General features: G+C 40.9%; 14 protein-coding genes across 15 annotated transcripts; 8 read left to right on the top strand and 6 right to left on the bottom strand.

Moving 5' to 3' along the window:
* Positions 1–2,760: 2,760 nt before the first annotated feature.
* On the top strand, positions 2,761–13,652 carry cep170ab (centrosomal protein 170Ab). Its single transcript, XM_053327132.1, has 18 exons — positions 2,761–2,865; positions 2,964–3,053; positions 3,821–3,899; positions 4,106–4,164; positions 4,670–4,814; positions 5,220–5,327; positions 5,504–5,957; positions 6,061–6,427; positions 6,543–6,671; positions 6,825–6,957; positions 7,720–9,171; positions 9,376–9,619; positions 10,349–10,457; positions 10,652–10,813; positions 11,155–11,243; positions 11,646–11,739; positions 12,746–12,797; positions 13,393–13,652. The coding sequence occupies exons 1-18, from the start codon at positions 2,761–2,763 to the stop codon at positions 13,650–13,652; spliced, it is 4,131 nt and encodes a 1,376-aa protein (XP_053183107.1).
* Positions 13,653–18,046: 4,394 nt separating this feature from the next.
* On the top strand, positions 18,047–31,043 carry pld5 (phospholipase D family, member 5). Its single transcript, XM_053327120.1, has 10 exons — positions 18,047–18,205; positions 26,549–26,685; positions 26,779–26,962; positions 27,229–27,337; positions 27,826–27,953; positions 28,917–29,114; positions 29,726–29,877; positions 30,049–30,214; positions 30,390–30,483; positions 30,793–31,043. Exons 1-10 carry the CDS (start codon positions 18,047–18,049, stop codon positions 31,041–31,043), a joined length of 1,578 nt encoding a protein of 525 aa, XP_053183095.1.
* A 2,579-nt stretch (positions 31,044–33,622) lies between these two features.
* LOC128366405 (girdin-like) lies at positions 33,623–51,699 on the top strand. The gene is made up of 29 exons (XM_053327107.1): positions 33,623–33,685; positions 33,766–33,857; positions 35,504–35,609; positions 37,320–37,389; positions 37,985–38,043; positions 38,149–38,232; positions 38,529–38,669; positions 38,981–39,168; positions 40,213–40,294; positions 41,592–41,750; positions 41,992–42,138; positions 42,319–42,463; positions 43,138–43,791; positions 43,891–44,096; positions 44,195–44,389; positions 44,724–44,854; positions 45,138–45,279; positions 45,364–45,537; positions 45,815–45,976; positions 46,110–46,387; positions 46,610–46,753; positions 46,856–47,042; positions 47,146–47,291; positions 47,537–47,629; positions 48,193–48,404; positions 49,188–49,268; positions 49,868–50,095; positions 50,284–50,349; positions 50,597–51,699. The coding sequence occupies exons 1-29, from the start codon at positions 33,623–33,625 to the stop codon at positions 51,697–51,699; spliced, it is 5,538 nt and encodes a 1,845-aa protein (XP_053183082.1).
* Positions 51,700–52,439: 740 nt separating this feature from the next.
* Positions 52,440–54,406, top strand: mettl26 (methyltransferase like 26). The gene is made up of 6 exons (XM_053332416.1): positions 52,440–52,758; positions 52,979–53,141; positions 53,510–53,569; positions 53,701–53,768; positions 53,939–54,017; positions 54,122–54,406. Exons 1-6 carry the CDS (start codon positions 52,565–52,567, stop codon positions 54,176–54,178), a joined length of 621 nt encoding a protein of 206 aa, XP_053188391.1. The 5' UTR covers positions 52,440–52,564; the 3' UTR covers positions 54,179–54,406.
* Positions 54,407–55,049: 643 nt separating this feature from the next.
* Positions 55,050–56,953, bottom strand: wfikkn1 (WAP, follistatin/kazal, immunoglobulin, kunitz and netrin domain containing 1). Its single transcript, XM_053327095.1, has 2 exons — positions 56,690–56,953; positions 55,050–56,561 (listed from the first exon to the last, which is right to left on the bottom strand). Exons 1-2 carry the CDS (start codon positions 56,951–56,953, stop codon positions 55,050–55,052), a joined length of 1,776 nt encoding a protein of 591 aa, XP_053183070.1.
* Positions 56,954–58,307: 1,354 nt separating this feature from the next.
* Positions 58,308–62,966, bottom strand: rab40c (RAB40c, member RAS oncogene family). The gene is made up of 6 exons (XM_053330948.1): positions 62,309–62,966; positions 62,156–62,216; positions 62,000–62,060; positions 61,837–61,914; positions 61,459–61,681; positions 58,308–60,370 (listed from the first exon to the last, which is right to left on the bottom strand). Exons 1-6 carry the CDS (start codon positions 62,460–62,462, stop codon positions 60,069–60,071), a joined length of 879 nt encoding a protein of 292 aa, XP_053186923.1. The 5' UTR covers positions 62,463–62,966; the 3' UTR covers positions 58,308–60,068.
* A 398-nt stretch (positions 62,967–63,364) lies between these two features.
* Positions 63,365–66,084, top strand: zp3c (zona pellucida glycoprotein 3c). The gene is made up of 8 exons (XM_053327083.1): positions 63,365–63,923; positions 64,022–64,128; positions 64,388–64,491; positions 64,859–65,024; positions 65,103–65,229; positions 65,303–65,391; positions 65,534–65,664; positions 65,921–66,084. Exons 1-8 carry the CDS (start codon positions 63,387–63,389, stop codon positions 66,082–66,084), a joined length of 1,425 nt encoding a protein of 474 aa, XP_053183058.1. The 5' UTR covers positions 63,365–63,386.
* Positions 66,085–66,242: 158 nt separating this feature from the next.
* LOC128366376 (inositol 1,4,5-trisphosphate receptor-interacting protein) lies at positions 66,243–68,415 on the bottom strand. Its single transcript, XM_053327070.1, has 2 exons — positions 68,374–68,415; positions 66,243–68,080 (listed from the first exon to the last, which is right to left on the bottom strand). Exon 2 carries the CDS (start codon positions 68,064–68,066, stop codon positions 66,243–66,245), a length of 1,824 nt encoding a protein of 607 aa, XP_053183045.1. The 5' UTR covers positions 68,067–68,080; positions 68,374–68,415.
* Positions 68,416–70,147: 1,732 nt separating this feature from the next.
* On the top strand, positions 70,148–72,242 carry LOC128375409 (calcium homeostasis modulator protein 1). The gene is made up of 2 exons (XM_053335760.1): positions 70,148–70,707; positions 71,736–72,242. Exons 1-2 carry the CDS (start codon positions 70,162–70,164, stop codon positions 72,240–72,242), a joined length of 1,053 nt encoding a protein of 350 aa, XP_053191735.1. The 5' UTR covers positions 70,148–70,161.
* A 3,261-nt stretch (positions 72,243–75,503) lies between these two features.
* zgc:175214 (uncharacterized protein LOC557610 homolog) lies at positions 75,504–82,205 on the top strand. The gene is made up of 6 exons (XM_053330932.1): positions 75,504–75,637; positions 77,379–77,532; positions 79,158–79,200; positions 79,671–79,712; positions 80,405–80,487; positions 81,298–82,205. Exons 1-6 carry the CDS (start codon positions 75,613–75,615, stop codon positions 81,416–81,418), a joined length of 468 nt encoding a protein of 155 aa, XP_053186907.1. The 5' UTR covers positions 75,504–75,612; the 3' UTR covers positions 81,419–82,205.
* A 6-nt stretch (positions 82,206–82,211) lies between these two features.
* pdcd11 (programmed cell death 11) lies at positions 82,212–95,070 on the bottom strand. The gene is made up of 36 exons (XM_053330931.1): positions 95,013–95,070; positions 94,439–94,564; positions 93,990–94,136; positions 93,702–93,866; positions 93,412–93,573; positions 93,185–93,305; positions 92,839–93,014; positions 92,531–92,638; positions 92,093–92,305; positions 91,860–91,984; positions 91,701–91,761; positions 91,406–91,552; positions 91,030–91,281; positions 90,805–90,930; positions 90,521–90,715; positions 90,168–90,338; positions 89,859–90,072; positions 89,584–89,733; positions 89,009–89,121; positions 88,252–88,751; positions 88,055–88,117; positions 87,721–87,817; positions 87,445–87,534; positions 86,809–86,911; positions 86,498–86,675; positions 86,195–86,251; positions 85,972–86,091; positions 85,636–85,758; positions 84,948–85,116; positions 84,613–84,753; positions 84,347–84,493; positions 83,969–84,219; positions 83,633–83,801; positions 83,320–83,473; positions 82,855–83,020; positions 82,212–82,739 (listed from the first exon to the last, which is right to left on the bottom strand). The coding sequence occupies exons 2-36, from the start codon at positions 94,541–94,543 to the stop codon at positions 82,568–82,570; spliced, it is 5,451 nt and encodes a 1,816-aa protein (XP_053186906.1). The 5' UTR covers positions 94,544–94,564; positions 95,013–95,070; the 3' UTR covers positions 82,212–82,567.
* Positions 95,071–95,257: 187 nt separating this feature from the next.
* Positions 95,258–96,961, top strand: atp5md (ATP synthase membrane subunit k). The gene is made up of 4 exons (XM_053330927.1): positions 95,258–95,319; positions 96,454–96,558; positions 96,665–96,749; positions 96,834–96,961. Exons 2-3 carry the CDS (start codon positions 96,472–96,474, stop codon positions 96,746–96,748), a joined length of 171 nt encoding a protein of 56 aa, XP_053186902.1. The 5' UTR covers positions 95,258–95,319; positions 96,454–96,471; the 3' UTR covers position 96,749; positions 96,834–96,961.
* Positions 96,953–101,915, bottom strand: taf5 (TAF5 RNA polymerase II, TATA box binding protein (TBP)-associated factor). 2 transcript variants are annotated; one of them, XM_053330925.1, is made up of 11 exons: positions 101,498–101,915; positions 100,722–100,953; positions 100,300–100,615; positions 100,000–100,163; positions 99,744–99,879; positions 99,164–99,284; positions 98,881–99,010; positions 98,602–98,766; positions 98,303–98,480; positions 97,720–97,897; positions 96,953–97,492 (listed from the first exon to the last, which is right to left on the bottom strand). In XM_053330925.1, the coding sequence occupies exons 1-11, from the start codon at positions 101,913–101,915 to the stop codon at positions 97,278–97,280; spliced, it is 2,253 nt and encodes a 750-aa protein (XP_053186900.1). In that variant the 3' UTR covers positions 96,953–97,277. The 2 variants fall into 2 exon arrangements, with proteins under 2 accessions (XP_053186900.1, XP_053186901.1); XM_053330926.1 differs by having other exon boundaries at positions 100,722–100,950.
* A 24,579-nt stretch (positions 101,916–126,494) lies between these two features.
* Positions 126,495–128,656, bottom strand: inab (internexin neuronal intermediate filament protein, alpha b). The gene is made up of 3 exons (XM_053341501.1): positions 127,524–128,656; positions 126,909–127,033; positions 126,495–126,771 (listed from the first exon to the last, which is right to left on the bottom strand). Exons 1-3 carry the CDS (start codon positions 128,562–128,564, stop codon positions 126,495–126,497), a joined length of 1,443 nt encoding a protein of 480 aa, XP_053197476.1. The 5' UTR covers positions 128,565–128,656.
* Positions 128,657–131,351: the final 2,695 nt, after the last annotated feature.

Below are 131,351 nucleotides of genomic sequence, written 5' to 3'. Positions count from 1 at the left end.
TGGTCTGAATGTTTGACCCCTACAATGTTATGCTGTGGGGGGTGTTTTTGCTGGCGTGGTTGGGGTCCACTTGTCCCCTTAGAGGGAAGAGTTACTACAAATCAATACAAAGTAGTTCTGAGTAAACACCTTTATCCTATGATTAAAACATGTCTACCCTGATGGGAGTTGTGTCTTCCAGGATGACAATGCCCCATACACAGGGGCACAAGGGGTCACTGAATAGTTTGATGTGTATAAAAATAATGTGAATCATTTGCTATGACCTTCACAGTCACAGATTTTAGGCCAGTTGAACAACTATGAGAGAGTTTGGACCATAATCAGAACATTAAATGAGAGAATATCTGACAGCATGTGGTGGCCCAACACCTTACTAAGATACTTTGTGTTGGTATCCTCACTTGTCAGTCAGTCAGTCACTCAGTCTTTCTGTCTGTTTGTTTGTATGTATAAGATAAGATAAGATAAGATAAGATAAGATAAGATAAGATAAGATAAGATAAGATAAGATAAGATGAGATGAGATGAGATGAGATGAGATGAGATGAGATGAGATGAGCTAAGACAAGATATACTTCTAATGTCCTGTCAGGGAAATTTGTCTTGGGCATAAAGTGCACCAGTGCAAACATAAATTATACATTTAACATACAACAAGGACCACGAATAAATTAAATACAGCAGCAGAGTGTGTATGATGTATGCTGTATACACATTAAACAGGCCTACAAAATAAAATACATTTCTATCATAATGTTCATAGAATATTATACAATTAAGGGGTTAAACCATTTTATATTTATAGTAGTTTTAATAAGTAATAACAATAAACTACATACTAACCTACTACATGAATATTTTGAACTCTTCTAAACTGATAATATGAGCCAGTCACGGTTTGCTGTCAGTAAAGTATTACATAACCTTATGTGCACTCTCTGGGTGAGAACGCAGCGCCACCATGAGGCCAAGACGCAGTAGTGTTTGAGCAGCAGCAGCAGCAGGGCTGGGCAACGGGTTTGTAGGAGCAGCAAGCAGCACAGCAGCATCGCTGTTCATAAATCCTCTACATATCGGATGCTGATTAGCCATAGAGCACCTGGTAAGTGAAATTTATGTTCATCCGCTTGTTTCTTATAAGTGACAGGCCCTGATGTCTCCTGCTCCTTCCTCAGTTCTGGTGACGGAGACGGTGAAATGAGCATCGCCGTGTTTGCGCGACAAACCTATATTATGTCGTCCATAATGGGAGAGCATTGGCAGCACATCAGTAGACAGCCTCCATGACCTCATATGGTGTGTTTTTAAACACGTGATCATTGTTAATTTGTCTAAATTGGCCTGTATTTATATTAAAGAGCGTGTTTAAGTGATGAGGGATATCCCAAACCGTTAAGGATCAATACGCTGTCAACAGATGACAAGTCTGAGATAAACACCCCACGGCAGGTGAATTGTAGCTTCACATACACTATGAGGTGTATGATATCAGTGAAATATTAGATTATTGTAATGAGATATTCCTTTCTGCATTTATTATATAATTACATGATAAACGATGGATGGAGACATGGCCTAACTGGGCTCATTTTCATGCACTGTCATTGGCTGACTATAACCCATCGTCTGTCGTCGCTTTCAAGCACAGTTGATGTGTTGTCATTTGTAGAGGAGAATTATAACTGAGTGGATGGAGCCGTGCGTGGTCAAGCGTCTAAAAGCGAAATGTGGGCCACTAGAAGCCCGGCCTCTGAAAGGGTTAACCCGTCCATCCCTGCGTGTGGGAGAGGCAGGCTGTCAAATCCCGTTCGGGTTGAGATGATGCCCAAACAGGAGCCCCAGATATGACAAAGTGTGCGTAATTAAATCCCACTAATTCATCTAGAGCTCCTTCAGAGCGTGAGTCAGCAAGGCCCGTGTGCTGATGATGCTCCTGCAGATGGAGGACAGGCTACTTGTTTCAGTGAAAAGAGCTGTTGTGCTGTTTCGTGTGCATGGGAATCCTGACAGCTGCATGGAGATCATATGAGAGCATCATGGGGAACCAGAGATGTGAGGTTTCAAGAAAAATGTTACTGCTCTCTGACTTCCTGCCTCTTTCTGTCCTCCTGTGTGTGTGTGTGTGTGTGTGTGTGTGTGTGTGTGTGTGTGTGTGTGTGTGTGTTTGTGTATTTGTGTGTATGTGTGTGTGTGTCTGTGTCTGTGTGTGAGCTCTGTCTGACTTCCTGTTCAGCATCCAACTTAATTAGCTGTCCTAATGCACATACATCCGTCTTTCTGCATGTCATTTCTCGTAATTTAACCCAAAGTAATCCATCTCTTTGTAAAACATCTGACTCCCCCTCTTCTCTCTTCAGTGGTGAGGCACTGGATTTGGTGACGGGGCGACTCTGCAGAGCATAATTCAGTTTGAGAGTTTAAAGAAGGATGCCTGGAATTCTGTGAGCTGCTAGTTGATTTTTTTATACTTTTATAGTTTTTCTTTCAGGTTGTTAGCTGCACTACAGTCAGAGACAAACATGTCAGTGTCCTCGGGTGATACCTAAAATAGACACAGCACACATGACACTCTCAAACAGATGTTTGTAAGTAATTTGCTTACTATAATTGGATGAAGTAGAGGATGCCTCATTCACGCCAGTTAGCACTGAGAGAACATATCTTTCTATTGATCAAAGAATGACTCATATATAAACTCATCTAACAATGTTGTGGTTTTCAGCAGGGTTCATTAAGGGTCAAAGGTGAGCTAGCGAGATGAGTCTGACTTCCTGGTTCCTAGTGAGCGGAGGGGGGACGCGTCATCGTCTCCCCAGGGAGATGATCTTTGTGGGGAGGGACGACTGTGAGCTCATGCTGCAGGTACACACTATTATCATTCTTCCTGTGGGCTGGATTATTGCCTGAAGCACTGAGATTAGAATGGATTACAGTGATTGAGTGGATTTTGTGTGGTTTAGTCCCGCAGTGTGGACAAACAACATGCTGTCATTAACTACGAGCCGAATACAGATGAACATAAAGTGAAGGACCTGGGCAGTTTAAACGGGGTGAGTGTGTCTGCTACTCTGTCTTAACATGCTGCTTATTGTGCAGAAAAAACAATCTCTGATATTCTATGTGACATACTGCTTATAATCTGTATGTATTTATACTAATATCATTATGTCATTTCAAGAGTTTGATTTCAAAACTAAATAGGCCTGTTTTGTTTGCTAAAGTTCAGGATTCAGCATCTCTAAACTTTAGATAATGTTATCAGTGTAATCAAAACTACATACATACTGTTCACACTGTACATACATACTGTAAATACACACACATACATACATGCATGCAGACATACTGCATACATTCATAATGTGTATGCATTCATCAAGCACTAAGTTGTCGTCTATCTTTTAGATAGACATTTTTAGAGCTGTTAATTGTTCAAGAGTAATAAAGGCTGATTTTATTTTCAGTACTGCTGCCAATTTGATACTTGGTAGGGATCACAAAAAGATACTTTTTTTGATACCTTTTTCCTAAGAAAAAACACATTTTTCTACAAATCATTTTTTATTTTACAAAATATGATGAAAAAGCAAAACTTCTATATTCACTTTTGATATTGTCTTAGCGAAGATAAAACATAACAAAATTATGATAGAAATCAGGAAATCTCTCTTTAAAGAATAACTAAACAAGATTGGACTTCTGACCGAACATTTGATCCAAACTTTTGGTAACTGATAGTTTTCCATATTTAGTTCATCTTATCTGTGAAGAAAGCTCTCACATGTTGTTCTTTAACACATTCTCCTTTTGTTTGCAGACATTTGTCAATGATGTCAGAATACAGGAGCAAATGTATGTCACATTGAAAATTGATGACAAATTGAGGTTTGGATACGATATCCTTTGAATATGGTCTTGTATTATCTGTCAAGCCCAGTGACACACAGCAGAAGGTCAGTGAACATGGACAACACTGTAGCTGTATCTGTTCTTGAATAGCTTTGCTCATTGCACTCTGCCTGCTGCATAATGGATAAGGCTATCAATGCATGGCTCACACCCCTGCAATGAGCTCACTGTCTTTTACCTTAACCTGCCTCACATACCAACCTGTTCACTGTGGTGCGAGGAGAACTACATATTCCCGAGGAGGCCCTCAAGGTTAGACAGTATTTGTGCATGTAGTGAGAAAACTTTTAGCCAGAGTTTGTGTTTACAGACGTAGTAAATATGCATGCTCAAAATAGTGCAGCCAGAAATATCTTTGTATTTTTTCATCAGTGTGTAAAAAATACTTGATACAAGTGGAGTTTAGTCAAGGAGAGCGAATAGTTCTGCTGAACTGGGCAAAATATCACTTTTCAAAAGTGATGCATCTGCTCTTTCATCACAGCATAATCCTATCCTTTAGAAAAGATAGGATTACTCTTAATGAAGTAGATGAAAGTCCAGCAGTATTATCCAGATTGTCTTTTTAATTATATGACTGAGATCAGAAAAAAAAGAAATGTATATCCTGGATTTATGCACTATACATTTTTGAGACACTGAGTGCTTTTTTAAAATTTTCCACAAACCAAATCTGTATTTTCTTCTACATGATCACCAATTCTGTTTGGCCTCTTTCACTCTAAATTATTTTTGTTGACGTTGTCTCATCGATCAGCATGAGAAGTTCAGCATCCAGCTTCAGCTGAACCAGAAGAGGCCTACAGAGGTGGAGTCATCTAAGTCAGAGAAACCTTCTGAGGCAGCAGAGGGAGCCACAGCCAAACCCTCTGAGGTCAGCAGGGTGGAGGAAAGAACACCAGGTGAGGATTACATATTGATGGTTGGTTATAGAACTGCAGTGATTAGTCTATTAATCAATTGGTGATGGACAGAAAACGAATCAGAAACTATTTTTAGCAATCAATTAATAGTTTTAGTCAAAACTGTCCCATATTCTCTGGTCACAGCTTCTTAGATTTGAAGACTTGTTGCTTTAATGTGTCTTATATGACAGTTTTGGTTGGACAATAAAATACATTTTAATACATCTCCTTGAACTATAGGACACATTTTTGACAATATTGCAGCCCTAAATTTAATAAAGTTAACTACCGGCTATCGGACAAAATTAAGCAACTGTTGGATTTATGTTAGTCTTCACTTTAAGTTTTTGTACATTTAGCTGCTAATAGCTTGTAAGGCTAATGGAAAGGACTTTTTTTCAGGGGATGTAGCACAGTTGCACAGGGGTACGCCCCTCTATGGCCAGCCTGCCTGGTGGGGAGATGGAGACACTGAGAACAAACACTCTGGGAGGCCCGACGAAAAGAAAGGTGTTTACTATTCTGCATACAAGTTACTTGAAAGATACTACAGTATATTATGATGTACTTGAGACAATAATTAATATCTCAGTTTATGTAACTTGGCTATTAGCTATGAATGTGATTAGTTTTTATAAATACAATAATACTACTTCCCTTATGTTTAATTGCGTTAATTCTGACAGACACCAAGAAAAGCACAGAGATCCCAAAATCTGCCCAGCCAACACCCTCAAATCAGGAGCCGAGCTACTTTGAGATCCCAACCAAGGATACTTCCTCAGCAGGTAAAATGATTGGTGAGGCCCCCTCACGAGAACAAGAGGCTGGTGCTTCTTCTGCTGCAGAACCCATCCATGGCCATGCTTCTTTTACTATTGAGTTTGACCCTGGGGCAGGTAAAGCGACGGTCAAAGATCGAGTGGCTAAGGTGGGACCAGAGACCAGGCCACGTCCTAAGAGGGGCACAGGGGAGGAGCTGAGTCCACTTCAGACAGCCATGGTAGCAGCGGAGGTTAAAGTTGCAGATTGGTTGGCCCAGAATGAGTTGCCATTGGCTCTCAAAGAGACAGTCGCAGAGGATGACGGGGAAAGTGTGAAGAGCGATGTACCTGTGCAAATGAGGAGTCTTAAAGGTGTGTGCATCTGTATTTATCATAGATGTGTGATTTGTTTGATGTTTTGTCTCTTTACTTTCATTCTGACTCATTACCTCCTTCTGTGCCCCTCCCATGCCAGACAGCAAACATGAAGATGGTACACAGAGTGACTCAGAGAACGCACTTGGGGAGCAGCGCAGGGCTGCGGCTCTGGAGGAGCGCTCATGGGGACTTTGGGGCGGTCCAGGGATGAAGATCAGAGAGGGCCGTGCTAACGTACCAGAGGGGCTCTTTGCAGAGGAGGACAGTCCTGCGCGCCGTCGCAAGTCTTCAACTTCCAAAGTGGGAGGTGGATTTGTGGAGAGGCGACGTGGCTCGGCACCACATCAGCAGAGTAGTCGTGATGAGTGCTATCACCATGGAGATGACTATAGTGACAGAGGAACCTACACAATTGAGATAGAGAATGGAGATCATGAAGAGGAGGAGGCTAGGAAAATGATTGACAAAGTGAGACCCAGCGAGGAGTCTTTTAATGTACCCCTTTTCGATATTTAGATAGATTCTAATTACATCATAAATCAATCATTTTATGTTCACTTGTTTGCATTTGTGTGTGGTTCAGGTGTTTGGTGTGGATGAGCAGGAGGCTGTGTGTGTGACGAGGCTAGGGAGTACTGATCAAAGAGAGAGGCTCACCTCCCAGAGATCTGGTACCAGGGACAGAGGAAAGCCGGGACGCATGGAAACAGAGGTGCAAAAACTGAAAGCATTCTTCTTGTCTAATTAAAGAACTGTCTGATGACTGACAGACAAAGATTAGCAATCGAAAATGTCTCATCTTTAGCAATGTTTGCCAAAACATGATTTTATTCCCCCTTGCATCCTTCTCTCTATCTTTGTCCAGGTCTTGTCTGAGGAATTGGTGGTGGGTGGTCCACGCTGGGTCTCACAATGGGCTACACTAGCTGCCAGCCACATTAGGACGGACCCTGAAGGATCAGGCGGTGAGAGTCACCCCTTGGTCACAGAGGACAGAGGTACATGTGTAAAATATTATCAAACAGGAAACAGTATTGCTTTCCCAAGGTTCAGATAAATACTGAAATAACGTCAGAAAAAAAGAAAATATATTTCTTACAAATGAAAAAGTGAACTTGTAAGAAAAGAAATGCACCCTTGCATAATTCAATACATGCAGGGATTTTGAAGGTACCTCACTTTGTTTCATCTGGCCACTAGTTTATGCTGATTTCATAGTATTTGACCAAAGTGGCTTACATAGTCTAATCATAATTAGGTTTTATATTGAAATATTGAAGCATTTTGTATGTGACAAACAGACAAACATTACTACCCCCAAGGCAGTTAAAGCCAGAGCTAGCCGATGATAGTTTTCTGTTTTTATAACTAAATGATATCCATATTAAATATCCCCCTTTGGTAGACAGTCTCTTTATCTTTGGTCTGTTGACTTTCCTTTTTTTCTTTTGTTTCCAAGGTACATCTGTTCATCTTTTTACCCCTCAAGCTTCATGTCTATGCTTCAGTGAAGAAATGTATTTAGGGCCTTTCTGTAAAGAATACCAACACACCTTTTTAGCACCAGTAAAAATGACAGACTGCTTGACAATCCATTTAAGTATGAAGGACATAATTACATCTTGTGGGAGAGAGAATTGCTGTAGTAAAACACAAATTTCTACCATTGTACCAACTCTAGTAGCATACCATCCACTATTGATATATAATACACCTTCATCTGAGAACTTACTTTACTAATAACTTTTCTCTTATTTCAGCTGAAATAAGTGAGTCCAGCCACTCCTTTGCCTCGTCTGGCTACACAGAGCGCAAGAGGAGAACCCTTCCCCAGCTGCCTGGTGAGGAGGTTGCCCTAGGGAGGAGGACCCCAGGTTCAGGCGTGCGTTCAGATATGGAGAAACAGGACACAGAGCTACAAGAGAAGGAGAACCAGGGTGAGAAGATGGCCAGGGGGAAGAATCGGCCTGGTCACAGTACAGGGGGTGTGGGCAGCCCTAGTCGTTCTTCACCAGCCAAGTCACAGGACAGTGGTGGTGGGAGATCAGGCCAGCCAGGTGTCTTGGCCAAGCTACCCCCTCGTCCAATGACCAGTGGGGAGAAAAGAATGGAGGAGTCACGGAGGAGGAAAAAAGAAGAGGAGAAGGCCAGAGAAACTAGTGGAAAACCACTGTTGAGGCAAGAGAGTTTTACTGTGGAGAAACCAAGCTCCAATGTGCCCATTGAGCTCATACCACGTATTGATGGGCTCACAGGTAGCAGAACTCAGAGCAGGGAGGCTGGCATCGACAGTACGACACTGCAGAAAGACTCTGAGGCTGTTGCAGCTTTTTTAGAGACCACTGTATCAGACCAAGGTGATCCACCAAGTCAGTCCATCGAAGGCTCCATGTCACCAGAGTCAGATGTGGATACAACCAGCACAGTAAGCCAGGCTGAAGGAGCAAGGAAGGTCCAGAAACGCCGGATGCTTGCAGGACAGCAGAAGGAGAAAACAGTTGTGTGTTCATCCAGCAGAAGTTCCACTGTTGGCCGAGAGACACAAGACAGGAGGGTCAAGACTAGAACATCTGGTCCTCAGAAGCCCAGCCATCCCTGGACATCTCTGGACCTCACTGATGATGACATCAACTCCAACTCACTCCTCTCCGACTCCCAGCCCACCTCCACACAGGAATCTAGAGGCTCTCATGCCAAATCCCAGGCAGGGAGCACAACAGTTGGGGCCAGCACCAAATCTAGTCGGGCTAAGGTCGCCCAGGTGCCTGCTTCCACTGCAGCCAGTAAGGCAAACAATGTCCCCAAGCCCAGGCCCACCAGGGCATCCCTGCTGAGGAGAGCCCGGCTAGGGGACTCATCTGACACTGAACCTGCTGATTTTGACCGGATGTCAGTGGCCTCTGAGGCCTCCACTGCTAGTTCCACCTCGAGGACAGGGATGGCAAAGAGGGGAATGTCCAGAATAGAAGCTCTGGCACAGCCGAGGAGACCAAGAGTAGGCTCCCCATCTGCCCAGAGTGACTCAGAAGCCACTGTGACAAGAAGTAGAGGTTTCGGGGCCCGGAGCGCTGCAGGTGATTATGCCATCAGACAAGGTTTCAGAGGGTCAAATGTGACCTCAGTGTCTGGACCCAGAGCCAGGGCTAACAGTGCCTCCAAGCTGCCTGACAAAAATAAAGGCTCCTCCCCATATGGACATGTCACACCTGCATGTACGTATTGTTTTCCACGTTAAACAACTGATGTTTATGTTTCACACTTTGTGTTTCTTTCATGTTGAAGTTGATATTTTTACCTCTGAATATTTAAACGCATAAAAACGCTGCTTGCACAACTAACAGTCTCTTAAAAATCAGCTGGAAACTTTGCTACACATGTTGAACACCATCTAAACTTTCCTTCTATTCTTTCCTTAGCTGGCACTCGGTGGCGCCGGGTACCCGTGGAGTATGCCTCCACCTCAGAGGACGAGTATGGCTCAAATCGTCACACATCCAAACAGGGCAACACACGGCCATTCCCCTCTACTCGGGTAGCCCAGCTGGGAGGTTCAGCCCCAGCTACTCCTAGTCCTACAGGACTGGCTGCCCTGAAGCAGAACTCCAGGGAACAGGACGAGTATATGAGAGACTGGACAGCACACAGTGAAGAAATAGCCAGGTATGTAGGTGTGAGGTATTGAAGTTCATTTGGAAAGCAGTGATGAGTCATGATAACAGTATTTAGACAGACTTTGCCTGCTGAGAGGTTTAAGGCCCTTATTAAATTTGTTGCCTAGGCATTGTTGGGATGTTATGGATGGATTGCCATGACATTTTGTACCGACATTTACAGTCCCCAAGGGGATAAATCCTACTGACTTTGGTGAAATATCTCAGCCCAAACTTTTTACAGACTTTAATGGTTCCCAGACAATGTTCCTAATGTTGTCTCTACAGTCCATGAGGTTGTCATTTGCAGTTTTCCGTGAAATGAACAATGGATTTCCATTACATTTGGTGCAAACATTCATTTCCCCCATCAGAATGAATTGCAAAAACCCCTTAACTTTCCATGTAGTACCATCATCAAGTCCCAACTTTAATATGGTTTATGACCAATTACTGAAAAACTAATGACATTCCTGTCAGCCTTAGCTGTACTTTGTGTTAACAAGTAGTATGCTAACACACACATGGTAAACATATCAGCATCATTGTCATCAGGTCCAGCCTCATAGAGACACTAGCTACAAGCCAGTCTTGTTGGAAATTATTTACCGTTTGGTTTTGCTTTGCACTGCTTTCAATTTGATGGTTAGAGCTCTTGTATGAAGTTCATAAAATGAAGATCAAAGAAGAAACATTGGTTGCACATATGTGATTAATGGTGTTTGTGTTTGTTCAACAGGATTAGCCAAGACCTAGCCAAAGACCTAGCCATGCTTGCCCGAGAGATTCATGATGTAGCTGGAGAGATCGACTCAGTCAGTCCTGCAGCCACCGATCCTGGAGCTTTGGTATCATCAAAGAATTATGCAATACAACAAAAAAACATGTTTTTATCATGATTCCCATTTATTTGCTGCTACCCATTAAAATGTTTCTGAACAAAACAGGAATTTACAAACTATGAAGAATGGGTGGAACAAAAAACATAATCTGATTAAGTAACATTCCTTTTTGTATGCATTTTAATTGTTGTGTGTTTTAGTTGGAGGAGCGTGTCTTTGATGACAGCTTGGACGTGGGTGGTCCCTCCACAGATCACAGCAACATTCTTAGAACCAATGGGCAGTCGGTTGAGCTCCGACCCAGGGGCTCTAGTGGACAGGGGCCCCGGTCCATCCGACGACAGACATGGAACAGAGATGATGTGAGTACCTGTTTCAATATTAAAAATCATTCAGTCCTCAAAATGCACATAGGCTCTGGGCATACCATGGGGGTATTGCAGTTTTAAGGTGTGAGACATCAAAGTGTCCCAACTTTTTAATGGTACTGTTTATTTTTTTTAAAGTATCTAAATTATTATCACAATTTTTATCGTGTTTTCCACCTCAGCTTCTATGTCAACTGATTAGTTGATGGTTTTGGTAATTTAATGTTAGAATGCGTAGTAGTATATCATAATGTTAATACATCACAATGTGCCACAGTTTGCCACCAGAGGGAGCTCTTTACATGCTAACTCAAATGCTTTACTTAATTCACCAGGCGATCCTAGACAGTTTACTACTAGCATCTGTGAATCAACTGTCAACTAGGATACGTCAATCTGTTGACAAAACAACCTGCAAAATCAGGTGAGCATCAAGCTACGTTATTGTCATATTGCAGGGAAATTGCTTCATGAACAGATGAGCTGTTATGGTAATTTGTTGTAAATTTGCACTACTCAGAAAATGGCAGGGTAGAATTATAAATAGGAATATACTGTATATTGTTATAGTGTTTTATGTTGAAACTAGGCCACCTAGCACGATTTGAGTGGCACATCACAAAGGCTAACAGTCACATCCAGCTTCATCTTACTCATGATCACACAGGATGACAACTCAAAGGCCTATTTTCATTCCTACAATATGCTCCCCACCCATTATAGGAAATACATCTTGCAGTCAATTAATACTTTAGCTAACAAGAGTGATATTAGACATATTTGAATGTATTTCTTTGATCTATTTTTGCTACAACTTGGCCTCCAGGATCCTTTTCAAGGATAAAGAACGGAAATGGGAAGAGATTGAGAACAAACTGCAGGCAGAACATGACTCCTTACTACTCAAGAGCTCCAACAAGGTATTGCAGCCTTTCTCTTTCTAACACTTTCTTCTTTATTTAACTACTAAGGGCTGTCAAAGGATTGCACTGCAAGCGTTGTGATAAAAAATTAAAAATCTCCCTTCATAATAATCATATGTTATTGTTATCCTATTATCCTATGTTGTTGTTGTTTTTTTTCTTATTTTATAACTATAACTGCTTCATTTGAACTATAATGTGCTGAACTGGCAAAGGTCTTTTAAAATGAAGTCTGGGCAGTCACAGCTTTTGCAAATGTAAAGAAGTGCAACGTGTGCTGTGAAGCAACAGTGATCAGATGCAGGAATTTCAGAGAAGTCTAATCAGTGTAATGCTTTCTTTTTGGCGTTACTTTGGCATGAATTAATACAAAAAGACAGAGTGAAAGACAATTTGTTATGGCTACAGTAATGAAATATTTTGCCTCAAAATTTATTCACATCAGTAATCCATTCGTTTTTCACTGAATGGGATTAATTCCATAGTATCAAATCCCCTCTCCTTTATAGTTGTGCAAATCAAAAAATATCTGATTACTTACTGAAGCAATTATAGTGAGTGCTGACAGTATTACAGCTGTCTGGGGGATCAAATCAAAGACACTTTAGTCGGTTGCACATGCCATTAAGATTACCATGCTAAATTCCTATTTCAGAGAAGAGAGCATGCCAGATATGCTTGATTTGATGGAAAGAAAAGACTTATGAGTTGTTGTTGCAGGTGCAAAAAGTTAGAGTTCTAAAAACTACTGCATCTCTCCAGGGCAGGTCATAAATCCTGCCTTTAACCCAGTCTGGCCTCGTATGAACCCCTGAAGAGATATGTCTATCCACTGCGCTGTCACAGGGCTCATAAAGCATTACTGAATGTATGCGGCTCTGCTCCAAACTTATTTCTGCAGCAACGAGGGGATGACTTGTGTTGATTTATCTTGTGTATGAACTTTCACTTCCTCACATCCTGGACGAGCTCATTTTTTATTTTATTTATGTTCTCTTAATAGGAGATTTCAACCATTATTCAAGACCTGAAGAGAGTGGAAAGACAACTGCTTGGTATGAATCAGATGCTTTAAGCTACTTCAATCAATATTTTTTACAATAACAATGGATCAAATGACTATGTGGAATGTGAATGATGTCACTCATAATGATAAAACCACACAGAATTTTCACCTGACTCATCTGACACCCAGTGTTTTGGTTTCCCATCTACAGTTAGATTGTTCTGATTCAGTCTCATGGCTCTCATAGCATATTTTCTGACTGCATCAATCACCTGTGTTCAGTGAAAGCTCTGAAAAGCTCTAAAATCCCAGTGAACACTACCTGCTCAACAACAAAATGATTGAGTTAGTCAATTAGTCAGGAGGTAGTTAACACGAAAAACAGAGCTAGAAGGAGAGTGAATATTTTGCATCTTTCTTAAATTCATCATTCGGGCACAAACACAACTTCAGATTAATGCCAGTGGTGCTACTTATCTGCTAGATGCTAACCAGTTAAACTTAAACTAATTTGCTGATAATATGTTAATGTTGCGTTCACAGTTTTTGTGAACTATGACATGAAACTATAAGTGTATTCTAAGGAGTTTAAAAGGAATTCAAGAGTACGTGTTTTGAATGTTTATTGTGCTCCAATCCAACAGTCATTGATATGATGGTGGACCCAGATGGCACCCTGGATGCACTGTCAAATCTGGGCCTAACCAGCCCTTTGACCGACCAGAAGATTAGTCTTGGGACCCAGCAGGGGGCGTCAGTGCTGCATCCTGGAGCAGAGGCTTCTTCCAGCACACCCTCAGCCTCCAAGCACGAAGGAACCACCACTGAACCGCAGGCACCTTCAGACCATGCGCAGGTGGCAGAGCGAGACCCAGCACCAAAACATAGCTCAAGACGCACTTGAGGATATAATCTAATATGCATCTTTTATTGACTTATCCTGAAGCCCTTTGCATCAAACCTCTGTGCGGCTTTAGAAGATTTTGAAGTATTTGGTTTTAAATGAGATGAAGGAAGGAGAGTGATGCCTATTCCATGGGAATGCCTGACTTCCCGATCAATCAGTCAGACTGATTCATGCTGAGGGTTAGGGTTAGGGTTAGTTTAAAATAAAAGTTCTTGGGATGCCATATATACAGTATGAAAACATTAAAGTATTATTTGGTTGGTTAAAAAAAGCTGTGACATAATATACAGTAACTCATTTGTGTTTTTGTGTTGCAGCACATTCTTATAATCCATTATCCTTACATGAAAAAAGAACAGATGTTAAATATATCAGGACAGAATTAGGTAGATTTCCCTAATTCCTGTTTGGATTCTTTAACTAGGTTTTGTTCTTAAATCAGAGCATCTCTGACTTTTACCAAAAAAAATTAAAATAACTCTTTCCATTATATTAAAAGCCTTGACATGTTTGTATCCAAATCATAAGCTCATCAGTCAGCTGACTCATGCCAGTGCAGAAACCCAAACTAAGAAGGTGCAATGGTGTTAAAAAAGGATTCAGCAGAAGTTTATGTGAAAAGTGTTTTTCTCTCCTGCCGTAGACTTACTTATAACAAATTAATATATTGTTGTCGTGTTGCAATTGCAATGCCCAAGCCCGTCTCAGTAATGCTTTTCCATCAGAAATGACTATTGGGTTGATTATTAACTGGGGAATCACTGGGTATGTACGATATGTACCTGTGTATGTTAATAATGTTTATTATAGTTAAATCAAAAACTCCAACCCATGTCTTTTTTTTGTGGCAATGTCATTTGAAACCAGTCTATCAAAGATAGACAATGTGTGTTAATAGATACTATAAAATCCAAATGTAGCTCCCAAAAAGGTTTTCCTCTTCCAAATGTATTTCGTCACAAGTGCCCTAGATCAAACAATCATTACTGTCGGAAAGCAGAGATATTACAGTGTATAGGACAGGAAGAAGTAAACATGTTTCTTTGCACATTTCAAAGCTATGTTAATATTCATCTTTAAGGGACCAGGACATCATGTGCCCCTATGACAGTCCTTTATCATGTCAGTGTCCTTGACCAAAAACAAAGCAGGGTTGACAGCCAGCTGCCTGTACACTAGCATTTTGTCAAATTATTTTCTGATCACAAACAAAGTGTTGTGTTTGAACCAGCATAGACAGGGGCTACCTCCAAGTCCTGCAGCTGCATTTACCAATAAGGATACAATGGAAGGATGGACAGTGTAATGACTGTAGGTTTTCCAATGTCTTGCCTCATATCAATGTTTACACATGAATGTAACCTGATCAGAACTGTTGAAAAAGATTTTAGCCAAACCAACTTTAATAAAGATGAATAATTGCAGTTTGTGCTCAGCACCTACTGTGCTTTGTCTTTAATTCTGCATTTTGGGGATTTTTTGTTTGGATGTTTTGTATGAAGTTCTTTTCTTTCTTTGTAATGATGGTAGGTTCCATGTTGACCTTGCAATACCTGTGTATTGTTTATCTCATTTCCAATAAAATGCATGATAATCATGAGCTATCTTGTTTGTTTGTTTGTTTTTTACATAAATTCAAGTACAAGTGTACAACTTTGGTAGAAATGGTGCTAAAATTATTTTTGACATTGGTGAAATGTAACGAAAGTAGTAAAAAGGTACATTCATTCATTATACACTTTGAGGTACATATACTTAAGTCAGTGGTTCTTAACCTGGGTTCGATCGAACCCTAGGGGTTCGGTGAGTCGGTCTCAGGGGTTCGGCAGAGCCTCATTTTTTTTGAAAATGACATGAGAGTGGCACTTGCCAAGGTGAAGCCACGCATATCTGAACTGGTCTCTCAAAGGCAACAGCAGAAGTCACACTGATTTGCAGGTATGTAGGCCTTGTTGTGAGTTTATGCATTGTGTTGGTTTTGTTCTTTGAACAAGGTGATGTTCATGCACGGCTCATTTTGTGCACCAGTAAAAAAAATATATCTATGTCTTGAATTTGAAAAAAAATCATATTTTACTTTTCACTAAAGAGGGGTTCGGTGAATGCGCATATGAAACTGGTGGGGTTCGGTACCTCCAACAAGGTTAAGAACCACTGACTTAAGTACTTTAATTTTATGCTTCTTGCTACTACCACTATATTTTAGAGGGAAATTGTTAGGTAACATGACCTAGCAACTGATAAAATAGTTAAAAAATAATCTCCACCATGACCAGCTATAACATTTAAATGCTGCTTAAATTAATAATAATAGTATAATACAGTAAAACTCCAAAAGGGGACATTCTGCATTATTAATGCTTTTCCATTTTGCTGATACTACATCTGTACTTCTACTCTAAAGTTTGAATACAGGACTTTTACATGTAATGGCTTATTTTTAGCAAAAACAACTGCAGTACTTCTTCCACCACTATCTTTGATCTGACCTTATATCCATATGAGGTCAAACTTGATTCTTCTAGCACTACCATGAAAAAGCAAATTACTTCATTAACGCTTCCACTTCTTCCTTCTCATTGCCACAGAAACTCCTCTGGGTTGCCATTACAACCTCCCAGATCCTCCATCCACAAGCAGCCCAATCTTCTTCCCTGTCAGTGTCTGGCCTCTCTCACACTTTGCAGAGGCAGGCACACACGACAAATGAGGTTTTAGAGGCCACACTGCAGGAGCCACTGCACAACTAATTGTATGTCTCCAGATATTCTGCTCCACTTCCTTAATCCTTAAAGCTGTGTCAGGGCTTTTCTCCCTTGCGGACAGCATTCACCGAGGCCGCTGATGCACTTCGGCTCTTCTGCAGGTATTCACCTAAGTGGGAAGAGTTTGGTTGGATTGTTCACACTTAGTTTTTATTAACTTCAGGTTCCCTGTAGGCTTCTTTACTGTCTTCACACTGTTAGCATTTATTGCATGAGAATTAAATATTCATATCACTGCAGCTTTAGCTCAGAGGTGTCAGTCTGGACCTCCTTAAAATAGTAATCATGTCTTTATTTGCTTGTGTAAACATATTAAACATTCATATGAATTTAAAATAGTTGCCGGATGATGCACAGTATGTGGCCTATGCACTATTCAGTGTAATTTCAGCTGCCACTGATGATTTAGCACCTATGCAGCCACAGAGTGAATGAGATATATGATGCTACACTGGGTGTGGGCAGGATACTGGAGGCATTTACATATTCTGCACCTCCTCATTGATGGGCTATCATTGCTATGGGCATTGTGGAGGAGAACAACAGACAAATGACAAAATAAAACGTTGTCAGCAAAAAGGGTATTCACATCCACTGGTGCATATATACATAAGTAATGGCTGGTTGACCATCAATTGAAAGTTGTATCATTGTTCTTATCTAACTCTCAGCAAGGAAGCAAATAAGCACCAACCCCTAAACATCAGACTGTTGCTTTAAAATAATTATTAACTTAACTATAACTATACTATAACTATAACCTTATTTTAAAATAGCCCAGATGAACTGAATTAATTAATCTGAAACACTAATTACAATAACTCTGCTTGTATTGACACAGTGGCCACCACAAAGTCAATTTTTCTTACACCAGCACCTTTTTGTATCCATAACGTAAATTGCACAGGCTATAAAAACCTGCAGTCATCTTGTTTGTGCGTGTGTGTGTGTGTGTTTGTGTGTGTGTATGTGTGTGTGTGACCTTTTCACAACAGGCATATGTTGCCCTTCTTGACAGATGCAAAAGTTTGCTTAAGGTGAGGGTAGCTCAGGACATTCTGTCTCTTTGCATCAGTCTTCTGTATGTGAGGCACGAATGGGAGAAATTAGATTTCAGTCAGTTGTGCATGTGTGTATGTGTGTGCGCATGTCTTCATGACTGCAAGTCTCCTCACTCTTTTCTCAATCAGATTACACAGCTTCACTTGCTGCTGCTGCTTTCTGTCTTGTCCAGTGTAGCAGCTCCTGTTGCACCTCCATCCTGTCCAGAAACCCACTGCATGCCCCTCCCTTCCCATCTGCATGGCAGACGGACAACACACGCAAAAGACACACACCCTCCCCAACAAGTCTGTGGGAGTGTGTGGAGGCATTTATGCTCTGGCCATAAACAGACCAAACAGGGTGGAGACTGTAGCTCTGATGGAAAAGAGTTATAAGGCTTAGAGAGCAATAGTGGCTGATTCAGCTACTGAGTGATTGATAGATAGAGAAGAAAAGAGGGAATAAGGGAGTGACAGCTTCTTGGTGTGTGCCTTGCCCTGAGTCTCTGTGCGTCTGTGTGTGTGTATGTGGTGACATAAGACTGTGCCTTCGCCCCAGCAGACAGCAGCACGCAGGTCATCAATGGAGCTGTCAGATGTTACAAGGTCGAGGGGGCGAGAAGAGGCTCCTCCAGCTCCCCTGTCCTGTCTGTCCCAAATGAAGAGGAGCAGCTACAGTACTGTCCAGCAGCAGGGCTACTCTACATCCATCTTTCTCAAACGCAAAGACAAGCTGGAACAGGTGAGCACACTGTCAAGTAACTCTCAATCCTCATAACAACATTATTTATTTAACTGTACATCTGCTTTTGGGAAAATGAAGAGGCGGAGTTGGTGACCTATATTCAAACTCTTACTCTTACTTAAATCTTAAATTGTAGTTTTACATCCATCAAATGAAAAGGTGGTACATGACGATAAATCCCGATCAGCCAAACATCTAAATGTATATAGAAGTATCTAAAGTGTGTAAAACCATACCCAGCAGAAGTCTTCTACCAGCAGAATCCGGAAAAGGTAGTTTTCATCCACTGCAAAAGCATTAATTCTGCATGCCTGTGGTGCATCAATGCAACTGAGCTCTGTAGCCTCAGATGAGAATTGATTACCACTTTCTTCACTGCGGCCACACACACATTGTACATACACACTCAAATACAAAAAGACACATGCCACTGATCAAAGGATCCTAACTTCTTAACCACCAGAACTATTTCTTATATGTTCATGTTTTCAATATGTCTGAGCCTCAGTGTCTAATCCTTCACCTTCACTTCAGGATCCTGTCGATTTTAGCAGTAAATCGATATCTTACTAGCTTACTTTTGTTTTTTGGAATTTGGTCAGAAATTCTGCTACAACAAAGCCCCATACCAAGAGACATTACCACACACTTCTCAAAAGATCTGACACAGTAAAATTAGTAAAATATAGATTAAATACCTTTCCATTTTATTTACTTACATTAGGGTTTGTTAACAGCAGATCCATGCTTGCTAGGAGCCACAAATGTGGATCAGGTTTGATTTCTGGATGTGCAATAATGCTTTTAGTGTTCATTATAACGGAGAAGAGTAACACAAGCGTATATGATGGAGGAGGAGGAGGAGAAGGAGGAGGAGGAGTATAACCAGAATTGCTTACCAGGGCTGATGACAAATGCATGCAGTGCTGCTGATATGATTGTGGGAGCTTGTTTTTTATGTCTTGTCTGTAGATCAGAAGCTGATTATTTCTAAAAGGGAGTCAACTAAAAGAATAAGTTGGGGGCAACAGGTGTATCCACTTGCAGCTTTTTATGATTTTGTTTATCAACATGACTGTTCACATTTATTTTTAGTCAAATTTGGTTAACAATAAAAGTGCAAGGGTTTTGTTTTTTTGTGTTGCAAATTATGTTGCAAATCATTTTATCAAGTCACTTCTTAACATCATCTGAAAGCATACTGTGAAGGCTCTATGTGCTCAATGCATTCATGGAGCATGCTAGGTAAAGACTTCTGTAGGCTGAGACCGCTAACTTCTGGTTTAGCCTTCCAGCTAATTTGAATGGGAATAACAATATTCAATTCACTGTTTTATAGACGTTACTTTCACAATTTAAGATTATGGGAAAAGGGTTTTCTGGCCCAATAGCGTCACATGATGTTGTAATTATACGATAAGCTTCAAAGCCCGCCGTTGTTCTTAGGGTCTTAACAAGCATGGTCTGAATTTATGAGACATACTGTACATGTACATGATTTTACCTGCAGTAAGTGGCCTTGGCTACACACTCTGGCGCACACTATGGATGCTGAAGGGAGCGTATCTATGTTTCCACAGCCCTATGTTCCCCCAGTTTAATAATAACATAAAGAATTTTCAAGTCTTTCAAGCATTTTCATAAAACAACACTTTATGTGCATCAGGGAATGGCCATACCTGTGCTGTGCAAATGTAGGCCTCAGGAAACATAGGGCCTAATTTTGATGGGGAGAAAGTTTCTTATGGGGGAACATATGGCTGTGGGAACATAGGGCTAACCCCATGCTGGGACATGCTCTGTTTTGTCTTGACACAGCCCTGTCTTCACCTCCTCAGTGTTGACCATGAATGTGTTTTGTTCAACCTGTCTTTTAATTTAGATTCTCTTTCCAGTAAACATGTAAATTGCTCTCACATCTTAAATTCTTAAGTTCTCTGTAGCTTTTGACCCAAGCACAGTGTTATCTTCTCACACTGCCGTTGCTTGTCTAGTCCACACCTTTAATACGCATTGCTCCACCATTTTGGATAAAGTGGTTCCTAGCAAAATTAGATTTGTTCCATCCGTCAATTCATCCCCCTCATTAAAAGACAGTATTTATTTTCTCCAATGTTCATTACATACATCATTACTAGAGTGACTGTGACAATCCACTTAGATCCATGTGTACTGTCTTCATTACAAAGACCTTTTAACTGAGTTTAATGGCAAGGTTAAGGATGAGAGGTTTTCCTACTTTGTTCACCTAATTTCCTCCAGTAAATGCAACCATAAAGTCCTGCCCCTCCTGATGTACCTGTCTTTTCTTTTTTCAGGATGGCAGTAACTGTGTTTATTTCTTTGTGGATAGATTAGAGATGTCAGGGCTAGAATCATCCCCTCTTCTACTGCTTGTTCTGCTTATCCAACTAAGCTGTCAATTTTGGACTGCTTCTCTCCTATTTCCCTACAAGACCTCAATCATCTGGTGAACTTCCTCAAGCCCTGTAGGTATTTTACCAACTTCCATGCTTCTGTACTTGGGTCTATTAGTCCATGCCTGCTCTCTATTTAAATAGCTCCCTGCAATCAGGTTGTGTCCCAGCTTGTTGTACAACACACAGTTGTTCAGCCTCTTCTGAAAAAAAAACATCCTTGACCCATCCCAAAAACTACAGACCTACATACCTGCCTTTCACTTAAAAAGTCTTATAGAAAGTTGTTTCCAAATAGCTCACTGCTCTCTTGGCTGCACAGAATATTTTAAATAACTTCCAAACTTCCCACAGAAGCATTCCACTAAAACAGCTCTTCTCAGAGTCTCCAATTGCTTAACATTGTAGATTTATACTGTGTATTTTTGTTGTCAAGATTATTTAATTATGTATTATTTTTTAGATGCATTATTTTTTAAAATTACCTTCACCTTTCCTTTGTATGTATGAATTCTCTCTGTGCAATTATTTAATAAAGTATATTTTAAAAACTCAAGGTACATCATATACTGCTTCGTGCCCCTGGTACCTCATACTAGGTGAAAAAAGAGCAATGTCACTTTTCTGCCTCACACCAGATGATAGAATAGGAAAAAATAGCAACATTGCTTCACAGCCCACTTTTGTTATGATAAGTTTTTACCTAATGCTTCAAACCCAAAAGTGAAATCTAGACTAGTTGTCCAACTTCACATTCAATATTAACACTGAAAATCAAGATCAAGGAAAATGTAGTCTTCTGATCTACGGAAGGTTTCTGTCCTTCCTTAGTTCCCCATAAGTCACTTGCATAAGCATTTGACAAAGCCTCAGATTACCAGAGTTTAACTGGCAGACGACAGAGAGACCCGGGTGGGGTCTAAGCAGTAGGGTTTGAGAAAATTTGTGTCTGCACGCAGCAACGCCAAGTGCACCAGTTGCAACTGGCTCAATAGCTTGGGATTTTCGTCCAAAGGCGGCAGATATTTGAGAGCAAGGGTTCTGGCCTCGCCAGTCTAGCTGAAACACTTCCAGGTAGTATTTTGTACCCCTGGTACACTGAACACTACTTGAAGCCAAATAACTAACTAGACTTAGACTAGACATTTTCCAATACTGCCATCTTCTTCCAAGACAGGGTTTAGATATTCCCCAAAATCACATTGTTTAAATAATTTTTTAGTATCAGTTTGTCAGCAAAAATATATACCTTCATCATACATCTTTGAACAACAGTGGTGGGTTAGCTGTAGCGGCTGAACAAGTAGATCCAGTGCTCTGCTATGGACACACTCTGATGGAGCTTTCTGAGTGAGACAACCTTACAGGATCATTTTTCATTGCTGGATCCCAATCTGCACCCCATCCACAGTCCCTTTGGCATGTGGCCCAGCTGTCTCCCATGGCGTTGCGCCCAGTCAGCCTTCACTCAGCACATATCACCCTGACTGTGATGGTATGGCAATGTAAAAAACACACCACATCCTGTGCACGCATGGAAACCTGCTGCTGAGCTTTTGGTGTGAAGGTGAAACACCTATATTGAGATGTCCTTCACAGAGGTGTGTTTAGATGGGGGGGTTGGCTTAATTCATGCATAACTAAATTGTGAGAATACTTCATGTTGCGCAGTTATAAATGTACATCTGTAAGCATACTTTAGGTAATAAAACATCTAGGCATTTAGATTAAAAGGGGTAAAAGTGGAAGTTATTTCCATATCTTGGTTACATATAACGGTTATATGAATTAGTACCTAACTCCCATTCTTACAGTAAAAAAGTAATGTTTTGTCATACACACACACACACACACACACACACACACACACATGATAACACACACATGATAATTAGTTCATTTGTGTGCAAAGTGTAAAAGAGCGTTACAGTGTGGTTATTTATGTCTAATTAGTTCTTCTTGTTGGAGAACTGTGCTGAACTGCTTATCAGGCAGTGATGTTCTGTACAGACAGTCCAGAGGGAGTGGGGATGAACGGTAAAGGCTGCTTTGACCTCTGACCTGCTCTGTAGCAAACAAAAGGAAAGCTTCTATAGCTGTTCAGAAGACAGAGAAAAAGAAGAGAAAAAAGGACTGTTAGGAATTTTATTTGAGACTAGTCAATGATGCTACAAATGGCTAAAATTAAATTCAACATCATAGCAGTAACTGTGCAGTTGATAAATTGTTTATGTCAGCAGTTTGTTGGCATGACTGCAGCTAACTGTTGGCTCGGCATATCGTAGTATGTTCAGCTAAAAATTGCCCTGTGCTTCTGTCTCGTTGTTGAAGCCGACTGAAGACCATTCTCTGGTCACTTTGTCCTGGTCCCTGTTTAAAAAAGTGTTTGTTTGACCCCATGTGTACAGCTTTAGGAACATTCACCTCTCTTGGGAAGTGACTCAAACCTTTCTGTCCGTGGTGTCTCTCTCTCTCTCTCTCTCTCACAGACAGGGTGATGTGCAGAGGTCACATGCTCCAGATACACACACAGGTTTCACTGCTGTGACTTTGTTCCATTTTATTCCAGTATCTCTCTGGGATCTCACCCAGTCTCCCTTGAGTCTTTATAGTTAAAACTCACACATACCCTGCATACTTTTGTAGTAACAATCTGTTCATCAGCTGTTTCATTGACAAAATAACGAGGATTTAAAGACAATAAGATTTGGCTTATAATTTAAAATACTTTTAAGAAACTCTTGCATCCTGCCTCTCTCTGTACTTCTCCTTTCATTACTCTCTCACCCCCCATTAGGTTATTCCTGGGCTCATAAACAGAGCGACAGCTTGCCTGCAGTCAGAAGCATATGCTGTTTTCTGCTATTAGATGAGATTGTACTCGTCTGTGAGAGATTTGCTGTGGTGAATAAAAGGGTGGAAGAAAGTGTTTGCATATTTCTTTTTTTTTTCGACCAAGGTCCTTTTTATATGCTTCTGAGCAACACTGAGAGGTCGAGCTTTAGATTTGCAGCACAGTACAGGTGAAAAGCATATGAGTGCACTGGATTCAGTTGATTACTGAAAAGCACAATTTATTAAAATAATTGAAAGCATACAAGCACAGTTGGGATTAAAGTAGACAATATTGCTGATTTATACAACTATGTCATCAGTTGAAGTTATTAATGGGAGTTATAGGGCTATTTTAAATCCTATTGTCTTCTCTGGGCCAAGCTGTGTGCGTGTGTGTGTGTGTGTGTGGTGTGTGTGTGTGTGTGTGTGTGTGTGTGTGTGTGTGTGTGTGTGTGTGTGTGTGCGCATGATAGCATGTGTGCATGCGTACATGTGGCCGTATGTGTGTGTGTCTCACCTCATGAGTTCATAACAATTTGGAGTTTTGCAGCAGCCGTCACACACAGTGGATCACCAATGCCGTGTTGCAGCATCCCTCCCCTCTAAGCCAAGCCCAAGTGCTTTCTGCCAAATGAGTTTTGTTCACAATGTGTATAAGAGAGGACGATACAGATGAAAGAGGAAAAGGAGGGAGGAAGAGGAGTAGAAGGAGGAGGAGAAGGAGGAGGGAGGGGATTGCTGGGGCTTGGATGTACAGCTCTGTATTGGCCGTTTGAGAGAGAGGGGTTGGTCTGTCTCCATCTCTCCTACCGCCTCTACTGTGTCAGTGTAGAGAAGCAGAGAGTGAGCAGTACACATACTGCCCACACATACACACACACACACACACACACATACACATACACATACACACACAGTCTGAGGTTGCAGGAAACATGTCATGACGCGGGGTGGATCAGGACCTGAGGTGCACACACATACCTTCCAGGACAGGGAGGCACCAGCAAGATGAAGCCAGCTGCAGAGTGTGAAGACAGAGTGGACTGCTGGGTAGGGAGAGCTGGCTGAGAAAGTCAGACAGACGGACTGATTGATATGTGACTGAGCTGCTGTTTCTCACCTGTCAGAGAAGTTTGAAGGAGAGCTGCTCTCATGGCGGGACCAGCCCCACAAGAACCTTTGAAGGTAACATTTACAGCCTCCAGCTACACACGCCTCACTCTGCACCTGTTTTAATATGTGATGCTGTTTTAATTTTGTCTGTTGGTGGGATTTTGGTGCATGTTTGGAATAATTTGATTTTCTTGCTTGATTCTGTTACATTATTTTATTATTAAGTAATTCATTCATTTTGATGAAGCCTTAAAATCATTACATTCATATATTTTGAGTCTGTTTTCCAGAAAATTGTATAATAAACTCAGGCTACAATTAATAATTATTTGCATTATTCGTGTTGAAGTGTTGAAATAACAGTTAAAAATCCAAATACATTCAATTTACAATTGAAATTAAACCAAAGACAAACAGAAAGTTCTCACATGTGAGAGGCTGGAGCCAGCTACAGAATGGCATTTTTGCTTGATAAACAAACATAAACAATCATCATCATTATCAAATTTTTACTAACTCTCTTTCAATCAATAATCGATGAATTGTTTCAGCTCTTAACTCAGTGCTAGCTTTGTAAGTAATTTTGATTGCACTGAAAACAGCTGCGGATATATGTTTATCCACTGTGTTATTGTGTTTTTTAAGTGAAGAAAAAATGTATCTTGCATCAGTAGCTCATCTAGTATTGACCTGTCTCACAATGTAAATGGACTGTACAGTACAATGTCAGTACTGTTCTATATCATGAGGCTTTATTTTCTTGCAGGCATGTCCACGTCCATAAGTCAAGCATGGTCCTCGGCTCCGATAAATGTAATGACGAGCTCAGGGGTCTCTGTGGACAACAGAGGGGTGTAAAGTGCATCCGGCTGGCACCAGTCTTTCAGCCTCATTGACAGAGACAGACGGTGCACAGAGGATCGGGACATGGCATCCCCCAGACATCGTACAACACCCATTTTCTGTATGACACAGTGCTGAATAGTGTTTTTGTTTTGTTTAATCATCAAAACTTTTAGCTTGGAGTCATCTTCCTTAGAAAGAAAAACTACTGCTTACTCAACCAAACACAACCCTAACCCTAACCCTGGATCCAATTCGTTTGATTGATCAAAGACAACAAAAAAGAGAATATCTAATGCTACGGTGACAGCTCACAAAACTGACAAAGCCAAACAAGGCAGGAAATAAGATGCTGAAAATCTGTAGTTGTAAGCAAAACAGAAGTGCCTAACTGCACAAAACTGTGAAAATCAAGGCTCCTCAGGCTGAATACAAGACAATAAGGCTGCTGTGATGTAACCACTGAGAAATCTGACAGGTCAGGCCACCCTTATTACAACCAGAATATACCATATACTGCACAAACACATACAAATAGGCTTCAATATTGCTTGTCGTGAATGCCACCATGACTGTCTCCGTCAAGGCACAGATGTAATAAAATCCCTCCCAGTTGGGATTCGCTTGAACAACAAAGCAGGCTGTATATACCGAAATGTATACAGAGAAGCATAAACCAAAGCTTTTCCTTATAGTTGGGCTTTAGTGCGTATCAATTTGCCTTTAGTTGGAAAGCGTTTCACTTCGCTTGTCTTCTGCTCTGTGGCATAAAGTGAGATTTGTGGGTCTGGGGGATTTTTGCTCCAGAGCATCTAATTCTTCAGCAGCTTGGTTGTAAAATCAAGACTTTCTACTGTCGAGAGAAGACGTACAGTTGTTGTTTTATTGATTGATTGATGAATCCTTACCTCGAATCAATCAATGGTATTGACTGAGGACATTAGCATTTCAGGGTTGATCTTTCCGTTTTGTACGCCACCCAAAACCAATAGCCAAATGCTGTGTGACAGCATGGGGAAGAGTTGAGCTAACAGATGCTGCTGATCATTTGTCCCTCGCAAAAACTCAAACAATTAAACAATACATCTGACTTTTGTTAATATACTTTATGTGTGTGTCACCCATCTTCCAGACTCAGCAGAAGTGCATTGCCATCTTTGCCCTGTTGTGCTGCTTTGCTGTGCTGGCGGCGCTGCTCTTCTCATCAGTAGACATTTGGGGTGACGATGAGGATGGTATCACAGAGGAGAACTGCAGCATTGACTGCCGGTAAGATGTTAATACAGGTATGACATGAAAGCAAGAAAAAAAGTTAGAATATCATATTTCTACATGCTCATAAGGCCGCGGCATGTGTTTCAGCATTGTACTTATGGAGAATATTCCAGACGACCTCCCTTTCCTCAGGGATGGCAGACGCCACCTCCCTCTCTCTGTTGGCCTCCACACCCTGCTGGATCAGGCAAAGCACTCTGTGGAGGTGGTGTCACCTGTCTGGGATTTAAACTCCTGGGACCTGGAAACTATGGCAAGCACTGCCAAACAGGTACAAAGTGTTGCCAGACAGCCCGAATACACCCTCCCCAACACTCCTGCAGAACATGAATCAACTGCTTTTCCCAGGTTCTCCGTGAGAGAAAATACAATTATTTTCTAGTAAAGATTATATGTAGATGTTAATTAGCTCAGTCCTGCTGAGATATAAGTATTGCCCTTTTAAGACACATCCGCAAATAGCCATACTGCTGTTTAAGTGGATACAATTCACAAACGCTCAACTACAGCGATACAGAACATCACTCTCTTCTTCAGGGTCAGCTTCTGTTCCAGCGTCTGCTCACCCTGAAATCTCGTGGGGTTAAACTGAAGATTGCCAGCAGTGTGACTAACTCTGCTGAACTGAAGACCTTGGCAGCACACAGTGAGTGGCTGTCATATTTATACTTTATAAAAGCAATTTGTTTTACCACTGAAGCAAGCCAGAATGAAGATATATTTCTCCTGACACTCCCCCAACAACATTTCCTGTGCAATGACCAGTTGTCAAAGAAGATTCCACTGTATTCAGTCACAAATATGGTCACTTTTAGTTGCCTGTTTTAGGTCAGCAACACTATATTTTACATATTGCATTCAGCATCTCTTAAATGCCTCAAGGAAAACAGATGCAAATTCATTTACATCATGCAGCTTCACAACACGGGTCATAAAACCATCATCTTCCTTAGCCTTCATCTCAACCTCACAATCAAGGTTAAAAAATGTCAAATCCTTTACCTCCTGCCTGCTTTGCTCACACTTCCATCAGGCAATTGGAGGCCAACTGGGAATTTTACCAAGATTCCCTCCATCTCATTATTTCAAACTTTTCATACTCTCACCACTCTCTGTCTGTCTCTCACTGCCCAGATGCACAGGTTCATTTTGTTAACATGACAGCTTTTACCAGAGGAGGACTGCATTCTTCATTCTGGATAGTGGATCGGAAGCACATTTACATCGGGAGCGCTGCTATGGACTGGAGGTCACTCTCCAAGGTAACAACAAACACCAGCAACACATGACATCAGAAGAGGGGGTAAATGAGCGTTGTCGTGTCTGCAGTTTATTTCTGACCTTGGCATGTCTACAGTAGCTTTTGGTCTCCGAAATAAACCTGAATAGGCACAAATTGAATTAAATTATAATACCTGCACTTTATCAGGATGTCAACATGCTGTACACCTGTGCCTTTTTATGCACTTACTCCAGCAACTCATAGTACACATCAGGCATGATTTAAGATTGCTGCCTGATGTGGACCAGAAAGACAAGTTGCTTTTCACTTTGCATTTGGTGTGTGATTCACAATGTAGGAGGAGCCAGAGCGCATTAGCATATTGTAAGTTGAAGTGATTACCTGGCACTTTTCACGCTTCAGTTTTAGCTGGAGGACTGGACACATACAGTACATGAATATATATGTATATATGTGTGTGTGTGTGTGTGTGTGTGTGTGTGTGTGTGTGTGTGTGTGTGTGTGTGTGTGTGTGTGTGTGTGTGTGTGTGTGTGTGTGTGTGTGTGTGTGTGTGTGTGTGACAGGCAGGGAGGAAGAGATGCAAAAAGGAAGCAAAACATAGTCTTTCATAAATTCACCAAACATGGCGACACAATGGACTGAAATCTCTGTGTGCTTCCTTCTGGGTCACACCCTAAAATAGAACAAACACTAAACAAAAAAATGGGCAAGATTATATTTAGAAAAATGATCTTGTTTTTGCTTTTTAGAAAAAACCCAATCTACTTCTATCCTTAAAATTGTACATTATTTAGTATTAGACTATTTACAGTGTTACTACTCTCACTATAACGTCAGAGCCTGCTAAAAAAACCTTACTTTCACTTGTTTAACCTTTTATCTAACTCTACATCCTCTAAAGCATGTCCATTCAACCAAAACGCCTGAAACTCTTGTGCTGCATCATTTTTCCCTGTGTGCTTCTTTCTAACAACCCCGCAGAGGAAAGAACTGGGGGTGATAGTGTATAACTGCAGCTGTCTGGCTCTGGACCTCCACCGAGTCTTTTCCTTCTACAAGCAGCTCCAAGAGAGGGACTACATCCCCTCCATCTGGTCAAAGAGAGTTACAGCCCTGTATGGAAAAAACAACGCCCTGGAGCTGCAACTCAACACTACCCAAGCCACTGCCTACCTGTCTGTGAGGGATGAATTTGTTATGTTACCGTACAATGCTACAAACTCTTTGACTGGTTTACATTACTCTTAAGGCATTCTATTTCCTGACTCTGGGCTAGATGGTGGATGCCATAAAACTTTAATTTCCAACTAATAACAGTCACGCACAGCGGGTGATTAATCATGTTAATATCACGCTGAGGAGCATCTTGAGTCGGGATATCTCAGTACCTCAGCCTAATTTGACAGTAATGAATCTTGTTACCCTCCAAGCGACAGGACGCTTATCAGTTTCATTTAAGACATTTATCATCCTATAGGAACTAATGGAGCCGTGCTGTTACAGGCTGCTGGCAACTCCAATCTGCTCTTATGCCCCACTTCTCCTAATAATGACACATAGTTGAGGAAATGTGCCTTGATGTTTTTGTTGCCCTTTACTCATTCAAGATTGTGGTCTGAAGCTGTCAGATATTTTACAAAAACATTTCTCGATGCTGCATAAATTAGACGAATGCTGAATGTTAAAGATATTTCAACCACTTTTTTTTCTTTCAGTTCTTCTTTTTTTTCTTGTGATCTTTGTATACATTTTGGGTGCAAACTTGTCTGAGTAGTGTATCCTTTCTGCAGACTTCTCCTGATCTCTTCTGCACTAAAGATCGCACCAGAGATGTAGATGCCATCTATCAAGTCATCCAGAGTGCAAAGACATTCATCTTCATATCTGTGACGAACTACCTCCCTCTGGTGAGCAGGGGTTTCAGAGGAACCTCGGTCACAAGGTACTGAGTCTGACATCAAAATGCCATATGTTCAAGAGTTTTGACATTCAAATATGTGTTTTTGTCACAGTATTTATGAGGCTAGCTCATGTTCATACGTGCAACAAATATGAAAACACTATATGTGTATATGAATAAGCTTTTGTCTAATGACAAAGGTTCCATTACAAGGTACTGGTCACCTATTGATGAGGCGATCAGAGAGGCTGTGGTCCTGAGAGGGGTCAAAGTTCGCCTGTTAATAAGCTTCTGGAAGAAGACTCACCCACTCACCTTTAACTTTGTGACCTCCCTCAAATCGCTGTGCATGCATCTGCACAACTGTTCACTGGAGGTGGTATGTGAATTTACACAGCAGTCTCCAAATACATCTGTAGTTTGGTGTTAACATTAACATACAGTATGGAATGTTCCTGACTGATGTTATTAATAATAAATGCATGTATGCATGTATTTGTGCTCAGAATCTATGATATGTCTTTAATGATTCTGTCAAATATAATGGTTTGCAGAAGTTTTTCAGTCACAATAAGGAGCAAAAGGATGACATTCAACGTGGACTCAACCACAACAAGTACATGGTGACGGACAATGCGGTTTATATTGGTAGGCAACACATGTAAACTTTTGTGGAAATAATTTACATTTATTTATTGTCATTTTAAACAATGATAGTATAGTTTTCTTAAAAGGAATAGCTAGTGAAATAAGCTTCTTCACTTTCTTGACGAGCATCTGATGAGAAGACTGATGCCTCTGTGGTGTCAGCTTCTCATCTAACCCTGAGCAAGAAAGTAAACAAGCATATTTCGTAAAGGTTTACACACAGAGACACCAAGAGAAAAGTACAGAAGGCTTGTGAAACTCAAAATTCCTTTTTTCTTGCGATAACATCTAAGGTTTTCTTTTCCACAGGGAACCATGACTGGGTGGGGAGTGACTTCGCCATTAATGCGGGAGTTGGACTGGTGGTCAAGATGAAAAACAGTCTTACAGATAGTGGAGTGTCGATCCTGCAACAAGTCAAAGCTGCTTTTGAAAGAGACTGGAGGTCGCGTTACGCTAAGAACCTACAAGTAACCAAAGATCACGACAGCAAATACAGACACCTGCAGGCGAAACTTCATATGGAGACGAAGGAGGAAAACAACCCTTTATCTTTATAAGCACAGAATGTCTCTATATCCTACAGCCTTATATGCCTGAATATACTAGATTTGACAAAACTTCTACACAATATAAGAATGTAGACCTACACTATTAGACCTGACTTTGATTTTGTCATTTTAATAGATCCAGTTACAGTTAAAGACAAAGACAATGTTGAAGCTGGAAGTCACAGTATTTAATTAATTGACTGTTATATGAGCATGTACTGCTGCATGAATATTCAAAGCAATATTCAGATTCAAACTATATACTTCATAGATAAACAATATGATAAATCAATATGCTCTATGTAAGATATATTTAAATCATGTATTATTCAATGATGATGCACTATTTTTGTTCAGTTTTAATATGTATTTTTTAAATGTATTTATTTATTTTGCTATTTTTGGATTTGCATACCATTTGTGATACTATATGTATTTATCTACAGTTTCTTGAATGATTTGCACACACAGGCTTATGCAGTAGTTTTACAATTGTTTATCATCACATTGAAAACTTTCATCCTCTTAAAATGTTCTTTCTTTCCTACTTGTCAGTGCGTTCATTTCAGCATTACTCAGACAGGAAGCATTGAGTGCCCAACATTTATACACAACAAGATCAGGTGCTTCAAATAATTGTTATACATCATTGATGCAGTGCTACTCTTTTTTTTCTTCCTTTTACCTGACCCATTGCATTCCAGATTTGAGGACAATCACCGAATCAGTTCCAGCGGTAGTATTTCAATAAAGAAGTTCACAGTTTTGATGTCATTAGAGGTCAGTGTGTATAATATAATACTTTTTCAATTCCCTTTGAGTGTTCAACACTGTATTATAAGATGAATGCAGATAGAAGCATTAATAAAAGCATACACACTTTGAATGCTGTATGTACCATATTTGGCCACTAGGGGACAGACAAACTCCGAAACAAGCAAACTGACAAATATGTGAGTTAACAGTGAACTGAAACATCAGTTAGGCTATAAACTGAAATTACATCTCATCATTACAAATAATATGTGGAGTATATACTCTATATTTAGCTGTTGACAGGAGTTAGACATAACACATCTGTCATTCATCAAATGTATGAAGTTTAAGGTTTTGAAAGAATACCATTGATAAGAAATCATTACACATTCTAATTGTTTGCATTATTTTATTATTAAACGAGCAGATTCAAAACAAACTATAACATATGATGTATTTTAAATGTAGCATACATTAATCATTTAACTTCAAATTAATGAATTCAGTTGAAATATATCTGATTTAGATTTATTAATTTAAATAAATCTGATTTATTTAAAGATTTTAATTTGGGGAAAAGGTCAATCGCATCGTGTATTAATCGTGATTATGAGATTATTTCTAAATCTAATCTCAGTCATATTTATATGTTTTATTTCTATCAGTGACAATTTAATTCCTAGTTTTTACCACAGGGTGGTGCTGTGGTCCTGTTACAGAAAACCTCTGGCAGTCAAAGTTTGGCATGATGAGTTCATGTTTTGTATTCAGTGGGAGGAAGAACATTTCCTCATCCCACTCATCCAGCTCGATTTTACACTCCGCATCTCCCTGAAATGGCCAAAATGTTGAGTATATCTGGTTATTTAATGTCGATGTGGCATTAATTAAGTTAGGAGAAATTTACTTGAAAATCAAAAATGAAGTTGGGGATGAAGAAAAACTTTGGTTATATTAACCAACCAGTAGCCTACTACATAACTAGTAGCCTATTAAAAGTCACTTAGCCACATGTTCCTAAATATATACATATATTTATATATTTTTTTAAATTATGACTCTTTATAGTTTCACAAAGTACAAAATGTCATCTGCAGCCAAGTGGCTAAATGGTGAGGTGGGTGTGTAACAGCAGTGTTGCTTTTGTTGTCGTGTGAAAGAGAGGCTGCTGCTGATGGGGAGGGGTGTGGGAGCGGTCACCATGGTAACAGATTAAAGGCAAAGATATTTCGGATCGCTCTATTAGCACTTCTGCTGCAGTGGGCTCAAACTATGAATCCTTAAGAGGAGGGACTCATTTATTTTGTCTAGATAAGTTGTTTTTTTGTTAAGACCGTGACATCTTTGGCCGAAATTGACACATTTTATTGATTGTTCTTTTCTTTCTTTTTTTTTAAATCATCCTAATACATCATTGTTAACTCTTTGTGAGTGACGAGCAGGGGAGCTGAGAGGAAGAGGAGGAGGAGGAGGGGTAAGTGGGGGGAACTGACGGCAGATGCCTTTGCAGCAGTGGACCAAGGAGGATGTGTGTGGTGTTGCGGGACAAAATGCGGATGGGATCGCGTTTCAACACTGACCTGGTGACGATTAAACTGACAGATCTCATGGATGTAGTGTCCAGAGGCGTCTGCGAGTGAAAACGCCGAGAGGAAATTCCCAACTAGTTTTAAATGAGATGGATGGGACGGGATCTCAGGCGACTTGAATGGTGCACTTCTTTTAGCTGACTTGTGAGGAAAATGTAGTTGCGAGGCTGCCAACAGCCTTCTCTTGATTGAAACAGCTGGGATATTCTGCTGAGATTAATCTCTCACCAACCTTGATTCACGATGGAAAGTGGAGTTTTTCTGCCCTCTCTGGATGAATTCATGCTGAGCCCTCTGGTCACTTGGGTAAGTAATGCAGGATGGACTCATTTTCCTGCCAGAGACTGTGATATCACAACTCACCCTGTACTCTCTGTGTTATCTAGGTGATGACATTTGTGCCAAATGATGGAGGCATTCAGTTGGACTTTTCTGAATTACTGGATGGTGTCTTTTTGAATGACATCATGAGCCAAATGTAAGTCGTGTCTTGGTGTCTATGGCTCACCTTATATCTCATTTGTCACATTTACATTTTAGGTTTTTGAACAGTGTCCAGATTGACATTCAGAAGAGCAGCCTGTGTTTTAAAACTGCATCCCAATCTGGACTATTGAGAGTATCTGTCATTCATTTATGATTAACTGTAAAGTTTGACTGTCAGCATGACCGCTATCAAACAGATTCGTCCCAATCAAACTTGAGTCTTTATGAGAATCACTGCAGGTATCTTTTCCCTCATGTCATCTACATCAGCAATTGAGTACCAAGCGTCTGCTAATATTCTTCTCCAAGCACCAACAGTACTGGCTTTGTCGCTCTGCAGTAATAAAGGGGATCTTTGTAGTCTGCAGCAGTCTTTAAATGCAACTTCCGCATGATTTACAGGTTAGAGTTCCCCCCCAAAAAATGTTAGAATTAGCATGAAAGTTATGGATGCACAACCTACACTGAGGGACATCAGCATGAAGAAGAAGACTAGACATGTGTCAGATCTGCTAAGACATGAGGGACATCATAGATACTGTCAAGATGCTACTTAAGAGATTATGATTTGAGGGCCGTATGTTCTGTGGGAATTACCCTCACCCTTAACAAACTCAAACTGATGGGCCACTGGCAGTTTACAGTTGTATCAAAAATTGGTGTGAATTGATGAGCAGCAAGACTTCCTGCTAGGATCCATTGACGCTCCAGACACTGAAGGTAGAATCTGAAATGAAAGAGTTGCAAAGAAAAGGTAAAAAAAATAGAAAAAAGAAAACTGATGACCCAATGCACTTGTGGATAATGCTGTCTAGCCACCCCAAGTCTACAGTAACCATTCATCCCACTTATCCCCCAGGGTCACAATAACCAGCTCTAAATGCAAAACAATGCTATGCTGAGGGGAGGGGAAGAGGCGGGATAATCTCTTGGATTGGGAGACCCTCTGGGATTATGGTCTTGTTGTTGGTGTTTGTGGCACCGGGACACAGATGGGAGGGAGGAGGGAGAGACAGACACAGGACAAACAGCACAGAGAGGGAGACAGGCTGACAGTGTGATGCACAGGAGAACTAGGTAGCATCTGCCTTTCTCTGTGTGTCTGTTGTCGGTTGTCTATCTGTCTTTCCTTCTGTCTCTTTACCTGAGATACAAGAAGCATGATCACGTTTTACATTTTGGTCCATCACTTTTTACTGTTTTATCACCAGCACCTGTTAAAAAACCACTGTAGCCATTGTCTGCACATAACACATACAGTTAGTATTTTATTTCAAACAGGTATCTTTTCTGGAGCAACAAGAAAGGAAGCAGACTGACCTATTTTTCTACACTGGGGCCCATGAATGATAACAGCATATTATGTGACAGTTAGTTACTACAGTAGGCCCATACCAACAGCTCAAGAATCCAACTAAAGGTTTTCTTTGGGGTGGAAAGTCTAACGTCACCCCATTTGGCTCAAAAACAGTTCAGTTTGGTGCCTGAAAGGAATGACGTCACACAGGCTAAAGTTAGAAATGAATAGAGACCTCATACATGTTTTTACGGCGTTCCACCCCAGTGACAGCCATTTATTTGTTTGGGAATAGCACAAATGTCGAGTTAAATGCTTTTATGTTGTTATCCCGTCTTCAGAAATCCCCCGGCTACACCTCAGGGTGCAAACAAGGTGAGCAGGGATCCAGGTCAGAGGATCCACAACCTGAACTTCCTTGTCCAACAAATCAAGACATATTATCTGGTGAGTGCGGGATGTTTCCCCCCCTTGGTTCTCAGCTATATGATATGTTATATAATGAATCGAAGCTACAGGCTGCTAAACTCTCCATCCCTCTTGACATGGGATTATGGTATGGGAACATTTGATTTGGATTTTTCTACTTTACCTCTACTTTGCATCTTGCAGGCATGCACACACACTGGATCACACACGCATAAACCTGATAGTTGTGTCCCAGAAGCTCATCTAGTTCTTCCTAAGATCCATGCCCTAAATATCAGTCATGTCAACATCTGTGTAATCAGCACAGGAGCAAGTTAGAGCGCAGTAGCAGGCCGCAGTAAAGCCGCGGTCACAGAGCTTTAGAGTGACACATTTGAAGCACGAGACACTGCAGGGGCCGACACCACGGCTGGTGAATCTTGGATTTTCTGTCTGTGTCAGAGTAATTAAGTACAATTTGAGCTAAGCTGTCTTCTGTTAAGAGCTGTTGAGATCATAAAAAAAGTAATTTCACTGGAGATGGAACAATCAAGTTCTTTAGATAAGCACAGTAAAGGAATGATGGCTTCTTATCATTTTGTCTCACCACAGATGTTATCTTTAACATCGAGTCTATTTATTGCTTGTACTGAAGTTGCTCTGAGTAAAAGTTTGGTTTGTTCTTAAATGTTATCAGTCAGAGTTCACTCTGATGTTTCAACACAGCTTTCACCCCCCAAGCACTTGAACCTGAAGCAAATAGAAATGACAGAGTTCAGTAATGCTTCCTTTTTGCTAAGAGAAAATCATGAGGAAAGTTAATGTACTTCATACTGTTGTAGAAAATGTCGATGAAGCTTTTGCATATTTAAACTGCTGCTGCTGTTATGTGAAAACCATTCCAGTGTAATTTTGGGGTATTTTTGTGCAGTAAGGTCAGCTGGGGGGCTTTAAATTATTCACTGGTGGAAAAAAAAACATGACATTTTCTACGACTGGAGCGTATTATACTTGTAGCTGAACAGTAAGATGCTGCAGTGAAGTGTATCTCTGACTTATTTAGATTTGCACCCTGAATTATCCTCAAATCAAATATCCTGATCTGAATATTCTAATAGTGCTAAACACTTGAGACTTAATCTAAGCTCCACACCCCGTAACCGCAAATAAATGTGGAAAATAGAGGATGATGGGAGAGTCATGACCAGTTAGTTGAACTTTCCCAAACGGTCACAGTGGCAGTCATTGGAAAATGTGGTGCAGGCTCGCTGTACTGCATCAAAAGGCTAAATGATGCCAGTCAACTGTACTGTAGGTTTCCTTTCACATGGGAATAAGTAATTGTTTCCTGAACTTCACTGTTCCTCATCAGGAGCTATTAGCAATCATCAATTACACCGCACACACACACACTAGTGCTTACACACATACTATACGTGCACTCATAAAGACGAGCCACTTATAGCTGAAAACAAGGCTGCAGCAAACAGTTTTGGGGGATTTCACCACTGCACCGGGGAAACTGGCTCTGTCATCGACCCATTCAGAGCACTCACTCGTTTGTTGGCTGCGGTTCTATACATGCGTCTAAGCAGCCGCTATGTGCTGTACATACATACATCCCTGTCCATTCAGGCACTTTGGCTAGACCGCAAGAAGGGTTTCATTCTGTTCTCGCCTTAGTTTGGCCAAAATGTGCTTATCTTCCTTTTTTCCCTCGTCCCTCTCTCTTTCTCTTTTTCTTCACAGGATAATCTGAGACAATTGATAATGACTCCTTTGCCAAACGTGTTGCTGCTTGGCAGGACTCCTTACTGTGGTATGCTCTTTTATTAGTGTTCCTCCTCTCTCTTCTCTAGTGGAGCTGCAAAGTCAGTATAAGGTTGGAAGCCTGATGAGTGTTTGCTGATACTCAATACGCACTGCATTGATTTTTCAGTGCAGAGTTAGATATGTGTATGGATCTGGATCATTTACTGGCTGCTTGTAAAATTTGAGGAAATTAAGAGTTTAATTAAAAGAAAAAGATTTTCATAATTTGAAAGAAATGTTACAACAACCCTGACAATTAAAGTAAAGTGTGCAGCACTATCAATGCAGATCAAATGATTATCTTTGTGGCTAAGTGCTGAACAATGAACATCATTCAGCATTTTATCCCCAAAATGGTTGGTTGAAATATTCACACACAGTCTGTCTTGGCCAGTCCTATACCGTTTTAATTCAATTTCACTCTATCAGTCTGATAACCACACTGGCATGTGATGTTAAGGCTTTGGTAACTGATGACCCAAATTCACCAACCAGCACTCTATTTCACTTCAATCCATGCCAGCAGCCTTTAGTGCTTTCATCTGATAAGTTACACATCACAGATAATTAACTTTTTATTACATGCCTATCTGTCACTACAGAACAAAGTTTGGAGGAGATGAAGAAGCTTTTGCTGTTACTGTTGGGATGTGCAGTCCAGGTAAAAACTGTCTGAAACTTGAGTGCAGTGTATGCAGAATAACCTATTTTTCCACCCCAGAACCAGGCTGCATGAGCTAATTCATTATTTTATTCTCATTGTCAGTGTGAGAAGAAAGAGGAGTATATCGAGATGATCCAGACGCTTGACTTTGACACAAAAGCAGCCATAGCTGTGCACATCCAGGAGGTATCTGATTTCTTCTCCCTGGGAAAAATGAAAAATGAAGGCCAAATGACATGTTAGCTATGTTAGCTGAAATGGACATATAACTTAAGAAAAGCACAGATTATAGCAGTTACTCTGAGGTTAAAAACAACTCATATCACAACCATGTCTTCAATGTTTTGGCAGGATTTATTTGTAACTGAAGCACTGATTATGATATTCAATCATCAAGATGATCACCATGTGATTATGTGTTCTTGCATATTATATTTCTCTTTCCTTTTGTACCCTGACTGTCACGTTTCAATATTTTCCAGTTGACTCACAGTCAAGAGAACGTGCTAGATCTGCAGTGGCTTGAGTCTAGTGAAGTGAACACAGATGAGCTGGAGGCCATGGCGAGAAACATGGCCATGCACCTCCGACACCTGCTGGATCAGAGGGACACCCACCTGGAGGTGCTCATGTTTGTTTTTCATTACTAATTATAAGTGTTTAAAATGAACTAATATATTAACTGCATTTTTCTGTGAATTTGGCATTTTATCTGAACCTCTGTATAATCCAAACCTACACATGCAGTTGTACTTTGGCTATGAAGTCCATGGTGAAAATGTAAATCACTGTGGACATACTTGATCATCACAGTGACGCTATTTAAATCAACAAGCAATGCTTCCAGTGCACAGATGTTGATGCGAAATTAGGTATTGAGGCTAATCTGGTCATCTGTAACCTGTTGCATTCCTCTGTCTCGTCCTTTTTGTAGACTATAGCAGAGTTAACGCAGGAAAAGGAAGGTGTGGTTAGCTTGCTCAGTAGCCCTTCCAGCCCACAGTCTGCCAGCTTTCCCCACACCTTGCAGCAGCAGCAGCAGCAGCAGGCCGGGACACAGCAACACCTGGCGGTGGAGCTGGCTGATTCTAAGGCCAAAATCAGGCGACTTAGACAAGAGCTGTGAGTACCGCAGTCACCACTGCTAGCTAGCTATGTCACCAAAAAAATGTGTTTATTTATAAAAATAAAAAAATATATAATGCAGTTTAACATTAGAAGATGAGGGGAAAGTATAGAAATGTATTTATATACATGAACATACATATAATTTACATAATCAGGACAGCAGAACATTTTCATTTTATGTAGCATCTTTTACTGTTCTACAGTCAAAAAAACATCACACAGAAAATATGCTAATGAATAAGAAAACAAAAAGGAGCTGTATCATCTTAGCTTAAGGTTGTCCTTTCCCAAAATAGATAATGTATTATATAATCTCTCTGCATGGCATAAATATGTGGGTTGGTAAAGAAGCTGAGGTAGCCTCTTCTCTGGGGAACTTCCAATAAAGAGTGAATGAGAGAGAGAGAGAGATATTACAGGATAAGAGATGCCCTGGGGGGTTTTGGCCCACATTAATGCCTGCCTGGCAAGTTCCATAGCTGTGCACTACCACTGACCCACATTGGCTCTGCATATCTGCAGATATTGCATGCACGCACAGACACACACACAGACTAACCCTGATCCGATCAAGACCTCAACTCTATCTCTATCCCCATCTTCTTCAGTTTATTGTCCTCACTTGATGGGATGCTCAGATTAACATACTGTTCCCTCTGAGCAAACACAATGTCATATAGAGCCATAAAGTATGGCTTAACTTTGAGCTTTTGACTTGCCCTGGCCTTTTCTATACATAGACTGTATGCATCTGAATCACATATCTGTTTCTCATTGACAAAATAATAAATTTACAGTCTAAAAAAAAACCAAAAAACAACATATAGGTTCAATGAAGTTCAGATATAGGGAAAATGCTTGTGTTATAATCCTTTATGTGTAGATTTGTGAGATGCAACCACCAGCAAAAATGGAATGTGTGTATATGTGACTGCTGTATAGTCATTTAAAGTAATTAATTACATTGATGAAAGTCAATGCAGAAAAATAGTAAGTAGTGCACACTAACCTGCCTGCACTGTTCACCTGACCCAACAGAGAGGAGAAGAGTGAACAGATGCTGGACTGCAGACATGAGCTGGAGAATATGGAGGCAGAGCTGAAGAGGATCCAGCAGGAGGTTTGAAGTCAAAGAAGACAAAGAATAAATTACAGTTCCTTCTAATAGTGACACACAGTAACCTTCTGACTGCTCTACAGATTATACAGATTAATGCGCACCATACTTTGCTGCAGAACAGTGATTAATGACAGCAAATTTAAACCTCTGAACTCTGACTCAAAGATAGAACTGAAGCTTCTGTGGATTTATCTGAACAGGAAATCCCAATTAGTGTTCTCTGTTAAAGGCATACTATGCAGGATCTAAAATAATGTAAAGATACATACATAAATTATCCCTCTCAATCATTACTTATGAACCACTAGAGATGTGTGGAAGTGCACTGTGTGCTTTCTGCCTGTACTTTCTTATTTTGTTATTATTTTGCTGTGCTCAGAGCATTTCTAGGCATCAACGCTCCGACCAATAACAGCACGAGGTCGGGAATCTTTAAAAATGTAGCAACCAGATTATATTCCTGTTTTTTGTGTGCTTCAGTGTTTCCTTTTAAATGCTTACCACTGTTGAAAGCCAGGGGGTGCCATCTTTAAATGATGTGTTTATAAACAGCAACAGACAAATCCTACATAGTATGCCTTTAAAGCCTTGTAGCTTAGGCTGGCTAGATTAGTTAGCATGGTTCATATGTTTTCAACAATACCTGAAATTCAAAGCAGCATTGATAAAGATGATATGTCAGAAGTGTTAAAAAAACAGTTAGTTATTTATACAGTACATCCAGCAAACATGGAAAAGCCGGAACTATTAATTTGGAATCATGTTTCTGGCCAATATTCACTCTCATTTTAGTTCTGTTGTGGTTTCTACAAAATCCAAAGAAAAAAAATCTGGCTCTTTATCTTCTAAATGCTCCACTTTATACTGCCATTTGGTGCTGGGCAGGTAGCATAGAATGGGTTATCGGGTTAGAGAGGATTATCAGAGCTTCAGCTATCTGCTGCATCTGAAAATGATGCTGTAGAGAGTGATGAGAGTGAACCAAAACAGTGCATTTGTGGGCTGTAAAACCAAAGGAATGATCTTAAAGTCAACGCTCAATAGTTTTGACTAGAGCTGTACAGTCAGGTGATGAATCTTTGTGGCTTCATCACTGCTTGCAACCCCTTTTCACATACATATAGTCATTTATTTAATTGTTAGTATAAAAGTATTGATGACTGTAACGTTAAATACCCCATCTTGTCCAAAACAGCTGCTCCACAGTAAAGACTAGCTGAGAAAGAATGGTGCAGAGCTGCATTTATTTAAAGTTTTAGTTTGCTATAAATCACAACTCTGTCTGAACTTTCACCAGAACTCCCAGTTGCTTGTGGATGCCCGTGCAGCCCGCACCTACCGTGACGAGCTGGATGCCCTGAGAGAGAGAGCCATCAAGGCAGACAAGCTGGAGAGTGAAGTGGGACGCTACAGAGAGCAGCTGCACAAGATGGAGTTTTACAAGGCCAAAGTGGAGGTTGATGCAGTATAAATATTTAACCAGTGAATTTTGAGACATTATTTTGATCATATATGCTTACTCTGGTGCACCAATTATATATGAATACATTTTAAGATTATTTCTTGGATGATATCCTTACACATGGACATAGAAATGTGAAAGATTGAAATTAAGAGAAACAAATTTCAATACACTGACTATTGGTGAGTGGAAGTAAAATATATATGATTTAAAGGATGTGTTCTTTGTATCTCAGGAGCTAAAGGAGGATAACAGGGTGCTACAGGAGACCAAAGAGGTGCTGGAGGATCAGTTGGAAGGCTGGAGGGCACGCTCTGATAAAATTCACCAGTTGGAGAAGCATGGCCTTCTGCTGAAGGGCCGGATCCATGACATGGAACAGGTCAGCAATCTGCACACTAAGTCTTGTGTTAAACCACAAATGACAACACAGATCAGTGGTATATATCTCAAAACTCATCATGAGATCAACAAGTCCTCCTTGAGTCTTAATGGACATCTTGTACATGTATCAGCTTGGATTGAATCCTTGATCACTGATAACTTTGTGTCTCCACTTCAGGAAAGAGAGGCTGATCGGAGGCGCATTGAGGAGTTGCAAGAAGAGAACCTGGCTCTGTGTTTGGCACAGAGGAGGAGCATGGAGGAGTCCCAGCATCTGGGCTGGGAATTAGAGCAGCTCTCCAAGACCACTGGGGACTCTCAGGGTAAAGACTGATATTGAGATGAAGTAATGGATGTTAATGGTTGGATAGGTAGACCAGATAATTATGGAGATGGTTATGTATATCATGGTAAGATGTGTGTGCATCATTTCTTCCATCAAACAAATATTTCTATTGTGTTGACAGACCTAAGAACAAAAGTCAAAACATTTTTGTGTCTTTGCATCTTTTGTGTCTATAGAAAAGTGAAGTAGTTTTGTGTAGCCTACTTTGTCTCCATTACTGGATGTGGGATCCAGTGAAGTAGTTTTGTGTAGCCTACTTTGTCTCCATTACTGGATGTGGGATCAGGAGCAGAACAAAAACAATTAAAACCATCTCCCATGGCAGACCTAAGTACTAATTTACCAATTTTATTTATACATTTATTCCATTTTCTAATTTAAGGATTAGTAGAGTATTACAGTTAGATTACTGTATCCATTTTTATATATATGAACACAGAAATTGCACTTATTGGATCTAAGGTTCAATTCCTCCCTCTACAAAGAAAGAGAGTATTTCCCTATCTTTGAGTGGAGCTCCTACTCATACTATATCACTAATTTAATAGACTAAATGAGTATATCTGTGTATATTGGTTTTTCCTCACGTCAGTCTCGGGTTCATACTTTCCTTGGACCCAAAGTTAACTTCCATAATGTGTTTGTCTAAAGGCCAGCAGACTCTGAGTGAGGAGGTGAGTGAGAGGACCTGTAGTCGCATGCTGAAGCTGGAGAAGGAGAACCAAAGTCTCCTAAGGACCATAGAGGATCTCAGAGCTGCCTCTCTAAATAACAACACACAGCCCAAACACAGCAATCACCATAACTGTGACCATGTCTGCCAGGTGGTCTATAGCGCTAACAACTGTACCTCATCAACAGACAAACTCACAGGCTTACAAACTTCCTCCTTGAATATAGAAAACCACACCGATGTATCTCCTCTCAGTACAATAACACAGCAGATGCCCAATGGAGATTCAAAATGCCACCACGAAGAAGAGAGTGAGATCCTTCTCACAGATAATTCACACCTTCATATTCAGGAGAAAGGACAGCTGGAGGGCGGAGTCAGCGGAGATCATCTCAAAGAACTAATGTCTGATCTGGAAGTGTTAGAAAACCATCACAATAGACACCATTGTTTTGTTGGATCACGTGATCACTCCCCTGGCTCAAAGAGCAGCAGCCCCTGCCACGACAGCATCTTCACAGGTCTGCCAACACGCTCGTCCTATGCCAGCAAGCACACACAGCGGCTGGAGGCCAAGTGCAGGGCCCTGGACACTGTTAATCAACATCTACAGATTTCCCTTGACAACACTGGTAGGTGTTATACATTACAATGGTGTCTTCAAATAATAAGTAACACCCTCACAGGCTCCACATTTATTTATTTTTTTATTTATTTTTTTATGTCTTTAGACCGAAAAGTCCAGCGTCTGGAGGCAGAGGTTCAGGAGCTAGAGGCAGAGAACCAGAGTCTACAGGCCACCTTGGAGGAACTTCGGATCTCTGCAAGACGCCTGGAACAACTGGAGACAGAGAAGCAGAGTCTGGAACAAGAGACCACAGCCCTGGAGAAGGACAAGAGGCAGCTGGAGAAAGAGAATCGTCGACTCCGTCAGCAGGTAGATACAGTAGGCCTGTTTTCTAGGAGCAGATAATATCATCAAATATTCCTGATGTTTGAATTAAAGGACCACTGTTCCACCTTCTTCTGTTGCAGACTGAAATCCAGGAAGCCAATTTGGACAGCAGTAATGTCTGTATGGCAAGCCTGGAAAGGGAGATGCGCTTTTTAGTCAAGGAGGTGGAGGGGTTAAGGGAAACTGCTGAGAGGGTCAAAGGCCTGGAGAGAGACAACAGAGAACTGACCAAGCAAGCTGCTATCGACCAGAGGACCCTTGCCACCCTCAGAGAGGTGAGGATAGGAAGTCTGGGCTGCCCAGCTTACGCTGACTGGATAAGTAATCCGCCCTGACCTACTCTGAAATTTCACTGATAATGCACTGCTTCCTCTTGGATTTTATACAGCAGCTTTGCACGTGCATTCCACGGGGACATAAGCTTTAGCTTTGACTGGATTTGATACATGCACATTTACAAACACATACATCATGATCCATAAAGTAGGATCCAAAACAAGTAACTGAATACAAGCTGACTACAAACACACATTAAAACATTTTTTCTCCCTAATATGAACAAAATCTGTTTTTTTAAATAACATAAAATTCTGTTAAATATGTGCCTAGGAGCTTGTGAGCGAGAAGCTGAAGACCCAGCAGAGAGACAATGAACTAGAGAGGATGACCCATGAGCTAGAGATGAAGATCCTGAACCAGGAGAGCACAGAGCAAGCGGAACAAGATGCACCAGACAACAGGTTCATACATACAGCTTGAAATTTGTATTATTTAGATTATGGAACTCTTGAAATTAGTATTAGTAGTAATAGTAGTAGTAGCAGTATTATTATTATTATTATTATTATTATTATTATTATTATTATTATTATTATTATTATCATTATTATTATTATTATTATTATTATTTTGAAATTCAGATGATGTTGGTGCTTGAATGCTGTTACTAGATTGAGTTTTTAGGAGCTGAATTCTGGGATAAATAAAGTTGTCTGAATTTGAATGAAATCATTCTCCGAGCAGCAGGTTTAAGATGCTGGAGTCAGAGCTGGAGTCGTCCCTGAAAATGTCTCTTCAGATTAAAGAGGACAAGATGGCCGCCCTGGAGGCTCGTCTGCAGGAGTCCTCCACCCTCAACCAGCAGCTACGCCAGGAGCTTAAGAATGTAAATGGTGTCAACAAAGTTCAGCTTTACAGGCCTGTTAGATCTTCTCCAGATTCAAGTGTTTGACCCCTTTCCATCACACAGGTGAGGCTGAGCTATGAGGCCCTGCAGCAGAGGCAGGAGGAGGAGTGGACAGCAGTAAGCACCACCCCTCCGAGAGAGACAGGCAAGGTGATGAGTGAATGGCTGCGTGAAAGCCAGGAAGCCACGAAGGAGCTGCTGAAGCTCAAAGACCGCCTCATTGAAGTAGAGAGGAATGTAAGTGGCTGCCAACCTTTATTCTTTATTGAGCTTAAGGATCTTAAGGATGGCCCTTATGGGATTACATTATATGATTGATCCTTTTACACAGCAGAATTCTTGTTTGATGCCCACTTAATGTTGTCAATAGAACAGACATCGTTTTAACGATAACATTACACTACTGGCTGTTATGTTGTTTCACCTGCAGACAACACTGTTGCATTTCACTGTGGTCAGAAAACTAACTTCCCCTCTCCTTTCCTCTCCTCTCCTCTCCTCCTCTTACATACAGAATGCGACACTAGAGGCAGAGCGCCAGGCTATGCAGGCACAGCTGAAGCAGCTAGAGAGTCAGTCTGACAGCCAACAGGCTCAGATTCTCGCCCTGCAGAGGCAGGCTGCCTCACTGCAGGAAAACAATACTACCTTGCAGACACACAATGCTAACCTGCAGGTACCAGTACAACACACTCTATTCTCTGTAGTGAACATTACATAACAGCCTTCTCATGTATTCCTGATATAGTCCTACATGATTCTTTATTAAGCTTTTTCATCAGCATTAACTGGTCCTCTTAATTCTCCAGGTGGAGAAATCCACTCTGAACTCCCAGAGCGCCTCCCTCATGGCGCAGAATGTTCAGCTGCAGCACCAGCAGTCAGGGACAGAAGGTGAGCGGGACAGCGCCATACGTGAACGCGAAGAGCTGCGCAGTGCCCATGAGCAGTTATTACGTGATCACGAGCGGCTGGCAGCTTTGCATGAGCGGCAAGCCATGGAGTACGAGGTCCTGATGGGCAAGCATGGCTGTCTGAAAAATGTCCACCGCACTCTGGAACTGGAGCATCGCACACTGCAGGACAGGTGAAGAGACAGGGCATCTGAGGTTGATAGAGAGAATATGATAGAAGGTCTTCTGCTTAACTGATTAATTGCAATGTTATTAGCACATTAGTTTTCACTGAATCACTAGGAGTGATTGATTCTTTGATGGTTGAATTTCATATTTTTCTCCTGCTGTATAAGATCAGTTTAAGATGATTTGGCTGTCAAAAGTGCACTTAAAGATCACCTTCACATATTCAGGTACAACAGCCTGTTGCAGCAGCGGACAAAGCTAGAAGACCTGGAGAAAGCACTGAAGGAGGAGCAGATGAGGATGGCTCTGGAGAAGGAACAGCACAGGAGCACTGCTGCTGAATGCTGCAGGCTCCGTGATGAGAAAGACTGGTGAGGAGGCACAGGCACATACACACTAATTGACATTCACTTCCACCTACACATAAATAAAAGCCCATGCATACATTTACTCACACTGTCGATATTTTTCAGGTTGAACCAGACGTACCGTCAGCTTCTTTACGACAACGAGTTGCTGACAGTGGATCACAAGCAGCTCAAGGGCCAGCTCAATGAGGCCAAGCTGGAGCACACCTGGCTGGAGGCCGACTTCTCCAAGCTCAAAAAGGAGTTTCAGCAGCTGGACATCACCTCCACAAAGCTCACCAACCAGTGTGAGGTAGGTACATGCAGCAAGCCGATCTGGCCTTTGTAATTTCATCATTGACGTAATTCACATTCATAGTTATGCATGTCCACCTGCTTGTTTTTGTGATTTTTAGTTGCTGAGCCAGTTGAAGGGCAACTTGGAGGAAGAGAATCGCCATCTGCTCACCCAGATTGAGACCCTGATGCTGCAGAACCGAACCTTGTTGGAGCAGACTATGGAGAGCAAGGATCTGTTTCACGTGGAGGAACGACAGTATATGTAAGCAGACTTTACCAAAACATATCATATTATACCATACTGTGATCATTTGTGCTGGTGAAGATACACGGGCACTGGAGAGGACGATGAGCCACATGTAGAGACTGGGCTAACCATGACAAAATGTATTTCAATTAAATAGAGTTTGACTTACAATATTTTGCTAATGAGCTAACACATTAGTGCTCAGTGTTTGATTATAATTGAGGATCTATTTATCTTCTCTCTCTGTGGTCTCTGTTCAGTGACAAGCTTAATGATTTGAGGAGGCAGAAGGAAAAACTGGAGGAGAAAATAATGGACCAGTACAAGTTTTATGAGCCCTCACCTCCTCGCAGGTAAGTTGCATATAATAGTGGTAACTACTTTATTTAACCATTATAGCTGGAAGAACCTCCCATAAGTATCTATTGTTTAATCTGAATGTTAGAAAAACATTATGAAGAAACACAGAGTGGTGTAGCTCATGTTTAATGTGATGAACAGCAAATAAATCAGCAACTGTTTTGATGACCAAATAATAATTTCAGTCATTGTCTGAGCAAAAATGCTAAAAACTTGCTGGTTGCAGCACCTCAAATGTGAGTATTTCATAATTTTCTGTGCCATGCATGATTGTAAACTTAATATCTGTAGATTTTTGGATTGTTAATGAGAAAAATTTGAAGGTGCCACCATAGGCTCTAAGGAATTATAACTGTCATTTTTCACTGTTTACATTTCATAAACAAAAAATTATTTCGCAGATTAATTTATAATGAAAATAATGGTTAGTTGCAGCCCTATCCAGTTGCTAGTGGTGACAGGCAACATTTAAACCAAGAAGTAAATGTAGCTGAGATGATATTGGGTGGTAGATATGCTTCTCATTCATTTGTCTTGTATATCTGCTCGTCCACAGGCGGGGGAACTGGATCACTCTGAAGCTTAAAAAGCTGATCAAATCCAGTAGCCGTGAGCATGGACTTGAGCGTCCTCCCACACCAACACACTCAGGTGTTAATGAGTCACACCTCTCCTGTCAAGACAACGGCTCCTTCATCAGCTCAGATGGCTCTGGAGGCTCAGGCTCTACTTCAGTAGGAGATGCCATCTCACCCCAACGTAACAGCAGTGAGTATGGGCTTCTTGAATTCACCAGGTCATCTTTCATAAACTTGACAGAACCTGTTTCATCAAAATACCAATGTCCCTTCATCACCACTTCAGCCATAGACCAGGAAGTAAGAGCCAAGCCATGTATCCCACCAAGGAGACGACCAGGATTGATGTCCTTCCTTGAAGGAAGGATATCTTCCCCAAATCTAACAAAACTATGCCCTTCACCTCAGTGTTTTCTAATGACACACAAAAACTCAAATTAAAGTATTTTTAATTAAAATCTGTTTTAGCACCGTCTTCATGTGCTCTTTTTTGTTTAGTCACATCCACCATACACAACCCTCATGCACTGTGTCCTGAACAAAATGTTTTTAATTGCTTTTTATTAAGTAATTAAAAAAATTATATTATAAAAAATATTTATAAGTAATAAAGCTATATTAATAGTTGCTTGAGATGTGTAACCTTTTATAAACCCTTATAAACGCAGAATGAGATCTTAGTCATTCAAAGGTCAGAGGTGATTGAGTTCAGTGTGTTAAGAAGGAAGCATATGTTGTGTGTGTCATTCTTCCTGATGCATGATGTGTGTGAACTTTCCTCAGCAGTCCACAATTTGTCTCCCCTGTGTCTTTCTCGTGTGTTAATGTATTTCTTCACTCCTTCCATCTCTCCTTCCCTTGTATTCTACCTCCCTTCCTACATACCTCCCTCCCTGTACCCTCTTTCTCTCTCTCTGCTTGCATCCATCACCTCTTGTCCACCTCCCTTGTGGCCGCACTTGCTGTTAAATAGCCACACTGAAAATGTTTCCCCGTATGAGGAACAGGCTGAAGGACAGAGACAAAGTCAAGTCCCTCTTCCGCCGTTCCATGTGTAAGAATTACTGTGGTCCAGTGTTTGATCCCACCTTGATTGTAGCCTTTTATTTCACTGCTAACTCACCAATACTAGCTGTGCCTTTGCTTTATGATTTTCACCATCTACTACATGCCATAATGCTAAAGCAACTGTAGTTTAACTGCATTATTCTCAGCAAGCATTGATTCCCAGCACATATAAAACCAGTGGTCTTGTGTAACACCATTTAACTACAATAACTTTAAATCATTTGATATTGATATTACACTTTTAAGAATCTGCATCAGTCCCTTTCCTGCAAAGCGGCTGCATTTGAATATCTGGGATATTTTTATCAGAACAACAGAGGTCAAAGAAATGCTGCATTGCAGGAGGACATTGATGCCACATGAGCTCTGTCCTACCAGGAGCCAGCTGCACTATAGGGAAAGATTAACAGTGTAATACTAAAAATATAGACTATTGTACTGTATGGTCTAAGGAGAAAGCGAACCATCAATGTTTTCCATAATGCAGAAAGCAAAATCCCTCATTATCTCCATGAGCAATTTCACCTGTCTACCCCCTCCCTCATCCACCTCCCACTTGTTCCACTCCTCCGTCCAACAATGCAGCACTGAGCAGCTTGGCGTGCCCCCCGGCCCCGTCCGAGGACAAGCGGCGGTCAGAGAGCTCAGAGCAGCTGGATGGGGACAGGAAAGATACATTGACCTCATCCTTTAGCACATCCATCTTGTCCATCCTCCACCTTCATTCCACCAGTCCTCCATCTGGCCATCTCGACATCACAGCCACTGACACTGCTGAGATTGTTCCAGATGTTTCTGAGCTGTGGGTCACAGGTATAGGCATTCATAAGCCATTGTTTCATTTGACATCATCTGCATTTGTAGAGAGGAGTAGAGCAACACATGCTTGTGCTTTTTTTATTTATTTAAACGCGTCGCAGCTATTGAAAAGACTGACATGAAGAACTTCACCTATATCCCTTCAGTGATTTCTCATTTTGTTTATAATTTATGTCCCGCAGACAAGGATTCAAATGATAGTGCTGTGCCATCTGGATATGAGGACAACGACGAGCTGCAAAACCACGGTAAAGCCCTGTGGACACTCATTTAGAGGATTCTGCAAGCATACAGATGTATTACCAGCCCAGGAATTAGAGTAAATCCATCAAATCGCAATCATGACCTTGTTTCATATTAATCTGTATGCTGACCCAAGAGGCCAGGCCTGACTCTGCTGCCCTCTGTTGTTCATAACGAATACTATGTTGATACACATGAAATAGACATGTAGTCCTATAGAGATAATAATTTTATTTTTTACTTTCTCTCCAGGGATCAACGTGGTCCAGAGTCGAGCCCAAAGCGAGAGCAGCGGTGAGTTCAGCCTGAGCCTGGATAATGAGCCCTGGTCTAATGGCAGCAGCCCTGTCCAGCAGCCTCAGTCACGCCGCTCCTCCTACCAGCCACCCAGTGATACCTCCACCCCCCAGCACACACAGAAGCAACAGCACACCAGCTCTTCTGCTATACACAAGGAGAAAGCCTCCACCATTCCCATTACCAAGAGCCAGAATTCAGATCCACAGCCCGTACCAAAACAGAAAGAACCTGGCCTAGGTCAGGACTTCTGGCTCACTAGGGGTACAAAGAGCATCAGGAGGGGACCAAGAGGAAAAGTGACACGTCGCTCATCAGATTCAACAGGCACGGTCAGAATAAACCCAGGGTTCAATGGGATCCATTCAAAATCAAGCCCTAGCAAAGGTGAAATCACCCGAGCCACGGTTTGTTCACCGATTACTGTGTTGTATGTTCAGGGTAAGTCATCCTCAATGTCTGGCTGCCTTAACTGTTTCTCCAGCCCTCTGGGTAAAGAGGTAAGACTAAAGGGGCCCAGGTCCCCTAAAAGTCTCCCTCGTGCCAGCAGTGTCATTTCCACAGCCGAGGGTTCGTCCCGTCGCTCCAGCATCAACAGCGACTGCAGGGTGGCAGTAAAGACTGAACCACTCCCCGTCCGGGTCTCAGAGGAGAGCAGTAATCAGGAGCAGCAGGAAACAGCCGATCAAGAACCAGATAAAGAGCCTGAGCCCACTCCTCCGGTCAAACCTCCCAGAGAGCAGGGGAACATTGTTGCCACAGACCGCCCCAGATCCCCTGTGCAGGAGCCACTTTTCGGCTCCTCGTTCACTTTCAACTCTGTCTTCTCTAACACCATCTTCAGTGATTCTGTGGTGACTACCGCGAAGAGTCTGGATGCACTTGAGAGCAACCAGACCTTCCTCTGTCTCAATTCATCTCTGGTGAAAAACTGTCCCCTTGTGAGCCAGGAGTCTCAAACGTCGCAAACACTGTTCAACATGGAAAATGGCCCGAGTCAAAATGTAGAACATACAGCTGGGCTGGAGGAGAAGGACAAACCGCTCACTATTGCATGAAAGCAGCTGTCACTCTTATTTTGTATTTTGTGTTGCAGGTAGCTGCAAGACACAGTTCTCATCACACAATTTTAGTTACTGTAATTTCATATATTTGCAGTTTATTCCACTGTTTACCTGAGAATTATATTACATGGTGCATTCAGTAAAAAGATGTTTAGATGCTTTTGGTTCTGATTTCTATCACAATGCTGTAGTAACATTACCAGCTTTTACTTCTTCTACAATATAACAGATTAAGCAACTCACAGTTTCCTATCAGATTTGTTTGCACAGTTTCTTCATAATGTACTAAATTTAGTAGGATCCTTGTTTCCTTGCTAATAATTAGGTTGTTATTGTGTCTCAAGCCTGTTTAGCTTTACTTTACCACACTGACAATCCTTTGTTATGTATATTTGTGTTTGCCAAAACATTCTCGTCATTGTATTGTTTAATTTTATGTCTTCACGCTCAGGCAGTACATTTAACTTATTACACTTTGATTTCTGTGTCTCTTAGATTTGAATTTGATCCCAGGAGAAAATGTGATGTTCAGATTGTGAGATAATGTGTAAATCTTGTAAAATATGATGTGAACCTGGTTGTTTTTTTCCCCCCTTAAATAAAAGAAACCCTCTGAAATGTACAGAAGCGCACAGTCATGCTTTTATAACGGTGCAGAGTATTAAGACCCGCCCACTATTCCTATTGGCTGCCAGACCTGTCATGCGACGCAACACGGAAGTGGACCATTTCAGTCGAAAAAACAAAATATTAGTGGGCAGGTGAGTTACACTGCTCGGTGTAACGGCAGTTTGGTGTGCTGGAGTGGCTCCGTAAGCTGTACCGTGTTACTCGACAGTTGTACCCGGAGTTTGGCACCATGCTGAACGCTGCAGCCGCAGAGAGGAACAAGGACCCTATCCTGTCGGTGCTAGGGGACAGCGTGAACACCGGGAGACCCCTGCAGGCGTTGGAGATCTCCTCCGGTACCGGACAGCACGTCACACACTTCGCTCAGGCCCTGCGGAACATAACCTGGCAGCCGTCAGAGTACGACCGTCAGTCTCTGGCCAGGTAACAGTTATTACATTGAATGCACAGCTTATAACGTTGCTAATTACGGTACTAAATTGGAGATGAATTGCTGAGTAATGTGAGACGTTGGTCGTCCTACGCAGGTGTTACGGTAGTTACGCACCAATCATGAGAAGTACAAATGATGCGCAGCACTATGCGTGTTTTTTTTTTTTAGGCTGCCCGCACTAACAATGCCGTGTTTTGTTTCTATTCTCAGTATAGAAGCGTACAGAGCCCACTATCAGCTGCACAATGTGAAGCCTGCCATCCACCTGGATGCTTCTCTGCCCCATGAGTACTGGGGAGGGATCCAGCCAGAGAGCCTCGATCTGGTAGTCAACATCAACATGATCCACATTTCTCCAATAGCTTGCACACAGGTTAGTGTTTTTTTGGTGATGCATTGATTGGCCCCACTGCTCATTTTTACCCTGAGGCCCCCTGGTGGATTAGTCCAACCATGATTGTATCTCAAAAAGTACCCAGTGCTTTGAGGATGGGGGCATTTTTAACATTAAGTTTTAATAGCTATAAAGTGGCAATACTGCAATGCATATCCTCTAGAGTGCCCATATACAGCATAACCCTTTACTGTTGATAATTACTGTAATCAAAGTCCCTTTACAGTTTCTGCCTCAGGTCTTTTAATCCTTTAAAAAGGACTAAAGTAGTTGTCCATCCTGCCCCTCACTCTCTACACGCATGATGGTGATGATAGCCCCTTAAGACATCCCTTTTCTTCTTCTAGGGTTTATTCAAGGGAGCTGGAGCAGTGCTGAAGCCGCAAGGCCTACTGTTCACATACGGGGTGAGTGAAAAACTACTTTATGGTGTTATAAACATGCACATAACACATGCATGCCGCAGTAATATGAACAAATCTAAATGTGAAAGTGTGACAGTAAAAATTACATTACCTTTTTTGTTTCCTACACTCAGCCCTATGCAGTGAATGGTCAGATCACCCCACAGAGCAACATTGACTTTGACTACAGCTTACGGCAGAGGTGAAGTGTATTTTATGAATCAGTGCAATATTTAATAGAACTCACTATGATTATGCATGAGATGGTTATACAGTAGCTTCTTCAGTTTTTTATACATCACCAAATTTAAACTTACTTATGTGTGAAACTAAATCTAAGTTTGTTTTAAGAGCTATCACTTTATCTCACAGGAACCCAGAGTGGGGCCTCAGGGATATTGCATTCCTCACTTCAATAGCACAAAGAAGTGGTTTATTCCTGGAGAAAGTAGTAAGTTATCAACATATCTCTGTAATGTAAATAGAAAGATGACAACATGCAAGTACGGGAATATTGGTTGAATTAATGTTTGATTTAAATGTTGTCTTTGTTAGGTGGACATGCCAGCGAACAACAAATGTCTTCTGTTCAGGAAGGAGAGTTTGGTGTGAAGTTTCTTTCTCTGGATGCAGACCAGTATCAGAGTGGGAGGGTTGAAGCGCCTTAACTTACACTTAAAGCTTCAGATACATTGCCAAATTTTTCTGAACTATAAACAAATCATGTTTCCCCTTATTCTAATAAAAACTGACATTAAATGAAATAAACGGATCAGAATTGTTATACACTAATCTATCATAAAGTATATTCTGTATTGCATACTTGAGTAAAATCAATGAAGCTGACAACTTTTACATAGCCTGTGTCTATATTTGCCTCGATACAGCATGAAGCAACCTACTCTTTTTATTTTTTATTTCAGTTTGTAGAAACATCAGTTAAAGTAACACACTAGAAGTGCTTTGTAGATAGACATATTGAAAAGGGAATGTGCTGCACATTAGATCTTGAAAGTATACATAACAGAAGAGAACAACTATAAAACACTAATGTAACTGACTAATATAAAGAGTCCAATACAAAATATACATAATACATTAAAACGGAGAAACACAATACAAAGACAATTTACTTTAGGTGACTATTTCATTAGCATCACAAGTTAGGTTGATCAGCATGTGTAGCTGCTATTCTGGCAACTATCTTGCATTTCAGAATACTAACACACAAAATACAAGTCAAAACAAAGAATATCTATTTTTATAGTATTTAAAACCAAGCTTTTCAGCTTTAGCATCAAGGCCTCACAACACATCTGGAATGTAGTACAACCTGTGTTGTGATGAATATACCGTACATACAATAATACATCCCATAACTTTATGAACATAGATAACATTTGATGTAAAAAGTATTAAATATCAGCTTCAGTGCTAAAGGTTCAGGTAACCACAGGTCCATTTATTGGTTCAGATATCTGTTTTAAAACGTCCCACAGGCCTTTTTGCCCAGAACCTCACGTAGTCTCTTGAGTCTGCGTTCAGTTATGGCTCTGACATAACTGTCTGATTGGATGATGGCTATGCCATCCTGCACTACACCCATCACCAACAAAGGGTTTTCCTCCATGGTGATGTTGGGGCAGGGGCAGCTCCAGTCAATCTTGGCAATAGTCACCTCTAGGTGCTTTGTATCGAAGAAAGTCAATCCCATCTTTTCATCTCTGAGAACCTCTTCCAAGGTGAAGCGGGCTAAGCCAGAGTCCAGATCCTCAATCAGCTCTGTCAGTCGCCCCACAATGGCAAAGTCACTGCGACACAAGCTGGGCACCATTTTCCCCTTCACCCGACAGGTCTTACAGGGTTTCTTTTTGGCTTGCGGACAGTTTGCCTCACACTCCTTTTGGGTGCGGAAGCTGTTAGCATTCCCATGGCAGCCCCCATAGGCAAACGCTTGGCACAGTTTCATGATGGAGTTCCAGGCCCAACGCACCTCCCAAGCTTTGCAGGGGCCCTGAACAGCAGGCAGGGAGCAGATACCCATCCCCTCTCTCTGACAGGAGGCCTTGCACTCCTCATAAGTCTCAAATCGGTTGCGGCTGTCGTCACATCCACTGTTGCTGAAGGCCATGCAGGAACCCAGCTTGCTGTCGTAGTACCAATCCACATGGCGCTCACCGCTGCACACTCTCATGTCTAGTTCGGCCAGGCAGTCTGCTGGTGAGAATGGCCGCCCCATAGGCATCTCAGGGTCTTCAGAGAAATCGTCATCAGCCCGGCGGATGACAGAAAGTGGGTAGTCCGCACGCAGAACTCCTGCAGAATTGCGTGCAACGCAAGTGTAGATGCCCGTATCCCAAACCTGGGCATTGTAAATAACAAGCTGTCCGATATTGGTGATCACCACGTTGCCATACATCTGGTCAGGCCTCATGACAAGCCGCTCACGCCGTTCACTCTGTTTCTCCCATGTTACATCAGGTCTGGGGAGTCCTATGACATCACAGTGGAAGCTGACTGTGCCTCCGACATAGATGGACTGATGGTTAGGATTGGAGTACAGTGAGGGGGGCATAGGGTCATCCTGGGAGGATGTTGGAGTCGGGTGAGCTGTAGTGTCCTGAGGCAGGGGGCTGGTGTGGGGTCCGGCGAGGTAGAAGCGGCAGGGGACTACAGTTAAAGACACCCCCCGGATACAGGCCTCCGCATCCATGTAGCAGCGGTTGAAATATGTGAGGCCATCTGAGGCGCAGGTGAAGTTGGGCTCTTTCTCACATCGGTCCTGGCACTTGCAGATGGGCTGGCCATCCCAGATGTCACAGGTCGCTCCCTGCTGACTGCAGATAAAGTCATCACAGGTAACTGTGGGGGCAGCGCTTCCCTTACCTCCACCCTGCCCATCTGGCTGGGCAGAGGTGCCATCAGAGAAACGAGCAGCCACACAGCTGTTGAGGCCACACACGTTGGTGCAACATTTCTCAAAGTCAGCACAGTCCTGCAGACACAATGCACAAAACAGCAGATATGAAAGCAAATCAATTATGCAAAATGAAGAGTAAGAAGCAAGTGCAAAAAAAGAAACTGAGCAGTCTCCTATTATTCTGTAGGGATAACACAAGTTACCTCATCAACGTTGCAGTCTCTCTCGCAGGTGCTTTGCGCATCAACCCAGAGATTTGAATTCAGTTTGTTAGGACAAAGTCCTTCGTGTTCAACGTTGGATCCTGCCACACTTGCAAGTTCGGGTAGTCTGCAAATCAAGAGCACCAACAAATACGCACGTATCCATCCTAAACCTACTTTAGGCCTATTTGAGTTGGGCGCGTCATGCCAACTTGTATCCTTTTTGCATCTCTGCTCCAAGAGTTGTAGAAGGATTTTATACATTGTTGTTCTTTTGCATGAGTCGCCCCCCGAGTAATTCCATAACTCCTTCAAGATCTGCAAATAAGGAATCAAGTATGCAGTCGGTTTTCAAAGGCGGTCCTCCATTCTGTGCGTAAACATTGTGGAAACACGAGTCAGTTTGTTGTGCGCAGAGAGGAGACTTGTAGTATTCCCAACGATCGAGACGAGCTCCGGTGCGCTGGACATTTAATGAACAAAATATATATCAGGCACGAGTTTTAAAAAGACATCTGGACTGCAGGAACATATAGCCTAGATATTAAAACAAAATTCTTGCAACAATGGGCAACATTTGAATCGAGCTCAATTTCCCAGAGCTGCAGAATAAGCGAACGAAACCGCACAATGAGAGAGAAAAGACGCAACATCAGCCTTTCAGAGTGTGAATGGAGGTGGAAAGGGCAGCCCCTCTGACCGCCCCCATGGTCGTCCAGTGTCTGAAACTTTTATGAAGCAGCACCATGCGCTAAGCAACTGGACAAACATTGTAAAAACATCAAAGAAAACGTGGGTGCCGCGGTGGCAAGCTGTCCCAACAACGGCGCACACGGAGCCAAACATTCCGGTGAGAAACTCAAAGTTAAATGTGTCCAGACAGAATTTATAGAGGTGTCATTCATAAATAAGATAATAGGCTGTTTTGATCACTGAGAACTGATGAAGTTGTTGGTTAGAATTCCTTTTTACTGTGAGAATGATATCTTCCTGGCTGTTTTACGCATTGCGCACAAATACTAGTTTTCTTGTACAAATCAAAGGGCTAATTGGACAAAAACTCGTCTGGAGCGCGAGGCTGACCGCGTGAAAACCAAACACGGGGCGTGTCGCATCATGTCTTGCCAAGCATGTTGTTTACGTCCTTCTTGTCTAGACGTGGGTCAATTTACCACCGTCCCTCATTCACACGGAGCTCAGAGATGCCACGGTCAGGTGGGAAGACGTAAAGCGCCACATTTTCAATAGCGTGCGACTCATCTTTGTCCCCTTCGCGTCGCTCTGAGGCGGTGAGAAGCAGCTCCCCTCATCTTTTCATCGGCACTGACCCTGCAACCTTTGGATGACTTTTGACCGCGCTGCATTCATGCGCTGCATCCAAGTCCCGGTTATCCAAAAACTGGCCAATACCGAGAGAGCAGCTAATGCAGCACCCCCACCCGGTTTTATTGCCCTTGAGCACCGGTAGGCCCCAGGCTGGACAAAGGGAACAAAATCTACTCCCACAATGGAATACATTATCTACATATATATACATAATGTATTCAAACATTAATCAACAATTTGATAAATGAATGAAAAATCATTGCAAGTGTTGATTGAAGCACAAAACAACAGCTGTAGTTTTACCCTTTATTCTGATGGGTGGTTTTGTTTTCAATCCTGCCTATGGAGACAAAATTATAATGAATCCCGCATCCAAACCTTTAGGCACAGCTCTGACACCAACAACAACAACAAAATGTTTACATAGTGCTTTTAAATGTTCAGCTCAAGAGTCTTGTTGGAGCCTGTTGTACTGATCTCAATACACATAAACAGAGGTGTCAGTGGGGAAACATGCATCCATTTTTATCCCCTAGGCGACTTGATCTCATACATGTAGCCATGACGTTGGGAATGCTGAAATGGAACTACAGCATGTTAATCAGAGGTGGAAGGTTGACTGGGAATAACAGTATTTTTGTGGATTATTTGATTCGATTTTTAAAAAAGAGACACTATAAAAATTTCATTCGTTTTGTTCTGATTAAAAGACACAAGATTTTGCATCCTGAGGTCTTCAAACTCATCTGACATCTCGTTTCTTATAAATAATTTGATCATTGGTAACCAAACATTCAAAATTAATGTTTCACTATAAATGACAATTGTAACCCCTCATATTATACACGTTGGACTATAAGAATTAACCCAAGCTGCAAAAGTATAGATGCGCAAATACTCAGTAAAATAAAATCAGCAACATCAATCAAAATATTACAGTAGCAGATGTCCCCATTACATTCCACCTCTGATTCATAGTCCCACATATCACCATAAATCCACAGAAAAGTAGCAGATGAATATTGTTTTACATTCATAAATACATAGCATATACAGAAAATATCCCAAAAAAATGCAAAATTAAAATATTCCTCTTATTAATGTCCTGTGAGTTTACAAATTCCTGTTAAGAACCAATAGCAAAACTTTCTTAAGGCAAAACGCCACAATTAATCTTGACATCTGAGTTTGTACAAGGTTTCCTCATCAGCACCAAGCGACCTCTGAGTTGACCCAAGAATAATAGAATAAAAATGCTGCTGAGGGATTAAAATGTATAGGTGTACAATGGTCGGAGAAAGTTGACAGATATCTAACTGATGGCTGATGGAGATTGAGGGGAAAATTCATTTGAGCGTATTCAGCAAGTCAAAGAATATTTCTCAATACATAACTTGTGAATTTTGCTGTAATCTCAGAATCTGGGGAAACAAGCCCTGCTCTTCCTATGACATTCAATTTCAGTTTTGTTTCAAACTTAACTAATCTCACTTTTAAATAAGGTTAAGGTTGCAAAAGAGATTTTGAGCTCTGGACGAAGGATACAAGACACACAAATATGCTGGAAATCAAAGTGGGTCCTCCCACAACATTCAAGACAAAACAAGCATAACGAGCTCCCCTCCAAGAACAATCACCAAAAACAGAGAGCACATACAGTATATTTACAAGTTCAATTCCAACTTAAATACAATAAACAATCCTTTCTCCAAATAAAAGCTACCCAATGTCCCTCCACTCATTTGTAGTGTTACCAGGTGAGTTGATTCACATCTGTTGGTCCCAGGGAAATCTTGTTCTACTTGATCACAGTGATCCTCTTTTAGTAACAGAGTGCAGGTAAACGGACATCCACAAAGTGAGGCACCAGCAAACGCTAAGAGAACACAACCAATCCGACCCTCCAAGTCAGTTCCCAAAGGTCAATGTGAGTTTGTAGCTATATCCGCTTCTGCTGGTAGCTCTACATGCTCTTCTCTGGTCTTGCGACCTCTTGGAGCGACAACACGATTAACATCGGTCCCATGGAGGAAACCAATAGTCCGCTCCTTCACTATGAGATCTTACAGTTCCCTTTGGAGGACGACGACGAGTTCTTTGGAGGACTCTGTGGAGGCCTGAAGGACTTTGAGCGTTTCAGACTGTTGGCTTTGCTTCCGCCACCGCTGCCACCTGAGGCAGCACTGTTGGCCACTGAGTAGGAGCGTCCATGCATCATGACTGCATTCATGCCGTTGGCCATGGAGAAAGACTTGAGGTGGGACTTGATGGCAACAGGGAGAGGCAGTTTGTCAATGAGGTGCACCGGTGTGCAGGAGACAATCGAACGGCAGCACAGATCTTGAAGGCTGAATACTGGAGAGCAAGGAGGGGGAATAGAAGAACAGATCTTTATTGTCATTGTCACCAGGTACAACGAAATTAAAAGTGCTCTCCAGTCAGTGCATCATATATAAAATAAAATAACTAAAAAATAATAAATAAAATAAAATAAATATATATCTAGACACATTCACCCCTCCACAATCAGTGCATCATATATAAAATAAAATAACTAAAAAATAATAAATAAAATAAAAATAAAATAAAATAGATATATATCTAGACACATTCACACATTCACCCCTCCACACATACATCAACACACGGACAATACAAGAACATTCATCAACATACAATCATACAATCGTATACAAACATACGAATATGGTTGTTAGGACAGCATGTCATGTAAAACATGCTAAAGTAAAAAAAACTGCAGATGTCTCTACACTGTATTATCTAGACAAAGCTGCTGATGCCCCTGCCACATAAACACTTCTTATCTTACTCTTATTTTGTTCACTCTTTGGTCTTTTTCAATTACTTTTTAAGCCTCTTCTGAAGGTCTCCCAACAATTAAGTTGGACACAGCTTACATTGAGTTTTTGTGCTAGACATGTAGAATAATATACATACTGTAAATAACTTTCATTAGACTGATGGACAGAGGGCCATTTGTTATATTATAGAAGCTAATTTAACTAAATGTATTTTTATTATTGGAAATGAGTTCCCTATGAAAAAATTGGCTTTTATGAGGAAACTTGAAATTGTAATAAAATGTCAGACATACACATTTCATTACACTAGATTACTCACAGACCTTGATGTGAATGGATTTTAACTACATTAAATCAAAGAAATAATAAAAATGAGAGTTTTTAAAAGGGGAGACAGTGGATTATCCAGAATAACTATTATAACACTTCTAGGAATTTACAATGACTTTGAGTTTCTGAAATGTAAATCTGATAAAATGAAAAAAATAATTCCATTCATATCCACTGCGTCAGATGCAAAAATATGTTGTCATATGGGAGAGGTGACCTTTTACCTACAATAGAAGATGTACTTTTCCAATCTGACATATTTGATAAGCAAAAAAATATTAACAAGCTCACCTCTGTTGGGCCTCCAGAATTTCTCCATCCCATGCCTCATCAGCACGATGCGCGAGAGCTCAGTGAAGGATTCGATGACATTGAAGTTGCACAGGGGGCTAACCTCAAAGAAAGTCATGCTGTTTTTCTCTGCATAAGCCCTCGCCTGCTCCGTCGGCACCTGCCGCTTGAAAGCCAAGTGGAGCCGGTTGCCCACCAGGATCCTGGGAACACCTGGGGCATGCTGATGGAAGCAAAATTATATTGTGACAACATGAATATAATGGTATCAAATTGTACTGTATCTCTTAAATACAGACAGGACTGGAAAGATACAAACACCCTGTCTGTCTATAAGTGTTTCCTATGTTTTCTAAATCAACCAGAAATGGCGTTTACCTCATCAATTTCCCGGATCCAACGATCAATGCCATCAAATGACCAGCCGTTAGTGATGTCATAGACAAGAAGGATGCCCTTTGGGGTGAAAGACAAACAAGTTGACATATTTACAGATTAAAACATTTGGGAGGAAAAGGAGGGACGGCACCGATGTCCTCACCTGTGCTCCTCGGGAGTAAGACCTGAAGATGGTGCAGAATCTCCCCTGACCTGATGTGTCCCTGTTGAAAACACACACATACATACATACATATTATTAAAGGCTTACTGCAGGTTTAATCACTAATGACATCTAAAACTGTACTAAAATGCTTACCATAGCTCCAATTTCACGCGTCTCCCATCCAGCAGGATTGTGGTCGTCTTGTAATCGATCCCTAAAATTTCACACGATCCAGATTGAATCATTGTTAGTTATCGGAACGTAACTTCAAATCAGCTTGAACAAAAGACAGAGGATGCCACTCACCGCTGCTGTAGGCATAGGGAGACTCCACTGATCCGTCTTGTAAACTGTCCAAGATCTCTCCCTTTCCAACATCGCTGTCTCCCACCAGAAGAAATTTCAACAGATAATCGTAACTCTTCACAGGACTACTCTGGGCCCCCATCATCCCACGCATTGGTTCCGGTTCCCGAAGAGCCTTTTTCAGCTCACCAGTCGTCCTCTGTTCGGGGCGAGGGACGAGCCAGACGGTCCCCAACGGCGCTAAGCGAAAACTGGGCTACTGCCGTTTGACGTGAACGTAAGCTAAGAAGCTAGCTGGTACACTACCTTCGATTAACATGAACACTGTTGTTTTTCTCCGTAGCTTCTAATACATGGGATAATTTCCTCACTCCACTGGGACAAACATACCAGCGTTTCAACACCGGGCAGCTGAGCCCAGACGGCGGCGATGTAACGTTAACGTTCACGTAAATAACCAAAACAACCGTAGCTGTTAGCTTGATAGCTAGCCAGCTAAAACTAACGATTGTCACGCATGCTATCACAAATAGAAGATATAAAGTAGAAACGAGGCTGTTCGCTTAGAAAGAAACAGATACTCTACCAAATCAGTCGATTTCTTTTCAGTTTGTTTATACAATAAAAATGCCTGTGCGGGTTTTCGGCGTTACCGAGCACAACGACAAAAGTGGACTATGTTGGAACTTCCTGGTATTGACGTCATGAGTTACCTAATTTCCGGTATGATTTTAAAAAATAAAATCATTCCCTACATGAACTATGAACCAGAAAATACAAAATAATGTTGGTTTACTGATTTTAAATGGCAAATATAACCATGCCCACGAATCCAGCTTTTTAAAATATGCCACTGAGTATTTTACATGTTTAATAGGCATTTAGTTCTCTCCCACAATGATGTTTGACAAATAACTTGTTCAGCTCTCATTGGCTGTTCTTGATTGGTATTTGCAGCAGCTGTGAAACAAACTTCCTGATTGCAGAGGATAAAATCCAGCTGAAAATTCTATTTTCATGGACAACCTGTTTAGGTGAGGAGTCAGCTTCAGTGGCAGGTATAGCTGCCAGAGAGAAAATGGGGCTTCTACACGTTGGGCTTTCGTTGCTACTTTGTTGCTCTGCCTATAGCCAGACATTTAGAGGTATGGCCAGTCAGGATGGCCTATTTGTGGAAGATCCTGAATTGGAGTGGGAGAGAATGGTGGCAACAATAGCTGAAGACACAATCCCAGCCCCTGCACCCAGAGCTCAATTCAAATCCCTGGTACCTGAAGCCAAGAAGTTGCCTGAGTACATGATTGTCTCAAAATCTAAGGACCCGATTGAGCTTTTCAAGCCAGAAAAGGGTGCTAGACCCCTCCCTAACTTGGCCAAGAAAATACTTCTTCCAGCTGATGGTACTGCACTTACCGTTGGAAAACCAGCAGGTCCAAAGTTGGTTGAAATCTTGTGCCATGTTGACAGAATGTATGTAAGAATTAAGAGGGAGGTCTTTAAGTCAAGGGACGCATATAAATATTTGACACTAGGTACCTGTGCTGTTAACCAAGGTTCGGAAGACCATTACTACCTTCTGTACTTGCTGAGAACTGACTGTGGATACAAGAAAGAGGTTGGTAAAGTCTGTTTTCTTCATCTTTGCCTTTTTTATTTTCACAATTATAGTTTTCTGCTTCTTTTTTTCACACTGCTCAAACATTTGTCTTTCAGAGCAATGCAGATTTTCTGTTGATCAGCAATAAGCTCCGCTACATGCCAAAAGGTCCTGTATTAAGAGAAATGCCATTTGAAATTCCCCTGAAGTGTAAATATCCCAGGTAAGATTCTGTATAGTTAACTTGATCTGAACTGGGAGTGGTGGCCATGATATAAACTTGATTATGTAAATCAGTGCTGTACCATGTTGTACAACAATGTTCCGTCTTTGTCACAACTGATTTCAATACCGTGGATTCAGGACTTTGATGCCAGAAAACCTTTGGTTGAACAGCACACTATTAAAACTATAGGGTAATCAAAACACTTTTTTTTTTTTTTTTTTTTTAAATTAACTTTGTTTTCTCTTGACTGCTGCAGGTTGTTTTACTCCTATAAAGTTGGCTTCTATCCCAAACTTGTCGGTGGCACAGTTTACAAATCACTCCAACCAAAAAGTAGTTTCACCCTCACTGCTCAAGATGGTATGTTGCCTTTTTGATGGGAATGTATTCCTCTTTACATACATAACACTTAAATACTGGGCAGTGACAAATGTTTCTATCAAACAAAACATGCAATATTAACTCAAAGCTGGATTCTTTAGTTCACTTTATTCTTGCAGGAATAGCAGGGTATGTTACACACTTGAGGGTGCACTAAATGCTGTAGCATGTATTAAAAATATTCTCAGGCATTCATCACAGTATATTCAGACGACTAAAGAGAAAATGAAACGCACTTGAATTTTGTTACAGTTGCTTAAATGACAAATGTATGACAGTCCTAATTTTGTATCTAAGGTATCTAAAATTGTCCAATGACTGACTGACTTCTCTCGCTTTGCCTCAGCATCAGGGAATGAAATCACTGGTCCCGTAACATACTTCTTGGGACAGCAGATGTACTTCGAGGCCAAGACTGCACAGTCTGGAGATAAGAGGATGTATGTCAACAAATGCTACATGACAGGCTCCCAAGGCTCCAATCAATTATATACAGTCATTGACAATCAAGGGTAATACTTTAAAAGTGTTTCAGAGTAAGATGGACTTCTTACTCATGCTAGACATAACCATGGATATCTTTATTGCAGTTGTATGATTGATGGTAAGCTGAACAAGCAGTCAAAGTTCCTCACTGGTGACTCAAAGATGACCCAGAAGTTCACCGTGGGTGCTTTTGTTTTTAAACACTTGCTTACCAGTGGCTCTACAACACAGGTATGTCAAGAGTAATTGGTACAAAACCGTAAAATGGAAGTATGTAATCTTTGACTCTGAAATCCTCTTTCAGCAACTCTACATGCAGTGTGAGCTCTCTCAGAGGCAAATTACACCGACTCCGAGTTCGAAGGCTTGCAATTATGATCAAGCTACTAAAAAGTGAGTTAACTTTGACTCTGGCAGAGTCAATACACCCACAGGTGGAGCTGACTTGCTTTGAATGTCTTGGAGGATGATTGGCTTGTTAAAACTGAAACTGACCTTTCATCAAACCCTGTTGTATTGCTGCTTGTTTCTTTAGCACCAAACTTGTCAATCTTCTGCATTTTGCAGCCTGCTATAACCATCTTAATGCTTTCAGGTGGAAGGAGCTGTACGGTGATGACTCTGTATGTGCCTGCTGTGACTCATCATGCCCATTACAGCCTAGGGGTAAGTCCCTGTTTCTGTCCATTTATTGAAAAGGAGTTTTTACCAACCATCAGTATAGAATACAGCAGACCTGAAATGATTTAACACAAGCATTAGCCACAAAGTATCTTTGCTGTCATGTACAGGCAGTGAATATAAGAAGCGACTTGTAAGATTACTTACTTGAACTAGCGTTTGAACTTTAATAACACTCAGAATAGAACTTGGAACAGTCTACAATGGCTAATGTGTATTATATTCAATCTTATTCTGACAGCTTCCAGGAATATGGTTACCAGTCACTCTTGGAAGGTCGACTTGAACAAGGATGGATCTGTGGAGTTTGAGCCACGTATGAAATCCTTTGGCACCGATACAACTAAGGACGCTGATATGGCAGAGCACAGTGACTTCATGAACTACTGGGATCATGATTACTAAACCTTTTCCATGTGAAACTGGCCAGAAGGGTTTTAAATAAACTTTTTTTTTTCACTTCTTGTACTTTTCATTTTTTAATTACTCAACAAAGAGAAAAATCAGTAATTTTGTCAGGTATAAAGGGAAAAAAAAAACATTGAAACTTTTCATAAAAGTGCTCAATTGGAGAAATTGGCACTGTTAGACTGATAAACATAATCACGTATCAGCATGTCTGCATTTCTAAGAGTCTCTTGGAAATGCATTACAGCATTTTTGTAGATGCAGTTGTGTACCACAAGGGGATGGAAGAGATTTACTGGCTTTACATGTGTCAGTTCAGCAGGGAGTTCAGTAACCCTTTGAGTTAAAGGGTTCCCAATAAGAACATGGTGCAGCAGCTTTTTCTCAAGGCTTGTCTGTATGAAGGCCAGTAAATCCCGTAGCCTGCAAGCAACATAATCTGGTTTCCACTGTGATGGGTCTCTGGTCAAAATCAGGTGCATCAGTGCAGTTTTGAAATGAAAATCCTTCAAATAGCTACTTCCTGTGAGTGTGGTCTGTCTCTGGTGGAGAAAACGTGCAATATCAAGAGTCTGAATGTGACATGAGTTGTCAGGAAGCTGTTTAGAGATGTGTTTGAAGAAAAGATCTTCATACATGGTCAAGGAGAGTGTCCAGAATGTATCCAAGCTGTTTGGAAAGTAAGGGGCAATGTAGAAGTGGGCATCGGAGTTGAATTTAATTACAGGCTTTAAACTAAAGCAAATCCTCTTGCCAGATCTGAATCGAACTACCAGAGCACCAGGAGCATCAATGTATCGGATGTTGAGCTCCAACTCATACTTGTGTGAAATCAATGCCCACGCTTGTCTTACAGTGCTCTGAAACCATCTGGTAACCTGGGATTTTGACAGGAATGGGGAGTTCTTCATGCAAAGAGGGCCATCGCAAACATCTGTCATTTTTGACTTTAGACCCTCATTCTCACAGTGCAGCAGGCAAACCATATCGTCTTCTGCATCGGAGGACTGACAGTGGCAGCCATTTTCCACCAGTTTTATTTGACCGTAGACTTGCTTATCTGGCAGCAGGTCGGTAGCCTGGTTGTCCCAGAGCAGACACTGAAAGCTGTACGGCTCTAGTGGTGTAAAGGGGACAATGATATCGTACACATCCACCATCCGAAAGTCCTCCATCACCATACTGCCACTTCCATCACAGATGCTCTTCATTGATTCCAGCAGGTCTTTCACAAATCCCTCCAAAAATTCACCATCTCTGCACCTCTGATCAAGTGAGACTTGAATACATTTAGAATAGAAATGCTGCAGAGTGTTGCTGTCCGGTAGCGGCACTAGGGGGGCCCTGACTACTTGTTTCACTTGAGAATTTTTTATTAGGTATTTCCTAAAGAAGCGAATTATGGAAATAACGGAAAGTGTGTTCCAAATGTACCAGAGATAATCCTTCTCCCAGTCAGCGATGGCCATCTCTGAATTGTCATTTTCTGATGTTTTGGTGTGGAGGTGTGGAACAGGGGCTTCTTCCTGCTTGGAGGTGAACACTTCACTGTTCGTGTCTGTCTGTAAGCTGCCCTTTACATCAGGAACATCTGTGTCAGGGTCATTTTCAGACTTCTCTGGCAGACTTGAATCATAGCTGTCTGTAGAAAGTTCATCTTTGTCTAAGTCTTGGTCAGTTCCAGTCACAGCTAGCATTTGATCTTTTTCATTAACATGTCGGTCAGACTCTTTTGAGATTGCATCCTCATTTTGTTCTTTGTAGACATGTTTCACATCATCCAGAGCCCCCTGATCATCAGTGTGTGTCATTTCCTGATTGACAGGTGCTATTTCCCAGTCCACTTTCTTTCCTTCCCTCAAGAGCCACTCTTCCTGCTTTTGCAAGATGACACCGTCCTGTTCCTCAATTCCGGGGTCATCCCTCAGATGCATGAGACCCAGGGTGACCACAAACACTCGCAGCAGAATATCTTGCATCGTCAGTACTGTCTCTGAACGGGTCAAACAGCATAAAAAATAGTTACAAATATGTCTGTGCTTTAGAAAAATATATGCATTCTATTAAATGTGTAAAAACAAAGAATTAAATAAAAGTTGTTATAATGATAACCAAAAATACTTTATGAGAAACGTCGAAGTTGATAGTGACGCAAAGCCAGAGAGAAATAAGGTACTTCCTCAATGGCCTGTAAGCATCCTCTTTACTCATCTTTGTAATTACATTTGATATAAAAACACTATTTACTACCGTACGACATAAAATGAGAAGAAAAAGAATACGCACCACAAGAAATAATGATTGATTACCTTGCAATCTTGTGCTGATGGTAAATAGGTACGAAGGAGGAAGCAGGAGACTAACCTTGCACAGCTCAGCAGCCTCTTCCTATTTTAGATGTAGGTTGTCTTTCATGACTTATTTCCTGCATACCCTGCCCATGTGTTGCTGCTGTGCAATACACTGAAAAAACTGACAGCACAGACTTCCTGTCAGTTTAACTGCACGTGCATAATAATCTGAAGTCTGGGTCACTAAATTCATCTTAAACAGTTTTAATGACAGGACAAAATACTATGATATGAAAAGAATAGGCCATATAGTATTGCACAAACAAAAACTATGTGTGAATAATAGTGTGTAAGCCCCTACCTTTTATCCTGCTGTGGGCTTCTAACTGGTTTGTCGAGCTTTGCTTCATTCAGCTGGCTTCAAAGGACTATGTGAAATAAACTAACAAATCCTATATGGTGATTTAATAATGAACACATTTTGCATTGCAGCAATTGTTTCTTGATCTATTCGGTTCTGATCAGGCAAGTGGAAACATTCACCTTTCACCTCTTAGACAACAAACAAATTTTCCAGCCAAAGCCACAAAAATTTGAATGGTTTAAGACTAGTTTTGCATATCTCAATTGGTCCGACTAAAGCTGAACAACACCAAGGCTCAAGTACCACAAGTTAACACATTCACATACTGCATTCGTCTAAGTTAGAAAAAAAAAAGTTTATGTGTGAATAGTGAAATGACTGACAGGAAATGATGCAAGTGTTTTATTGAGACTTGTAACAGAGTGACTTTTGAAAAAGTACGGGTTGAATGAGAATCTTTTGTTACATCACGCTAAGCACAGGTGCCTGTCAAAGGAGGGGCATGATGACAGATGTGGTCAGCTTTGAACGTCACCATAGAGAGTTCGAGATACACCTTTGAGTCAGTCAGATACAATGTTTAATGGACATATAAAGAACGGCAGCTTGCTTACGTTGGACATTATCACTGTGTGAATTTTTCCCCCTGATTTTGTTCATCCATTCTTAAGAAAACAGGTAAGTGTCTGTGTGTGTGTGTGGCTTGTTATTTTCTAATCAGTATCTATAGATGCCTGATTTTGTATTATTAGAAGTAAAACAGGGTTTAGAATAACAATCATGGTTCTCTGAGATTCTGGTACCCTCCCTTTATATAAAGCTTTTACATATTTTACCTAATGACTTAATTAATGGTTAATAAATAAAGTACTATTGCTTTATAGACAGTAATAAGCCATTAAAAGCAACTGTTGGATGTATGTGTTGTGAAAAATCGGCTGTTGAGCCTCCAATCTTGAGCAACCAAAATGTATTTATTAGAAAATTCAATAGCATTTACTACTGCAGATTTAGAGATTTATAAGGACCCTTCATTAATTTGTTTGTAACATTTGAAATTAAAGATAAGGTTTGCTGCAGGCCTAATACTATATGAATGACTTATTATTAATTGACATTTCTAATACAGACTTTGAATTTATTACCTTTTATTAACAACAGATAATGTCTTGACTTTGTTAATGACTCAGCAGTCAGATTTTTTGCAACCTGGCAATCTAAAAGTTAACTTTATTACAGGTGTATTATTGATCTTTAAAACAGATTAATAAAGCAAGATAAAGTTACAACTTGTAAACCCTCTTTAAAGGGTGACCTCTCTAAACCTTCAATTAACATACTCATTTACAATGTACAGGACATTGACTTTCTCCTGTCCTTTTTTATAGATTTAATCACTTTTACTCCACATCCTCCAAGATGGATAAGTTTCGTATGATGTTCCAGTTCCTCCAGTCCAACCAGGAATCTTTTATGAATGGGATCTGTGGTATCATGGCACTAGCTAGTGCACAGATGTACTCTGCCTTTGAATTCAGCTGCCCCTGTATGCCGGAATACAACTACACCTATGGGATCGGATTACTTATTATTCCCCCTATATGGTTCTTTATGTTAGGTTTTGTATTGAACAATAATGTGTCAGTGCTTGCCGAGGAGTGGAAAAGACCCACAGGGAGACGGAGGAAGGATCCGTCAGTCCTTCGTTACATGTTTTGTTCAATCACCCAGAGATCCTTGATAGCACCTGCGGTGTGGGTGTCTGTCACTCTCATGGATGGGAAGAGTTTCTTGTGTGCTTTCAGTGTCAACTTAGATATAGAAAGGTTTGGAAATTACAGTCTGGTAAATGGGATGTCAGACATAGAGAAGATAAAACTGCTGGCAAGGATCCCGTGCAAAGACCTGTTTGAGCATCAGGAATTAAGAGTGGCAGCATCACGATACATCAAATGTATATCACAGGTAGTCTGCTGACTTTTTACTTCATATTGCTATGAACAGTTTTCTTCTGAAAGGTCATTAGCTGGAAACTTTTCGAAGAGGCAGCGCTATAGGGTAGACAGAAATAAGTTAAGGACACAACAACATAGTTTTTTAGAACACATGAAAAATGGGATAATACAGGAAGAAATGTGAACAAAATAAATCTGAATTGAAATGGCTACCACTGATAGCTTAGTTAGCATGGATGTGTGGAACTACAACAGTGACAGCCAGTAGCAAGAGTATTGCACATAGCTACCACTGAGGAAACTAGCTTTATATCGTTTGTATTTTTTCTCAGAATTTGGTAGATTTAACAAGGTGCAGGAGTTTAAAAGCTACAATTAAAAATCTACACTCAGTCAGCTGTGGGGGCCCATGACTTCAGTATCACTTTAATACTGGCTATGGCCAGTTTATGATTGACATATATATATACCCCCAATATATATATATTTATATTTTAATTTTTGATTGTTAGATCAGCCAATCTATTCAATTTAAACACGATTGTTGTTTTAGAGCCAAAAGTTAGGAACACTTTCAGCAGGCAGTTGTTCAACTTCATCACAGGATTTGATGACTAAGCAGATTTAATTTCCCCAGCTTTATTCCTCAAAAATTGTAGTTAACTTAAGTCTCCCCACCCGACTCTGGCTCTCTTTGAGCTGAATGAGGCTTTCTTGTTCGCTTATTAAAGGGATAGATAAGCCCCTAAATTTATTATTCAAGGAAGTGGGACCTATTCCCATCCACCCAAAAACACCCACACTCTTTAGATCTTTGATCAGCCAAAGGGCTGTTATACAGGCTTTAAAGTTACATGTCTCCAAAATGTCTAAATATACACAAGATAATAATTCTGTTAATGAACTATGATAAAGCTTGGGGCTGCTAGGTGAGCCTTTTCTATGACCTTTAGACTATTTATAATAGTAACATAAAAGCTTGATGCTCTAACTTTAGCTTTCTATATTGATATGGTAATGCATGTTTATATTTCACAGGCATGTGGATGGATGTTTTTGCTCATGATGACCTTCACAGCCTTTCTGATCCGGGCTATTCGACCATGCTTCACCCAGGCTGCCTTCCTCAAGACCAAATACTGGTCTCATTACATTGACATTGAGCGCAAGATGTTCGATGAGACCTGTAAGGAGCATGCCAAGAGCTTTGCCAAGGTTTGCATCCACCAGTACTTTGAGAACATCAGCGGAGAGAACATCCACCACCATCACTCCAGCAAGGACGACAGCTACGATGAAGACGAGGACAAGAAGATAAGTGATGAAGACAAGCTTCTGGGTATCCGGGCCCAGGATGATATGAATACAATTTTGAGGAACTGGCACGCCTGTAAGCCAGCTCTGGCCCTGAAAAAAGACCAAATAAATGGTGAAAAGAATGGCGGACTGAATGGAGAAGCCAATGGAGCAGTAAATGGGTTTGTGAAGGGACACACCCATGGCGTGGAGAAAAAGGAATGGGCAGTTTATTACAGTAAGGTCTGAAGAGTTCAAAAGGGACAAAGGAATGCTACGGTTGGGTTGGTTTTAGCTTTCACATAACTGTATTGTTTTAGGAATCATTTTATTTTTTGCAACTGAGCAACAACTTTATCTTTAGAATTTGTTAAAGTTAGCTAGAAATACAATATTGTTAAGTTGAATTACATTTTAATTTAATGCATAGAATATTTGGTGCAACATGTACTTTGACTGATGGTATAATACTTGAGCATAAAACCCACAAAGTGGAAAAAACTGACATTGTCAACATACTTCTGGTTCACATACAGTTCAGTTTACTCAGAAAACATCTGTATTGGGTGTTTTCCAAAATGTGATGTTTTTACTGTTGTCACAACTATGTTTTTTTCTATAAACCATAAATCACTGTTGAAAACACATTCTACCGCTGCTCTCTGAGGGACCGATCTTGGCAAAAATCTGTGAAAAAACGTCTGTGTAAACTGTAGACTGCACAAAAAGAGCTGCTGTATCAGGCAGATAGTAAAGCCTTATTACAGCTCACTGGAGAGTTCTCATTGATAACACTAAATGTTTGTGTTGCTTTCAAGTGCAGAGTAGTCATAAATACTCCCAGGACACGAAACATAAGCTGATAACGTGGGTCATATGACAGAAGGGGTGGAAAAGAGCTTTAGAGATACACTTTCAGACAAATACTTTAGGAGTCATTGTTGAAAATCTCTAGATTCAGCACCACTATGTTAACAAGAATTCAAAGTTACCAGTGTTATGAGTCTTGTAAATACTTCAACTTGGCACTCAAAAATGAACACTTTTCCATATTTGTGTGACATTGTTTTTTCAGTGTTCTCTCAACACATTTCTGCCTTAATCCTAAGCTTGAGCTGATGATCCTACAATAATACTATATTTCCAGTCAGGCAAACCTACTGTATGATTTATGCAAAAACAAAATGAAATGTTGTGACAGCCTAAACTATTTACATACCTCCCAGAAAACAAGGTCAACATTTGCCTCTCTCTCTCTCTTCCTCATTATCTCGCTCTGTACCCAGTTTAGTCAGTCACTCTCTGATAAAAACCCTTTCACACTAAGACACTGGGGAATTCCTCATGTCTTGTCTGAAAAAAGCCTTCATTCAAATTAGTATGTTCATGTGCTATACTTCTTCAGGAAGTTGACAGCACAATGGTGTTTACATCAGATATCACAAGGGGGCGTGCTGTTACCAAAACCACCATCCCTCACATGCCAACAACAACAACATGCATTATGTTTGATTCTATAATGAGTGAACACATGACAATATATGCAGTGTATTAAGGGCTGTATTTATGCCCGTGCATCTGTTCGGTCAATCCAGCTGTTCCTCAGCATTCAGCAGTAATGTCATTACTAGAGGAGGAGGGGTGGGGGTGAATGAAAATGGCATGGATCCCATTGAAGCCTTTCTCCCTCCATCCCTCCCTCCCCCTGGGGATTGGTGGAGCAACACTCCCCTTGACTCTCACAGCTCACCCAGTAGCCCAGCAGCTGTTCTCTCCCTCAGCGAATTGGCAGCCAGGGCCAATGTTGTGGGGGTGGACATGCACGCAACGTCTTTGTCCAGGCTGTGATTTTTTTCTCCCTGTGTGTCCCACTCTCTCTCTCTCTTGATGATTGCTCCTCATATCTTACTTCCTCCTGTGTTCCCTCTATCTGTAGAGACACCTCCTCCCCTCATCTCTGCTCTCACTGCTTTGTTACTGCAAAAGAGTGACATGGCGTTTATATATAGCTCAAACAAAGCAAATCTAAAAAGTAATCACTGCTCACTCCAGCTCTAAAAATACAATGTGTGAGCGTGTTAAAGAAGGTAAGGGTGAATGAGGTGGCTGGCATCATCTTTTCCTTTGTTGACCTCCACTTCACAGAAATGGCTTTGTTTTGGTTGTCAGGACATCAGCTGTGCGCATGTTACTGACCAGGGCCTCCCTTGACTTTGCTGCAAGTGTCTCTCTTGTCTCCCTCTCACATATATACATGCACAGGGGCGTGCGCACACAGACACACGCACATCAGCATGCTTGCAGGCGCCCTATTCGTCAGTGTCTGGCTCATTCTGCCTTCCTTCTGCCTACAGATTGGAGGACAGAGGTAGCGAGGGAGGGCTGAGGGAGAGGAGAGTTGCGAGGCAAAACGGCTGGTCACATGAGCAGAGATCTGTTTACAAACCCAAGGCAGAGCAGAGCAAGGAGAGGAAGGGAAAGGCAAATTGCAGGCGCTCTCTGAGCACCATTATGGATTGAAAGAGGAAGAGGGGAAGCCTGCCATGACAAAGCCAGCTGGAGGTGGGAGAGACTGAGCACGACACACGCAGACACACTTTTGCACACACACCGCCTTTGTCTCTGATTTTTTTTTCTCAATTGAAGGAGCAGATGGTTAGAGGGAGAGTAGGATCCCCCCCCCCCTACGCAAACACACACACTGACTGACAAACACACTCACACATACACCAGCAAAATACCAAACCCAGCTCGAGGACTGTTGTTGACTGCATGGAGCTGTCCTCACTTTGTTTGGGCTCTGAGGGAAGCACATCTTTGGCTTGTATACTGAGAAGGAATACCCCCCTGCAAGATCACAGGATTGGAGGAGACAACAGAGGAGAGGAGAGGGGGATGAGACTTGTGAAAATCCTCTGTTAAAAAGCAGCTTTGGTGGGGGGAGACAAAGCACAGACTAATGCCAGATAATTACCTTCGTTGGACAAGGACTGTCATTTTGAACAGCGGATGTCATTGAACCTGGTGTGGGGACAATACTGCAGATACAAAGTGAAGTCAAAGGGGGCCGTTTCCGCTGAAAATGTAAGTATTTCCTGTTACAAAGCAGCCTGTGTTGTTTACATTGACGTTGACATTGTGAGTGAGTGAGATTCAGCTTTTTGACAGTAACAACTCCTGAATAGCACATACTAAGGCAACTGGTAAACAATTACATCCACTCAACATAGATTTCTTTGTCTCTTCTTCTATCTCTCCTGTGATGACATCATTCTCACTGGGAACCAGGAGCACATGAGGTCTTCTGTCCCAGTCCAAACCCCAGTCCTGAATCTCCCAATCTTAACACGGAGTGGTTAATCCAGATTTGGGAATGCTGGGCAGCACAGACTGCTGAGCCAACAAAACCACACCTCTCAAGGATTTATGGAATCTGAGCAAATCTGAACAACTTGATGGTTGTTTTTGGAGGAGCTAACTCAGTGCAGGGTGACTGATTCCAGGCTCTAAACAGATTCAGTGTCCAGGAGCTCCGGCCCACGAGTTTGGATTTCCTCCAGGCTCAGCCTTCTCCAGACAGGGCCTGAATTTACTGCTGCTGCTCTGGGAGTCAAATTTCATGCAACCATTCCAATGGTGTAACGGTAAGTGAGTGGACTTTGCTTTGTGCTAAATACACAAGAGGTGGTGGCACATGAATTCACTTGTATCTCATAGCCCAGTTACTTAGTTGCAGAGTGCTAGCTAATGAGATACACATAATGGATGTGTTTGTGGAATGGCAAATCTCACAGAATGGATGTTTGTGTTATGAGGGGGGTGACAGTGCGCTTATAAGAAGCCACATTCAAGGTCATGTTTGTGTTTTGATTGCTACAATTAACAAAGGAAGTTTTTTAATTTTTTTACCTTATTCCATATTATTGTTTATATCTGTTGCATCCACACCTATTGCATCATTATGTCTGTCATTATGTTACCCTTGGTCTTCCCTACAATATACCCCCCTTCCTCTCTTGTAAATCCCCCAACCCCCATCCATGTCAAATTATCCAACTCATACCCCCCACAGTGTGCAAGCTGTACCCATTCATTCACTCTAAAGAGAGACACATGGACATTTAGAGGCTGGCAAAGAGCATCCTTGCTGCAAATTAATAGGAACACATGTGGGCTATGGAAGTGGGGCTTCCTCTGCTATTGTTTTACCAAATGGTCCTTTTGTCCCCAGAGTTTTTTCTATTTAATATACCCCACCCCCTGCCACCTGCAACACACGTTTCTGTTTTAGAAATACATGCAGACAGACACTAACGCACTCCTGCCCTTCCATCCCCCAGTGTTGTCACACACACACACACACACATACACACACACACACACACACACACACACACACACACACACACACACACACACACACTACCAGTCACCTCTGTAGAGTCTGTGGAACAGATGGTAGTGTGGCGGAAGTGGTGTCTGTCCTCCATGTTTGTTTTGTTCACAGCCAATTAACACGCAGTTCGACGAGTGCTTCAGTTGCCACCACAGTGCCAGCCTCAGCTCCCCAGACAACACCTGCATTCATAGACCAGCCATTAGAATCAACTCCTGATTAAAGATTTTATATTGTCAGTAAAACTCTTTCAAAAATCTGTGAAGATGAGCCAAAGAGCCACATACTCCAGGATCATTGTCAAGCAAACATACAAGTCAAGTTTTATATCTAAAAGTATCCAGAAACTCAAGGCCTCTTGTTGTTGTATAGTTTCATATTCCTGTTAATGATCAACAATTTCCTACTTTTCTGCCAAGATTCCTCTTTCTTTTCCCCATCCATTTCAAATATGTTTTTTATAAGGGCAAATTATAATCATGACTCACTGTTGTGATTTTCACACATCTCAAGAGCTTAACTGCTCCTTAAACTCAAAACAGTGCAATTGCCAGTACAAACTATATCATCTAAAGTTTATGAAACCGATTTAGACTCACACTGTCAAAGCTAACAACTGCTCTCTGTACAGTTCTTGACAGGAGCTTTAAAGATGGGACATTTTAATGGGAAGGTAAATAATGAAGTTGCAAAAATAGATATTCTTTTTTCAGTGGATCTATTTTGAGGTAATTGAGTTAAAAAAGACTAGGGCTGTAAACGCACCTAAAATAGAGGAACCTGAAATCAAAGAGAGTTTGACGTTTCCTGTCAAGATAGTCCAAAAACAGAATGATTACTCTCTTAAAACATTTAAAGACAGCATTTCTTAAACATACCTAAGCTAGTGTGTTGCAGACTGAATCCGATGTACAGTAACAATTACTAATGTTGGTATTACCAGTGTTTTTTAACATGTGTTTTTCGAATGTGAAAACTCTTCCTGGCAGGATGCCTGTGTGGTTTGGGTTCTCAGCGCTCTGAACGGTACTGCAGCATGACGTCTGACATCTATCACCTCCCGCTCAATGTATATGTCATTGTGCTGGGCATCGGCCTCTTCGTCTTCATGCTCAGCCTCATCTTCTGCTGCTACCTTTTCAGGTAGGTTTAGAAGGTTAGGGTGGAAGATGTGCTGGCTGACTACAAAAATCTGGGGAGTAAGTGAAGAGGGTACAGGGTATGTGGAGAAAAGCAAGAAGTACTAGTGCAGATAAGACCCTATACTAGGAAGGTGATCCAATTATAAATATTTTCAAAGTTTTAAAAAGATTACCGCAGTATGCCACAGCAGATAAAAATCTATTCAAAGCTTCTAATAAATATGTGATGATATTTTTGGCCTCAAAAATCCAATATAATAGACTAAATGAGCTGCTTTTACATGTTTGTGTTTTGACAATGCTGTGGTTTCAGAATGATCGTTCTGATAGATTGCAGTGTATCAAGATAGCTAATATTCAGTCCTCTTTTCTCTCCACTTCAAAGGGATTCCTCAAGGCTCTGTCCTTGGACCAGTTTTATTTCTATAAACAATATTACCCCCTCATTGTACAAACTTTCATCTTTACACGGATGATGCAGTAATTTACACCTGTGCAGATTCTATTAATGCTGCCACTCAACATCTATCATTTAACACCCTTTAAAAACACCTTCAAGACTAAATTGATGTTGTTTTCAAAGCATTAATAACACCATAGTAAAGAGAGTGTAATACTATAAATATCTAGGTATTTGGTTAGAAAACAAACTTTTAAAGTCCATACTGACATGTTATTGTCAAAGCTGAGACATTGGGCTTTCTTTTAATAAATATATAAAAGAATTGTTGAAGCAGTTTTCCTCTGCCTTGGACTACGAGATGTTATTTATAGGCGGGCGGCCACTTCCACCTTTAGATGCAGTATATCACTCCGCAGTGAGATTCATCACTGGAGATCGTTTTGGGACACACCATTGCCTACTATATCAAAAAACTGGCCTGTCTGCTCTATCAGTGAGGAGGGATCAGAATTAGTTTTTATTATATTTATAATTATTTCTAAGCACCCAAATATGCTCATGTTGACATAATTAATACCAAATAATTTCCAAGGTTTAATTGCTAATTTAATGATTATAACTAGCATTGCTTTTTCTTTTAAATTGTCCTTGTTCTGACTTATTTATTAATTAATTTGTCTCATTGCCATTAACTACACTTTTTATTTTCTAGCATTGTTAATGTTATCTTGCTTTTAACGGATATAGCCAAATATTCTTTTTTTATTGCTTTTATTTGATTTTAGCTGTGTGTGCCTTTATTGTGTGTCTGTGCCTTGGCACCATTAATAATTACAGAATTATGGAAAAACACGTTTTCTGAGGTTTTAAATAAATAAAATTATGGGCCTAATGATGGTGACAATTATTATCATTAAAAATGAATGACTAATTATAATTGTAATAATACATTTAAAACATGTTTCTATAAATCTACACTGTTGCCAGTCTGGTTATGCATATACTGTAAAATGATATTAGTCTTTATCATCAGAGATTGAGACATACTGTTTATACTGTGGTGTCTATTGTCTGGGGTATCAATGAACATTAATATTAATATTAATTAATTATATTCATATCACTCATTCACTAAAATTAATAGGAGTATGTATGAATAAGATACATGGCCTAAGTCTCATATTTCTACCATACAGATGTTGTGATGTCTCTCTCTCTTTCAGGTTGAAACAACAAGGAACGAGGGAGCAGTTCAGCTACAATGAGGTATGTCACTGCAGTGTCTCACTGTGGCTGCACATGTAACACCGGCTTCTGAGGCAGGTTATAAATACTACTACAGCTTTCCACGCCTTTATCATCAACTGTGAAACCTAACACTACCCTTTATAAATGACCTTGACTACATCCACGTGTTAATCCAGCTGCAGAGTAAAACTGCCTGATGTGTTGTGCAGGTAGTAGGGTGTGACACAGAGTGGCGTGGTAGGTGTGGCGACAGTTAGGGACAATGTATTCAGCCTCGGGGAAGGTTGAGCTCTAGCTGCGGCTGCCTATTGTCTGAATTCAGGATTTGATCTAACAAACAAGTGCACATCACTCTACAATGTATTTTTAGGTCGGTCACATCAGGACATTGAACCAATCTGAAGTGTTTGTTTTAAGCCATAATTGTGCTGACACATCATTCACATGACCCAATACTTCTCTCTTTTTTCTCCATTTTCCCACTGTAGGTGGTGCTGAAGGGAGCCAGCAAGAAACTGAGCCTTCTAGGAGTAAGTAAACATGTCTCTTGTGCCAAACATATATGCTAGAAACTGCAAATGCACACTTTTCACATGACCCACACTGTTCTGTGCCAACTCATGATATTTATGCCATGATAGATGAGCTGGGAGGGTTAGAATGAGGAGTGGTTGGGTAGTTAACTCAATCAATTTTTCCTCTCAGGATGTGATCACGCTGCATGTACGCTCACAGTGGAGATAGTCTGAAAATATCTCAAATGCAGCCAGTAAAAGAAAAATAGTCTGAGTGCTTGCTTGGCTCTGTACTTGCAGCAGAATTTAGGACTCCAAGAATAACTGCACTCATTCAAAATGCATTATAAAAAGATCTCTCCTCGGTCTCTTGTGATTCCTATAAAGACTGCTATTCTAAGTTATTTCCATTTTCCAAGGCAGTGCTGGTGGTTAAGGGTCATTTCAATATCCAATCTCTGTTTTTGCGCCAGTGAGATTACAATGTTCTTGCTATTTGAAATCACAATTAAGATAAAAGCAGTGTTTTAAAACACAGAGCGTATACTTGTGTTATGTTATGAAATCTGGGTAAATTAAATTCATCTACCACTCAGATGTACTAAATGCAATGTTTTTGGCTGTGGTGACATACAGGCCTGTTGATGAACAGCAACGGGGGGAGAATAACACACAAACTAACCTCACTGTTGTTTTTTTCCTTGCAGCAAACCTGTGCGGTGTGTCTGGAAGAATTCAGGACCAGAGATGAACTGGGAGTGTGCCCATGCTCACATGCATTTCACAAGAAGTGAGTGTTATTAAACTGGAAATTATAAAGATTTAAAACAACAGTTCAACTTACTCGCTTTCTTGCCAAGAGTCAGATGAGAAGACTGATAATACTCTCATGTTTGTTCAGTAAATATGAAGCTAATGCCGGGAGCTGCTTAGCTTAGCACAAAGAGGGAAAGTCAACGCTTGTTGCCTGGCAACCTCACATGAGGACAACAGTTCAAGAAGTGACTGCCAACCAACAAATAACCCAGCACGTAACCATTGTAAATCTCAACACCTCGGTTATTTTAAGTATTAAAAAAACATATCACTTATTCAGCCAGTTTTAGAAGTGCTGATAGATGATGATGATGATTTTTCCTACCTTTTGAGAGAGCTAGCTTTTGTGCTAACCTATGCTAAGCAGCTAGTCTAGCACTGCAGCAGCTTCATATTTAGCTATCAATACTCACCTAACTCTCCGCAAGAAGGCAAATAACTGTTTCCCAAAAATGTCAAACTATTCTGTAATAGTAAATGGCAAGGCTGTGTCTTTTAATGATATTATGAGGACACCAGAATATTATCAAAACTTGAGTAAGTGAATACAAGGAAATATTCTCATATTTTTGACTAAACTATAAAATTATGGCTCATTTCCTTTTCATTAGTGTTGCATTGAATACAAACACATACATTAAGGTGTTAGTATACAGATACTGCTTTAATATTTATAGTGTCTATCCTTAACAAGGAAACTAATAAAGCTCCCAGTAGCCTACACCAGATTCTGTTATCATATTAATATTGTTTAAACAACGATACTGTCTTTGTCTTTTGTCAGGTGCCTGCTTAAGTGGCTGGAGATCCGCAGCGTGTGCCCAATGTGTAACAAACCCATTCTCCGGCTCCACACAGACGCCCCCCAGGGTGCAGAGGGTCCCATGGACCCTGAGGAGGTGTGAGGAAGCTGGTAAAGAGGAAAGCAGACTCCCCTTAAAGAAAACATACACATTAAATACACTAGGGATGATGGACAGCGGCCATCTTAAAGACATCTCACAAGAAATGTTGATAATGATCCCCAAGTGGCTGCCTTGCTGCTGACCTTTGAGCAATATGCCTAGCTGGGAATTGGATATTGACAGCACCAAAATGATTTGGTAAGATCAGACAGGCAGGGGGGTGGATGAATAGGATCTTTTCATAAAAATAAAAAAAAATCATCCTAGTTCTACTTCCATATTGCACTGTTCACCAAAAACATGACAGGAAAAAGGAGCCACCTTAGAGAGCAGGATATCACTGTCACTGGACGACTAGTGCAGCACTGCCAGAGACAAATAACACTAAAGGCATTCAGCAGGACATCAGAGTACAGGATCAGTATGGATACCTCTAATATCTCAGGGGTGTTACCAATACAGCCAGCACAAAACCATGTCAGTCACCCTATAACCCTGTGCCACACATGCATCTTCAATACTGCCAATGTAGATGAAATGCTCTAGCGATCAGAGGTCGCCACAACTTTTGGCTGAAACTAAGACCAGCGGGATTACAACCATGACAACTTAAGTAGACAATATTGTTACAGATTGTGTCCCAGGAACTTTCCTTTAAAAAAAAAAGAAAGAAAAAAAAGAGAGACTGATAGCAAACTAGTCTTGCCTGTATGTATTGTATGTAAACGTGTCCCTATATATTGTTATTTTGTATTTGTTGCTTTTAAATAAAACGTCATGTAATGTATTGTAAGCGTTGTGGATTTATTGGTCAATGTAGTACAAATACTCCCACAAATATGTTATGCATCCTTTTATAAATCCATTCAAAAAAATGCAATAATCTAAACATTTACTACTCCCATAGCTCAGAATCATTCACATACAAAATTGATTAAAAATGCAAGTAGATGAAATGTTCAATATGTTTAAACATTTATGGGTGATTACAATCCTCTTCACAGAGATTTGTTCAAAAAGTTCAAAAGCCTCCAGTTGATGATAAAGAGTGGATCATTTTGAGCAGGAATCTGTATGAGCATCTGCAGCCATGACACACAGGAGTCCACGCACATACAGAAGATGTGTACAGTTGTGTGTATTTGGTCTTTAATTGGCAGCCTCTGTGCCTTTGGCTTCCACAAACTCCATGGCCTTCTCTTTGACTGCCTGGATGCTCTGTGGGGTGCCATGCTTCTTCTCATACTCCAGATAGCGCTTGAAGAAGAACTTGATCTTCTTCACAGAAACACTGAGGTGGATCACACGATCAAACAGCGCCCTGCAGAAATCAGAAACCCACAGAATTTTTTCATTATGCCAGTGATTTATTACTTAACGTGGGTTTTATGAACACAAAAGTTACAAGGAATAGAATAAAAAGTGTTCATCCTAACCTGACGTCCTTCTGTGCCCCGTGTTTGACCATGAGGTCAATGAAGACGGACCAGAGGTCTGTGCGTTTCGGGTAGCTTGTCAGGACTTTGTCAAACATGGTGCGACCTTTCTCTGCATTGCCGTAACGGAACTCCAGCTGTGCGAACTTTGCAATCACATCCACACCTGAGAGGGAGGATGACAATGCATAAAGGTTAAAACCTGCAGTGATACACAGCTGGGAGAGGGAAACAGGATCTGAATGGTTACACGCACTATTCACTGACACAACTGCACTCACACATCATGTCTAATAAATGAAGCATGAAATTACCATCCACTGAGACTACACTGTGTAAATTATTGTAATGCTTTAAGTGCTGGAAGGACTTTTCACCAAACTTGTATCTCTAGTCTACAGATGCATAGAAATACATCCAGCTCTATGATGTTACATCTTCACTATTTAAAACAGGCCATCTTACTTTCTTTGGAGGGCAGACTCTTCAGCGCCCTCTGCAGGAGAGCACTAGCAGCGTCGCTCTCACCCTGCTGGAGCAGGAAGGTGCCATAGCTCAGCCACACCGCCTTATTCTGACGGAAACGCTTCACCATCGTCTTATACAGGCCCTCTGCCTCCTGGATACAAACACAAGACAGGGCACACAACAAAGACATTAGCAGCCATAAAAATAAAATTTCAGCATCAGCTTTGGAGATCAGGCAGGAAGTAATAAACTGAGTTGCTATCAGCTCTGCTCAGGTGGATACAAAGTGAAACTGCTCAGTGGGTCATACCTTAGTCTTGTCAGACTTTGCGTAGATGTCAGCCAGCTGCTGGTAGACGGGCATGGGCTCACAGAACTGCAGTGCCCGCTCAAACACTTTCTTGAGACTCTCCTCTGTGCCGTACATGTTCTCCAGGTTGAGCAGGGCCACCCACACATTCAGCTTCTCCTGCTCCTCTCTAAACCAGAACAGAGAGGCATTTTAGAAAATAATACAACCATCTGTCTTTAAAATCTGTAATCTTCCTGCTGCCTTCTGCTCTTTTCTCTTACAAGACAAATGTATGATCTTAATAATAATCTGTCAATAACATTAAAAAAAAGAGTAAATGCACAATTCAGTCACCTGAAGGAAATAGTTTTAAGCGCCCTCTCGGCCACAGCTCGGGCCTGCTCGATCTGGGTGGCCTGCAGATGGTGAGCCATGTACTGGAGCCAAAGGAGCGAGCTGTTGGGCGAGGCGAGGAGCAGGCGCTCGAAGGCAACAGTGTCCTGGGGCCTCAGGTTGGGGTCCATCAGCTCGGTCTCCCGCTGCAACAGGGCCTTCTCTGCTGCCTTTTTCTCCTGCTCCAGCTCGTGCCGAGACTTTTTCTGGGCCTGGCGGTGAACAAGTAGAGAGGATGAGTTGTGAGATAAACATCAGGAAATGAATCAGATGTAGAAGAAGAAGAGACACAATGACAGACAATGGTTTTAACAGCAAATATGCTCCTTCCTGCCTCACCTTGCTACCTCCCTCTTGGTCTTCTCCGTCGCTGGAGTCTGGATCTTTATCTGCAGAGGCAGGCTTCAGGGAGTTCAGTCCCATGTCCCAGGAGAAACCTGCTGCCACCTGCAGTCTGGATGGACCTGCTGAGCTGGGCGTCACCTGCTGAAAGCAAGAAGGAGAATATTTATTATTCAGGTTCTGCATACTGTACAAAATCTATGGAGATTTGTAGGAATGGAAAAATTAAAAAAAAATTAAAAAGCAGCAGTGAATTTGCTCACTTTTGTAGACTTGGGTTTGGGCTCTTCTTCATCCTCTTTATCCTCCTCTTCCCTAAAGTACACCTCCACTCCACTGTCATTGTCCTCAGTCTTTGTTTTCTTCTTCTTCTTTTTCTTCGGGACCTGGGATTCTTCTTGTTTCTGGCAAATGAACATTTCAAGTTGCAGAGTACACAGAGACTGAGGTCAAAATCAATGCAGTGGTTATTACTCAACATGTAATAATAAAGACAAATGAGGATGACATTGATCTATATGGGGCTGGTTTTACTTTTAATTTAATGTACTAAAGTGTGATGTGAGAGTGGAAGGAAACATGGAGGCTGTTTTGTTACCTCCTCACTCTCGGACAGAGTGCGCTTCTTTTTCTTTGTGGCGTCGTGTTTCTTCTTCTCCTCTCCGATCAGACGCAGCGGCAGACCCAGAGACTCTGGGAGGACGTCTGGCTTCCCGGTGTCCGCGGGGAGAAGGGAGAGGTTGACAAACTCCTCCTTTTTGTCAATACTGAGGATAAGAATAGACAGAGCTGCAGACTAAAGATAGCAACAAAAACAACCCAAAAAAATGACATGACAAAGTTAATTCTAACAATGGCTGTAACCTAAAACTGCACTTGACTGAGGATGTATTAACACAAGAAAGAAAGATACATCATCCCATATCAACCTATTGATCCAGATCTTATTTCTGGTGACTGATATGATCAATTATGCATTCTTCTCATTTCAAAACACTACATTTATGTGTCGGTGGTGTGTGCAGACAGATAAAACACAAGGTCTCTATGCAACACTAAAGCACCTCGTGGGGTTCAACACCACAAATGTACGTGGATAGGGAACACGAGGAGGAGCATGCTGAGTTTAAAAAAACGGAGCGTGGATAAAGAAGACGTGATCGGATCAGTGATCGGTTTATTTAAACTCACTGATCGGTGATTTCAATAGGCTTTTTTCCTGTAAGGCCTATTGAACTCACTGTCAATTAAGTGTGAAATGTTTTTTTTGTTGTTGTTGTTTTTACCTTAGGATCTTTGTGGTGAGCAGGGTGTTTGGAAGCAGGTGCTCAGAAAGGACCTTGTGGTTGGCAACAAAATACTTGGAGGACTGCTGAAGCTCGGCTCTCCCTGTGATGCTCGTCGACAACCTGAAACACAACATGTGGAAAGAAGATGAGCGGGGTCTCTGTGGTGTCATCGCGCCTGCTGAATTACTACAGTTCAGAAAAAATGTGAAGCATGTCCTTTGTCATTAATATAAAACATTTAATCACCCTCCTGTCATCTCCTCTGTTTGTCTTTAAGCTCTATTTTAAGCTCTACTCGTCTCCAGCACGGAGCCGGATGAATTACTGGCTTACTTGATGAACACTCCTCGCTCTCCTACAGACTTGACGTAGCCTCTGATGATCTGGCCTGTCTTCAGTTCTTGTACAGATGAAACTTCTGCGTCTTTCACTGCCTTGGCCTGCGGGTTCAGCCTGGAGAAGAGCAGTTACAATCAATCATACAATACAATAAAAGAAGATTTGTTGTTCTATAAAGCTCTGATTTGTTCAGTTTTACAATGAGACCTTGTCATACCTTGATGGACGTAGGGACAACTGCCACTTTCCATTTTCATTTCCCAGAAGGTAACACCTTTAGTTAAAGAGAGAGGATAAACAACTGAATTATGATGGACTGTTGCTGCTGATAAATGTTAAAAGCAGTTAATTCAGTTTAAGATTTCTACTATTCTATCTGATTTTGGATTCCTTTATTTATCATAACATGGCAATACAGCGCCTCATTTACAAATACATAGCTTTAGATATGCACTGAAAGCATAAGTCATCAAAAATGGTTTGCTCAATCAAGCCAGAGACAGCTACACCATCTACTGACCTGAGCAGCTGATCCTTGCTGTACATCTCCAACGGATTTGGCCTGTAAGCATCAGCCAGGTCAGTGACGGCAACAGCCCCCATGCCACCAAAGGGAAGCTTGACCAGGAGGCCGACTTGTGGCTGTATGCTCGTCACCATCCCCAAAGTCACACTGTCTTTCTCCAGTTTATGGGAACCTGGAAAACAACAGGAATTGATATGGAGAGAGGCATAAGATCACCAAAGTACAACAGCCCAACAGCTTTTAAAAAAAAACTGATGATGAGAAGGAGTAAACAATGAATCAACAACGGTCCAAGCTCCTCCTACCTGTGACTGACAGTGCAAGGCGCTGAGGTTTGGAGCTCACTTCCACCACTTTGGCGTGGACAACTTGGCCAAGCTTGTACAGTTTCTCCGGGTGGCTGGCATCCTAAAAAATATATGCATTTTAAACCTAGAGTCAGACGGATACTGGATTTCTGAGGCTGATATGGATACCAAAATTATGGAGTAAAAATCTGTTGATATTGATCACTGATGCTTTTACATATAATGAATATATAAAAATCACTTTAAAAGACTTGTGATAAAGATATGTAATGAAGGCATGATATTTTACCATTTGACAATAAACTTTATTGTAAAATGACATCAGTGCACTCAAACAATAAACTTCACTGAGAATTTAGTAATTATAATTAGTCATAACTAACTAAACAACAAAAAACACATACAAAAAAAATAGCACATATATATTAAACTTAAATTATATTACCATATGAATTATATCGGCACATCGGGCTCTATTTTAAACATCTGCTAACTGTTAAATTAAGCATCACCTAATCTAATTTAACCTTTGACTCAGCTCATGTTCAGGCCCTCAATGTTAAAAAAAAAAAAATCATGTGGAAACACAAATGAACCACCCCTGCCTTAGTGTGGGAACAAGATTAAACTTACTTTAGGGTCAGTGATCATGGCCAGAAGTTCAACTGTTGCAGTAACACATGGATCAGTGGTGACCTCCAAACACTTCCTCTCTGGATTAAACTGTGGAGACAAACATAAACACGCTGAGTGACGACAGAACAAACTAACATTTCAAGTTTCTGTTCCTCAAACTTCTACTTTCTGTATTTTAAACTTGTTTTGATGTGTTTTTCCACTTTTGATCAAGAGGAAAACTTTGATGGACTTGCTAAAAAGTGATAAAGCAACACAATCTCCTCAACTTACCTTTGATACAAAGCATGTAATGTCCTCGCCGACCTTATAGCTGCTCAGCTTTTCTTTTGCTGTAACTGCTTTGAAATCTGCATCCTGGTTCAGTTTGCTGGGGAGACACAATACAAAGATAAACATTAAAAAAAAAGAGGAAAAAAAAGGACAAACCAAATAATGTAATGCCATTTGATAGTAACACAAATTACACAATCTCAGACTTATGTAATAGAAATGATCTTTTACATGATCTTATACGTGCAACATTTATTACAACAAAAGAATACTGACAACATTTATTATTATAATATATCAGTGTACTAAGAAATCAACTTCACTATACAGTTACCTGGGTATAAGTGTGAGCTCAGGAATGGTGTATGTAAACTTAGGATGGGAGAAGGGCAAGAATCTGGAAAAAAGAAGAGTTGAGATCATTTTAATTCCATGAAACTAAACAAAATGAGACAACATTAATTAAAAGAACAACATAATCAAAAAGTAGGAACTTTAGTCTGAAAAATGAGACACTACTGCATTGTTTACCTGTGACTGGTGGCCTCTCGCCCTCCGATGACCCTGGCCGTGACCACGCTACCCACTTTAACCGAAGATGTGGGGAAGGATCCCTGACGCACCTCCTTAGCCTCCACCACCTCAGACACGTGCACGCTGCCGATGCTTCCGTCTTCTAGCATGACTTGAATGCAGGTAGGCTTCACTGACCGCACTTTAGCCTGCAGGATGTCGCCAAAGCAGTGACCCTTGGAGCTGCTCTGGTTTTCTGAGATTGTGCGCTGTCGTTTTGGTGCGGTGCGCTTCCAGGACACGAGGGGGAGCCCCTGCAGTTCCTCGCAGCTGGGTTCTATGACCTCCACGGCCAAATACATCCCCGCCCTCAGCTTCTCTGACTCAGACAGGAATGTCTCGTTCAGGTGGCTCCTTGTCTCGATCATGGTCAGCTGAGCCGTGTCATCTAGTGAGATGGTGGCAAAGTCTCTGTCGATGTGCTGCAGTATCGCTGTGTACTTTGACTCTTCATTTAACTGTAAAAATACACATGAAATCACAATAGTGAGTATTTATTTATCATTAATAAACCACCTGGAATCAATTAATTGATCCTACTACCAAATATTGTTTGTGTAGCCATGGCTGCATATGAAAATAATCCCCAACAAGGCAGTATTTCCTCCTGTTTAAGTAACTTTTACTCCTTAGTCTGCCGTATCATTTAACGTGAGCTCAACTTTCCTGCATTATAAAACAAGTCTGCAAATGGCATTGGGAGTTCAATACTCACAGATTTCTTTTTTCCCACCAGTTTGGAAAGGATGGAGACGTGGACAGAAGTGGACAGGATGTCAACAAGAAGGACAACTGCAGTCACTTTCTGTCCTGAGGTCAAGCTAACACCTGAAAAACATGCAGCCAAAAGGAAACAATCACTTAAAATGTGATTTTGCAGTTTAACATGTACCTGAGAACAGAGAGATGCACTAAATCCATAGTTTATTTTCTGCAGTCAATTTGGAGCTTTCATCAGTTCACATATGGGTTTAAATTTGGTGAAAAGTATAACGTGCACCATGATTATGTCAACATGACTGAATTGCTTATCTACGTACTCTGTGGAGTTTTAATGCAAACAAAGTTATGTCAACATTTCTATCATTTCAAGGTGAATAATTATACGTACATCACACAGGTGCAGAAAACATCATCCCTGATAAAGGTTAACACCTGCACACTTCAAGTCCCAAAAGGTCAATGAAGTTAAATGTTTTGACATTTGTATTATTTCACACATTCATTTGGTTGATACATAATCTACATAACCTTATAAGAATTCATTATTATTTCTGTTTAAATACATACCCATGACATGGTGCTTGGTGGCCATTATAGTGGCACCAATCAAGTCATCGGACTTAAAAACAGCACCACTCTTCTTCACAGTGTCCACAGTCAGCTTCAGCTTCTGGCCGATAGACAGAGCAGCCAGCTGCTCGAGGAGCTCGCTGTTATCTGAGCACAGATAGAGATATCAAGAAGTTAGAGACTAAATTCTTCATGTGAACTTTGAATTTAATCAAAACATCAGATTTTAAACTGTTTATTTTGAAGTCTAAATTTACTTCATGAACACATACCTCTCGTAGCCAACATTTCAGTCACAGCTCTTCTCTCCTGCAGGCCTCTAATGAGTCTGGTCTGGGCGTCCCCCCCTGGGCTTATGACCTCAGACATCTTCAGTGTGACCAGGAATCTCTTCTTCTCCTCATCAAGGTTGGTCACCTTAGCAATGACTGTCTGGCCCATTTGGAAGGCGATTGTTGTGTCACTGAGGAACTTGTCCGTCATGGCCTGAGACACAGAGATGGAGACAGATGTTTAGTTTCAGCTGAAGTACGAAGGAGTAGGAACATCAGAATCTCTGCAGGTGCCGGCATATTACTCACCGACTTGGGTGCGAGACCAACAAGGCCGTATGGGAACTCTACAAAAACGCCATAGGACATGATGTTCTTGATCCAGCCGATCAGCTGCATTCCAACTGTGATCTCTGAGAACTCCTTGGCCACCACTCCTTCCTCCAGTGACCATCTCACTGTTGGTTTCTTGGTGAGAGTCTTTAAAAGAGGAGCAGCTAAGGAAAACAAATACAACTCCTGCTTTTCACATTTGAGAGATAAGAGAATTTACCTTTCTGAGCAATCAAATCAATCAAAGTAGGGTTCAGGTTAACCTTTCAGTTGAGATCATCTTCTCTAACCCTAAACCTACAAAAATCAGACTTTAAAAAAAAGGATACAATCCTCGTTTTGTTCTTGTTGAAGCAGACTAGATCAGAGATGGTGTCTCCCTCATGCAGGCTCTCCCACAGCATAGTGCAGTTAGACATGTGATCCGAGAGGTGCATGGTAGGTAGTGTTGCACGGATCTCTTCGGGGAGGATCGCCACCTCCAGACCGTTAAGTACCTTTTTCAGCACTTTGGCCTCCAGCTTCTACATCGATACACAGAGCAGATATTAGATGAGCAAAGTTGTAATGTTCAAACTTGATACAGTGAAAGCAGGAGGTCTTTTTATCTTACCTTTCCCACCTCACAGTCAATCTGGGGCTTGGGAATTTTCTCAGTGTCTTTTGCCACTGCATCCCTAAACGTCAGCACCATCTTTGCCTTCTCTGTGTCGCAATGAATTACTTTGGCCTTTAAGACCTACACAAATAAACAAAAGCAGCAATTTTATTATACTAAAACTCCAACAACCTCCAACTGGATTATTAAAAAACACACCCGATTCTCTGATCTCCTCACCTGACCGACGTAGAAGACATCCTCAGGATTGGCGATTGGCTCAGAGCTGAGCTCGCCGAGTGGCACCAGGCCCTTGACGCTGTTGTAGAAACGGACGATGCAGCCAAAGTGTTTGACGCAGACGATGTAGCCGTGGGAAACGCGGCCGGGACGGGCGTCGTCGTAGCTGAGGAACAACGGCAGGGAGCTTTCGATCAGGGCTTTCTTTCTGGTCAGGTACAGCTTCTTGTTCTCAGGATCTACAGACAGCACCTGAAAACACACGAATGAACACACGCAGACTTATGAAAAGATGACTATTGAACTGTTGATGCTTCATGGGACAGATTTCATTTAGTGTGATAACTTTAAAAACGAGGTGGAGGACTGTACTCACCCGACATTTGACCTTCATGCCCTCCATGTACTTCTTCTCAGGGTTCTTTAGGACGATGTCGGACAGGTGGGTCCGGGGCACCAGGCCTTTAATGTGGCCGGACAAATGCACCACCATCCCCTGAGTCAGCAGAACTGCCACTGTACCCTGAGAGGAGAAGACACAACATATAACCCAATTTCTTTTTTTTCATTTATGGATGTAACTACCTAAAAATGACTAGATGAGATCATCGGTTGACTGAAAAAACTGTTGCTTTAACAGAATCTTTAAAAAGCTGATTTTATATATTTACCTCTACAATCTGACCAGGCTGAAGATCGTGGTATCTAAAGAAAGGCTTGTTTATCACGCTCCTGGAAACAAGACAAGGAACAAAGTGGTATTATACAAACTGGAATGCTGAATTCAACACTTACTATGAAATAAGATAGATAAATGTGAAGCCACGTACTTGCGCAGACTAACAAAATGAACTTGGTCAATGGGGCTGAAGTCCAAGATCCTGCAGGTGTGCTCAGGTATGGCCTGCACTTTGTTGTCATTAACTGGCTCGTTAGACTCCTTCAGGTGGTTCCTCTGTTTAAGAAAGACAGTGAAATTATAATTAGGCGAGGCTGAGCTGGTAGAACACCTACAGAAAGCTTTAGGTCCTCTTAAAATATTCAAACCATCACTGCGACTCACGTGAACGAAGGCCCGTGTTTTGTCAGGCAGTTCCAACATGGCTCCAGACATGTGGTGCATAGAGGTCAACTTGCAGCCTTTCACCACCTCACCGATACGTTCGCCGCAAGCAGGGGAGGGTTCAACTCTGCTGCCGGGCTGAACGAGGTAGCTGCGCAGGCTCAGACCCACCAGACGGGTGGATGGCTCCACATACAATAAGCAGGCTCGCACCTGAAAAGATGAATAAAAAATAAAGTTACTCTGTCATGTTTATACTTTGTTATTATCATCATGTGAAACAAAAACATTAAGTGGTAACAGGTAACACTAATGTAAGGCAGTTTCAAAGAGATGCACTTTCGAGAGAATCAATGACAGTGATTTTGAGTCATCTTAAAATAATAGTGATGCTTTGTAGTACACGCCACAAGGATCCTTGTGTCAGATCAGCATTACCTCGCCTCCCTCAGTGTAGCTGGATGCCTGTTCTGGATCCATGTGGAGGAAGTCCACCTGGCCACTAAACGAGGACAGGAAGTCTAGGAGCAGACCGTGTTTGGTGACCTACAAAAGGGAAAACACAAAGCATTTCAACATTATCAAAATTAAATCCTGTTTTAGAAGTTATGAGATCAAATGAACAGCATTTAAGACCACCTCAGAATTCTCCTCATACACTTGAAGATGCAGCAGTGTTAGTAAAATGTTGTTGTTTTTTTTTTTGAAAGAGTAGATGACATTGAAAAGATAAAAGTTGTCTCTACCTTTTTGATTGTAGCTTTGACTTGAAGACCAGGCAGGAGGTTAGTAAGGTTCCAGCCCTGCTGGGGTTCAGCACAGGGCTGGGCGATGGTCGGGGGACAGAAAGAAAGCCGGACCATGCGTCCATCATTCTTCACTTCTTCTAATTGACAAGTCACATACTGGCCCACTTTCAGTTCTGGACACGTGAAAAAGAAATAATCACATGAGAGACACTGACACTTCACAACAACCCATCACTTCTGTAATGTGCCTGACTGATGGAGTGAAAAACCCTGCTCACAGACAGATCTTCCAAAACTGAATGTCTTTAGGGAATGAATAGTGGTGTGATTTGTTTTGTCATACCTTCAGGTTTGCTTTGTTTATCTGTCACTGCTTTCTTGGGCAGGAAGGCTTTAGTTCCGCTTACGCCAATGTCAGTGATGTAGCCATGATCCTCTACACTCTCCACACATCCAGTCAAGACCTGAATCAACATACAGCATCGATATTTCAATCTTTTTTTTTCTTGATGGATGTTAAAACATTTTTACAGCCAACATTTGGTTAAGTGATGCTCATGTCTGACTCACCATGCCAGCTTTCAGAGAGCTTGAAGTGAGAGCCTTGTTGACCAGCTTTGGGTTGACCGACAGCTGGATGCTAATAGAGCCTCCCTTTGCTTCATCCAACTTGGCAACCACACACCTGAACACCATGCCAGGATAGAAGAAGTGTGGCAGAGAGTAAATCTCCTGTTAAGTAAAGGCACAACATTGATGTTAGATACTGCAAAACGTACCATGAAATATGTGTTTGTTTGTCTATTAAGCCACCAGACTCCACAGATCCAATAAACAGAAAAAACAAACATCTGGCCTACCTCTGTGTCGACCGAATCCAGCTGTTGGCTGAGCAGCTTGGTGTACGAGTCACAGATGTTCTTGATGCTGAGGAAGCCGTGCAGGCCACAAGGCAAACTGACTGTCACCTCAAAGTCTGCTACCTCCTTCACACAGCCCAGCAGGAGCATGCCCTCCTTCACATTCTGGGAAAGAGAAAGCATATGGAGTTAGAAGATGTGCTGAATAACGTTTTAATTCACAGGAAATTAATCTGCATGACATGTTTAATAAATGATAAATATGTGTTGATGCTCAGCAAATCTTACCTTAGCATGTAGAATTTCCACACACTTGGCTGCAGTGTTGAGGGTCAGACCATCTCCTTTCTCTTTAACGGTCTTTGGCTTCTTGAATTTCTTGCTGTCATCTTTGGACGCTCCCTTCCTTTTCTTAGCTTCAGGTTGTTCACTTGGCTGAAGGAGAAAAATTAATCTGTTCATTAATCTGGAGGTTATTTTACTGACATTGTGTAGGCCGGATGAGACTAAATATACAGGTCATAATTAGAGAGGCAACGATTATTCAGTTAGTTGATCAATACAAAAATGTCAGGACAACTATACTTGAAAATGTCCTTGTGGTGTGATGTGATATGAATGAAAAGAATGCATAATCCTCTGTCTGAGCATATAACACAGCCACAAACCGTCAAGACAATGTGAAGTCTTTGTACGGTAGTGTGGATACAGAAAAAGGGGTAAGAGTTGAACTCTACCTGGAACAGGTTGTCCACTTCAGTCCGTAGAGTCACTATTTTACTCTCAGTGGGCTTCTTGTTGGTTGTCCCTCCTCGAGGGAAGTCCTCTTCCACTGATGCCATGTTTGCTGTTATTTCAGATGTCTACAAAAATAAAAAAGTCACTATTAATGGACGGGCACTTTGTATCCTCTGAACTGCTGCTGATAGAGATTTTGGGTTATTACATTTGAGACTTGTGGAGTTTTACGTATTTTCGACAGTTAAATCTCCAATATGAAACAATGACTGCATGAGAGGAAAGCCCTGGAGCTCTGTTTCTCATGCACATCTACCACAACAGGGAATAGCGAATAGGTAAAATCGAACAAAGAGTATATCAGTTTCATTGCTACTGACGATAAGGTTAACACTGAAAACATGCATCAGATTCTGTAACGATAGCTGATTTAACATGTCTTAACGCTCTCTCTAACCACTATGTCGGTTTAACTAGTACAAAAAGAGCCTATTCAGAATGAAACAAATTGGATTTTAAATCAAATACATATAGAAGTATTCTGTTAATATTGGTAACGGGACGTTTTCTTACTTTTAAATCTCCGGCTTGTAGATCTCCAAACTCACATGTTGTTCAGCACGCCATGTTCACAACCCGGATGAAAACTTCACACGGGCGTTTCTTTGTTCGTCCAATCACAAACAAGTAAAAGTGATTGGCATTCCTCTCGACCATTCAGGGATCGTTTTCGGTTGTATATTTGAGTGACATTATTTTGGACCAATAGTGATATACTTAACTTGCTACGAGTAGGTGGGATTTCCTGGCAATTTTAGTTTTGCGGCCTCTGTTGAAGGGCACTTGTCTCATTCAGTCTGCAAAGGGTCGTGTGATAAAGGTAAGACAATGTGCTTTATGAAAACTATCAGGCTATATTATTTTTGTTGTAGCAGTACTGACTGGTCCCTTTGCTATATTTTAAACTACTCTGTGGCAGTGTAGTATTTTAATAACAGCTTAAAAATGCAGTGACTAGCAGGCTAACCTAGCAAGCTAACGAGAACGTTCTTATGGCTCATGTCAAACAGCAGGTATTGACCGGTCAAAGTCAGGCTGAATAAAATTAGAGCCGAATAAGCTGGTATACATTGTGTAAAATTATTAAATAATAGTGGGGTGACATTAGGTGAAAACGTTATCCTGCAGTGTTGAACTAAAATGTGCTTCCAGCTTCTTGACATATCAGTGTATGGAAGACGAACGACGCTGAAGTTAGCTTCTGCTTCGTAGTTAAGGACAAGGGTAACATATGATATTCAGCTGGGACGAAGGTCTTCACCTCTTACACTTGTGCAAGACGTCGTAGCAAAAAGTCTTAACGATGTTTAAAATCGTAGATTCAGAGTCGTGAAACATTTTTTGCTTAAGACAACTGGAAACCTCAGATTTCACTACCATTTTTCCAATCGAGACCAAAGTAGATCAGGTCCAGGTCATACAAATCTGGACTACATTAACAAGGAGACTCTAAAGACTCATTGAAACGCAGTTGCATAGTGATGAAGCCTTTATTCTGTTTAAGAACGATTTCCCAGCTTTTATTCAGCAGGTTTTCTCCATGCAGACATTACAACAGGCTTAGAGCAAAGTCAGTGAAACCGCCTCTTCTGTTTTTCGTAAGCAAAATAAAGATTTTCCTAATCTGAAAGTGGGTTTAAAGTGAATTAAAACCTTTGCTACGACGTTTAACCTTTTTTCACTAGTGTAAGTGACGCAAAACGGAGCCTGAACCCCGAATCGGAAACTAACTTCGTCTCTCTAAGTAACATACTGAGACAGTTGCAGATTATCATGTAACACTTACTGTAACTAGTAATAAGGTAGTTTACAGATGCACACAGTGGTCTGTGTGGCAGGCTGTAGTAAAACTTTATTTTTCTGAAATGTTACAATTTTCCACCCCTGCTATTGTCAAGTGCAATGTGTACATTCTGTACTATTATCAGTCATTGGCATTTCTTTGTTTTGGTAGGACCATTAACAATCCATCATGGGAGGACACGACGCCGGAACCCAGCACCAGTTCACTGGCATTGCCAAGTACTTCAACGCATACACGATCACAGGAAGGAGGAATGTGAGTTTGCAGTACTAATGTGCCACTTCCCTGGAAATAAATTTAATTTGCATGCATCACCTCCATGTATGCAGTGCTCATGTTATCCCCCTTTTTTTCCTCCCAGTGCGTTTTGGCAACATATGCCGCTATAGCCAGCATCTTCCTCATCTACAAATTGAAGCCCAAGAAGGCTGTCACAGCAAAGTGATGTAAGTATGACGACACCTCTCTGTCCTGTTTCGTTTCCACATCCATCACAAATTGCTGATATGTTTCACTTCTTCTCTTTACAGATGTCTATTTTGACCATCGTTTCAAACTGCTGGGAGGGGAGAAAGCAGCTGGACGTGCTTGTAATAAAAGTATGACTGTTTGGATTGCTTATGTTAATAAAGAACACTTATGCCCAAAACATAGAAAACACTTTATTTATTTACACCAGTATAAAAGACTATTATACAGAAATGTCAGCCACATGTTGAGCAAAGCTGTATTCATGGCAGTGATTTTCAAAATGGTCCTTAAACATCAATGGCACTTTTCTCAGGCGAGGGGGATATCTGCAATAAATCAGCTTGACTGAGGGTCACAAGCTGGCTAAACTATAATCTTCATTCACAGCTAGATAACCAGAGGTAACCTGATAAAACGGTTTGATTTGACTCCCACTTGGACTTTAGGGACCAGATGTTTACTTCATTTCAGGCTTCCATAGATTATTTTCTCATAATTCAGTTTTATGGATTGTAGGCCCCAGCGGCTAACAGCAGGTTCCTCCTGGTGAAGTGAAGATGTACGACCGGCGTGGATTTACTTATGTAGGTGCCAAGCAAAAGCTCCTGTGAGTTCTCTTGTAGATGGACGTGTCCTGTAGCTGCTGTGAAGTCATCAGTCTCTAAATCATCAAATGCTTTCATGGCGTCCCACAGGCGAACAGTGTTGTCCATAGAGCCTAGAAAACACAAGAGGCTTTGAATATTTGGCCACTAGATGGAAACATGGTAACCTGCAGCTATGATTTCAGAAACACCAATATCTGCAGGTGATCACACTGAAATCAACAGATAAATGAAAACTTAAGTAAATAAGTTTAGTATGAGAAATACATTTAGTTCAACAGTTGATTTGAATACATCTTAAACTGAACTTAAATATTTAGAGACATTGTGGAGCACCCACCTGAGGCGAGGATCTCGCCGTCCCTGCTGAACCTGAGAGAGTAGATGGTATCCGTGTGACCTTTGAGCTCTCCAAACATGAGTCCATGACCGATGTCCCACAGCAGAACTCTGCCATCAGTCGCTCCTGAAGCCAAGAACTTCCCATTGGGAGAGAAAGCCAGTGCGTGGATAGGACCCTGAAAGATGAAGTTTAAAAGACTGGCTCAGTGATGGTCTCTGCACTCAATTCTGCCAACTGTGCAATATGTGGGTGTATGGAAAACACAATCACACAACAGGTTGGCTGTCATAATATGACCTTGATAACAATGTGTAACAAATGATGTCCTATATAATGGATTGTTGATGCCAGAGATGTCCAAACTATTCCTTAAAGGACCATGTGGCTGCAGGTTTTCATTCCATCCAAGCAGGAGCACACCATGCTTGACTCATTTAATCAACTGATCTCAGCCTTCGACAATTGATTAGTCAAATCATGTTTGCTCTTGATCAGCTGGAACAAAAGCCTGCATGCACACAGCCCTTTATTGAATAATTTGAACATGCCTGGTCTAGGCAGCTCTGGTGACCCTTCTGACCTTGTGACCAGTGAAGATGCGCACGCAGTTTCCTGTCAGGACGTCCCAGAGGCGGATGGTGCGGTCAGATGACCCAGTGGCCACATAATTGGAGTTGGGGTGGAAGCGGGTGCAAGTGATGTCAGCTAGGTGACCGGCAAACATCCGTAGAGGCTGGTAGTGATCGGTTGCCCACAGACTGTTGGAGAAAGCAAGAACACACCACTGAAAGTCACCAGCATACAGAGTCGCAGTAATACGTTATCCTCTGTGTTAGAGAAGAACATGGACAGAATCTAAGGAAGTGTGCAGCTTCTTACCGGGCGACTCGGTCATGTCCTCCAGAAATAAAATAGTACCCATGAGGTGAAAACTGGGTGTCCCATACAGGGTAGTTGTGGCCTTTGTATCCCACCAGACATGTAAATGTTTGGAGACTCCACAGCCTGACTGTACCATCCTCAGAACTTGACAACAGGTAGTTTCTGAAAGGCAAAAAGAATAATTACCTTGAAAGGAAATTATGTTCAGAGTCACATGGGAAATGGGTAGAGGGCCACTTTTTCATTTTTCATATCTATTTTTCTAGTTCTTTTTACCTGTCTGGGCTGAAGCTGATGCCATACACTGGGCCACTGTGTCCATATAGGATCTTAGACTCGCTGGCTGTCTTTTCATCCATGATCCTCTCCAGCACATCATCTGACTCTTTGTCAATCAGATTCAAGTCTTGAAGAAGAGAGAAAGGGAAAGATGGGGAAGGAGTTCATTATTTTCTAACGGTAACACAAATAAAGATACCTTGTTCGTAAGGCGCACTGTTGGATAAGAAAGCTGTGGTGGTCACAGTCATTCAGCGTTCGTCACTGACACACGCTGTACCTGCTGCAGACTTGACTTTGCGGAGCTTTTTAGGTGTGACGCTCCATACTCGCACCGTGGAGTCAGCGAAGCCTCCTGCTACCAGACTGGAGTCGTCTGTGAAGTCGACTGCAGTCAGACCCTGCAGGGCAAAAGATGACAATAATTATTAATGACTTCTGCTGTAGTTTACAATCAACAGTCCAGTCTACTATCTGCTTAAATGTACACACATGTTAAAGATGACCTGTGGAGTTTTTCACACATTCAGTATTTCCAGAATGTATCATGTGTATCCTTAAAGTCTAACAGACATGTGAGAGTAAGACGCCCTTCCTAAAAAATATTATTCTATATATTAAATGGTGCATTGTTTACAAACATGCTTATTCCCTGCATATACTGCTGCATTGCTAGGTTTCTTAGCACTTTATTACCACCGACTGTCCATCAGAGAAAAAGTGTTAAATTAAAGGCGGGACTTAACAAGGCTGCAGGATGATTCTAATAAAAACACTGCCCGACAGCATTATTAGTGTTAAAAAACTCCACGGGTTAACTTTAAAGACACAATGAATGGTTGTGATTATAGAGGTTTGACCTGGTACGCATTGAGGAAAGTGTAGAAGCAGATGGAGGGGAGACACTCTGGTCCCAGGCGGATCTTCTTGGTGGACTCTTTCATGTACATGATCTTGTCCAGCTTGTCTGAATCCTTCAGTTCTGGAAGAGGGATCCTGAATAACAAGATCATGAACTGGGGTTATCAACAGGTATGTAGCACAATGCTGTAGCTGAGTCAGCTGATAGAGGTAAGAGATGAGAATCTACAGTATATGAACCAGAAAAATCCCTACCTAGTCTGTGAAGGTGCATTAGGATCCTGCTTCTTGCTCTTGGAGCCCATACTGTCCTTTTTTGGTTTCTTCTTCTTGGGTTTTCCCTCCTCATTCTCTGCCTCTTCATCCTCATCGTCAAGAGGCAGTTCAATTTCTGGTTCCTTAAGCAATCCATAGTAAACCTACAGGAGAGCGAATGATGGTGAAACAAGGACTTATAACATGGTCATCGAACAAAGAAACAAAGAAGACAAAGAAAACACAGATCCCGTTATGTGTGAGTGTGTGTGTGTGTGTGTGTGTGTGTGTAATGCCAACCTTAGCCTTATTGGCCTCTCTCTTGCCCTCTCCAGCCAAGCTGCCAGACATGGCATCGATCTGACTCTTGCTGCGCGGCATGCCATCGAAGATGTCGATGTAGAGGTGCTCCTGGATGATATTCCAGATCTGGTTGTTCTGACGCTCCTGCAGGTGCCTCTTAAGCAGCTGGTAAGAGTCACGGGAGATGCGCAGGACAAACTTGCTGGTGCGAAAATCCAACAGCGTCTCATTGCCTCTCATGTGCTCCTTCTTTGTTAGGCTGGATAAAATGTTGAGGTCGTCTTTATAATAGCACTCCTGATCCCCACTGAACCTGAGAGGGTAAGAAACATAAGAAGTGGGGTTATTGAGGGATGACATTTAACGCAAGTAAACTCTTTTCAATTTGGAAGAACATAAAACACATTAAGGAAACTCACTTTTCAAAAAAATTCTTGGCCTCATTTTCGTGGTTGTTGTACACCAGCTCCAGATACATGTGGACAAACAGTGGGTAGAACACCTGGGACAGTTCTGCTCGGTGACAGTCCAAAACAGTCTCTATGAACTTTTTCAAGCCACTGTAGTAAACCTTGTAAAGAAGTGGGTCTCCCTGCTGGCTGTAAGCTGACAGAACCACATTGACATCTGGCTGGTCCTCCCCAGAAGCTGCTGACAGAGAAGTTGAGTGAGACGGGGGACAGTTATAACAGCGTACCATTGGTTTAGCTCAATTACAGATTTAATAACAACACTGGATTAGTCCAATCTCATTTTTACAGCGGTTATCTATACCAGATGTGGAAATGGTCTTTTAAAACATCACCTGAACCAACAGTTAAACTACAGAATAATCCTTTAACTTGATGACAACTAGCTATATGCCAAGCTAGCTCACTGCCACTGATGAAGACTATGAGAAAAAAAAAAAAACTTGCCAAATTGAGAGTACCTTCGATCTTTCATAAGATAGGTATGTCTGAAAACAAATGGTTTCTTCTGCACAAACGTTGACAATTGCCGCCGAAATGAACTGGCTTCAAATTAAAAGCCTTCTTAAATCCCAAACAGAGTAAACACGATTTTTAAAAAACCTGTACACTAAGTGAGTAGTAATTTATGTAGGAGTTTGTGTCTAACTTATAAGTGATTTTATGTTGACAGGAAACGTTTACTTTATTTTTAAAAAACAGCAGCAGCCGGGTCTAATACGGACCTTTGGGTGGCGCCTGAGCTACGGCGGTGGATGAGATGGTCACCCGGCTGAGAAGAGAGTTTGCATCCCCGCCATCTGCGTCCCCACCTCCCGCTGCACCTCCAGAGCCTGCCCCGAAGGAATCACCCCCCTTCAGATCCAATGAATCCTCCGGTAATCCAGCTTCACGACGCAATATATCGACAGACTCGGTCAGTTTGTTCTTTCTCAGGAATTGCAGGACTGCGAGTAGCGTCTGCTGGTCCTCCGAGGCTCCCACCGCAGGTTTGGTAGCTGCAGCCGAAGCAGTAGCCCCGGGGGACGTAGAGAGCAGTCGTGCGTCGTTTACATTGTTATTTCCAAAGCCGTCGTTTGATGGTTCTGTTTTTATGTCTTTTTCTTCATCTGTGTCGACCAGACCACCCTGCACGGCCGCCATTTTCGAAATGAATTGCGCATGTGCGAGGTTCAACAAAAGGAAAACGTCCACCGTGCAAGATCAAGTCACCTGATTGGTGCTTACTGATGTCACGTCAAAACTCAGGTCCCGCCCCCTCTCCACTCACCCGTTGCAAAACCTGGATTAACATGTTCATCTTCTAGGTTCTTATAGTCCACATACAGTATATAATATCTACCAGGATTTATAACATGTCCATTTAGGTTCTTATAGTCCACATACAGTATATAATATCTATCTGGGCTCTTACAGTCCACCTATACAGTATCTACCAGGATTTATAACATGTTCATTTAGGCTCTTACAGTCCTAAAATAGTCATCCAAACTATCTGTGACGTCACTAATCATGTCCGCATGCCCAGCCATTAAATCAGGTTTTCAATGAGCCCAGAGAAACTTTCTTTCTACTTTCAAGAGATGAATGTGAAAACGTGTCAAACTCTGCATGTACATTATTCTGCACAGTGAAGCTCAAATATTCATCTTAAGGAATGAGAAGGAAAGCACATTCTTGAGTGGAGAGACTATAATGATTTTAACAAGACCATCACACACCATATCACCACCATATCATACAAATTACATACAAAAATTGTAAGCAGTTATTAAATTAGAAACAAAAACAAGAGGCCAAGTCAGATGCTTACTTATGGAGTGAGGTAGCAAGTTATAAATGAATTGTTCTGGTTTTGGTTTTTAAGTTATATTATTTAATTATAATTACATGATTTATGTCTGTGTTTGGAAATGACTGTTCTCACTTTTCTATGTTTCCCCTTAGAGTAAGTGTGTTTTGTTTATCCATAATTAAACATAATTCATTCTGTTTAGACTTAGCAGTAATAATAAATAATAATAAAGTTTATTTATATCACTAATCAAAACCAGAGAATATAAAGTGCTTTACATGGACAAAATGAAAAAGCTACAGAAAAAACAAACAACCACATGCAGACAAATTTACTCCAATTGAATGAAGGAATAATGTAAAATACATTTTCAGAAGTAAACAAAGAATATATGTTTATACATATGTGGGGAATCCCATTTATCAATACCTTCTTTAAAACTGTATGCTTTTATTTATGATTAGATATGTACCATTTTATACCAGATGGTGGCAGTTTAGTCACACATATAACCCCTGCCCTGGTTGCCTTCTTTGACAATGCATTGCTGATGTCACCAGTCAAATGTAATGAAACAATAAAGAACATGCTGCCAGATGAACTTATAATAAGACAGTATCCTTAGGGACAAACACATGTGATGTATGTTCACCCTGTCAGCTCAGTCACTACCAGAGACCAGAGACCAGAGACCAGAGATTTGTTCATGACACATCTTCTTTTGTTCTTCTTATTGTTATTTGTATTTTCTAACTTTGCACCATCTTCCCCTCTAAATCCTAGCCACTCTCTATAGGTGTGATGTAAATGGTACACAGTGCAGATTAAATAAGGTGATGAACATACAGCTTTTACAAAATGCAAATGACACTTCTCTTCAGCAGTATGGTCTCACCAATCACTTCATTTAATGTTGTGTATGCAAAGATAACTTGACATGACAGACACTACTCACACGTATCAGCACTAATCAATCTGCATACTGCTGAAGCTGAATTTCTGCCTATACACAACACCACACCTTCTTCCCCTCTGAACTCCCTGTCAGAGACACACAAACTGCTGACCATGCGTCTTTTGGGTCAGCAGAACATCTGTTTTCATCTGGAGGAGACTGTCAACAGAAAAAAATCGGAACTTAATGGTGTTTCATTGTATTTTCAAATAGTGCAGGAGCCATGTTTTACTCATTCAGTGCTTCTCTTGAATTTAAGATATTGCAAATATCCCCTATACATCACTCTGTACTTACTTAATTATTTAAAGCAGCTGTGGAAGAGACTGTCTATTGTTTAATTTAAAAATAAAAATCTTAAATCAGTGACCTTCACCTTGCTTCATCTGTATATATACTGGGTCAGATAAAGGTGAATACAACGAGAGATATGTCGAGCATGCACAGTGCAGAACTGCTGACCTGAGTGTTTTATATATCACATACATTGGCAGTGTCTTCCAATGTTTAACACTTAAAGTGGCATGTGTCTACCCTTCTCAATTAGCTATACAGTGATCCTGCACATATGACACGTGTGTCTCCCACACCCTAACCAACCCTCCCAACCCCCAATCCTCCTCCACATGGAGAAAAGCCTCTGCAATGTTATACAACGCCCTGCTGCTTCTGCTCTGAACTCCTCTTTTGTCCCACAGGCTGCAGGTTCAGGCTGCTGCAGAGTTATCACTCCCATGATGTCTAGCGTGGTTGAACTGGTACAGGAGAGCGGATGATCTGCAATGTACTTGAAATAAGCTAGAATTTATAATAATTGAATTTACTGAGGTTTAGAGGTCCAGAGAGGTTTTGTGAGAAAAATACTTATCTGGGGAAATGAAAAGTCAGTAATTACATCAAATTCTGCCATCAAATGTTATTTTATTTCCAATATTTTTATTTCAATTTACAAGCTTAACAAGACATGGAAACTCAGCAGTGTTGACATTTATTTGAAATAAAACTACTGCAGGATTGATTTTGTGAAAATGAGAAGGGACCACAAGAATTTAATTAAATACTACTTAAGAAACATTTTGAGGTACTGGCACTTTCTAATTTCTAATTGTTTTGCTTTATTCACACTTTAGAATATTATTCAGTGTTATTGTTCATCTTTCCTAAATGCTTTTGGTGATTAAACCACCATTAAACTATAACTCTCTCACCTTTTGTCTTCTACTGGCCCAGACTGACCTCATGGCCTTATATTTTTAATGTAAAGCTGCTCTTGACAAAAAAAAATGAAATGGGTGAGTAAAGCGGGGAGAGACACATGCTCAGTCAAGCCGTATCTTCTTTTCACACCCCAGTGATGACTTTGCTATGTTCCTGTCTCTCTCTCTTTCTCTCTCTCTCTCTCTCTCTCTCTCTCTCTCTCTCTCTCTCTCTCTCTCTCTCTCTCTCTCTCAGGAGGCAGCAGGGTGTGGCATCACCCAGCAGGAACAGCTTTCTAGAAGCACACAGACCAAAAAGAAAAAGAAGCTGTTTCATATACATGCCTGAAATCAATATTACTGCAGAGCCATACCATGCTTTATACTTTATGTCATGTTGATTGCTGTAATTTTCTGCATTTGTTATAAAAACCAGTCATGCATTTAGTATTTAAACACTAAAGTCCTGCTGATGCCACACACTGACATGCATCACTGGTTTAAATTAAAAGTCTATTTCTGTGTTTACATGGTTAATGCGTATCAGGAGGAGATGTGCTGTTCTGGATGTCCCCTCCAGCTGTTACGCTATAATGTACCAGTAAAAATGTCCTCTGAGGATTGAGGGAAGCTTTATATTAGATGTGTTAATTGGTATCAGTGGCACCAGCCCAAAGATAGGAATAAAATGAGCAGCTATAATTTCAGAGGTTGGATCGATGTGACTTTAATGTCATTTTTACCTCTGTCTGACGAAAAGATTAACTGCAAAAGCTATTGTTAATGGATGTACTTTGCAGAAAAAGTGTGTATGTGTGTGTTTGCGTGCCAGGCAGGCGGAGGGGGATGTAGTCTTGGGAGCACAGGGTGGGGCGTGGCAGTTTCCTTTCACTTTCAGTCATGTTTGATTTCTAATGCAAGCGTGCGTATGGTTGCTTTTCCACAGCTGTGAGAAATAATGCAGTCGAGCTGTGTCTGCTACATGTCGCAAGATGGTCATTTTAAATCAATTCGCCATTGCTGTGATGATGTCATCTTTTGCAAGATCATTGAAGCTATTATAATTTATTTGTATTGCCATAAAATTGTCAAGGAGATGACTTAATTCACTGTTAGTATTCAACTCCATTTGGGACGTCTCCTCAACACTCAGATAAAGCTTCCCCAGGTTTCTTTGTTTGTCCTTCTTCAGTTTATTATAGTAGTGTTATTGTATCTAGGCAGGGGTACTCAGCAGCCGGACAGAGACTGTCAGCATGTGAGGCAGAAGATCAGTTATGCTTACCTGCACATTTGGGGGAGACATGAGTTTGTGCCTTCCGGTAAATACTGCCTGTCTGCCTTTGAGCAGTAAACGGTCAGGAAACGCAGCAAAAAATCCCCCACTGAGATGCACGGGTAAATAATTCATGAGGTGTGACTCTCAGAAGAAGTAGAAAATGCCCTAAGAGAAGCAAAGAGGGAGGGAGAGAGGGAAAAGATGAAGGGAAAGCAAGGAGGAAAGGAGGTTGGAGGGGAAAGGCTACATGGTGGGTGGGTCAGGGAATAGGAGGGGTGAGGTAGCGTATTGGGGAGCAGTAACAAGACAAAAAAGGATTGTACCTTAGACTCAGAGGATGTATAGTTGAGGAGACGCTGGGAAGAGAATGTGAATGTGAGAGGTGATATAACAGTGAGAGGCAGGTGTAAAGAGAGATGTGAAACAGTAAATGAAGTGAGCTGACAGTAAAGCAGATTTCTCACAATGATGTAAGAAGAGAGTGAAAATTGAAAAGGAAGTATGAGGATTTCTTCTTTCAGTAGCCATTAGCAACAAAGAAATCACATCTTCATCCAGTTCAATCACAATCCACTGAGGTAAAGCAATAAAACAGAGCTGTATCTTTTTTAATGAGAGAAGCAGACTTTAATTCAGTTATATCAAAATTCAAAAACAATTGCCTTTAAAATCCATCTTTATCTTGCTGGAACTTACTCAATCTTCTCAAGTTCTGTTCAGTTTCTATCCTGCCCATGCTTTTCTTTGGCCTCTGTGAGGTGTGAGTTTAAGCGATGTTGCGTGCACTTGTATGCCTCCGTGCATGAATGCATCTTAGGGCCTTTTGCCCATCCAAGCGGAATAATGGGCGTGAAGGCAGAGCTCCATTTTGAGGGGTGAAATGTGGGCAGCCTGCATTATTCAATACTGACCTAAGTAGAGAGCTGGATCCTGCATGCAGTTGTCGTCCTCGTTTCCTTTATAGAAGGGCGATGGAAGTACATGAAGGCAAGCTTTATTTCACGGCTGGGAAAACTTTGGGGTGAGTTAATGAAATACACTCTTTACTTTGTCAAAGTGCCCATAAACAAGGCATTTAACCCTAAAAATATTCTATTGACGTATTTATTTCCTTTCTTGAACAGAGTTAGATGTTGGTTAGCTTAGTTTTTATACTTGTCTTTTGTACAGACTAAAACAAACCAGATATAACATATTACTCAGTGAGCTATAGAACTAGCTAAATTAACCAAGTTTAACTGCCTTCATCTCTTTCAGTTATGGTACTGGAACCTTTTCACAGCAGACATTGACAATCACATAAAGCTTTGTTCCACTGAAGGTACAATACGTAAGAATAATGTAAGAATCCTAGTTTTAAACATTCAAAAACTAAATAATAAAAAGAGACCTTCCCCAACTTTCTTGGATGCCTCTAACAGCCTGTGGACTTATTATTTTGTTAAGTACATTTTTCTGCCACTCTCTTGCTCCCCTACAGCCCCAACAGTGTGCACCCCTAGCTAACGTTAACTTAGAAATGGAGCCCGCTAATGTCAACAAACAACAAACACCCACAACAACACAGAGTCCAATACAACCTAAGGCCCAAAAAACAAACCTTTTATCTAATGAAGCCTTCCAGGCCCTACAGCAATGTGACCAACATCATGGAAAAATTATTAACATTGGCAGGGGCTTCTTTATCAAAACCGACCCCATGCTGGTTCGCTGACATTACAAAGCATGTAAAATATATATTGATATTGTGGTTTTAGCTATTGTAGTTTCACACCACTGCTCACTTGCACTGACGCAATATGAGCATGAGCAACAGGATGCTGACTGCAGCTCACTTAATGGCCATCTGTGTTAATCTTCGAAGGAATTCTGACTCTTACATATTGCACCTTTACATGTCCCAGTAGACAATGTCAGTGAGTGAACATGCTCAGCAGAGCCATGGAACTTAATACAGTCATTTTTAACATTTTCAAGTCCACCTGTGCTTTTCCTACTTTGACGAAGAGTCAAAGTGCCTACGATGAAATGGTTCTATTACCATGTTTATTGCTCAAATTTGCCAACAATTTGCCAACAAGGAGAGAGAGATGCAGAGAAGCAGATCAGACAAACTAAAACTAAAGGTGAGCATACCAAAATATTGTTTTAATTCCTCATAGGAACACAAGAAAACTGTGTGTGTATGTCTATAGTAAGTACAGTAGTTAGAAGATGAACTAAAAGTTGCTAACATACCGATGTTTAGCAGATAAGATTATATTAAACATGTTCACCATCTGTTAGCATGCAAATATTTGCTGACGACATTGTCATCCCTACAAACATGTGGCTAACCTGTTCATTTGCATTAGGCAAATGTCTTTCATGTTTATTCCCCAGTCTGACTATATTTTAGGGATGTTGCTCCCAGATCTCAACAATTGACTCGGTGAGTACAATGTTATCTTAACCACATAAATGATGGTCAAAACTAGGCTATGCACTTAAAGTAACACTTAAAGTGATTATATTTTAATATGTAACTTGTGTGGATGGATATTTCTTGCAGTGTCTTAGAGAGTGTGTGTGTGTGTGCATGTGTTTATAACCATTTGGGAATGTGTGATGCAAGGGTTAAGCACAGATTTCATTGCTACACTGTGTAAAAATGGATGGATGTATTTTGTCACAGCTGGTGCTGGAGATCTCCTCTGATAGGGACTTCATCTATAGGTCTGTTACCAAGCATGTGTGAAGTGGTGTACATGATCTTAATGATCTTATTTTAAAACTGTCATTTTACATTTAGAAGTTGTTTTTCCTTTCAGTGCAGCCTCTCCCCCGGCTCTCTGTTGGCTGTTTCTCTGTATTCCCTCCCACGCATTTTCTGTCAGTAGAGATCTAACCAGGCACTTAGGCAGCCTCACCCCCACTGCAGGTCCTCCACAACTCAATGTTGTGCACAACAGTTTTTTATCACTATAAATAATGCAGGCCCCCATCTAAAACTAATAAGGCAGCGTCTCACAGTAAGGCAACATGACAAACTCACCGAGAAACATGCAGTCTATTGAAACGTTTCCATTCAAGTCATTATTTCATGAACACAAAACTGTGTCTCTGTATCATCTATCACATATTATGATGTATTGTTGCTTGTTGTTGAACCACATGGTGTTGGAGGATTTGAACAAGAGACAATTTACTGCATTAATGTCCTTTGTTCCCCACAATCCAAACCTCTTCACATAGCTTCCCCACTAAATTAGCCTTCTCTCTGGTCCAGTGAGCATGTCTAAAGATGATCACACACGCACACACACGCACACACACATCAACTCATGGTCACTTTTGGGGACTTTACATAGACTTGTAGTCATTTTCTGAAGACTTACCATAACCATAATTACTGATGCAAAAATCTGCCTTTTCCCAATTGGGGATACGACATTTATCCCCAATTGCACAAGGCGCCCCCAATTAACTGATCCTAAATCTGATATGTGTCCCCAAAGGTAGCCTATGACAGAGCACACACACACACACACACGCACACACACACACAGACTGACAGTTGCTGTGAGGGTAAGATAAAGGGGTGGCCTCCAATTTGCTAAAGGTCAGAGCCTTGGTACTTAAAACCTGTCTGTAGGAAATCCTGAATCAATAATTACAATTTGCAACCGATTGCAACATAAACATTTTAGAGACACATAATTAACATTATTTGATCTATATCTGCATTTGAAGATGTCAGTGATTTATGGTGGTATTTAAAGGAGCTCCATTTCCTGATTTTTTACAGTTAAGGCTTCTTCTAATTATGTGTGTTTTATGTATACATGAATGAATAACACTTGATAAAAGAATAAGACTTGATAAAAACGAAATGATTGTATTGTCACCTCTTTCCATCCATATATCCTGTCCTTGTGGACAAGGTGCATGATCCTTTCATAAATCTGAATAATTTCTCAAGGGATATCACACCTCTCCCACCTAGTGTGTGTCACATTGGCAGGAAATCCTCTATTAGGACATAGAGGACAATAGACAGACTGATAAAGATCCCTTACACACTGACAGAGAGCTTTAGTAAAGTCCTGAGATCTGTCAATGGCTGCTGAATTAAATCCTGATTTGCTCTGTATGCCAAAGAGTTTAGGAGCACCTTTCCATTTTCGGTTATCAGTTAATTTGTTTGAAAGGAGGTATTGATTTTTTGCTCAGATGTCTGTCGTCATTGAGGTGAAGGACTAGGGCTACTGCGCAGACACCAAACAACCCATCAGTCTCTCTTTACCATTAAAACATATACAACAAAATAACACACAGGCAGATGTATGAAGATATTATTGAGATTTGTCTGTAACTCCAAGTTTTCCACATCCTGAGCTCAATTTTGAAAAATTGCAAGTGTGACATAAAAATCTCCTTTCTCTGCCTTAATTATCTTGCCTGAAACATGCATTATATTTTATTTGCTTTGCTGAAAGGAAAGTCACATAAAGGCATGAGGTGAGCTGAATACAAGTGATGTTATTGGGCACTGAAGCTCCCCCCCATAATTAATTTATGTTCCAACCTCCTGTTCTTAATTTTTAGCCTTTTTGAAAAAGGCAACTTATCTGCCTCTTATCTGCAGGACACTTTTTTTGCTGGGCTTTTGGTTACCGCTGTCCATTTTCCACTAAATTATCATTTTACCTGCATACAACCTACCCACAGTGCATCGTGACCTGCTATCCTATCATCACTTGCCCAGCAATCAAATTGACAAATAAAACTTCTTAATATTTCAATTGGATAATGAATGCTGCTGTTGGGTAGAAAACTCCATATTTTGTTTTGGGCATACTCGGTTTTGGCTATTGACTGTAATTATCAACATCAAGAAAATGGGATAAATCCCCCCCCCCCCCCAAATAAAGGCATACATTTTTTTCCTCTCATCATTGAGGGCCCCATTCTGTCAAGGACCCTTGGACACTTGCCCAGATTATCCATATGGCAGATCTGGCCATGCATTTGATTAATAGCTGGTTAGTGGTCAAATGTTAGGGTAATATTAATTACATTACTAAACGTTACCTTTTGGTTTCTGAGTTAGCATTGCTAAAATTTAAATTGTGTTTGCTGGTTATAACTGATTAATTTAGCTAACAGATCAATGTTCATGATCAACTGTTGAAAACCAGCAATCAGCAATAATTTAAACTAAGAACTCAGCTGGTCCTTTACTTGGTAGTTCACAGTACAGTTAGGTAGTTTGCAAACTTATTGTAGTTTTAGTTGACCCACATGTGGAAAAAAAATCTTTTTTACTCTATACTGACATGTGGGAAGTGATGCCAGCCTTCCTGGTGTCTTTGGTCATTTTGGTAAAGCAGTTAGGTGCTGCACAGCTGAGAACCATAGTTGCTGCCCGTAGGTGATGATTGTGTACAATACCTAGGTAAGATGGCGGACAGGTATTGCATGACATAATACTGCGTCTAGTTTTCTATATCTATGTTCCTAATCTCAGTATGCATTTAAAGATACACATTTATAAATATGATTATAAATGTGCACACAGATTGAGATAGTTACACAAATCACAAGTGCACACACACACACACACACACACACACACACACACACACACAGTTTTCTAATAATTTTGTTACTTTAATATATCCTTACAGATGCACATACAAACCTGTGGGTATCATATTTTTGTAAGTAAAGCAATGATCTTTGTTCTCCTGGAGGTGAGGCATAAAATAAAGGATGGGGGTGGACCAGGTTTTCCTTTGTTACAACTATTTGATGTCACCAGTGTCGGGGAGGGAGGGTGGACAGGATGACGGGAATGTCCTTGGGGACCGACTGACCTGTGCACACATCAATGACAGAGGAACGTGTGCTGGCACATGCACAGCCTGGTATATACACATGAAAAGATAGAAATGCACAGATTTCAAACACAAATGCAAGTGTGTGAAACCTTCAAACACACAATTTTATACAACAGCCTTATGATATACTAAGCTATTTAAATACATCCTCAAAATGTGCAGAGCCAAACCAACAATGAATTGATCCTACTCATTATGTGTGTATCCAAAGCCTGATATATTGTATTCCTCTGTACCGTAGAGCTCCGTTGTCGTCCAAAAACAATTAAAAACACATTATTGAGTCACGCCGCTGCACTGGGTGACAAGTTACTTTGTATAGAAATGGCTCCAAAGACTAATAACGCAATCATGTTTTCAGTCTCTGAAGTGTAGTTCCTTGTACGGCAGATACCAATGCATCAGTGTGAAAAGTTGCATATACACAAGTACGTTAGCTTGTTATGCTATAAATCACAACCTCTTGACTTTGTGCTAAATTGTAAATGTCTCAAAGAACTTCATTACAAAGTCAAGAGGTTGTGATATGTAGCATATCAAGCTAGGCCTATGTTGTTTTTGGACAGCAATACAGGTCTGCTACACACAGGAATTAAAGACATATCAGGTTTTGGATATGCACAAAATACTTGTATGTAAGATGACTTCATTGTTGGTTTGGCTCTGCACATGGGATTTGTTGAGAAATAAGGAAAAATATAGAAAGTCTCCAGCCTTATCCTTTAACTTTAAAATACACCTGAGGAGAGGATAGACAATATAAATAGATTTGGATTGGTATTTTTGTTATAATTCGATCTGCAGGTGGGTGTTGTTTGGAGATTAAATGTATCAAACTGTAAATATATTAAAAATATAATATCGTTTTTGGAAGACTTAGAAAACAAAAATTGGTGATTAGATTATCATATTTTATGCTAAACTCATTTTCCAAAGGGGATTCAATTCAATTAAATATTAATAGACCTTCTTTTTTAGCAATATCTTACTTTGCCCTTCGAGCATAAAGCAGAGAAACTAGTTAGTTGTTAATATTTATATGAATCTGAATCTACGGAGTCAAATGTCCATTCATATTGGACAGTGAGAGGGCTCAGATTTGGAAAGCAAATTATTCTGTGTAATTAACATGACATTTCCATCTCCCTTAACAGTAACGGGGTGTCTTCATCCTCTGAGAGCCTATAATTATGCTATTTGATGAAAAAAGAGAAGCACAGTGACGAGGTGAAGGGTCAATTAGATAGATAAGTCTCATCCATACATCTGTTTGGGTTCAGATCCTATAACCTTCCCAGTAAATCACCTCAAACTATCACCAGAACATTAGAACACACTACAGATAAACTAACATGTGGACAGGCCTTTAAGAGACTCACCTATGTGGATGAGTGATATATGACCGCTCACTCAGCTCAAAGCTGACCGTACAAGCCTCTAAACTGCCTTTTAATTAATAGCTGATCCTGCTCCATCGATCTACTCTCTAATTATGGGGCGTTGACTGACTATAGATTTGCTGCCTTTGTGCAGCATTTGCCCACACATACTGTACACACACACGGGCACACTTCCACACCACTGAGCCGGACCTTTTACTGTATCCACGTGATTGCAGGAGGTAAATATTTTAGTAGTTTAACAGTCAGGCATGTGGCCTTAACGACCCTTTGGATTCAGTCCCACAGGCCAAAATAATTTGTTGACATTTTTAATTATGGTCACTCTGAGATAATGGAATGCTTTTGGTGTTTTCTGCCCGATCAATAGCTGTTTATGTGTGTACAGTGACACAGTATATCAGCCTCTGGGCAGACTGCCAGCAGGTGGGGAATAACTCTAGTCAGCACTTAGGGAGAGAGCTGGGAGGAGAGGGGAGGGGCAAACATACACATACAACCACACACATACACACACATGTAGGCCTGGAGATGGGACGTCTTGGGACTGCATGAATTTGCCGCGTTGATGTAGTGCAGCAAAGAGGGTGGAGCCAAGGTTGCAGGTATTCAGCACATGGTAGACTTGAAATCCATCTGATGGATCTGTGCCTCAAACTGCAGCAGAGCTGGGACAGAGAAGGGACAAAGGTTATAGATGCTCATGGTACCTCAGAGATAGATGTTCAACCCATCCATCACACATAATTCATATACAGTGTCAAGCTCCTGACAGGATACATGAGACAAGTGCAATAAATGTGCTCAGAATAAAAAAAATGTTGCTAAAGTTTGTCGTCACCCTCGGCCTGTCAAGCATAATTTTCCTTTTCTGTGTCATGCCTGTGTACCACATCTGTGCACCATAACATATTCAACAATGATAATAGAAACATCTGCCCAAAGGCTTCTCTCACTCAGCTGCACTCAGTAACACCTTTGATCAATGCCATTTGTTAAAGGCAGGCAGCAGATTGATATGTTCTCACAGCTGTCTCTATTGTTATTTAGAGACCAGTTGCTCCGTTAACTCCAGCCGGCCATTTCTTCTCCATGGAACGACAGTCTTAGGAAATGATAACACCATAAAGTCATTCTTTGCTTGAATGATATCTTGTAATTACCCCGCACTCACCCATGACTAGCAGGTTAGACTGAATGACTCACTTCCAGGGAAACACTCAGCAGCAGTCCACTGCTAATCTTAATGTCATTTCTTCAAGCTCCAAGGTTGAAATAGATGTTACTCAAGTGGGGGGGGGGGGCAGGTGACAATGGTATTGTTTGATACTTTAGCACCTCCCTTCTACCCAACCTCCCACATACCACACATCACCTACAAAGACACATTTAGTGGTTGGAGGCTGGAGGAGAGCATGTGGCAATAAAACCTGAAAGATAAAGCACCCTAAAAAAATTATACCACTTTCCACTAAGGAAACCATTAGAAAGTCTAACTGATGAATTTAAAATGTAGATAAAAAGACAAACCAAGACACAAGTAGCACCAGCCAAGGAGATTTTTCACGACATTGCAATGTAAAAGTTGTTCTTTTTAATGTTTTGGCCTTTTATAAAAGATTAATAGATGATGTTTTAACCATCATAAGGCATAATATGAAACACTCAATGAAACTTCATTTTTTGAGGCTTCTTATGGTTATTTTATATTTAGAATCTCTGCAGACACTGATGTATAACTGTCACACTTTAAATGATCAATGGGAATTTACAATGAACCTAGCCAAATATATTCTTGACAGGGAGTCATTTTTATTTAAATCTATACTGTTTGACACTTTTGGTGTTCCATACATTCCTATTATTACATGTAATTTACATTCCCTTTGAGAAAACCCCTTATACACAATGGTTCCTTCCTCTCTCACTGTCTCTTTGATGATAAGGTGATTTGTTTTCTTGCATCTTGGCTCAGTATGGACGACACTGTCCACACACACGCCCGGTGTCTGCTACAGCAATTTTCTGTTTGTCACAAGAAAAGGACATCTTCAAACATGAACGACCTTTATCCTTTTAACAGCTGCAAGTGTGCTTTGCATTTTGATAGACTTGTCTGTGCAGTGAAAGATGCTGTAATATCTAACAGACTCAGACCTCATACAGGGTTTCTCCATTAGTCGTTAAAGCATTTCAGCAAATGAGGACAGTGTAAAAGATGACCTGTGAGTAATAAGGTGATGAGAAAAAAAAGAAGGATTAAGAGAATGGAGGTGGGGCACTCAGTACACACAAAAGGAGGTGCTGAAGACCTGAAGACCCATCGACATGACTCCTCCAAATTATCCCACAAATCTGTGTATGTGTAAGTGTGTTAATCAATCACTGCCAGTCATTGATCTGTGCTGAGTGGTCATCAGTCGAATACTTGGATGCAACAGCAGAGAACAACATCCCACCTTTATGTCTCATTAGGTGCACGTGTCACTATTGTTCCTGCACCTCATAGAAGAAGGATGGCTGAAACAAGGGGAGGGGGGTCAGGGGAGTATGGACAGCACCTCCCCCTTCTACCAGCCCCTCCCTCCCCCTTCCTGCTGCACGTCTGGATGTTTGAAGACTATATAGTGTGTGAAGCATGGGAGATATATCAATAAGTTGGCCTCTGGAGGCAGGTAATCCTTATTCCTCCAGCCTGACAGCCTGCAGTGCTTTGTGTGGGGATGGGAGTGTCCCTCTGTGTCCTTTTCCACTCCTTACATCCTCTGCTGCACATTGGAAGGGAACTGCTGAGGCAGTGGAGGGATTAAATCATATCTCATAAAGTAATCTTGCTGTCATTATTAAAAAAAAGGCCAAGCAGACAACTTCAGAAGTGTCAGTGATGTTTGTAATGTAGAATATATTTACATTCACAAATAAGAACAAATATGAATACAATAATCATAAGGAGTGAGAAACTAAAATATCATTAATTAACCAGTCAAGTTAATTTTAGAAAATAAGAAATCCAGCATGCACCTCTGTGAGAAAACTGCAATGATACACTGAAGATGAAAAAAAAATCCTAATGAGGGCAGGCATTTCTTCAGCTTGAACTATCCCCGAAGATTTCTTTAAAACTGCACTGATCAATATTTTCTAGAAACATGGTGTTGGCAGGATTACGTTTTCTCTCAACATAATGAGAAAATGTTATTAGTTAACATGTCAATACTGAGCATATGAGTAAATTGTTCAGAGACAATGTACCTAGCTGGTTCAGCTTTCCCACCAAAATATCTGATCTTGCAGTACAATATCCCCTAGTAGAAACTACAGTAATGCTAAACTTTTAATGGTTATGGTTAAGGTCAGAGAAAGATTGTGGTCTTGGTTTAATACAGAGACATACTTATTATCATTTCACTAACCTTAACCGCACTCCAGGCAGTGATTACATTAGCCAAAGCAATATAACTGGGATGCAATTTAGCTGTATATGAACGTTATTTCTAGGAGACAGTGTTGGTTAAATGACATGATATGTATATTGTAAAGAAGGACACTTGTTGTGGTGATAACCCAACTCCTCTCAGTTCTGCACTGCGTCTTTCAGGCTTATTGTTTTGGTTTTCCAGGCTGAAACTTTACTGTTTTGCTTCACTTTTACTATTCATTATTATTTTTCTAACATAGCAGTTAAATGTTCGGAGAAAGTTCTAATAACCCCCTGCCCAACACCAAATGGCAGGAGTTTTCTCAGGAGCCAGTGGATACCAAATAACAGCTGAAAGAATAATGAATATTGGACATTTACAAAGTACACAGAAGCACGACTCTAAATGAATACTAATGCCATGTATCTGGCTGGATGTGTGAAAGAGACTGTTCAGAAGAAACTTTCCGGTGTTAATATCATCATAATATTATCATGTCAGTGTTTCATTTACAGCTTGTCTAAAACATTTCATTTATCTGATATCTGTCCAAGGTGACCTGTTATATTTGCCATGATCAAGTGCAGGCTCTCCATGATCTTGAAAATCAGTCATGATTTTCAAATAGGGTTATTATTAGCCTCAGTATCTTGTAGTGTGCTCCAGGGTTCATTTGTCTTGCACCTCTGCTTCTTGCCAGAGAAGTTGTCGCAACCATTTACTTACCAAGTCACACAGCAGTGGTAACCATGCATTGAGAAACAACAATCGACATCATAATATAGTCTTTAGTGTATTTTGTAAAGGTGCATTGCCAATAGCCATGTCTGCAAGGCCTAATGATTAATGATATAAGATGACTCTGTCTGACCTCGTCCAGCTTCACACCTGTTCAGCAGCAAAGGAAATTAATGGTCACAATGATGTAGCGTAATTATGCTAAACAGAAGCTAATAATACGATATTAAATTCAATGTATCATCACAACATTAGTACAGATCTCTGCACCAAATCTCAGGCAGCAGCAGGTATTTAAAAGCAAGAGAGCGATGAAGTCATTTTAATATTTTATCAAAGAAAAAGAGGTCACAGAATGAATTCCTGACAGAAAGCTTATCTTTTATCGTTCAACTGATCAGGCCATATCTGTCATTAAAGCTGTATCACGTTTAAGAAAGGGAATTCTTAACATCAATGGTTAAAAGAGAATCATCTAAAACTGATCAGAGGCAGCGCTCTTTTTAAGCTTTGAGCTTTTGAACATTAACTATTCAGTTTGACACGCTCATATACTTTTTTTTTTGTCCTTGCATTTGCTTAACTTCTGGCCATAATCCCTCATGACACCATGAAGGTTGAGTTAAGCTTTGTTACATTTTCATACTTTCAGTTTCCTTTGGTTCTCTATCTCATAATGCTGTGTCATAGTCTGCAGGCTGGATGTTGAACAGAAAGCACTGGATGGGCTCAGCTGCTCTATTATGGATTAGGCAGCAGCAGTACACACCTCTCACTCCCCTAAAGGGCTAAAGGAACCATTTAAGATACCTCTCCTCAGATACATGCATTAGCTAAAAATGCTTGTCAGATGTTTTAATGCACGTCTATGTTAGTCTCATCTGTATCAAGGATGTATTAAACTTAAGATGATGCAGATACAAATAATCAATGCAATTTTCCCCACTCAGGTGATGCCCTTTTCTTGTGGAGTAATATAGATGTAAAAAAAAAACAAAAAAAAAAAAACAAGCTTGAGATGTCAATATAAATGATATTTCTTGAATGAGCTCATGAGTTTATTGGCTTGTTATAGACTTATAAACCACAATGTCATCAGCAAAATGAATATCTTAATGTAATGCCGAACGCATCTGTTACTACTGCCAGCAGCAGCACACTGCGGCACAAGGTTAATTTGAGGACACATCCCTATTGGTTGAACTTGTTTTGCTGCAGTCCTGAGCCGTCCCTGTATGGCCTCCTCCAAAATAATGAGTCCCATCTGAATAGGGACCTGACAGAAGATGTTCCTTAATCTGGTTTGACAGACATACAAGAAATGTGTTACTGATATGTTATATAAGCTAATGTCAGGGAAGTAGCAGGCACATATATTCTTCAGGAATGCATTGTCGTCAATAAGTAATAATAGAGGAAGTGGATAGGGTATTTTTGAGGAGGTTGGACTACTTATATTAAAGGAGTTTAGGGAGTTATCTTCTAAACATTAGACCTGTAGAGAGAAAAAAAAGAAATCCAGTTGTATCTACAGACTGAATTCTGACAGAAGGCACAAGGAAGTGAAGAAAAAAGATTTTACAAAATATTCCCGAGTGGTTTGACATTTTTGAAAGGCATGTGAATATTTTGTTAGATATATCTCTACACTGACACTTTGTGCCTTCATCGCATCCAGTGCAGCATCTCACAGCTGCAGAGTTTCAGTTCTGTTGCTGTAGATGAAAAAGCAGTACTGTGTCTCTATCTACTCTCCTACTTCTCTAGCTTTTGATACAGCCAGCTGAAACCTATAAATACCCACCTTTAAAATTTTTATCAGACGTCTCCATGTATAACAGGGTTTTTTTTTTAAATCATACCTAATTACTGGAGAAAGGGATGAGTCACACTTCTTCACACCCAAAGAAAGAAAGAGAGAAAAGAGATTGTCACCCAAAAAGGAGTTATTGGCGATGAGTTTTAAATATAGAATGTATAACGTCACTGTCTGTTGGTTGTGTTAATCAATCAGACTTTATTTATACAAATCAGACTTTTCATACAAATACACTGTAACAACAACCCCTCAACCCCTACCCCCACTCACACACAAAACAATAAGTGATTATGTTATAAATAATGGACTGGCATAACAGAAACTGAGGGGGGAAAAAACAACACTGCAGCATTAAACAACTTAAAGAAAATAACTCGATGCTCAGTCTGCTTCTCTGCTCAGCGTCTTGGATAGCGATGGCTTTGCCCGGAGCTAACGTTGCAGCAGAGAGGCTTCTCTCTGGGGAGATGAAGTTAAAGCAGTATTTCACAGTATATAGAGTTTTTAATCTGGTGTCTGTGGCAATAATCCTGCACTGGCACACCATTAGTAATGTGTTTTCTGTCAACCAGCAATTTTTGGTTTGCCAGAAGTGAAGGAAGCCATAGAGCAGAGGCTTGGTTCTATGCTATGGCTTTACTTTGGATTTACCACTTAGGACAAAAATCTGTCAAAATAAATGTTAAAGTCTCACTTAACCTTTGATCTCTAAATTGAATCTTCACACCTTAATCTAATTATCCACAATATCAGAAATATTTGAAGGACAACAGAGGCTTTGCCCATTCCATTTTCTGATTACTAAGATGGACTTTCTAATATAATTGTATTTTTCTGGTTGAATACCTGCAGTATCACTCCATCCATCCATCCTCAAAGAAGCTTAGACAGAGGTCAAAATTAGGGATACAACCTCCCCCTTTGTTCAGGAAATATCTTCCTCTAGTTTGTCTGCCTGCCTGTCTGGCTTTTCTGCCTCTGTCTCTGCTATTATTAGCACAGAGGGAAAAAAACACACTGATGGCTTGGTTAAGAGGGTGAATGCCACATCACAGGGCCTACCTCACAATGATTCAGCACTTTCCTGTCATGCAAAGGAAACAGTTTGACGAGGCAATTTCATTCAAACTCCATTAAGAGCAATTTCCCCCAACAGAACAGTAAATTTCCTTTAAAGATGAGCCAATCTCAGTTTGTTTCTGCCACAGATTGTAGACTCATACTATTAAAATGAACAAACATGTCCTGTTATCTTAAGTAAAATGGCTCTCTTTAATAGTTTATCTCTGTATTGTTTTCTCATTCCTTTTTGTCTTGCTTCTGTATCTGTGTGCATGCCTCTCTTAAGACCTCTCTGTCTCTCTGAGAGTGGTCATTCCCCATGGCTGCAAGAGCACAGCAGGATGCTAGCAACAGATTCCTAGGCAACAGCAGCAACTCACAAATTAACACTTTGTTTACAGGTTTTAAAAAAGAGAAAGAGAGATGCATAACCACCTGTCATTGTGTGCAATGGTGGAAAGATTCATACAAACAATACATTTAGAAAATGTCTGCCATACTTTTTGTGTGTTTAAAGAAATATTCAGACATTTTGTTCAATATCAGTTTCAGTGCCATGTTTGGCCTAGCTTAGCTTAGCATGCAGAAGTGCCTGCCAACAACTCTGAAGAGGTCATATTTTTACAAGGTATTCTTTTATAGCATGTAGCAACTTTTCACTGGCTCAACTTTTAAGAACCAACCAAGGTGATATTTGGATGTGTTGTGGCTAGTTTGCTGGTTAACAGCAGCCAAACTGAAGCTCTCCTCCTTCCTCCAGGTTCAGTCATCCACTCCATCTCACCTTTGACAGTCAGTACATGCCCCTTTCGTCCTCAGTCACTGTGGCAGTTAGGTTTGACCCTCAGCTGACTTTTTATGACCCTGTAAGACAAACCTCTCTCTCAGTCTCTCAAAAACATCTCTAAACTCCTCTCTAACCCTGTCAGATGCAGAGACACTTGTCCATACCTTTATCTCCTCAAGACTGAACTATTGCAATTTGCTCCTCTCAGGGACCCCTGGCAGGAAAATGCAGACACTCCAGTACATTCAGAGCATTCTGCCAGGATCCTATGAGTGTGTGAAAATGCAAATATCACTAATTCTGTTTTCATTGCACTCTGTCTCCTTCAGGATTGACCAAAAAGTCCTGCTACTCACATACGAATCTATCAACCGAAATGCACCTCCCTAACAGATCATACCACAAACCTCCACCCACATCCTAAGATCTGCCAGCAGCTTTCTCCTCTGGGCCCTCAGTACTAAGCTCCACACCATGGGGATTGAACCTCCTGCTCTGCTGAACCACCCTTGTGGAACAGCGTTTCTAACCATCTGAGGGAAGTACAGACATTACTCTTTAATAAAAAAGCTTTTTCATCTTAACTTTTTAACTATTTTCTTTATATTGTGTGTTCTATGATATTAATACTGCAGCACTTTGAGTTTCACTATGAATGAAAAGTGACAAAAAAACAGAAATTAGTAAACAAAGCACAGTATTAAAACATATCTGGAGGGGATGTTTAAACAACCTCCCTTGTTCGGGGTCTCTCCCAAGGCGTATATGTGTGCATGTGTACGTGTGTGAGGTCACACATATTCACTCTTAAATATGTCTGCAGATTCGACACCTCAGTCCGGTGAAGAGAAATGGCTTTGATCAGGAGACGCTGGCAAACCGGAGAAATTTACAGCCATGGCCCCCCCGCTCCACAGGCCCAGTCTCATTTCCCACCACCATCACAGCACCACACAGACACTTATCACCAGACAGAACATAAAACATGTCTCTCCCTCACCTCGGTATCATTTATCCCTGAAGATAGCAAAGGGTAAGACTTGCAAAGGAAAGATTAGCAGAGTAAGTGATGTGTGTGTGCATGTGCAGATAATATTTATTAACCTCTAAAATTCCAGTGAAGAACCAGTCATTAAACTCACGCTGTGCATCCTAACATTATTGAAACCCACAGAAATTCATTTTGAATTCTGAAGTTTCAAAACATAATAAATATTACAAGCCACATTTTAGGGAAATGTGTATAAAAATGACCTAGTACAGTACAATATTTCCATTTAATGGAATGCTGTGCCCATAAAAATGCAGATCCTTGGTTTTAATATTTATGCAGTTTCATTGGAAACCAATAAAGAACATAGACTTGGATCTTTTTCCAAACCTTAAAGCTACTTTAGAGAGGAAAGGAGGAAATCTGGAAGTGGATTGTGGAATAGGAATTGAGTATATGATACAAAAAATGAAATCAACAGAGGTAAAGTAGAACATTTTATCAATGAGCTGATAGGCTCCTAGCTTCACATTAGCAACACAAGCACTTTTTACACAATACTGCAAGCAGAATGACACACTTGAGAAATCATCTAACTACAATGTATGCTGATTGCATTGGGACGGAAACCCGCTCTGCTAGCTGCTATAAATTTTAAATGAATCCCAGATTGGATAGAGTTCCTTACAGGAGGCCATGTCTTATATGTTTTTATAGCCTTGTAATACTTCTGTTTTCAATGCTTATGAAGAAGGAGCAGCTTGGCTGAGGTGGGACTTAGAATAGTGGTTGAAGCACTCTACAAGTTTGAGGGCAAAAAAAAGAGAAGGAGGGCTGTTTCATAACAGGGCTTTTATGGTGGCATGTGACTGTATGGCTCCCACCACACCTTCTACTCAGCAGCATTGCAGGGGTATAAATCTTTGAAGAACTGCAACTTGCGTCATACATGCACGACAAGTGCTGAGACTGTCCCACTCAGTTGGTGGGCAGGAGATGTGCTAATCACAGACAATCCATGAGGCTCAAGGGCTCAAGGTCTAAGACTTGGTAGGTGTGTGTGTAAGTGTGTGGAGCAGCTGCAGGGGCACAAAGGTGAGAATACAGTACAGCAGCATATAATCCATCATATCTCTGTGTTAACATCTGCACTGTGGCCCTGAGAAGCAAGAGAAAATATATATCTCCAAGAAGGAGGTCAAGGTGACATTGCTTTCCAGATGACCTTGATCTAAAGCAATATTTACTTTTACAGAAAAATCAAAAAGCAGTCAAGAAATAATTTTCCACATGCCTGGATACATGTTTTAAATATCTCAATATCCACACATAACAATGAAACTCACAGGAGTTTTTCTTAAGCTACAAACTGTGGGGTTTTTTTGCAAGTGTGCAGTAAAAAGATGACCACCATACTCTAAAATCTACTATACTGAATCAATTTCAGTTACCATAGATCATGCAGTAGAAAAAACAGCATATCATAATAATGTGGTCATGTGGTCATCAGTCCTATTACAAATCTTATCAGCTCATTATGAGTTGTTACCAGTCAAGGATCTATAGTAAGTTCTCAGTGTGGTGCACAAAAATAAACACAATGAGATCATATGCAGCCTCAGTAATGTCAAGTCTTTATTGATATGGTGCCATACAGCAATACATAAGTAGTTATAACAGTAAAGAGAATAGCATGTCAACTACATTCAATCCCTATGCTTTTGTAGTCACGGTAGCTCTAGGTAAATGCTAATAAAGATATAATAATGATTAAACACCGCACTGAACAGAATCATACACATCACAACAATGGCCGGTAAAAGAAGCTGCTGGTGTTTTAAGGCATTTTACATCCTATAATATTTGCTCTATGGCTAAGTCTTGATTGTTGGTTTTTGGATTTGTGATGCACCGTATTGTCAAAAAATGATCTTCCATGAAGTAGTGTTGCATGTGTACCTAGAAAAGTTTGGCAGTGCTGTAGAAGGAATTGTAGTGATGTTTTTTTTTCAGACACCCATGAAAACTCTTTTGGTTTATAGTGTGACGATAAAGGCTTGACAGTTGCAACCATTCACCCATTATTATAGCTGTATACTATAAAATGCCACATGCGTACATGTGCACATAATTGTGCATCTGAGATTCTCCTTCTGCTTTACACTGGATGCCTCCATAAACCAAAAATGCCTCCTCAAGTGTCAGATTTGCTGCCTCGCGCCCCAAAAAAAAAAAAAAATTCCAGTCATGATAGGCCACTGTGTAGAGATACAAACACACTTACTACAGTACTAAGATACACAAGCCTCAAGTAAAACAACCCAATCTAAAACAGTCTGCCATACAATCAGTAAGTTTTTTTTTTGTTTGTTTGTTTTCATTCGTAGTGTGAGTGCAGCTTGTCAGGGCGTCGCCGAGGCAAGCAGCAGAAGAATGAGATAGCTGTGTTAAAGCTGGCAGTGCACAAGCAGAGAAAGGAGCTAAGTCTCTCATACAGAAGGATTTCTAGTGGTGAGGTCATACTACAACAGACATTTTATCCAGTCATGGCCACAGTTAAGGAGAGAGAGGTCAAGTTGTTCCAAACATATTGTGGTCTGGTATGTTTGACTGAACTTCTGATATATTTTTGAGTTGGTGTGGTTTTCTTCACGCCGAGTGCTACAGTGTGGATTCTGGGGCTAATATGCGCATCAAGCATTGTCAATGGCAGATGGGAAATGCACATATTTTATCACACCTAGGTGGATCCTACAGAAAGTCTCGCATTCGTGCTAAAGCATAATTTACAACACAGTCTCTGACTGGCTGTATCAACAGACATATCTCTAGCTGCATTTTGCCTTCACTTTGCCTTCTCTACATCATTCTAGCTTAACCATCCCTTTTCCATGAATCCTTCCATAGCACACTGTGCAAACAGTTCATCATTACCAAATTAGTTTTGACATTCTATATAAGTGCCTTAAAGATGATCTTTCCTCCTTAAATTCACAGTATCGACAGTAGAGATCTGCAGCCTATCTAAGTCACGTCCTACAAGTTATAACAGTAGAGATCTGCAGCCTATCTAAGTCACGTCCTACAAGTTATAACAGTAGAGATCTGCAGCCTATCTAAGTCACGTCCTACAAGTTATGACAGTAGAGATCTGCAGCCTATCTAAGTCACGTCCTAACAAGCACATCAGTATTACAGTCAGAAATGAGTGTTGTGCAGGATGATGATCAGCATGGTCTAATGGTGAAAAGGAAGGTGTGGGCTTTCCTTCAATTTGAATGATGGAGCTGATGGATTCCATGCAAGCAGGACTTCTACATACACCATGCAAATTAGGCTTGATTAATACACTTTATTTCTTGTTTGCTTCAAGTCTTAATCTAATTTTAAATAGCTAACTATGATCAACTTTTGATAATGACACTTCATCGAGACGTAACAAAGGTCAGTGCTTGACTGAGGATGTTCGTCCTCTTCCATACTGTTGTCATGCAGAGCTGATTAGATCACAGTCAAACAATTGTGCAAGAAGAGATTTAAGCAGACGTTTCATTTAACAAGTCTGTTGCTGTTTTTTACCAAAGAGACTGAATATAAGCATTATTATCGGTGTTAGCCACGATTCCAGTAAACGGCTCAGTAAGATGCTATCATATGTTATTCTAGCTGGTTTCTTGCAATTGTAAACTGTGTGCTTCCTTACTGACTTATCAGTATTATGTTAGGAATAATTCAATTTGTATTGTGTAAGTGGATTCACAAACAGCAACCCACACCAGCTGATGTGTTTTGAATCTTTTGTCCTTTAAGTGCTCACAGTAACACTCACGCACACATGCTTCCCTTGGAATGTGTTGAGAGTAACTCACAGCTTGTGGTATTAATGTGTGACCCGTGTTATTATCTGCTACTTTTTGGTATGACATGTTGCTGCAACATTAGCCCAAAATGTGAAAGACCAGTCAAGTATTGTATTGTGACAGACTGTAGTTCTGCAAGACGAGCTACCTAAAGTGCTTGTTATTGTTATAGATGTCGAGTGTGTGAAGGAGAACAAGAAAGAGATCTGTGGTTTTGAATAGTGATGTGTTACAGTAGAGTTACAATGGATTTCCTTTGGGGTACACCTGTGGGGGACAGAGGGGGGCAAGGAAGCCAACATAAAACAAACCTCTAGATCCTTCACTCTGCACACTTGTGGACATCCAACATATGATATTTCAGATGTTAGAAAACAAGTTTACTGTGTTTCTAAGAAGGCAAAGCAGAAGCACCATCTTAGATCCCCACAAGTGTTTTAAGTGTAAAGACTCAGGGTTCATTTTAAGATGAGAGAAGAAGAGAGAGGAGAGGACACGGGGAGGTTTTTAGGGGTCAAGAACAGGCTTACAGTAGGCTCTTAGTTTTTCTGATTGGTGGGAATATCGCCAGGTTCTTGCTGCTTCTCCATCTTCTTGGTGGTGACCACCGTCTCCTCGTAAACTTCACGCTGGGAGACCTTGCTTCCAGCCTTGTTCTGCTGCTGGTCTTCATCCTTGCTTTCCTTCTTGGAGCTCTTGGCGGGGCTGCTGTACATGCGGGTCTGATAGCTGTAGCTCTGCCCACCACTGCTCATGGAGACGCTAGGATAGGAGATCCCTGTGCCTATGCGGGTCTCCTCACCTTCCAGCAGCTTCCTGTAGAGAGGACGATGCAGACAAGGGTTTAGACAGAAAAGGTGATAAGGTAGAGAAAACAAATGAAGGAGGATTCAACCTTTTCACTTCCACATTAATGTGTAATGTGTGGGTTGTCTTTTTAGAGAAGGACTGACCTGTAAGCAGCAATTTCAATATCCAGGGCCATCTTGACATTCAGCAGATCCTGGTACTCCCTCAGGTGACGGGCCATCTCACTCTTAGTGGCCCTCAGGTCATTCTCCAGCTCTGCCATGCTCTCCTAAAATTTAAAAAAAAGGAAAATATGCAGGAAATAAATAGATTGCATTTTTAAAAACAAATCTTATCCATAGAGGTAGCACTTAGAGGTCACAGCTGGCAAAGGAATAATGTATCTGCCTACATACAAAGACGTATTGTTAACATGAGTAATTCATTGTAATGGAATGAAATTAGAGTAGATTAAAAGCAAAATGTTGGTCCTTTAAAAATATTTTAGGAGTGCTTAATTAAATACATGTATGAAATTAGTCATTTAGAGCAGCAGGACTATGTGGGCGTTGTCAGATGCAGCTGCTGGGCGCGCTGTCCCAGGAGGATCACTTTCAGCACCACGGACAGAGCCCGCAGATCGCAGCTGTTCCTGCTAGTTGTTTCTCTCTGACATTTACCACTTATCAGCTGATTAAATGTAAATAATTTTTTAGACACTTTTCATGGCCTTATTTACCTTGCGCTAAGCGGTTAAGACGTCATTAAAATGTAATTACCTGGTAGTTTCCAATCTCCATATTGTGCCTATCCTCCATCTCCCGCAGTTGCTTTTCCAGAGAATCGTTTGTTCCCCTCAGACTCTCTATCTCGATGGTCTTGGACTGCAGCTGCCTCCTGAACTCGTTCATTTCCTCCCTGCTGGCGCGGATGGCATCGTTGCTCCGGGTGGCCTGCTCGGAAAGGTCGGCGAACTTGGACTTGTACCACTCCTCGGCGGACTGCAGGTTCTTGGAAGCCATGGACTCGTACTGGCCGCGAATCTCTTTGAGGGCGGAGGTTAGATCTGGCTTGGCCACCTCCATCTCCACAGACACCTGGGCAGCCTGGATCATGTCCGTCAGCTCGACCACCTCCTCTTCGTGCACCTTCCTCAGGAAGTTGATCTCGTCCAGGAGAGATTCCACCTTCTTCTCCAGGTCCAGGCGCACCATGGTGGCATCGTCCACATCTTTCTTAAAAACCTTGAGGTTGGCCTCCGCATCCTCCCGGGCATGGAACTCCTCTTCGTATTTTCCACGAAGTTTCTGGAGGTCGTCTTCAATGTTATCCCTCTCGATCATCAGCTGGGACTTCTCCCCGTTGAGCTCATCAATCTGGGAGCGCAGTTCGCGGATCTCTTGTTGGTAAAGCTCAGCCAGACGGGACGGCTCGGTCTGCCGCTGGCGCAGAGTAACCAGCTCAGTCTCCAGCACTTTATTCTGCTGCTCCAAGTTGCGCACCTTCTCGATGAACGTTGCAAAGCGGTCATTAAGACCTTGCATTTGTTCCTTTTCATTAGTGCGTATAATTTTGTACTCATTGGTCACGACGGTGCTCTGTGCCAGATCGAAGTTATCTAGTGGCATCGGCGAGAAGGAGCGACCGGACTTTCTGTTGAATGAGCCCAGGGATGAGACATTGCTTCGGGATGCAGAGGAGGACCGATATCCTCCCTTTGGCGTCACGTTCATCCGGGATGGAGAGGACGCATAACGGGGACTAGCCCCGAAAATCCTTCGGTAGGAGGAGGCGGAAAAGACTTCAGGTCCGTAGCTCATCTTGGCTGGTATGGAGACAGAGCAGAGCAGTGGGCGCGTCTCCTTTTTATAAGGGGACCGGCCCAATCACTAATTAATGCCCGCTGGTAACATCCGGACTGATTCGTTCCAGATGTGTCCAAAAAATCAATGGAATGTGCCAATCCACACAAACTATTGTGCAACAGATTCATTTTACTCTGGTCAGAATTAGACTGCATTAATTCTGACATCAGTCCACATGTGCGCAGCTGACACTTTTCTTTGTGTGCAGCAGATGGAACTGTCCTTTTTGGCGCAGTGGGTATGCGTCAGTGTTTAATCGCTTGTTGCACTCACAAAACAAAACAAAAACATCGTTCCTATAGCATATTTATGAGCCATTAATATTAAGATATAATTCTGATATTAAACAATGTTGTTGTATACCCCAATATAAACATTTCAAAGCCAAATGTAATATTTTAAACACCTGACACCAAGTTGAATAAAAAATATATCACTCAAAATTCCCAAAATAATTCCACCTAAAGACAAATCACAAATCAACTCTATATGTGCACAGTAAGAATATTTATGGTCCACAAAACATGGCTTGCACCTGCATTATACAAAACAAGTTTATTTTTAATGGTTAATATATGTTAACAAATAAACCCTGGAATTCCTCAACTGTACAGCAAGATTATCCATAAATAGTTTACTGTTTTAAAAACAATGGGATACCCAAAGGTGAGATACACAAGTTTTAGATTTGTGCACCTGCAGACAAAAGTCAACAGAATACATTTTCAATCTGAAGATGAATTTGTACACATATACAAACGTTTCTTGTGTCAAATCTCATGAGAACATTACATTAATAGTCAGGTTGGTCCTTAAGAATCAACATTTAAAGCTTAAATAAGGGGACATTTTCAATATTATTATTATTATTATATTATTGCAGTCATTCTATACTATATTTAAAGTTACTGTTAGTGGTTTGTTAGTTCTTTCTATTAAGTTGCATTCAAGAAAGTTGCATCCCAATGACAGGCCTTTGCTGCCCTCTGTTGTAAAAGTGCAGCACACTGCAAGCAAACATGAAGAGTTTATAGGAAAGTGGGGACCACTGGGTGGTAAATGTAAGTCACTGCAGCTGAAAGAACATTACTTAAAGTACACATAATTATATGAATAAAATTCAATCAACTTGTATGTTGTATATTCAGTACAACTGGGCCTCAATGAACCAAATCAAGACGTGTGTCAAATCTGAGAGGACTATCCTCACTCTGTTGGTGCAGTTTTTAGGCTGATGTTTGTAGCATAAGAATCACTGCTGATACTGTTCAGCTGAGGAGCTTCAAGATAACACAAAGTCTGAAATGATTGTATTTATGAAGAACATTCAAACCTGTGTCACTAAGAAGCACCTCAAGTGTCCTGGAGATAGTTTCCTTCTCTCACAATCTATGCTCATGTCATGTAATTAGATCAAGCCACTTTCAATGTTCCCAAACATATCAAGAAAAATGCAGTTTTGACTTTGTGCATTTTAAGGAATACATTCAAATTTCAGTCAAGGACTGTTCCCAGAATGGGTTAAAAACATAATAACATAATTTGTTAACTGAGTACATCTATATATTTCTCAGATGTTCTATTTCTATTTCTCTGGGTCAAACCTTTCTGCAAATTAGGATACAGTTTGTCAGGATGGTAGATGTAAGGACACAGTTTTCCTGTCCTTACATTAATAAGTTTGGGAACCCTCATCTTAACCTAAATGGATGAAAGTGAAATATGGTTTGCATTTTGACCTGTTACCTTTTTCTTTCTTTCAATTCTTACTTTTACCTAAAGAACATTTGGACAGTGATGCATTTTGTATTATTTTGCCTGTGTACTCCAACAGAGTGTAGATACAATCAAAAAATAACTAAGTATACTCACTCTTAGCTTTAAGGGTGTTTGAGGTTGTTTAGATCCATAAACAGTTATAGCCTCTTGTTTGCGTAACAGTACCACATGACAGTGACAACTTACTCTTTATCAAATGAAGACGCAAACAACCTCAAGTCACCACTTAAACCTCAGAGTGATTCTTTCATTTCATAAGTCTCACTCAAGTGGATGACTGTCATTACATGATATCCATCACAGAATACATGCCGTACTTGTCATATGATCTGCATGTAGGCTAATAAGCCTACAAACATGAATCAGCAAACATGAATCTTGACTTTGTGCACTTGCACATAAACAAACATAGGCCTCTTGGCCTTTTGAGTCATTTTAAATGAAAGATTTTTGGTTTTGCGTATATTTTTGTTCGTTTTTTGTTTTGTTTGAGACAGTGTCAAAGAAGATAATTGCAACAAGATAAATGGGTGCAATGAGTGGAAGAAGTATTCAGATCCAATACCAATACAGCAATGTAAAAATACTCCACTAAAAGTAAAAGTCCTGCATTAAAAAAGTACATCAGTATTATTAGTTGATGTAGTTTAAGTATTACAGTAAAAGACCATAAGTATTATGAGCTTGATGTAGTTAAACTATTACAGTGAAAGATAGTGGTTTGGTCCCTCTGACTGATATATGATTATACTGTATATGACATCATTAATAGTGAAGCATCAGCATTAGAGCAGCATGTTACTGTTGTAGGTACTGGAGGTGGAACTAGTTTACACACAGTATACAGTTAGCTAGTTTAGTCCAGTGGTTCCCAATCTAGGGGTTGGGCCCCTCTAAAGGTTCACCAGATAAATGTGAGGGGCGGTGAGATGATTAATGGGAGAGGAAAGAAGAAAAAACTAA

The sequence above is a fragment of the Scomber japonicus genome, chromosome 2, assembly GCF_027409825.1.
Source record: "Scomber japonicus isolate fScoJap1 chromosome 2, fScoJap1.pri, whole genome shotgun sequence".
Lineage (NCBI taxonomy): Eukaryota > Metazoa > Chordata > Actinopteri > Scombriformes > Scombridae > Scomber > Scomber japonicus.
The sequence above is the reverse complement of the archived record's forward strand: the minus strand, read 5'-3'. Positions and strand labels throughout refer to the sequence as shown.

Excerpts from the sequence above, each read along its gene's own strand:
- cep170ab (XM_053327132.1), top strand. The coding sequence starts at position 2,761 with ATGAGTCTGACTTCCTGGTTCCTAGTGAGCGGAGGGGGGACGCGTCAT. Across the intron at positions 3,054-3,820 it reads ACCTGGGCAGTTTAAACGGG|ACATTTGTCAATGATGTCAG; the intron begins GTGAGTGTGTCT and ends TTTTGTTTGCAG. Across the intron at positions 6,428-6,542 it reads CTAGGAAAATGATTGACAAA|GTGTTTGGTGTGGATGAGCA; the intron begins GTGAGACCCAGC and ends TGTGTGGTTCAG.
- pld5 (XM_053327120.1), top strand. The coding sequence starts at position 18,047 with ATGGAGCTGTCAGATGTTACAAGGTCGAGGGGGCGAGAAGAGGCTCCT. Across the intron at positions 26,686-26,778 it reads AACTGCAGCATTGACTGCCG|CATTGTACTTATGGAGAATA; the intron begins GTAAGATGTTAA and ends CATGTGTTTCAG. Across the intron at positions 29,878-30,048 it reads AGAGGAACCTCGGTCACAAG|GTACTGGTCACCTATTGATG; the intron begins GTACTGAGTCTG and ends TTCCATTACAAG.
- LOC128366405 (XM_053327107.1), top strand. The coding sequence starts at position 33,623 with ATGGAAAGTGGAGTTTTTCTGCCCTCTCTGGATGAATTCATGCTGAGC. Across the intron at positions 45,538-45,814 it reads TCATTGAAGTAGAGAGGAAT|AATGCGACACTAGAGGCAGA; the intron begins GTAAGTGGCTGC and ends TCTTACATACAG. Across the intron at positions 50,350-50,596 it reads CGACGAGCTGCAAAACCACG|GGATCAACGTGGTCCAGAGT; the intron begins GTAAAGCCCTGT and ends CTTTCTCTCCAG.
- mettl26 (XM_053332416.1), top strand. The coding sequence starts at position 52,565 with ATGCTGAACGCTGCAGCCGCAGAGAGGAACAAGGACCCTATCCTGTCG. Across the intron at positions 52,759-52,978 it reads GACCGTCAGTCTCTGGCCAG|TATAGAAGCGTACAGAGCCC; the intron begins GTAACAGTTATT and ends TTCTATTCTCAG. Across the intron at positions 53,769-53,938 it reads GACTACAGCTTACGGCAGAG|GAACCCAGAGTGGGGCCTCA; the intron begins GTGAAGTGTATT and ends TTTATCTCACAG.
- wfikkn1 (XM_053327095.1), bottom strand. The coding sequence starts at position 56,953 with ATGTATAAAATCCTTCTACAACTCTTGGAGCAGAGATGCAAAAAGGAT. Across the intron at positions 56,562-56,689 it reads GAGACTGCAACGTTGATGAG|GACTGTGCTGACTTTGAGAA; the intron begins GTAACTTGTGTT and ends TTGTGTCTGCAG.
- rab40c (XM_053330948.1), bottom strand. The coding sequence starts at position 62,462 with ATGCGTGGGATGATGGGGGCCCAGAGTAGTCCTGTGAAGAGTTACGAT. Across the intron at positions 62,061-62,155 it reads CGCGTGAAATTGGAGCTATG|GGACACATCAGGTCAGGGGA; the intron begins GTAAGCATTTTA and ends TGTTTTCAACAG. Across the intron at positions 61,915-61,999 it reads CTTACTCCCGAGGAGCACAG|GGCATCCTTCTTGTCTATGA; the intron begins GTGAGGACATCG and ends TTCACCCCAAAG.
- zp3c (XM_053327083.1), top strand. The coding sequence starts at position 63,387 with ATGGGGCTTCTACACGTTGGGCTTTCGTTGCTACTTTGTTGCTCTGCC. Across the intron at positions 64,492-64,858 it reads CACCCTCACTGCTCAAGATG|CATCAGGGAATGAAATCACT; the intron begins GTATGTTGCCTT and ends GCTTTGCCTCAG. Across the intron at positions 65,665-65,920 it reads ATGCCCATTACAGCCTAGGG|CTTCCAGGAATATGGTTACC; the intron begins GTAAGTCCCTGT and ends TTATTCTGACAG.
- LOC128366376 (XM_053327070.1), bottom strand. The coding sequence starts at position 68,066 with ATGCAAGATATTCTGCTGCGAGTGTTTGTGGTCACCCTGGGTCTCATG.
- LOC128375409 (XM_053335760.1), top strand. The coding sequence starts at position 70,162 with ATGGATAAGTTTCGTATGATGTTCCAGTTCCTCCAGTCCAACCAGGAA. Across the intron at positions 70,708-71,735 it reads ACATCAAATGTATATCACAG|GCATGTGGATGGATGTTTTT; the intron begins GTAGTCTGCTGA and ends TATATTTCACAG.
- zgc:175214 (XM_053330932.1), top strand. The coding sequence starts at position 75,613 with ATGCAACCATTCCAATGGTGTAACG. Across the intron at positions 75,638-77,378 it reads ACCATTCCAATGGTGTAACG|GATGCCTGTGTGGTTTGGGT; the intron begins GTAAGTGAGTGG and ends TCTTCCTGGCAG. Across the intron at positions 77,533-79,157 it reads TTCTGCTGCTACCTTTTCAG|GTTGAAACAACAAGGAACGA; the intron begins GTAGGTTTAGAA and ends TCTCTCTTTCAG.
- pdcd11 (XM_053330931.1), bottom strand. The coding sequence starts at position 94,543 with ATGGCATCAGTGGAAGAGGACTTCCCTCGAGGAGGGACAACCAACAAG. Across the intron at positions 91,553-91,700 it reads AGCCTGGTCAGATTGTAGAG|GGTACAGTGGCAGTTCTGCT; the intron begins GTAAATATATAA and ends TTCTCCTCTCAG. Across the intron at positions 86,252-86,497 it reads AGCAAGGATCAGCTGCTCAG|GTGTTACCTTCTGGGAAATG; the intron begins GTCAGTAGATGG and ends CTTTAACTAAAG.
- atp5md (XM_053330927.1), top strand. The coding sequence starts at position 96,472 with ATGGGAGGACACGACGCCGGAACCCAGCACCAGTTCACTGGCATTGCC. Across the intron at positions 96,559-96,664 it reads CGATCACAGGAAGGAGGAAT|TGCGTTTTGGCAACATATGC; the intron begins GTGAGTTTGCAG and ends TTTTCCTCCCAG.
- taf5 (XM_053330925.1), bottom strand. The coding sequence starts at position 101,915 with ATGGCGGCCGTGCAGGGTGGTCTGGTCGACACAGATGAAGAAAAAGAC. Across the intron at positions 100,954-101,497 it reads AGCTCAGGCGCCACCCAAAG|CAGCTTCTGGGGAGGACCAG; the intron begins GTCCGTATTAGA and ends CTTCTCTGTCAG. Across the intron at positions 100,164-100,299 it reads GAGAGGCCAATAAGGCTAAG|GTTTACTATGGATTGCTTAA; the intron begins GTTGGCATTACA and ends GCTCTCCTGTAG.
- inab (XM_053341501.1), bottom strand. The coding sequence starts at position 128,564 with ATGAGCTACGGACCTGAAGTCTTTTCCGCCTCCTCCTACCGAAGGATT. Across the intron at positions 127,034-127,523 it reads TGGAGATTGGAAACTACCAG|GAGAGCATGGCAGAGCTGGA; the intron begins GTAATTACATTT and ends TTTAAATTTTAG. Across the intron at positions 126,772-126,908 it reads ATTGAAATTGCTGCTTACAG|GAAGCTGCTGGAAGGTGAGG; the intron begins GTCAGTCCTTCT and ends TCCTCTCTACAG.